The sequence below is a fragment of the Solanum dulcamara genome, chromosome 5 (assembly GCF_947179165.1).
Source record: "Solanum dulcamara chromosome 5, daSolDulc1.2, whole genome shotgun sequence".
Lineage (NCBI taxonomy): Eukaryota > Viridiplantae > Streptophyta > Magnoliopsida > Solanales > Solanaceae > Solanum > Solanum dulcamara.
The window spans coordinates 74,364,764-74,473,606 of NC_077241.1; the positions used below are offsets into that span (position 1 = coordinate 74,364,764).

Below are 108,843 nucleotides of genomic sequence, written 5' to 3' on the forward strand. Positions count from 1 at the left end.
TTTATAAGGCATGAACAACTATGACTTAGACATGCATGTAAAAATAGTAGTTGCTTGTACCATATTACATAATTTTTTTGCATGAAAATCAAAGCAGTGATGAAATATTCACTGAATATGAAAGTGATGACGTGATCACCGATGAAAATGATGAACAATCGACTCAAAGTAACAATATTGCTTCGTCTTCTCAGTCATCTGATCTAGAAATAAAAGCTTGTCTGGAAGAGATTGTTGGTAGAATGTGGGAAGATTTTATAAAAGAATAGTTTGTTATTACCTCATCCGAAAAAGAATAGTTTGAGTGACAAGATTGAAAACAAAAAAAATATTTTTAATTCGATTAATGTATTGCTCTTGCCTATGTTATTATTTTATTGTTGTTGATTGTTATCAATTATGTTATAAATTTTTTTTAACGGAACATGTTCATTATAAAATGACAACACAAACTTATGAATATTTTTAATAATTTTTAGAACTTACGGATATAAAATAATATTTTTTGAACAGTATTTTTGAAAAAAATTGTGGTCAAACGCATGGTGAAACTTCACCAAAACTTCATCCAAAAATTACTTGCCAAAAATATTTGGAAACTTAGGGCCAAACGCTAGCTTAGTCTTTTGAGATAATTTTCTCCTTATTCATCGATACTTTAATATCTATAATTACCTTATTTTTGTATCTACGAAGTAGTATGCTTAGCGATTGATGAATGACATAATTATTATTGTGTCTTATATATTATTATAGTGTGTATGAATCCATTAGAAATAAATAGATTTATTTCCATAGCGAATCGGTGAAAAATTTATTTTATAGTAGTCTTTCACTCATTCTTATTTTGTGTCGAACCATAATCACTGGAAAAATAAAAGAAGAAAAATAAATTCTTAATGAAATAGTGAAAAACTTTCTAATTTTTTCGTATAAAAACATTATTTTTTTTCTCATCAATTTAATCAAAATATTCCTGAAAATAACACTTGAACATTTTTTAATAAAAAAATATTCAGTAGTGCAACATTATGCTCTAAAATCTCAATTACGTCACATAAGATGCGCCACGTGTGCTGTTGCTAGGTAGGGTAAAACCATAGCCAAGGGTTGAAAGGTAGAGAGTCCACAACTGCTAAATCTATTTTGTGCTTTTAATAAATTGCTTGCAAAATTATTCTTTTATGTGCTAAATGTAACAAAATTATGGTTTTATAGGTACACCTTAAAATAATTTATAGAATAGCATATTAATCAGCGCTTTAAGAGGTTAAGTCACAACGCGTCTAAAAATTGTCTCAAGGTAAGTTAATATTACAACATTATGATGCGACCATATAGTGATTGTCTGATAGGACTAAAACCTCATGATACGTAGTACAATCGTATCATGCACATTTTAAGCTTTAAGCTTTTCATTTTGCATTTTTTTTGTATCGATAATACATAAGATAATTCGATAATACCCAATATTAAAAATCAATATCGAATCAATAATTCAATAATTTTTTTTATAAAATCATTAAAAATCCATTAACCCAATAACCCAATTGCAATAATCCAGTAACATTTTTTTCGATTTGATTTTTGCACACCCCTAGTGCTTTACGCTTTTTTTTGCTTACCGAATTGTCACGACTCCGACCTCCATGACTGTCACCCAAACTGACCTTCCAGTGGAGAAATTATTTTTACAGCCCAAACTAACAACATTCACAAGAGATAAGCAATTTAAGATACTAAACAGATTAAATATAAGAAGAAGGGTGTTGAGTCCCCATAAACTCAACCAGTTCAACTAAACATGCAGAAAAATACCCCTAGAATCTGAAAGTCGATGTACAAAAACTCTAATGAAACAACCAGCTTAAATGAAAGGGGATGCAACCCCAAAAGTCATAAAACAAACAAGTGTTTTGAGAGTCAAGACCTAATTGAAGGACTAAGATAAAGAAGAGTCCATGGTAGCCTGAAAGAATTGGCTCACCCTTGAACTCGGTCAATTAGCGATTTTCTATGCGAGGTCTTTCCGCAGCGAGCTGAATATGCCTTGTACTCAACCAAATAGACCAAGTGTAGTATCAGTACACAAAATCCACAATATACTAATAGGATCACGCGGCTTGCCAGTAAGCGAGTCATGGACAAGTAAACACAACACAATAAGCATATACGTAATTATATCTATACAAAACAGACTTAACGAATATCAGCTCATAACCACTACTCAATATTATGTATTTCACATAAGAGTCCTCTCATTGGACCTACAAAAACTTATTTGTGTGTCGGAACGTGACACCCGGTCTAAGGTTTGTGTCGAAATGTGACACCCGATCCAAATGTGTATCGAAACGTGACATCCGATCCAAAACTATATCGAAACATGACAACCGATCCAAACATACAAGTTAGCCACAATCACAATGAATAGTCAAACAGTCATAGCACCCAAGAATAGGATTATTTCAAGTCATGACCAGTAAGTAATCATTTCACATAATTCATAGCATTCTTCCATATTCATATACACATATGCATACGGTGGAGTAATTTAGCAAATACATGAATCACACATCACCTACCTCAAATCAAGTTTTTGACAACTCTAATAAATAGGAACTATCCCTTTTCGGTTTCGTTCAGCTTGTTGTTGGTCTAAACAATAAATACATACAAAGGATCAACGCAATTACCTAATTAACATGAATTATAACATAATTTCCTTGCTAGGCCAAACTCATGATCCTAACCCCCATTCTAGGGCTACTTTCCACCATCAGTTTCAGGCCAAAACCCTTCCCCAATGATCACCCACCAATAATTATGGGTTCTAGTAATCGAATGACAAGTTTAGGGAGTAATTTACTTATCTTTGGCACAAATTGAGGTGGAACTCAGTAAAAAATCGTCTTAGGTCGCTTCTGATTTTTTAAGAACGAAGTGAGAATGACTAAAACTGTTTTTAGATTTTTTTTTCCGACTTAAGTCACATTCTGTCCCGCACCAACGGGATTATTCTGCCATAGCGGCCCCGCGCCAGTGAGAGAAATCCCGCTAGGGAGGGATGCACGAAAACAGAGAGCTCGGAACTTAAGCTCCAAACTTCCATTTCACAACACATCCTCTCTCCATGGCATTCTAAATTATACCCTTCGCGCCAAGATCAATTATGAAAGTTCTACTCACCCAATTGTGATTCTGTGAAGCCGTACAAGCTCCTTAACCCAATGTCTTGGCTATCAACTCAAATGATCAAATAAAAGATTTGATCTCCCATCCATTACCGGGTCACCATAGACCTCATCTGACTCAGAATTCATCCAAGTCTAGCCTAGACTCAAATTTTTCGAAGTCACTCCCCAAGATTTTCTGACCCAGATTCCTTCTCTATTAGTTTGTCCATAACGAAGGGAAAAGATCGTTTCACAAATACAATTCAGACCATATAATTTCTATATTCTTGTATTTCTTATAACTTATAAAAAATGCCGTTATATAATTAAGATTCGATGATTCAGACTATTGTTATGTGTGTATATATTGCGGTGGTCGTACAACTTTTGCACTTTTTTTCTTTTGAATGTTACTCTAATAAGTATATTTTAAGATAATTTTTTCATAATTTATATTCCTAAAATTAATTATTTTAAATTTTCACAATATGACGAGGAAAAATAAAAATAAAAATTCTAGAGCTCAGGCTCCCCAATGACAGGTATAATGCCCTGCCCTACATGTTCACCTTTTAAAAACATTGGTCCAAATATGTCAATTTTAATAAAAAAGAATTAAACTGGGCAATTAATACTCACAAATAATTTTCTTTACATTCTTGTCAGACTAGAAAATCATATGAATACGGCTTTTATACATTATCTTTACAATTTGATGTCATCTTTTGTATGTATTTATCCTTTTTTACCAAATTGTCAATCAATTATTGCATCCTTAAGCAAAAATGATTTTTTGTTTGTGACAGAATTGATAAATAATAATGAAGGACCACATATACTTTGCCTTAATGATCATCCCACAAGATTAAGGAATTAAACTTGTCACTTTATTATATTGACTTCGTCAAATACCTAATTTTTGTACTGATAAGCATTTTTGCGTAAAGAAAAAGGAAACACAACATTTAATAACTTCTGACCATTGTTTTCATAATAAAATCCAAACTAGCTGCTGAAATAGATAAGTTGGTCAGATCCCAAAATAAGTCATGAAATTACGTCATTACATTAAATTAAGGTTCTGTTTGGAAAGCCACTTAGTAATTAGAATTGGTGTAATTATTAGAGTAGTAATTACCAGTCTAGTAATTACACAACCTAGTAATTATAATGACCTATTTGTTTGCCAGAATTTAATTACAGTGTAATTACAAATGTATTGTTTGGTTGCACAAGTGCAATCATAAGGTTATATTACATTTTAAAAATAAAAGTTAATCATTTAAAATTTAAAATTTATATTAGACAAATAATGACCTTTATAAATGATATTAAATTAAATATTAATTAATAAACATATGTTCTTAACTAATATTATAAAAAATAATTTATTTATATTTTTAAAATTAGTATAATTTAATTAACTTAATTAAAAAAAATTAAAAGTATAAGATTTTTATGAACATCATGACATTATAAATATAATGTCATAAAATTATTAAAACATTTGACAAGAAAATAATCTATCAAGTTTAACTAAAAATTAAATGGTTTGCAATATGAAATATCAAGTCAATACTACTAAAACAAATGAAATTGAAAATATGACATAAATTCTAAATTAAAAAATAATAATTAACATAACACTCTTATATCAAATTTTAACACAACGTACATAAATATGATTTTAAAAATTAGAATACTAACAAAATTATGCAAATAAAAAAATATAATAATAAATAAATAAATAATATGAAAAATTGCATAAAATTGCATGAAAAAGTAAGGTTCAGAATGAGAAAAATATGAAATATAAATAATAAAAAATAAAAAATATATTTTAAAAAAATATTAGAATAATAAAAATACTTTTTATAAAAAAAATAGAAATAAGAAAATATATTAAAATGAAAAATATAAATATAAGAATAATTTTAAAAAATTTCATGTAATTACATGGTGTAATTACACCAATTTCTTACCCTCCATTGGGAATTGAAGAGTGTAATTACTCTCCATCAATTACACTCAACTCCTATCTTACCAAATAATTACTTGGGATATCAAACATGCCAAAGAATGTAATCAAACCCAATTATACCAAATTCCAATTACATTGTGGCTTTCCAAATAGGTCCTAAGTATTTTCCGTTCATATTTACTTGTCCACTATATTAAAAATAGATATTCACTTTTTCTTGTTTAGTTTAGAAAATTAAGAGATAATTTATTCTTAATACTATTAATTATGGCTATTTCCTCAATATGTTTTTTCAAAACATTCAATTTATTCTATTCAAAAGATGATATATAATAACAATATTATTTTATTTATTGTTCTTTACGAAATGTGTCGAATTAATACTAGACGAATAAAAATGGACTAAGAGTAATTTAACATAATGAACGTGGTCTATGATGGTGAATAAATGGATCATGGGCATTGTCTCCAATGTATCAACCGATAAACTAAATTATTGAATATTGATCGGTGTTTATTTAATTAATCAAAAGATTAAGAGAGAGAAAGGCTTGAAATTCTGTTAAATTGATAAAATATGTTTCATCATGATTAGTTGGCACATGAATTTTGGGATTTACATTCTCTTAAAATAATATTGGAGAATTAAACTATTTTTATATTTTTTTTTTATATATTTTATAAAATCTAAACTCCCTTTTTAGTATAAATAGTGGCTGGTTTATACCGTCAAAAACTTATTATAACAATATTTCATTATAACAATCTGATTTTATTCCGAACGAATTTTTCATGTTATATATTTTTTAACCTATAATAATATTCTATCTATAAAAAATAGTTACATTCATTATAATAGTACATTCTTTGTAAATTGAATTTTTCTATAATAATCATACTTAAATATTGTGTAATAATTTGATAAATTATAAGAGAAATAAAAAGAGGATCATCTGCTAAATAATTGTCGGGCGTACTGAATTTGTATTATTTGGGCCCTAAAATTGAACTTTTTCTAGTATGGCCCAATATAAACCTTATAGGTTGTGTAACCCATAACCCGATTCAATTTACGTTTTAAGAAATGAACAATGAACAATAATAATAATAAGTTGGATATATAAATTAAAAAAAAATAACAGGAAGAAGACCAAGAAATCCCAGAAAAGAGTCACTATCAATTACTTGCCTTTAGTTATCATGAAAGGTTGTTTGTCTATTTTTTTAATTTTTTTTTGGTACACTAGTAAATTCAAAAAATAATAATTCCTAAACTCGTTCATACGCAAGTCATCTCAAGTAATTTCAATGAGTATCTGCTGTTAATTTTTATTGATATAACTATCTGATCGATAACTATGTTCATCAGGATTTGAACAGATGGAAAAAAAATAAACTAATATTATTTTGTCTTCTCCGAGACTTAAACATAAAATATCATAATTTTTAATTTAATTTATTGACCACTCGATCGGCAACATTCTTAATTTCTTATAGTCTAATAGTTGCAACTATACGTTGTTTACGTGCAAGGTTCAAATTTTAGTGTCCATTCTTCTTTATTATCAAGTGAAAAAAAAAATCTTGTGAATTTCCAAAAAGGATGGCTTGAATTATTAATGGACCAAGGCATAGAGAATGTCTAAAATTTATTTTACTTTTCAACATTGGAATGTCTTAATTTACTTTATAATTAATTAGTCTAAATGAAATGAGGTCATGGGATAGTACTATTGTATTATTAGTGAAATTATTTATTTTCTCGATCTTTTCTACGTGTTAAAGTTTCAATATCATCAAACATATGATGGATATGCTATAATAGTTTGTTTCTTTGTCTTTTTTCAATTATTAAGCTTTTCCTTGACTAGAAGAATATTTTTTTTAAAAAAATAAATTTAAAATATGTAAAATGTACCTAAATGCCCATTAATCTTGTGATCTTAAACATATCATGTGAAAAGTTAAAAAAAGAAAAATACATTCTTTTTGAAATGGAATTAAAAAAAAAATAAACAAATTAAAATAAAGAAATTAATAATTAGTACTCCTTTGTTTCACTTTGTTCAAAATCCGAAGCACGACACTGCATAATAGAATTTACATTTAGCTAAAATACTGACTAATTAATTTTCTAGTCCTTTATAAAATCTACATATTTTGTACTCACTAGAGATCTGAAAGTCATACATAAAAGATATATATACCTGATTTTTTTAAGGGACAATTTCAAATATATACAATAAACTAATTAGTTTACAACAAATATAACCATATTTTATTTACATAAAAAAATAGCCAAAAATCATAGAAAATATACAATGACTATACAATATAGCTTGCCAAAAGTCATAGAAAGTATACACTGACTATACAATATAGATTATTTATACATGAGCTATACATTAAATATACATTATGATACATTCTATACATGAAATATATACACTGAATGACCATTTATGACAATTCTCCTTTTTTTTATTCAAAGGTAAATGAGTGCAATTGGCCCCTTTCGATCCAGCAAAATATAACGAACAATATCTAAACCAATTTTTCTTTGAGGAAAAAGAAAATGAGAATATTTCAACATTAGGTAAAAAAGAGTGCTTTAATTAATCAGTGGGTTGATGATGAAAAGGATCAAAATCAGATTAGAGAAATATAGAGAAAGACATCCAAAAGGATATGTAGTGGGTGCTGATAAAGATTGCATATTGATGAGACATAAGTATATGCTTAAGGGGTGTGTTTAGTTTGGAGAAAAATATTTATTGATGAGACATAAGTATATGCTTAAGGGGGGTGTTTAGTTTGGAGGAAAATATTTTTTCGAAAAACAAGTGAATTTTTTATTTATTTTTAATTTTAGTAAGCAAGTAAAAAAATATTATTTTAAAAATATTTATATGTAATCTAAATATAATAAGAGTTGGGGTTAGGACATTGGTTGATAGAAAGGATATGAAACTTATTTTTTCTATTTTCAATAAAGTTATTTTATATTCACAATATCTTGTATTTACGATTTGAATGTCTTTAAAAAGATACATGGATAAGATATTAGAAGGAAAAGCCAATCAGAGACAACTTCATTTTTTTCCCCTTTCTTCTCTGTCATTTTTTTTTTTTTAAAAAAAGAATCTTTTATTTGGGTGTATCTTAGTGATGGTACATAAACATGAAGACAACCAAAAAAAATTGTTTGATAAGTAATAAAAGAGGACAAATTCAGTTGAACTGTCTTTTGGGTGATTTGGCTGCTATTAATTTAATATTATTGATTTTCAAACTCCATGGGATTACGCTGAATAATATGTTGTCCTTGTTAATTTAATATTATTGATATAGTCTATGCACCTACTATTTTTATTTTTTAAAATTTATTTGGGGAGGTTACTGTTCTTGGAGCTCTCTGTGGGTCATAATTATGTGGCAAATGTAGAAGTTTTAAAGTTTTGTGATCATGAGTCTTTGTTTAGAGTAAATAATCTTTATCTCCTACTCCCCCCCTACATACACACACAAACAAAATCTTAATTGTTTGTACTTTTAATCCTTGAAATATCAATAAATCCTGACTCTGGTTCTTGTGATATTCAGTTATGCATACTTAACCTTTAAGTAATTGAAATTTGCGCTTTTGTTCCTTTTGCTTGTAAATATTCCTGAAATTTATCAAACTAGTAAATGTTAAACCATTTGATTATCCAAAGTTAAATAGGCTTACTACTAAAATATCACAAATTAGAAGTCACCATAATTAAGAAATAAAAAATGTAATTATCCCATTGTGATATGTACTTGTACACTGTCAAAACACCATAGGAACAAATCAAAGAACAGGAACTTCTTGAGTTGGGCAACCTTGGTCTAGTCCAACTTCAAAATATTATCTGTTGTCAACTTTGAATTTATTAATTTGAACTTTAATCAACAAGTTTGAACAATCTTCTTGGTGTTTTAACAAAAATTTATATTAAAGACTTGAGCTTTTCTCCAATTAACGGTCAGAGAGAGTCTATGCCTAGGAGATTATCAAAGGGCATTTAACCAAAGATGATTTCAATTAGAACAAACTAAAGCAATCTTCAGAATGAAACTAATCATCTGACTAAGCTGAAGCTGCATCCAAGATTGTTTTTACAGGAATACAACACACTTCAAAGCAGGGAACATAAAGCTTCCTACAGGAACAATGTAAACATCCACAATTAAAACTGGCATGGGTTATTGAAATGAATGACGAGACATGTAGGAACGGAGCTGCAAGGCTGTCTAAGGGTTTGAAACCCAGTAGCTTTGACCCAAACCTTGTATTTGTGGTTAAAAATCCACTTAAAATATGTATAAATAATTTATCAAGAATAAGTTGTCTTTTCTAGAATTCAGAACTCATAAAACTCTAAATCCTATCTCCGCCTCTGGTCTTTGGAGGCTTGTTATTCCTTAGTTACAAATTCATCCGATGCTTAGGACAGGACCTGATTCCTCTTTTCTTGCATTGTCAAAATAATGCCGTTTGGAGAAGCAAAGCTATATGAACTCTCACAGTACCAATTTCGCGAACAACTTAATACTCTACAAAATTATCTTACTTCTGATTGAGTGTTTCTGTAAATGTTTTCTCTTGGACATGTGTGTTTGTGTTTAGCATTTTCATATTTTTCTGTTTCTCTGCTTGAGCCATCTCAAGAAGTGCTTGCTTCTGCATGGCCTCCATCAGCTCATCTTTTCTTTTCTCATCTCCCTTAAGTTGCATTTTCACTACTTCCTCTGCTTGCTGGTCTAAAGGCTTGAAATAATCATTTATAGCAGTCTCCTGAAATATTCAACCATTACTCAATCATCAATCAACGAGGAAAATCATCAATAACACAGGAGGCACATACTATAAGTAGCAGAAAAGCCACGAGTTGGAGAAGATCGAAACCAGCCCTATTTTACATTCAGGACAATTAAGGTCCTCCTAACACCATGAGACAACAAGTGATTCAGACTTGAAAGATAGACGAATATGAATCCGGAGCAATATTGATTGACACTCATGAGCATTGGCTTATTTGCATGGCCTCTCCCCTTTTTCCTCCTCTATCCAGCTTTGGAGCTGTACATTCAACCTCAGAGTATCAAAGAACGGAGTGATCTAGGTCTAGAAAACATGTTTTCAACCCCATTCTGAGCCTGCCAGTTGAACAGGGAACTCCAAGGCAGATAAGTAAACATCGGCTCCAAGCTAAAGGGAAATTAACTTTGCCTGTGAAGATTACAGCTTTGACATAGGCATTGAATGAATTGACAGTCTTCAGAAAGAAAAGGGACGGCCAGGAGTCCACACTTTTTGAGAGGAGCGAATGTGTAGAAAAGGGAAAAAGGCACTATGGAGTGTAGACAACCAGAAAGTAGTCGAGGACTATCCTAAGTCTTACACTTCATGATGGCATTTAGATAGCTCTGCTCTATAGCCAGAGTAGAGTAACGGGGAAAGACTCAAGTACAGTTTAGCAATCAAAAGAACATTGGAACTAGGGAATCCAGCTGCCATTTCACTAGATACCAGAAAGATGGGGAGGAAAGTTCTATCCAGGGACGGCCAGGAGTCCACACTTTTTGAGAGGAGCGAATGTCTAGAAAAGGGAAAAAGGCACTATGGAGTGTAGACAACCAGAAAGAGAGAAGGATTTGCTGAGAAAGGAATAAAGAGAACAAACACACTTCTTTGTTTTGTTATAAGTGAAAATTTTGTCTAAAGGATTTATTACTGGAATTAACCACAACCAACTACTAAAAGAGATGGCAAAGAAGTTATAATAAACATGAGTCTAAGACAGAAGTAAATTGATATCTGTAGAGAAGTTGGCTCTTCTGATTCTCTACTGCAAACTGAAGCAAAAAGAACTATTACTCCTATATCACACTTTTATACCACACTCAATATAGAAAGCTATTCAAACATTTTAATCTAAAAAATGCACCATTGACAGTTTAACCATTTTTAAAGTGTTATAATCAGGACGATTAACGCGATTGCCAGCATGCTTCACAATCAAGAAATAATAGAAATAAGAATCAAGAAAATTCTGAGCTTACAGTATCTTCTAACTTCTTATTTAAAGCTTGCATCTCTTCTACCATGCGCCTAACTTCTGATAAAATCATCTGCTCAGGAATCTTCCTTACTGCTGCCTTTCTCTCTTCCGCCTGATCAGACACACAGTGATACAGAGACAGAAATTAGAAAAAGGGATTAGAACAAAAAGCATGGCACAAAAAACAATCTACCAACTAATATTCAAAGACTACAATTCCAATAAATCATCAAGGATTAGTCTAATTGCTAGCCATTGGGACCTATAGAGCTTCTTTTATACTTTCCAGGTGGGTGTATTGGGAACTGGAACATGGCCTAATCATCAGGGGCCACCCATTTCCTACTGAAATTAGAAGACATACCCAAGAAGCAAATCCAGGATTTTATAAAGTGGTGCAAAGTACAAATGCACACATTACTCTCTTTTTACGTGTATGGACTTAATAAGTATATACCTTTTGAAAATTTTCGACTGAAATCTAATTCAAATTGGAGAAAGTGGAGTCATCTGTACCCTCCGCCAAGCATGAAGATCTTCCACACACCACGTCACACACACACGAATAAAATAATGCTCAATAGAAAAGGAAGCTTATGATGGTGTATAAACTATGCCTCAATGAGGTCCTTTAACCCAACTACAGACTCTACATCTCTGTTGCTCGGACTTTCTAAAAATGATCCCTACCCGCATCAGACTAATTTTGGAGAATCCCACATGCACGCGTCACCATTTTTAAAGAGTCCGAGCAAAATAGCACACAATTTATTCTAGATTTATCTAAACAATAAACATACATTGGAACATACCCCAACAATATAACCACAAATCTCAGGGGGAAGGAATAAAGTAAAGATCCAATAGCTGCATTTGGTGATCTAAAATTGGATGTTCCAAGTGGCAAATAGAGCAAATTTAAAGCCTTAATATGCTATCAAGTAGTAAAATAAGACTAAAAAATTAAGAAGCCATATAATCCCAAAGTTAAATTTGAAAAATTGCCCTTTTTTCCAATTTAAGTCAATATTGACCAACTACTCTGATAAGGAAATGACGAAAAACAACAATAACTTTCAGATTAGTTTTCCAACCAGAAGAAAATTTGGCTTTAAAAGAATGAAGAAGAAGAACCTGTTGGAGACGCTGTTGAAGCTGTAATCGATAGGATCGAATTCTACGCTCTTCATAACCTGACAGAACCCTAATATAGAACATCGCTTTTCTCCCGAATTCCATAAGCTTCTTCATTTCCTTACTTTTTCTGATAACAGCGACACTAACACAATAGTCTTGAGTCCTCCTCCCTGGATTTAACTGCCACCGGGTCACTCCGGCCTGCTCCGCAAATATGATCCATTTCCATCCTTCTCTTTTTCATTTTCTTTTTTGTTTATGAGAAATAAAAACACACTCGTTTTACATCTTGTTTGGATGGTTATTAAATATTCTAGTGTACTACTTAATTTTTCTTATATTTTCTCATATCATATCATTTACATTATTACGTAACATTGAAAATTCATTTTGTGACATTATTATCTTAATATTTTATTCTCATTCTGGCCATGGATGGTTTCAGAAGAGGTAGGGGTAGGCCGAAGAAATATTGGGGAGAGGTGATCAGACAGGACATGGCGCATTTACGACTTACCGAGGACATGACCCTAGATAGGAGGGTGTGGAGGACACACATTAGGGTAGAAGGCTAGTACATAGTGGTTTTATTCTCCCTTATTCGTAGGCGTATTAACGCACTATCATTTCTTGCATTCTGATGTATGTTATTTATGGTATTTATGTTATTATCCAATAATAATATCTACTGTTTTTTGTGCTTTGATTATACTATTGTTTGGACCGTTTTCGTCATCTACTTATTTACTCTAATATTCTTGTCTGACCTTTTTCTATGCTTTTATTGAGCCGAGGGTCTATCGGAAACAGCCGTCCTACATTGGTAGGAGTCAGGTCTGCGTACACTCTACCCTCCCCAGACCCCACGATGTGGAATTTCACTGGGTTGTTGTTGTTGTTGTTATTATTTAATAATTCTATTTTATTTTTTACCGTACATTTTCATAATAACTTTACCCAATATACTACTTTTTTTATTAATTTATTATTCAAATTATAAATATATAATATTATATAACTATAAAAGACAATACAATCTATTCAAATATTATATTATAAAACAATCATCCAAACAGTGTTAAAGTCAAAACTGATGTGCTAATTCGAAATAATCAAAACGGTGTTTCATGAATTATCTATTGAGGATAGGTCAGCTTCCCCCCCCAATCTTTTGTAAAACAACTCATTATATAATCGGAATTTATTAATCTCCTTTTTTCAGTGATGAGACAGGAATTACAGCATATTTTTATAGGAACATATAATATAATTTCAAGTTGTAAGCGTCCAATTAAGCCATTTATACGTATAAATTTGAAGTTGAAATTTTATGACTTCAAACTCACTTCATCAATTATTAAGCTACAAACCGGTAGTGACTTGACTAGTAGACTCTGCTTTTTCTCACCTTATCACATTTTTCAGTCAATCTCTAGACTTGTGAGAAATATAGTATAAATATCTGATATCACAGAACGAATGAAATAGAGAAAGGAGATGAAAAGGAATCTGAAGTAACACCACGCAATATATCAATCACAAGGAACTTCTCTTATCAAATGCTAACCAGCTTCAAAAGATAAAATGGCTACATGTTCAATCGCAGCCATAATGGCATGTCACACAACATTGTATCACAACCTATGCTAAAGCTAGTGTCAAACTATTAACATGCTTGTTTCAGGTGTTATGAAAATCACACAGGTTGAGTTTCAGTAGCCTATAGAACCAAATCTAGTTTCTCCTCTTCTTCTTCTTCTCTTCCTTCTCAGATGCGTTCTTTAACTGCAAAAAAGGGAAACAAAAGTGTCAAATGGCCAAAACATAGAGAGATCAGGCACTTCATCCAGTAGGAAATTAATATAACCATAACAACTGAGATATCTCCTTACCATGATGATCAGAATCCGCACAAAAACAGCAACAAAATCTGTGAACAGGGTCAATGCGTGCTTGACATAATCCCTATCACCCCAGTGAGCCTTCTCAATAATTTCTTGGGTGTCAAAGACAATGTAGCCCACAAACACCAAGAGTCCGAAATACAACTGCCAAATAAAAGGTGGCAGTGTTAATGGAAGAACAAAATATTAGAGCAGAACAACTTACAAATTAAATGATGCTAACAATTGTAACTGCAGCACGCAGGAAACAATGCATATACCTCAAACTTGAAAACAGCCATGGAACCACCAAAAATGGAGGACGCAAAGTGCAACCAGAAGAGGAGGGAGACACCAGATGAAAGAAGGCCCCCAAGGTACAAGTACTCCCTGCGCCTTGCCAACATGGCAGCAGCTGAGAAGCAACCAAAAACCACAGCACAACCTACAAAAGCACCAAGCACAATGCTGCAATGGAAGAAAATTATCCATCAGAAAAGCCTCTCTCCAGGATGTTATAACATTAAAGATGATGTATACTCAAATTTAAATTATAAGAATTGCACAATTCAGCTTACTTATGCACTTAAAATAGAAGCAATACATACAAGGACGCAGAATTTCACAGGCTTACTACAAGAAAACAGTAATGAGAAATGCAGTTCTCAAGGATCAGGCTATCACCAACTGAATTAGGTTGGATTGAACCGTTCTTGAAAAAGGCGCTCGTTCATTTTACCCCCTTTGCAGAATTCAACTCCCCCAAGTAAATTAGGGCAAAATCTTGTGACTCTTTTGCATTTAAGATAAGGGAAAAACACAGTACACAAATGAAAGACCAAACAGGGAATGATGCATTCAAACATTGCAATTCAAATCAAGGAAATATAGAGACCCAACCTAATACCCTAAGACCACACAACAAAGTTGTTCCGCTTCCAACTCAAAAGCTGAAAATCCCAAAGCGGAAATAAGTTCAGAAAATCTGGGTTTCACACAGGCAGTTTAACATAGAACAAGACCGTCAAACTAACACAAGAAAACAGGAGCAATATTTTCAAACATGAACAATTACGATATGGAAGGAGACACACCTTGGATCGAAGTTAATGCCCAATTCAATCAGAGGACCAATTGAAGCGCCCTCAAAAAGTGCAGCTGCCATCAGAAGCGCCACCCTTTTTTGCTGCTCATCAGAATAACAAAAATTTAGTTAAAATTCAACAACCAACATAACCACAAAATTGCACAAGTAAAGAAGGCCCACGAAGTGTGACTGCTAAGGTTTGTAAGGGGCAGTTAAGTTGGTGAGTACCTCTTGATAGACAGGAGTTGACAGAAGCCACACCATACTTCCCATGCAAGCCAATGTTGTGAGGAGGCCACCGATATTCCAAAGAATGTGAAGGTAAGCCCCAGCAGCCGATGCCACTAAAGCACAACATAGTGTAAGGTATACCTGTAACCATGAAAGTAATCAAGATCAAGATGGGACATACAAGCCATAGTAAAACTCCATATACTAGAAAAACTGAACAAATAAAAAGATAAATGTGTACCAAATTATGCTACATTGATACAATTCAATGCAAAAAAAGAGTTCTTAAATTGACATGACTAAACAAAACTAATCAATCAAAACAGAGTTTTTGTTGATACATTCAACGGTGCAGCTCATTTTAACCTACGTTATTACATTCTTTTCACTTATCCAGCGATAAATTTATTTTCTTATGTATAAAATCTTTCTGATTAGTTGCCAAAGAAACGTTCAACATATTATCAAATTTTATTTAACTAGCTCATGATAGAATGAACTTTAAACCATGTGGTAAAGAAGAACTATACAACAAAACTTCAATTTAATTTGCTCCCTTTTCAAGGCAAAGGTAAGAATTAGGGCATCCACAAATTTCAAAGCAAAACTAAAAATTAGGGCAATTTTCAACGAAATAACAAAGAATCCGATAAGTTACGTAGCCACAGGACAAAACAATTTGATTCTTATCAGAGAAAACATTCCCAATTTCAACCGTCAAATTAGTGCAAATAACAAAACAATAATCGAACCGTAAGGGCTCTCAAATTTCAATAACCTATATACAAACCGCAATAAAACACAAAAAAGTTGATAATACCGTAAGAAATCTCAGATCTGTATCAAAATTAACAGAACAGAAGAAGAAAAAAAAGAGAGACCTGCTTGAGATGAGTTTGAACGAGAGGTGAGATCTGGCGGAAGTTTTTGAGAGAATCGTAGCTCCAGCGGTTGCGAGAGGCCGATTGCGAGTCGAAGAAAGATGTGAAACCCTCCATTTATTCTCTTTTGGAACTGAAACGAGCAAAGGATATTTTTCTCAAAGTTCACGTCTACACAATGTTTGCCAAGTCTTTACCTGTTAAGGGCGTTGAAAATGTGTTTATATAGTGCTGATTTTCGGATAATTCGTCGCTTCTCGAATTTACAGGAAATAATATGAATATTCCAGCGTCGTTTCCTGTAACTTTACATTTATACCCCTAACGTTTTGTTTTTTTTTTTAAAAAAAATCTTTACTCTTTTTTCACTTCTTTTTAACATATGGGATATTGAATTAAAATTAATGTTACCTTTTGCAAATACTACCAAATTACTATGTTTCTGAAGTCTTACCAAATAAATAAATCCGGTAAATTGCATATTAACGAGTAATTTTAGTAAGAAGTTATGTTTCTGAAGTCTAGCAAATAAATAAATCCGGTAAATTGCATATTAACAAATAATTTTAGTAAGAAGTTAATTAATTATCTACTTCTTTTGGTGATAAAAATTTTATTGGCTTTATAAACTTCTTTTAATCTCATAGAAGCTCCTAGTTACATTGTATGTCATTTGCTTTGTTTTTCAAAAAAATTGTACAAGAAAATTATAAGTGGATGATATCGTCTAAGATACAAAAAGAAATCGATTTATTCTGCATTAATTGATGGGAGTGATACAACATTTAGCATTCCACAAGCTAAACAAAATTACTATTCCCTCCATTTCATATTAAGTGAATTTTTGAGGAATTTTTTATAGATGTTGGAAACTTTTTCCATATTTGTCCTTTCATTTATTAAAGTTTTATATTTTTAAGAAGATAAATCACACTACTTGCAAAGTTATATTTATAATTTTATAAAAAATAATAATGAAAAATATGATTCAAATTATGTTCCTGAATGTTTTTCTTACCATGGGATTAACATTGACGTGAGGATAATGAAATTTGGAAGAGAGTAGTACTTTAATTTAATGTTTAAATACAGGGGCAATTAAGGAAATTATGGAGTCGTTGGATTCAGAACCAAATGTATAAGTATTACGTATGTGTTAAGTTATAAATTATCTTGACGACTTGATAGAATTGACCGGGGTGTGGCCGCCTCTACGTTTTCACGTATTTCAGCCAATTGAAAACTGCCATGTCATCAACAACACTATTCTCCATTTTAGGGTCGTTTAGTTTGATTAAAATAAGTTATCTGTTTACAAAAATACATTTTACTTTATTTAATTTTTTATATTTTTTTTACAAGTTTTAGTTATTTGATATTCATTTTAAAAATAAAATTTTTATCTTAAATATTTTTATGTGTGCATTTCTATAATGTCCATATGTATTTAAAAATAAAATTTTCTTTTTATTTAATTTAAAAATAGAATTATCATTATAAGTTTGTTAAAGTAAAAAAATATTTATGAGAAATCAAAATATAAATAAACAAAAAAATTAGTCATAAATTTATAAATAAAAATTATATTATAGTGTAATTTTTTAATAGAAAAAATATAAAAGATTATCATAAAAATAAGGAGTGAATGTCCAATCAAATACCAACTTAAGTACCATTATAATTTAATCTCATAATTATTTGGTGTTATTCTTCACCCCAAAAGACCCGATAGAGTCCAACTCAAAGAGCGTATTAAAAATAAGTCTACGAGTAAAAGTAAGCTTCCTAGAACCTTCAAAGAACAAAATGAACAAGGAGTACGATGGAAGGGGAGAGTCTCCCTCATTTATGCTTTCATAGTTGAATTATACCGGGAGGAGTCCTCTCACAAGTTTACTGCTTTCTAGTTATAGTTAGTCCTTTTTTGTATCGGGGATGAGTTAGCCGACCTTAATAGGTTAGCCGACTTATGAACCACCATAGGATCGGAGGTAAGGTTTATGTCCCCCTCCTTGTATTTTATTTTGATTATTTATGTTAAGACTTGGGGGTGTTGCTTAACCCCTGACTGTGCACGAGAGGTGGGAGCCTCGTGTAGGGTCTGTTCCCATAAAAAAAAAAAAAAAAAAAAGGAGTACGAAGAATCTGTTTGCCTTTTCTTGCAAGTAAACTGATGATGGTTCAAACTTCACATAATCACCTAAACCTGTAAAACGCTTTCATTCACTTCTTTGAATGACAACAATTGATTCCAGTCACAGTTTAAAAAGGCAGCAGAAAATAGCGCTGAGTTTCTATGAACTACTTATAGATACAAACATCAGTAAAGCATATGACTACACTAGATTCAAGAGTTGTTGAATGAATTACATTCATTGGTTAGCTATTTTTACATGAAAACTGGTAAACAGGAAGAAAAGCTTCAAAAAGCTACTTGTACCTTGTTTACAATACTACTCCGCATGACTGAGAATTTTCTGGTAGAGTAAGTGTAGATCCTAAGTGTTGGGACTCTTGGCTAAACCTTTGACGATGCAGCTTCTGCTTTCTCAACGTCTCGTGGCATGGAGCAAAGAAGTCATGCCAGAGGGCTTCCTCTGCACTAATCCTCAATCTTGGGTTTGATGTTAAACATTTGTCCACAAGATCAATAAGTGATTGTGGAATGCTCTCTAGAAAATCTGATTTTCGGGTGTTTCTTGAACACCACTCTCGTAATTTTACAGGCGATAGAGATTTTGTGTCAAATAAATCCTGTTGCATGGTAATGTACTATTCAGAACTATGCATGGAGCTGAATGAAGAAAAAACAGTTCAAGAAAACATTGGAACTATTAGTACCGTTGGAAATGAAGACTCTCGATTGTGTAGTTTGGCCACTTCCCACAAGTCTTCACTTCCTTTCAATTTCACTATTTCCTTTATGTTCCTAATTAGAAATATACAATGGTTAGCAAATTCCCAGAATCATCTATCTTGTTCAATGGCGATGAATACAGACAAAGATTCTTACTGTTCAGGATCTCCAGCAAATGGTGTTCGGCCAATAATGAAATAGAGTAGAGTGACTCCAGCTGACCAAATATCAAGTTTTGTACCTTGATGTACTGATCTGAATAGAACCTGTTAATGCACCCATCACAAGTCCTCTATCAGTGGAATAAGCAAAATATGATGATAATGGCCAGTGATTCTTTTTTAATTATGTATCAAAATATTCTGATATTTTATGATGATGATGTAAAATGACTGCCATATTTCAACTTAAAACAAAAGGCAGCATGAATGAATATATGGGCAACGGGCTAAATCAAAGGGGAGACGGAAATAAAGTTAACTAATTGCTATACTAACTAACCTCTGGAGCTCTGAAACCCTTAGTTCCAACACAGGGTCCTTCTCGCTTTTGATTCCGGTCCCCTGGAAACAGTGGGAAATTAAATTCAGGCCACAGTTCCAACCAAAAATAGTTACACAAAATAACAGACCTTTGCTTTTCAGTAAACCAGCACCACCAATGGCACTTCCAGATGAATGCAATGGCATTGGAGTTATGTAATACTTCTTTTCTACTTTTCCTGGAGTTGCAGCAACCCGCTTTCTCTTGGAAGTTGGACCGCTCATATCTGCATGGCTTGAACGTTGGCGTACTTCCTGCACTAGGTTAATCAGTTCCTTCCTACCAGTACATGGAAGGGGTTCTCTCAACCTTTCTGCTGATGGAGTCCTATTGCTTGTGGCATCCTTTGCTGAGGTAATCCCCGAACCATCAGCACCTTGACTTTTTCTAATACTCCTACATGCAATATCAGTGCCAACCTTTTCTTGGCCAGCCTTCCTTTTAAGGTTTTTGGATCTTATTGGAGACTTAACGCCTTTTGCTGCTTCCTCATTGATGCCTTCCTCAAGTTTTATAGTTGAGTCTCTTTTCTGTTTTATTGGAGGAAGAGACTTGGCAAGGGAAATATGATCACTATTAAAGCTAGTAGCATTGCTCGACTTTGTCTTGTCTGTGTATTATACATATGCAGTTCTTAGTGAACATTCAATTGCTAATGGACAAGAAAAGAGAAAATGATGAAGATTGAACTCGAAGTATTCAACATTATTGGGAGTTAAAACAGCCTGGGGTAACATTTGTTTAATAGTGATCTCAGGATAATGTTGCATTTTTGTCCATTTTTACTTAAAGATGTTTTCATTTTTCTGTTGAAGGGAAACTTTAAAGAATATTGTAATGGGAACTTGGAAGCACAAGAGACCTTTCAAGCAAAGGAAAACAGCACAGAGAGGAAGTACCTGATGTTCCATATTTTTGGTGCAGATCCTATGTAGCACATAGATAAAGGAAAATGTCAATTTGATTGTTCAAGTTCAACAACATAACAAGAAGGAATATTTCTACGAAGTTGGATAGCCCACTCACCAGGGCAAGGTTAAAGTCAATGAGGTAGCCTTTATCAACCTTTCTTGAAAAAAGAAAGTTTCCAGGTTTAACATCTCTGTGAACAATACCCTGCATGTAAGAAAATTAGAAGTTAGTTGTGTTAACAGGAAATCCATTCAGTTCATTTGCCTCTTTTCTGATACTCCTACCTGTTTGTGTAAACCAGCAAGTGCCCTGAACATGCAAAAGCCATACCACCGAAGTTGGGAAACAGTCATATCTCTTTTCAAAACCTTAAGTATGAACCATGACAGTAAACATGTTAAGATAACGACTAATATATTTTAAACCAGATAATCAAAAGATAAAAGAGAAATCAACCTCTGGTCTATCATGCTCGACATGCTCTAGAACAAGGCAGTCGGACTTTCCATTCTTGAATGATCCTTCATACTTAATGACACAGTTCCTTCCCCTGTCATAAAGCAAAGGTTTTAGAAGAGTTCCCATAGTACATATATAACTATAGATATAATATATGCAAATATTCATGTTGTATCCATGGTTCCTCAAAAAAATCTCCTACATCATTACCCAAAGCGCTCGAGCATCTTTAACTCATTATGGACATGTTGTATGTTAGCATTTGGGTGAGGACCTGCAAAGTCACAATCATCGTCTCAATTATATTGATCACCATAGAAGCATCAAAAATGGTCAGCAGTTGAGGGCCATACATGGATTTGTATCAGAGAAACTGAATGATGAAAAGATCATAGATACTCCATTTTACCATTTCTTTGATAATGAAACAACTTTTCAGCACGGCAACAATGCACAAGAGTTTAAACAATGCCTCAAAACCGATACAGAGATATAAATAGCAAAATTCAGTGCCACAAAGAAATCATGTACTCCCTCTGTCCCAATTCATATGACACTTTTCTTTTTAGTCAGTTCCATAAAGAATGACACTTTTTCTTATTTGGCAAGCATTTAATGACCCCATCAACATTTTACCCATGTTGGGTCCCACTTGTTTGGCAAAAAAGTTCATAAAGATGTAATTCTCTATCTAAAACTTCATTTATTTTAACGATAATTTTGGAACATAGCGAAGTCTTCCATATTTCTTAAACTTTGTGTCCAATCAAACTACATCACATAAATTGGGATAGAGGGAGTAATAAAGAAGACAGAATGCCTCAAATCTTTTGATGCACCATCAACCTATACTACAATATGTTCTCACTTTGACCTTGCTCAATAAGGTTAGCGAGTATCGACCTACGCCTTTCACAGATATATCATGGAAGATAACTAGTCAAGTTCAACAATATGGAAGAATGATAACAGCATTCAACTGCTAAAGGATCCCCAAATAATCATATGATCAGATATAGCAAATCAAAGAAATTAAATTTAATATAATAAGCAAGTGTTTGTGTGTGCATCATACATTTAATTGCAAATTTCACTTCATCACTCTTTCTCCTTGCCCTGTACACCGTCCCATAACCACCTGCAAATAGTCATCAGGATTGTTAAAGCTGTAATCTGATAAAAACTTCGGAACAATCATTGCTACAGATTGAAAGCCAGTCAAAGGTAAATACCTGAACCCTCTTCTTCCTCCACAATGTAAGACTCAAACTTAGGCAATTGATTTTGCTCTGATTGATTCTATAAAACAAGCATCTTGAAGTTTACATCATGATTTTATAGCAGTAAACTTACCAAATACAAGTCAGAATAAAATGATGCACTGGAGCTTACTTTTGCAGAGTTACATATGAAATTCTCCACATTTTCTTTTGGATTTTCCTTCCTCTCTTTGATGCCCATACCCAAGTCATAGTTCTGTTTGTGCTTCAGCTTCACAGGGATTGACTTTGCGTCTCTTCTGAGTTGCTCTTTTTTGAGAAGCAGACTGGCAGCATTATGATCCTTTGGTGCCTTGGAATTCTTCAGCTCCCCGTGATCTAATACATCCCTCTGAAGGGATTTTGAATTGGGGAATGACTTTCCCAGCTGCTTCTGACCAAATGATTGTGCGCACGTTAAGATGGCATGGCTCTGCAGAAGTGAAGTCCTGCGTTCCTTGGTAGCATTCTCTGCAGGCAAATCATCTTGAGGTGATACGAAAGCCTTTGTCGGATGAGTCTCAGTACAGTTAACGTTTCTATTACTAACAGGACCAAAAGCTGGTTCTTCTTTGTTGCCTTCAACTAAATTTTCCTTTTGAGTCATCCTTTCAAGGTTGTGGACAGAAGCATCAGCTGCAGATGGCAAAATTTCCATTTCTTTGTCCACTATAGTACATAAATCTATGCAAGAGTTTATTTTCTTTTCTGTAGTACCAACCATATCAGAAGCTGTACAGGTGGATGTGGTTTCCAATGAACTGGCAGGGTCTGGATTTAACTGAAGCATGGAACCTGTGGTACGTTCAACTGTCGTTGATCTAGGGGAACTGAACAGGCTATGAGTAGGAACTTTAGATTTACAAATAGGTATATGTACAAAATTTGCTTCATTACTGTTCTCTCCCGTCTCTAACTTGTTTTTGCATTCATATTCAATACTCTTAATTCCAGAACTTGATGGTCTGGCACTACCATCAATTATCCAAGAGGTTCTGAACATTTCATAAAATCCATTGAAATTGCAAGCCAATGGCAATGGTATTCTTGTCAATTGGTTCATGCCACACCTCAAATTGTTATTGGGGAGATATGCCTGTACCAGCAATTTTAGAGACAACAAAGATGAATATTTTGAACTCAAACATAAAAGTGGAACAAAACAATACATTCAAATGAAGGCCAATTACGAAGAATATTCATAGAGATGGTGAGGCAAATCAAGATTACCTTCCAAAATCCCCAGATCTCCCTAGGTCTATAGGGCATTATAGACAGAAAATTCAGAGAAGACTAATGTGTCATATTATCTAACAAGCCTTAGTGATCTTCCATGTATGTTATTTGATCCTAATTCAAGTTCTATTAGAAAATTTTGCATTCATATGAATGATTTCTCCTCATCTTTTGAATCAATAGCCATCTGAAATCATGAATTAAGAAGGGGATTCTCACTGCATTATCCCTTACCTGTGAAGTGTGAGCTATTTAAAAGTAAAAGCAATTAGAGAATAGAGAATTTTGATAATTTATATTAGGATTGTAATACACCCTCTAATTCTTCTCTTGGGCTAAAACATGTGAAAAATATCCTGTTGATTGGAAGCAATGATTCTCAAACTCAAAACCTGTCTACTTTTGGTGTATAAACAATGTCATCCAAAAGCTTAAACAATTAGGAAATAAGAAGAAAAAAAAACTATAGGAAATAAACACTTCTATTTATACATATTAGGTCTCTTGCATTATTAATTAATAGCTCAAGTGAACATCTATTCCATGTAATTTAAGTCATATAGTAATAGAAGTTTCTAATAATCCATTCTCGTATTGATTCGTATATGCTATGAAGCATGGGAACTTCATGAAGAGCTACAATTGACTATTAATGCCCCCAAAAGGGAAAAACTATCCTAACCTTACAGTCTTTAAGTCTATATTACCTGAGATCTAAGATAGGGCCTTAATAGCCCAAACATTGAGTCTGCCTCTGCTATGCGTCAGATCTAATCCTATTCTGCTCAACGCAAACTTAATAGACAAATCTCTTTATTCCAAGACTGGACACTTCTAATGTATTCAAGTTTAGAAAACATTGACATTTTATATCCGCATTTTAACAAGCTCATTTACATATTTCTCATCTCATTTGACTGTCAATGCTAATTCTAAAAGGTTTGACTAAATATCAGCAAGGAGTACACCTTAACTAACTACACAGGCTCACAACTTTTCAAATTAAAAGATGAAAAGCTCCAAGGTTACCTGTCCAAAAATCCTCCGTGACATCGGAGGCAAAGGCATCATCACTTGATTTCTTCCCTTACCTGAAAAAAACAAACAAAATACTCAAGTTGAACTCCATAATCATAACATATGGATCAAAAAGAAATTTAAAACTGGACATAAGGTGTCCTACCATCAAAATTGTTGAAAAACCCTCTTTTATTAACCATTTGTGAATAGTCAAACTTCGATTCAGCTCTCTTCCTTTTCCTATAATATGTCCTAGTTATACACTCCCTCTGTCCTCTATTCCGGAGATCCCGAAACTCTAGCTGAGGTACAAAAGCCGGAACCGCATCCGCATTCGCGAAGAATTTAACGGTTGATGTGAATCCAATGGAAGAAAACGTGACGAAGTAATTGCTCGTCAAATGGAGAGGAGAATTAGGAATCGAACAGAGAAATACGATGAACTCCGGCGAAGCAGAAAATAACTTGCATTTGGATGAAAGCTCCGATGGCTGAGCTGGTCGTCCTGTTGATAATAGAAGAGAGAAAATGTGCCATGCTTTATGTATGTCGGAAATGGCCGTGTCGGAGAATGAGGTTAGTTGAAGTTCCATTGATTTTCAGATCTGAAAATACATGTGGATTTTGCTTGCAGAGAAATGAGAGAAAGTGAAAAATTGAGTTGAAGAGATGAGTGAATTAGAGGGAGAGAGAGGAGCGGGAAAATGATTCGCTGTAGGGTTTCATAATCCCGCCAATTTGTTTTATCGGAAATTGAAAAGATTAAAAAAAAATGTCAAATAGAAGTAGAATTTAAATTTCTAAATCTCTATTGAGCAAACTGAAAATAGTACCAAAAAAGTCTACCTATAATCTAAAATTTTATAAGTTAGTTCAAACGGTAGACACAGTTCAATATTTTGTCGTAAGATGGAGAAACATATGAACTAACATTAGACTCGAATCTAATGATTTTGGAGGATATTCATGATTGCCTGCAGACGGAGGCTGGATTAGATTCCAGGTCCCAACCACTCAACCATGCCCTTGCGGGCAACCTTTAAAGACAAAATTTAAATAATATCATAAAAAAAGGGACATTTGTGTAAATCAATGAATAGCTCTTTTTTGGGTATCATTTAAATTTTATCCCGATTTTTAAAAATTGTGTAGATAAGCTGTAGTTTTTTTTGACAAAGAGTGCTTAACAATAGTATATGATTTTTCATCATCATATTATCATAATTTTATTGTCTTAACTGCTGTAGGAAATAGTGCATCATGTTCCTGATCTTGTTTGTAAACTATTAAGTACTTCTTGAAGTGTGATGTTGAAGTTTTGATTCTGTTTAGCTTCAATTTTTACTGGAACATGGTTTTTCCTACTATGGTTTAATGGTCAATTTTTATTCTGGTACAGTGGCACATGCGACAGGCGAAACGCTGCTAATTTTCAAGAAAAAGAGGAAACATATATGAACTGAAAAATGGTGAGAACGAATACAGGGAATCATATATCATCAAAATGATCAATTTACAGAGAAAGAACAGAGCCAGCGAGCTCTCCAGTTCACCAACACTAGAAAATTTTACAGTAAACTAAAAGAATAACTGTGATTCCACAAACGAGGGGACTTGAGCTATTCTGTAGAAGGTGAAGACATCAACAGCGTAAACAGAAACCCAGCCACTAATCCAATGAGTCCCACCAGAAGTGCAAACTTTAGAGAAAAGCCTGCATCACTTCTCCGCCTTTTTTGTCGTTTCAGTACTTCCTGCAGTTCAGTGAGGCAACATATATGAAAGCAATGGCTAACTATACGAAAGGAGATGCATGGAAGATGATAGAACTTAAGTTCCAAAATCAAATAACACTTATCGAGAAATGATTAGTCTTAGATTCAGATACACAAGAAACATCTGAAGGTAAGATTATTATTGTTGATCTACAGCTATCTTCTTCTCGTGCTTCTTTTTTTTTCATTAAGTTGAGTATAGTTTAATTTCATTTGCGACCAGATAATTATACGTCCAAAGCTTTCATTACATAATCCCTGTCTGCTTCAAATAAAGCAACGTGAGTCTAATCAAGTTGCTACTCCTCCTTCCCATGTGAAAGGGTAATTTCAAATCTTTCCTTCTGTTTTTGGTTCCCAGAACTATCCTGTCTTTTGGCCTTATCTAATGACTGTGTATAAGGACCCAAAATTATAATGAATTAATAGCAAGTCAAATACATCACATGCAATTTATCTTCTGCAGCTTTTCGTGTATCAACCTATGTTGCTCGGACGCTTCAAAAATTCAACGGGGTGAGGCATCGAAAGTAAAGAGTCCGCACAGCTTAGGTATCAACTAGGATTAATCTGATCAGATCTATATATTGAGCAATATTTATGTACTAATATATGGTACTATTAATTTGGACCAGCATATATTCTTACATGAAAGTAATTGTCACAACCAAACAAATAGAAAAATATGTAAGTACACTAACCAGTTCCTCTTGCAGCTGCTGTGTTTGTCGGAAAACTGCATCCCTTTCATCTCTGGCACGCTGCACTGCTTGACTCTATACCATCAAAGAGAAAGCATATAGTACAATATCAAACTTGGGACAACGATAAAATTCTGCATCTCATGCATAAACTTGGAGATGGTGATTGCATTTAAATCTTTTGTGCATACATGATGTGCAAGACTGACTAAAAGTTTTAATTGGCCAACATAAGCCTCAATTCGATTAAAGCTAAAACCTATCTAAAGTTGCAAAATATTTCTTTGTCCGGAATATCAATTACGGAGCTTTATCCACTATGTCATGTCAGTAACGAAAGCTTAAACTGAGAATACTTCATCCATGATTTGACCAAATTCTATATCTAGAGTTGCAGTTCTCTTTTTTCAAGATTGAGAAGTAGAACCATCTGTTTTTGAAAAGTTTCATCTGGCATCAAGTGTGGGATACAAGGCAACGTGGCTCTGAAAAACTACTCCAAGATGGTACATGTCCCGTGATTTGACCAGGGCTTATGGGGATGGCCTAGAAGATCAAAGGGCATGTTGAATTTCAAGTGACTGATGGGCTTAGGCAACTTCCTTCTAAGAAATTCCGTTTAAGAATATAAGCCTTAGCAATTGTTCATTTGTTCAAATTTAGTCTTACATGGGCATCTCCATATGAGGTCTCAATTTTCTCAAGTAGTTCCTGAGGAGCAAGAAGAAAGAGTGTCTCCACCAAGGAAAGAAGTGGTCAGAATCACGTTTTTGCAAAGACCATCCTTGACATCCTAATTATCAAGTAAAACTTACACAACACTATTTGCTCCATCAGGTTCCACAAAGTTCTTTTATCCATGTTCTTCCTCAAGAGAGGAAAATATCATCGACACAAACAGCTATTTAAATAATAAAAGTTCTCGTATCTTCTATTTCTTAATGGTGAAATGTTTCTTCTTAGAATTTGTTATAAGCAAAAAAAAATATACACAATTTTCCATCTAGGAAGGAGAAGCAAAGTGAGATGGTACATATCTGTTCTTCCATGATCATTTTATCCTCAAAAGGCAGAACAATAAGTGTAGTTCGTCCTCTCTCAATTTTCTTTTTGTTTTCACCAGTTTCGTCAGGAAAATCTCTTAAACCCTCCCATCACAAAGACAAACAAAAGCAACCACATAAAGCACCTAACCACTGTTGCAAACCCATTATCTAGAAAAGCCTAACATTAAGGGGTCATTTGGTAGCTCGATAAGAAACAAGTTGTCCGTGTATTAATTTTTGTGTAACTTATACGACGTTTGATAGGTAGATAGAAAATCAGTTATTCATGTATAAATTAATACGACGTATGGTTGACAATTTAGAAACCCACATAACTAATACATGTATAAGTTATGAGGGAATATGTGTATTATTTTATGCAGGATAGAAGATGGAATAACTAATACATAAATGATTAATACCTGCATAAAATACTATATAGATTCACTCATAATTAAACCCTACATTACTAATACCGATATAATTCTAACCAGCTACCAAACGACCCCTTAAAATGAGTATGCACAGAAAACCAGTGGAAAGACTACTTGCATTATGAAATCTAGCAACACGTGACTCTTATATAGAGGAAAAGAAAAAGGGAAAAAACAAAGACTGACAAGTTATAATGACTAAAACTTGTTCAAAATCTCCAGACATTATTAGAGAAACTTGAGGCCAGTTTTCTTAAAAACCTCACGTGCAAATATACATTTCAGTCACCAATCATTATATCCTCAGAAATCGAGTAGCATGACTTTTGGAAGAAGAAAGTAAGGACTTGGGATCTAAATTAGACTATGAGCTGAATTTAGAACTTACAGAGTTGACATCAGAACTTTGTTTAAACGCATCTTCAGAATGTCCCGGAGATGAGTGAGGAGAGATGTAAACAACCCTAAGCTTGCACTCTTCTACATTTCTTCCACTATCCTTATTAAACTGGATTAAGAAATAGTAGTCAATAGCATAGAGTGAAAATAAGAAGATAACAAACATTTTCTCTTCAATCATAATACAGAATTCCATCAAATTCTTACCGTATCTGGAGGAAGTTCATCAGCATCACTATTCACAATGGTGCTCTGTAAGAGGAACTTGTCCTTGCATTGCATGTCCGGGGGATACTCCTTTTGAGCTTGAAGGGTGACTGGAGACATTATTAAGTTAAGAACAATATAGGATGCAACCGATCATTAAAAGGATATCACTTTCTTTTATTGATAAGTGAAAACATAAAAGGATGTCAATGTCAGGATGGAACAACAAATTGCATGGACAACTGAGATGTTACAAGAAGAAAATATTGAGAACAATGAAGTGCACCTAAATGGATATCTAACTGCATAGGCCTCCTATTAATAAAAAGAGACATCACATAGGATTTCAACATCACAGATTACAAATGGCCAAGTTGCAGAAATATTTATCACAGAATACTTGTTCTCTTGGATTATTTTAGTATATGATTAGTCTAATATCCCTGTTGCTAGATTCTCATCATATATGAAGGATGCATTGCATCATTGCAAATGGCGGATCTAGGATTTGAAGTTTATGGCATCCTACAGAGACCTCAAGTTAATATACAATAATATCTGGGTTCACACTCAATTTTCAAAATACAGGGTTTGAGCAACAGCTACTGGGTTCACGTGAACCCATAGGTTGAAGGCTAGATCCGCCCCAGATTGCAATCAAAAAGGTAGCATCTGCCATGCAATCAATCCAACAAAAATGAAAATTGTGCTGTGCACGAGACAATACACTGTAAGTCATTGAAGTAATTCCTAGTCATAACTCTGAAAGATAAATATATCCTACCTAAGTGTGAATATATAATCAGCAAAAAGGAGTAAACTGATCCAAGCCAATATTTGAACATTATAAACACTCATTTGCAATATACAATGATATGAATAAATGCTGCTTTACTATATTTTCTGGCTAACGGTGAAACTAGTGTAAAGAAACTTTTGTGCAGGATATGTTTGCAAGAATATTCTTCTACTACATTCGAAGCTAACTGTGATATAAAAGATTTCAGTGCTTCTAATAGAACTTTAAGATTCAGAGTGGCACCTCGTATAAAACATGAATCCCAGGGATGTATGACACCCGTGTTTGGCCGAACAAAGTACTTTTTAGGAGAAGTAGTTTTCACCTAACAATGAAAATAAAACATGATGTATCTAGATATGAGTTGTAATAGTCATTAAAAATGTGATAAAGCAGCTGTGAGATTTTGACAAATTCAGATAAAGCATACCTTGAAAGCAACATAATGCTCTGTGCTGTTTGTAACTTTAAGATCAGAGTAGCTTTGTTTCTCCCGCTCAACTAACACAGGAAAGCCAAGTGATACGTATGATAGTGTATGCTACAAAAAGTACCAATAAAAGGCCTCTGACCTACAAGCCTCAAACAAGGAAGAAAAGAAACAACTCCTTCACGCAACCCAAAGAACTAACTGAAGACAAAAAAATCACAAAATCATGTAAAGTACAAAGATCTCAATCATGTTGCCGGTTTAGATGTGCTACTACTGATATGCTCCGCTGCATAAGAACATTATTATTTTTAAGTTGGAAAACGAACACTACTAAGATATTACATGTGTGAATGTGCTCTAGAGTCCTCCAATCACTTATTTATACATTGCAGCAAGACATGGTAAGTCTGATATTTATTCCTCACTCTTTATGGAGTGCAGTGGATTATGCCTAAATACTAAAGGAGACCTTTCAGAGCTGGGAGGGGTACAAAGAAAAGAAGGAACTCAAAATGTGGATATCCCTTAGTTATTCTCTGAACTGTTTGGTTGAAGAGGACCTAAAGATGTTTTGGAAACAAAGCAAAACCAACTTTTTGTCTAAAATTCAGACGCCCTCATTCATTAAGCTTTTGATGTAAATTGAAAAATGTAACTGACTTTGATTTAATCCTGTAGATATTTTGGAGCATCTATTTGGTACTATGATTAATTAAATTATCTTTCTTACTGAAAATATATATAGAAAGGATTCATATAGCTGATCTAACTTAGTGAGATACTTAGCTCTCAAATTATATCAACAGCTCTGAAATTTTATAATTCACAAGTCGATTTTCTACTAGCGCCAAGTTTTTAGCTTCCATGTTTGACACATACAATTACAGAAAAACATGTCTTAGTTTTCCTTCTTATTTTTTTGTGATGATGGCGTCCGCTAACTAGAGTGTACCTCAATTATTCCACTGGTATGTGCTACCTTCCACTACCAAGTACCTCTGTCCATCCAAATTTAGGCAGATGGGAAGTATTATGTCTTATAGTTTAACTCAGTTATACTGATTAATCTCTCATAGTTACTCACCCCAATATAAATTGATACACAACCACTCTTTTGACTCCATTAAATTCAAAATTAAGCTCACATTTTGCACAAAGAAATCAAAACAACAACATACCCAGTGAAATCCCACTAGGTGGGGTTTGGGGAAGGTAGAGTGTACGCAGACCTTACCACTACTTCATGAAAGTAGAGAAGTTGTGTCTGAAAAACCATCGGATCAAGTGCATCAACCGAGTAATAAAAGAAGAAAACCATGAAGAAAGCATAACAGTAAATACAGCAATAGAGTGAAGTCTACAAGAAAGAATCTAGTGTACGACTATTACTACAAACACTAACAAGCCTAAGCATGATACCCTTTTAACCTTACTAACCTTCTACCCTAATACGTAATCTCAATTCCTTTTTATCTAAAGTCGTCTCCTCGGTAATATGAAGTTGCACCATTAACTGCCTAATCACCTCTTCCAAATACTTTTCCGGCCTACCTCTATCCCTCCGCACACCCTGTACAACCAGCTTCTCGCATCTCCTCACTGGGGCGTCGGTGCACCTCCTCTGCACATGCCCAAACCATCTTCGTTGCGCTTCCCTCATCTTGTCCCCCACAGAGGTCACTACCACCTTCTTCTGAATAACCTCATTTCTAATCATGTCATTCCTAGTATGCCCACACATCCATCTCAACGTCTTCATCTCTGCAACATGCATCTTCTGAACATATAAGTTCTTGACTGGTCAGCCCTCACCCAATACAACAAGGACGTTCCAACCACCACTCTATAAAACTTACCTTTAAGTTTAGGTGGTACCTTCTTAACACACAAGACTCCAGATGCAAGCCTCCATTTCATCCCTGCTGCCTCAATGTGATGTGTGATAACATCGTCAATGTCACCACTGTCCTAGATTACGGACCCAAGATATTTAAAACTCTCTCTCTCTCTCTGAGGAATATTCTGCGTAGCGAGCCTTTGCACAAAGAAATCGAGGAACAAAAACATTTAATAACAAAACCTTACATGAAATCCTTTTAAACTTCGCCCATAAAGTCACTCTCGTCTTTTTATTTTTTTTCTCCTTTTTGACGGGTAGTCACTCGTCTCTTAAACCCTCTTCCCGTGTCCAGCCCCTACCTCTCAAGTCTCAACCACGAGATAAGTTTAAAAACAGATCCGATCAGGATGTGAGCAGCTCATCTATTATTTCCTCAAAACAATTTCACCACAAAGCTCATAATTTTAAGACAAAATTCACATACATTAGTCTGTAAGTGCTTAATAGAACAACACTTTTCCGCCCTGCCTATGGCCCTCTTCATATATAGGTAAAACTCATATTTACATGCCATTCTATTTTCTTCATTACGACACCTCAATAACATTTGCTTGCAGTTAACCAAATCAAAATTACAACTTTCCTCATCACAAGAAATCCAATTAAAACAAAAAATCAGAGAGAGAGTTACATTGGAATTTGAGCTCTTCGGGACTAACATATATCAACTGGTTGTTAGCACCAGTCATGGTTACGATCGAACCTCAAAGTTATCAGCAGCTATCAAAAACCTAAAAGATAGACAAACCCTAGGTCACACAAAATGCATCTAATAGTAATGCTGTTTGAAATCAAATAGGAAAAGAAATAAATACCTTTCACCGGTAAGATCTCAGTAGCTTTACGGCGAGAAAGAGGAAAATTGAATATTTGTGTTATGAAGGTTTCTTATACAGCGAGGGTAGTGGGTATCAAATATCAATCAATCAATACTAACGAGGAAAGGCCAAGAGAGGGACGTGGTGGAAATGATGGCACGACACATGGCCTAACTGTTACGAAGCTGACGTCCGATTCAAAAGCGAATGTTAGTACTCCTTCCTCTTTTTCATTTTTCATTTTTAAGCTTAATACATAAATATATATCAGTTAACTTGGCCTACATTCTTCTCAATTTTGAATGTAAACAAGTAAATACATATATTTTATGTGACATAAAAAAATAACAGTTCGGTGCATTAAAGCTCTCGCTATGTGCAGAGTTCGGAGAAGGATCCGATTACAAAAATCTATTGTACACAGTCTTATTTTGCATTTCTATCAGAGGCTGTTTCCAAGGCTTGAACTCGTGACCTCCTGATCACGACAACAATTTTATCGGTTATTCCAAGACTCCCCTTTTCTATATGACATAATTTATATAGAATACAAATTGTTATATAAAATGTCACGTCAAACATAAACACGTTTAGGCATTATGGCTTTATTTCATTATTTATCGGATAAGAAACTAGGCAAGTGCTTCTTTCTTGTTTGTTTTTTTAAAAAAAAAAAATTGTTTTACTTGTTAATTTTAAGTAGCAGTAGTAATGGTTAGAGCACATTTTTCGAGAGGTTTATTAAATGGTTCTGAGCTACACCATTTATTGTTTCTGATTGGATGTTCAAAAAAAAATTAATGGGATATTTTTCAATATATGAAACTAGACTCGTATTTCCGTTTCAGAATTTGTGTTGAGCTAAGCAAATATTAGTTTTAGAAATTCACAAGTTACTCTCGCTAGTTCATATAAGTGAATTGTTACACCCTCTGACAAAAATATTTTAGGATATTTTAAAATATTATTTTTCTTTATTGTCTTTTTAATTATTACCACATTATTCTTCTTAGAAAAAATAAAGTAATTAAAAAACTCATTAAATAAAAGATAAATATGAAGAAAAAAAAAATCTTAACAGTTCTCTTAAATTTTGAACTATTTATTTATTTTGAACTGTGAGTACGGAACTTATGTCAAACAAGACAAAAAAATTCTAAACTTATACCGAATGAATTGGATACACTATTATACAACTCATGTCAAATCACTTAAAATCTACAAAACTTATATTAAATGAGGCGAAAAAATTCTCTAAATTATGTTGAGCGAAATTAGGTCATAAGTAAAGATACCTTGACTTAAGAAATTTTTATTAATTGAGCAACAACAAAAAATTAAAAATCATTATATTTGAGGGAAAAAATAAAAAAATCCCCAAAAAACTAAAATAGTTCAAATATTGTCCAAAGTATTTTCTCAAATGCCACCAATTCAAATTCACAACCTTTTTATAATCAAAATCAAATCTATACAGCACTTAAGTATCTCAAAAGGTTTTTTTTTTTTTTAATTAGACAGTCTGTGCTTTTTAGTTTTGGTTTGTGGGACACAAAAAAATATTTTTTAATTTGTTCACTCATTAGATTTAGGGGAAGCATCTACTCTAGTTTTTTTGTTTTTATTTTTTTGTTCGTATTACCTAATGTAGATTTTTTTTAATAGGTATAAATAACTCACATTAGTTGAACATATATGTAAACAACCGACAGTGTATATTATTGGATGCCATTTATTCTAATCTCAATTAAAATTTTAACATGTACTACAAATAGAATCATACCGATAATAAACACTGTTGGTGGATTTAATAAAATAAGCATGTATTAAAAGTAGCAAGAAAACACAATTAAATCAAATTTTCAATGTCAAAGATTCTTTTAAAGGAGAGAGAATTTATTATCTAAGGGGAAAATGTCGAGTCTAATGAGCTAGAATAATGGTCATTTGGTGACGTGATATCAAAGTCAAACTCATTATTACCTGTTGTTAAACCTCCATATTATAATATTCATGCTTCAATTGTCATGTCTGAATGTACACGGATATGAATCTCACATCGATAGTCAGATGGATGACTTACAACTTGTTTGGATGGTGATTTTCTGTGGTATGATATGATTAGCAAGAGAATTACGTTTGTTTTGATTGTTTCTTTAATTACATGGTATGGTATGATTTGATTTCATGATTTTGTAACCATGAAAATGTTCACTTTTTAAAACCACCAATTTGGTGGTATCCCATTGTTTCCTTATTTTTGTTCCAATTATACCCTTACTTAATTTTAAATATTTCTAATTTATCCTTTATTTTTTATTAAACATTACCCTGATATATCTACTGCTTTCACCGTCGTATTACTCATTCTCCTTCGCAATAATTTTTGAAGCTTTTAGGAATTTCAAATTGATATTCTCTCTTCAATTGTGTTCATTATCTCTTCTATTGAAGCTTCTAGGGATTTCAAATTGAAATTTTCTCTTCAATTATTATTAATATTTATAATAATTAAGGGCATTCCCATAAATTTATCCATTACGATACAGTGTCATACAGTCAAACCAAACAACAAAATTATCATTAAACAATAGCAAACCATACAGTCTATCCAAACGTAGTATTGTACTATACATTACAGTACCATACCACACCGTACATTATGCAACCATGAAAACCCTCATCCAAACAGAGTGTTAGTCTCTTTATATGATTTTTAACAATCAAACACCTTATTTAATTAGGTTGAGTTAGGTCCAACGTTCATCACCAGGTGCATTATAAGGCAAAACAGAACACTGAAATGACTACACAAAAAGAATGAATAACAACCTATTTAACAGTGTCAGATGTACATTACAATTCCAAGACTTTGAATTGCCAAAAAAGAAAAGGAACAAAATTATCAAAGGAAAAGGACACTTAAAAGAGGCCAACCATAAGGGCTGGGCTCTCATTTGAAAGTGGAGAGCCTTGGGAGCTTGTCACGCAAATAGTACAATCTTGCCCGCCTGACTTTTCGATGCTTAACTACTTTGAGCTCCTTGATATTTGGCGAATACCTGTCATCAAAAGCAAAAGGAGAACGATAACATAACGATAAGGTCCCATTTTAGTATTATCCCACGGGGTGTGTAGAATGGAGATTTGGATCAATAATACAAGAATTTTTTTTTATGACTGGTGTCTAGGATAACTTTCCCGCACCTCGACTTATTGCATGAGATACTTGTCACCTCCCACCAGCAACAATTACGAGGGAACTCTATCCACTAAGGCTAGAATAAATGAAAAGAATAAAAGGATTTATCCATGCACATTTTTTAAATGAAAAAAGTTCTTCCTTTTATCCGTAATTCTGATGGAACAAATTTGAGATAACACTATGGAGCAACTCAAAAGGAAGTCGAGATTACATTTCTAGGATGATACTGAAAATTCAAATTGTCTCCAAGCTTTTGAAGGATACAAGAAAGAAGAGGTCCAGTGTAAGAGCAACTCACTGAGATAAGACGAATAATACGGCTGTTTTCAAGGTTGTGTTCTGTTCCAGAGAAGAGATCATTTTTCACTTTTAAGGCAAATCACATATGCACTAGATCTAGCAAGTTTGGGGCTTTGTTCCCTAAACAACTTTGTCCGTGTCAGAAATTCAAAACGATCCTCCCACTACTTCTCCAATCTATCACTTGGAGCACTGTGACAGCCATGATCAAAATAAATCAAGGGCAAAATGAAAACAAAAATAGGTCTTTCTTGTCAAGGGGAAGTGTTTTGAACTACTATGTATAAAGACCGAATTCCTCCAATATTTCAACAAAAGGTCTAACACCGTTCATCAATTTTACTTCATCATATCACCAGTAACTTCCATGTCTTGTTAATGACGGAAAAGGCAGACAGCAAACAACAAACAGAATATTTATGATGAAAAGAGCTACAGGGACAAAGAAGAAACATTTGCCCAATACTGACTTGCCTGTTGCCAGTCCACTTAGTTAATTGGTGTTTGTTTAGTTCAAGAATGGCCATAATTTAAAGGGTATAGAGATTCTTGAGTTGATATTGTGTGAGGACAAGAAACGTGCAGGTCTTCAAGAGTTTTCTGACTTGGAATAGCTTTCTGAGGATGCTAATAGTTAAATACGATGGTGATTTATGGATGGTAATACGTTTCTGTGCAGTAACTATTTTTTTTCTTTTTTTATTAAGTGGGATAACATTATAGGAATCCAGGGGATGCAAAAGTTCAAAAACAAAAGACACTGTTAGCTCAAAAACATAAAAAACTTATAGCGCTAAGGAGCTGAAAAATTCCAAAAAGAGATCTAAGTTATTTCCGGGGGAAAGCTTAGCCCACCTAAGAAGGATAACCAGACAACTAGCCCTGTGAGAGCATATTTGAGTTGAAACCCCATCAAAACACCTCCTGTAATACAGACAGGAATCGTGATCCAGATTTTCCAGATGGATTTTTCAACCTTTCTAGAGATCCAGCTAGGACAAGAGAAGATTTTGATGGTACAGAGGGGATACAGAGATCGACAAATAAGCCAAATCCCCTAAACTGACCACAGATCACTCAAACTCTCTACAATTATATCCATGTTCTTGGTGTCAACTTTTGCTTCCACTGTCTAAAAGGAAACTAACGAACTCTGATATTTTTCTCTTCACCAGGCCCTATGTCTTAGCCAAGGGACAAGCAAGTAGGCTACACAGCAAGCAAGTGCGTGGCCACAGAAATTTAAGCGATTATCTAATCGGTCAAATCTGTTCAGGTAAACTAAAATAGATTTCAGATCAGTTTGACATCTGATTTTCATTCCCAAGGAATTGCATCAATCATGAGTGCTGCCACATCTTATATACCCCCTCTTTTGTATGTAGATAATGAGTTGACATACTAAGGAATAAAAGTATAACAGTAAGAGAATGTTCAAGTAAAAAATCAAAGATAGAATAGGGCAAGGTATTTAAATAGCTGCTGAGACTTTAACGCTAATGTTGCTAAGTTTCAAACACATATCCTAAAACTAGCAGACAGTTCAGAATCTTTTGCTGGTTGACTATGAGACATTGTCACATCCTATCTGAATAGATGCCATAGCATATACCTCTACCTCATTTGTATTTGAATCACTTAATTGAGCAAGCCATATTAATGCAGCTTTTCCAGCTAAAAGTGACAGCCAAAAAAGTATACTTCATGAAGAAAACATATAGAGAACTTTGTAAGTACGGAAAGCAATACTTACACTGGGAACACTATTTCAACTCCAATGCCGGCAATAATCCTCCGAACGCGAATTGTCGTGTGGATACCAGCATTTTGTTTTGAAATGACTATACCTTTGTAAATAGACAACCTCTTCCTATTCTCTGGGACTTCCTACGAGTTCATACACATCCTTCAAATTAAACTTTTGGCGGTAACTCTACCTCAACCAATTAAACCAAACAATCAACATACATATACTACTTACCAATTTGATCTCAACAACATCACCGGTCCTAATGTCTGGTGTAGGCCTCACAGTATCTGATGCCTCAATTGCTTGCTTGTTCAATATCTACTCCAAAAATAGTGCAACATTCATCAAATTAGCACAAAATTGTATTTCCCAAACCTCAGTATACATCTTTTCATGCCAAACTCAAAAACTTTACACAATTCGGTTTGTTATATCCATTTATTTGTTCTCAAACCTATCAAATAACAACATACCCAGTGTAATGGGGTCCTCAGGCTGTTTCCGAAATACCATCGGCCCAAGTAACTCATAACAAAACATACAGACGCAAAGCAGACATAGCAAATAATAACGAAATCATACAATGTCTCAATTAATCAATTAGCAAAGAAAAGAATGGGTTTAAAAAAATTACCCCCATTACATCTCCGAGCTTAACTCTCGGCTTAAATGGTGGTCTTTCCTCTGTTGCAACTGCAACTGCACCTTCAGCTTCAACCTCAGTTTCTTCGGGGGCCTCTGTCTCAGCAGCTTCCGGTTCCTCTTGAGAATCAGCTTCAGCTCTAACAACAAAAGAACGACTTTCCCACTTTGAACTTAGGAACCCAGAAGCAGAAAACAACGATACATTCAACTGAGAAGGTCTTCGAGAGATGCAGGCATAAAATGCCAGCTTTTGTGGAGTGGGGTTTCTTGGAACCACAAATAAAGCCTGTAAATTCAATAAAGCACAAATTTTTAACACAATTCAAGAATCTAGGTCAGTGAAAATTGGGAAGTGAAGAAGCAGACCTGAGGCAGAACAATGGAACCCATTTTGGGTGAGGAAAGTTTGGATTCTTTTCTTTTTTTTAGTGTTGAGAAAAGAAGGAAGGAGAATTCATGGAAATCAACAAGACTTGTTGCGGGAAGGAGAAAGCCTTATCCTATTAACGATGTTAAGCGTTTGCTTATCTGGGTATTCGGATCCCTCCGGATTGGGATTAATTGGGTCGGGTGGTTGGTTAGGTGGTGCCTAAAATTTGACATAGTGAATCATTTATCGGAAAAAAAACTTTTCTAGCTTCACAAAGTAGGACTAAGATCCATAAACATCATCTTTTTAAAATTTCTCTATTAAAATTATATTAAATATTTTATTATTATTGCTATTGATCAATTAAATTTAACAAATTTTTAGAATTTTTCTGATTTCTTTTATATTATATCTAAAGTTTAATATTGTTGGAGCCTAATTCTAGAACTATATTGCCGAAATCATAACTCAAAAGGTTGGTTATATTAATTCAAATTTTAGAAGTGAATGTTTTAAAGTTTGAAACTTTAGACCTGCATGTTTGAAGTTCAATATTGAAGCGGCTAAACTTTAAATCTTCGAGTGTGAAGTTTGAATAATCAAAGCCTTTGATTTTAAGCTTAAATGCAGTTAAGAATTGAATGTATTTGAACTTTTAAACCGTGCTTTTAAAATCGACTACCTTGGTGCAATTAGGGGTGTTCATGGTTCGGTTTGGGTCGGTTATTGATTAAAACCATAACCAAACCAATTTAATCGGTTATTAAATGTCTAAAACCATAACCAAACCAAGTAAAATAATAACCACGGGTTTGGTTATTGTTGGTTTGGTTCGGTTTGATTCGGTTATTCGGTTTATGACTAGCCGAGATAATTCAAATATTCTCTCTCTACATTCTTCGAATTCTTATGAAGCTCTTTTTTTCTCGCGACCCACAGAGGTTCAAAACAGAAAATGAAACAACTTAAACATTCGGAAAAAAAAACAAAAACTTAAAATCAATTTAAAATTTGAAAAACTCCTTACAAACCTTCTCAAAATTTGACAATCTTATACTTGATGTTGAGGAGTTGAGGTTGCTCTTGAGCCTTCACTGTTAGTCTATGACTGTGAGTCTGTGACTCTGTGAGAAACCAACGTGAGAAGAACAAAAATGTAAAAGGAAAATAGATACTAGGGTTTTAAAGTTTTAACTTTTACTTTATGTTGTTGCCTGCTGCTCAAGTGCTTTGTGCTTATTAGAAATTTAGGATTTAGAATTGGGCTTGAGAGTTGGGCTAATGGGCTTGGATTGTTGGACTTGAACCGCTGTTTAGTGTTTATTAGAATTTATAATTGGCTTGAGAGTTGGGTTTGGATTGTTGGACCTTAAAAATAAGTATATTAATATTAAATTAATAATTAAAACGTATAAAATATCTTTAATTATTTATGAAAAACTAATATTATACATATAAATAATTATAATTTTTAAGTATATAATTATCGGTTTGGTTCGGTTATTTATTCGATTATTTTTTTCTATAACCATAACCAAATCAAATATTATCGGTTATTCAAATTTAAAATCAAACCAAACCAAACCAAACTGAATGTCGGTTTTTTTATTCGGTTTGATTAAATTTTCGGTTTAATTTTGATTTTAACCAAAACTGTGAACAGCCCTAGGTGCAATGAAGTAATTGAAGAGTTTATCCTACAAATGAATTGGTCTTTAGTTTTTTCTCTTCAAATTAATTGATTAGAGATTTTTAACCCTAAAAATTGAACGTATGTCTGACAAAGAATAAGTTATTTAAAAGTGCGATTTATGAAATATTATAATGCTAAATCTCCACGAAAAGTTATTTATCTTGATAGGTAAAAATTAAAGACCGGCACAAAACGGGCCAAAAGTTCAATTGACTCCCAGTGTCATTTTCTACTTCCTCAAGCCCAAGATGTTAAGGCAACTGGGCCAAAAGTATAAATATGGCCCGTGTTAGCACCCACAAACGAAAGTCACACAGAGTTGGTTACAGCAACGCAACAAGCCCAAAATGCTAGTATTGAAAGTCGCACCAAACCATAAATCGAGAAAAAAATCAATTAGTGGCTTGTTTTAACTTGATTTATTATTGAAAAAAGAATTCGATTATATTTGAATTGGTTTAGTTTTAACTTTAAAAAGTCAAATCAAAACTAAATCAATGTGATATTATATATATAATTTTTTAAACTTATTTTATACATAAAAGTATTTACTTTGATATAATTTATAAATATTTCTTATACTTTTTTATAATTTTTATCTTTTAACATATTATTTCAAGTTTGACTTATAATTTTGAATGATCCACTAAAGGTTATAGTCTATAGATATTAGTAACTCTAATAAAGCTCAAATCAAAATCAAATCAATACTAATGCTAACAAAAAAAAATCAATTCAACACTAAAAATGAAAATATATTAAATATTTATTCTTTAGTTTTATATTAGTTTAGAAAATTATATAAAATACTTTGCTCTTAATTACTTCTGCGATCTATTTTTAGGACCACATCTACCCTTTCAAAAAATTCATACGTTTTAGTGGCAACTGATCATCAGTGCTACGAAAAAATAATTTCGTTTTTTTATTTACTAAGTATTACATTCAAGTTAAATGGTTTAAAAGAGAGGTAATTATTTAGATACTATTTTTATTGGTAAGAATATTAAATATATTTTTTAAAAGATGAGTTAACTAGAAATAAAAGAAATTTTCGTAAAAATCTTAGAAATCGTTACATGAAAAATGTATACTGGTTTCAAAACTTAACTAAGGATACATAAAAATAGTGTATTTTCGAGATATATTTAACACTTTGTTGATTTATAATTTAATTTCTCTTGAGTCGTTTTCAATCCAACCCAACTGCTTTCCTTTTAATTTAGAGATAAGCATAAAAAACGCATCTAAATTATTCCCTTTTATTTGATGTTCATACATAAATTATTGAGAGTGTGAGTTTCATACCTAAAGTATCGTTTATCAGTTTAGAAGCACATCTCTCACTTTTATTCCACTTTCATCATAGTGATTGTATTACACTCTCTTTTTCATTAAATAAACTTTATCACATCACACTCCACATGAACAAAACATTCCACCTTAATAAAAATTAATAAATTATTAGAATTGGTTAAAATTAAAGATTAAAGTATTACTATCTCCCGCTCCAAAAAAATATAAAATATTTTTCTTACCTCACTCCGCCACTTTCTCTCACCATACCCCCCCCCCCCTCAATTTTTTAGTTTTATTTTTATTTATTAAATTTCATTTATAAAAGATTTTTTTTAAAAAAAACTTACTTCATCTCCCCTTCCCTTTCAAATAATAATTTAGGAGGGTGAAGTATGATTTTTTAAAAAATATAAATTTAAAAAATTTAAAAGAATAAACGGACATGGATTGTGGTGGTGGGGGTGAGGCGAGAGATGGTGCAGTGCGTGAGTAAAATATTTTAAATTTTACTTTTTAAAAAAATAATTTCGTTTTTGAAGAATAGAAATACTTTAGTCTTTAACTTCTAATAATATTAATAGTTTATTTAATTTTTGTCAAGGTAAAATATTTTATCAATATGGAATGTCATGTGACTAGTTTTTTTCAAAAAAGAGAAAGAGTAGAGAGAGTGTATTATACACATCACTAAGATGTGTTTTTCAAACTAATAAGTGATAACTTAGATATGAAATTCACACTTTCAATAGTTTATGTATGAAACTCAAAAAAATGAGATAGTTTAAATGTGATTTTGACACTTATTTCTTTAATTCATCATATCCAACGGACATTTTTTAATATTCCGTGGTTGAGAGTGTTTATATAGGCTGTTTTTATTGAAAGGCTTTCAACATCGATCCTATGATTTATTTGCGTGTATAATGAACAGTTACCGTCTTCTGATTATGAGAAAATGACCAAATCTTTAACCCTCTCCAACACTCAGCGGTCAATCGAGTTCATTTCAATTTAGTATTTTCGAACATATAATTAAAAAAATAGTTGAATGCTAATTAAAACTTTAAAGATTGAAATTAACTAATCAAATTACAGTTTTGAATTCGCATCTATTACCTTTGTGTGGAAGTCATCAAGTCTGTAGGTAAGTCGAGTAAATTTTTCTAGTCTACCCTAGTTGTGACTTGTGGAAGCATGCTTTACTTTTCCACCATCTCTAATTTCTTTCTTGACTAACTTCTTAGTGACGTTTGATTGAGACTCGATGTAAATATTGAATATTGAATTAAGTATTTTAAAAAATATATCATTTATCTTTGATATTGATTTATCGAAGAAATGTACACAAATTTTATTAAGTTCATAGATATTCCTGATTATTCGGCAATAATGTTTTTATCATTATTCATTAATTGTAAGTTTGTTTGTTGATTTATCAAACGGTAAAATTTAATAAATTGAAATTGGATTCATGATACTAAAAAAATAATTAAAAAATTGAAAACTTCCCCTTTATTGCCACTTAGTTACACCTCGTATCTGGAGTATGGACCAGAAAAACAAACACATTGATACTTGTGAAACTGACGAAATTGAAAGTTATAAATAATTACTTCTCCGTTCTATATTAGTTGTTATATATATTAAAAATAATTGTCTCAAAATATTTATTAATTTAAATAATTAAGAAAAAATTAATTATATTTTTTTAATTCTTAACATTAATTATTCTAAAATTAAGAGACACATAAATAGATAAAGATTAAAAAAATAATAACGAATATATTAGTCAAATAAGTGAATAACGCTCCTAATTAATATTTTTTTTAAAATTGTATAAAATCTTATTATAACAACTAAAATGGAACGAAGAGAGTATTTTACTATGTTATATGATTATATCATATCCGTTGGAAAATTTAGTAACCCAACATTTGGAAAATGGTCCCAATAATTTTCTGGCTGTAGAAGCAAATTCTTAATATAACTTATACGAGCTCTCGATCCGAAGATTTATTTTTTTAAAAAATAACTTTTCTGATCTATCTCATAAAGAGTAAAAAAAAATTGTGTATAATTATTTTTTATTGACTCTATTTATGAGATTATACGAGATATTAGGTTGTTATAATAGTTGACATGTTACATTTAAACATTTATTAGGCTGAGTATTGACAAATTTAATGTTATTTAACGTTCCCTTATATTTTGCAAGAAAAGATCGACCAGAAGAAAAAATATTTATCAGTACTAGGGTATGCTATCATTTTCAAATCCGTCATGCCACATGAACAGCTAAGAATTATTTTTCCTTATTTTAAAAAATTAAAAATTAAAAATCAACCATAATCGAATTATTGTGTGATCTTAAATATAATTTGTCGATATCCTTTATTTTTCACTAGTACATCTAATATATTTTTGTTGAGATTTGAACTTTAATTAACAAGATTCTTATTTTAACTTTTGATGACAGAGTATGCTGAACAGTTAAGAAAATAGAGTAAATTTATAATATTTATATTTAAAATCAATTAACACGAGATATCATGTAATCATTATGCACATACTTTTACCTTAAATTATCATTGTTAAATGAGTATGTATATTCACTTTGAACTATTAAGATTATAGGAATAATTATTTAATTTGACATAGACATCGAGTATAGACAAGTATTTATTGGAAAATAGAGAGGTTGTATTTATTCTTCTTTCAACAGCTCAGAAATTAGTAAAAAGAAGGCTTACAAAATTAAACGTCTAAAATGGCCTCAAAATTTTGTCATAGTTTCATGGTCCCACATTCCATGGGAATTTCGTAGTACAGATGATCGACCACATAATTTTCTTTAATTTCCTCAAGGTGACTTTTTCTTTTTTCATTCGGTCATTGGAGTTCCGATTAAATTCGAATCATGCATTGTAAGGCCTATTTAAAGATAACGCTCCAAACATGATTTTTTTCATATTCAGAACTCGAATCCAAACTTCTAATTAAGAGTGAAATAATTTCACCAGTGCAACATAATAATTAATCTTCTAGAGAGTTTCAAGATGTCCACTACCAACTATCAGACCTCTACCCCTTTGTGTTAGTGTGGGCATTTTAACATTTTATTAAATTACAATTTTAGCAATTATCCATTGATGACATTTAATGTCATATTTATTCTATTTTTCATTAGTGCATAAAATGTCTTTCATTATCATCTTTTGTTAGTGCAAGACTAAATCATTTTATTATGTATTTTTAACATAATTATCATTAATAAGTGGTGCACTAAATCATAATGGTGCACTAAATGATGATAATGATGGCATTCCATTATTTTTTCATCTTTGTATGATTTTCTCTCCTATAAATAGAGAGGTCTTCTTTGTTTTGAAATGTAAGATAAGAGAAGAAAACATTGAGTGTATTAAGTTTGTCAAAAATAAAAAAAAGAGTTCTTATTAGTTGAAGGGAGGTGTTCTTTTTTGTGGAGCTTTAAACTCAACTCTTGTCCAGAGTTTGTTGAGTTACAATTTGTGATAAGATTGTTGTATCCTGGAGGGGACAAGTCAAGAGGACTACTGCTGGACCGGTGAAAAGATTTGCTGCAGTGGGCTTGAATCTCCTTAAAAAGAGCGAAATATCCGTGCCTCAACCAAGAAGAGAACTTATTTTCTTCATTTTATCTTTCAATTGTAATTTGTAATCCTGTAATTCCCCAACACTTTGCTATGGCTCTTGACATTTTGAAAAGCAGTAAAATCGTAGCAGAGTCAAAAAATTCAAAATATAAAAAAGTAACGTCATATGAATATATATAAAATAATATTTTTAATCTAATAGATATAGAATAATTTTCTGGAAAAAAGGTTCGCAAATATCCCTTCAAAGGCGGATTTACTCTGTAATTTACTGTGCATGTGAATTCATGGTCTTCCCATCAAATTAGGTATTTCAATTTATGTACATATTTTCTAGAACTGACTTCTCCTTTTGAGTCAATGATCTATTATAATTTTTCTACTCCATAAAAGCAAAGATAAAGTTTGTGTATATCTTAAACTCAAAAAACAAAACAATAATCAATTCCCTATTTATACTATTTTTTTCTCATTTTTTAATAATGCATCTATATTTTAAAATTTTTAGATCCGTCTCCGGTAGAATTGGATGTTCTCTTTCCCTCTATCTCTGGGGAATAATTGAAATACTTGTACTGACATTTGGTTATTGTTCCAAGTCAACTAGTCAATGAATGAAATGCACATTAGTTATCCTCAAACAATTAGTTAAAATCATTTATATGAAATCTCGGTATTCATTACATTTTTTTTGCACATATTTCGCTCTAACATTCAAAAACTTTGGAATTTTAAAATACTAGAAATTCTCTACAATTTGTATCAACTTACATGAACGTCCTTACAAACAGACTAAAATAGCTCTTAACAAAAAGTTATACAATTAATTTAATGAAAGTGTATTATATTGCAGAGTCATGCCTTAATTCCATCATAAATGATATTATTAAAATTCGTTATGGTAGAATTTGTTCCCATGTAGATATTCTATTTGGATCATAAATGCTCCAATTAATGGTAAAACTCATGAGGTCCTCAACCACTTGTTTGCCAAGTTTGGGACCCTCGTATAGGACATACAAACCTTGTATTTTTGGTAATACAATCATCCTGTCAATATATTTGTGGTACAGTTTTTTTTAAAATATATATTTTAAGAATAATGTCAATTTTTTTTAATATTTAATCGTAATAGTTTAACTTTGAAATTCTCATTCTACTCTTAAATATTTGATTTATAGTTATACAAATATCTAAGTCTTATTTTAAACGGAAAAGGGCCTATAATGCCTTTGAATTATTGGAAATGGTACAGAAATGCTCCTCATTAATCTATTGGGTCTAAAATGCCCTTGACATCCACATTTAAGTCCAAAAATGACATTTTCTTTAACGAAAAAGAGCATGGGGGGCATTTTTGTACCATTTTCAATAGTTCGAGGACATTTTAGGCCATTTTCCGTATTTTAAATCACAAATTTCAAAAATATTTATCTTATTCTTCTTAAAACTCTATGTCATCCAGTCAAATAACATCATATAAATTGGGACAAGAGGAATGAGTCTTTTACGGTACCATCTAGGGTAGGGGCGGAGCTACTCTTATTCAATTGGGTCAATTGATACTATACCGATAAGTTAAAAGAATATATATTATGTATATATACTACATATTGGATTCCTTTGATATTATATATACACATATTCTTATATTATAATTCTTATTAGTGAAAATTTTGATTCCGGCATCATTGATCAAGAGATGTAGTAGAATTGTAGGATTTCTTCGGTCTTAAGCAAGACTCTCGGATTCAAGTCCCGAAAATGAACAACCTCTCAATAAGAAGCACATTACGCTTTCAATGAACCTACTCGATGTGAATCTAAATTAACCAGACCACTAAATTCCAAATATAAGATGCCTCAAGGCAAAAAAATAAAATAAATTGAAGTCTTTCTACTATACCCTGTCTATATATCAGCATAGTCCTCAAACTTTACAATACCTGCAGAATACAAACTTCCTCAAAGACAACCTTTGTGTGTGCACTCTGTTCAAGATTTCTCTCATTCCTCTCTCTTTTTTTTCTTAAAAGAACAAACAAAACATCCTAAGAGAGTCATCCATAATCATGGCTCTCTCACATCCCATGATAATTTTCTCCCTTTTTCTTACATTTGTAGCCCTCTCTGCTGCACAATCCCCCATGATGGCCCCAACAATGCCACCATCCACCATGTCAATGCCACCTACTACTTCCACCACCACTCCTCCACCAATGTCCACCATGGCACCTCCACCATCCGCCATGTCACCTCCTCCAATGAGCCCAATGACACCATCCATGAGCCCAATGGGCCCAATTATACCATCCATGAGCCCAATGAACTCACCACCAACTCCTGCAGGCCCTGATATGGCCCCTACTATGAGTATGGGGCCAGGACCCGCAGCAGGACCTATGGGTGGTGGGCCAATGGCTTCTCCTCCAGCTCCATCTAGTGGATTTGTTCATGGAAGTAGCATCATGGCCATGCTAGCAATTCTTGGAAGTGTAGCACTTTTTTTCTAAAATTGAATTGGTGTCATTTTATTTAACTTGCTTTCACTATTGTTGTAGATTACAATAATTTACTTTTATTTGTTGTACTATTTTATTTTCAATTTCTTCTACTGTTCTTTTTTCTTTCTTATTTTGGTCTCATTGTGTATTGTTGATTTTGTGTGGAAGGATGAGGAAGAAATTTGAAGAGGTCTGGTTGGAGATTTATCAAACGTTACATGATCTATATGTAACATTTTGACATGCTAGCTTAATAAGACAATATTCTCAGTTTTCCTTACATTTAAATCAAATTTCTACTTCAATGCAGCTTGTTCTTTTCATTTGACGTTCCAAGTCATAGGGTATTTAATTTGGAGTTTAAGTTATATATACTATAGTAAGAATTTTATTTATTTTTATGTTATGAAGTCATTCAAAAGATATTTATATGTACGTTTTTTTAAATTGTGGGATTTGTAATCTTGAAAAAAGATAAATTACCTACTCTAACAGGTAAAGATGTGCTAATAATATGAAATTTATTACAATGATGGTGTATATAATTTAAATTCTTTAACTTTGGGACTAGATGATGCATTTAGTTTCATAAACTAGAGGAGAAAAGGTTTGGTTAGAAACTATCTTTTTTTTTTTTTGGGCAAAGATGGCTTGGTACTAATTAACAATCTTTTATGAGTTGAAATTGAAAAAAGAAATATGGGGAATAAAAGATAAGCAATTGGAGGTGGAATGATGAGGAGGAGGAAGAAAAGATTGTGTGCTAGCTGGAAGAATAAAGCATTTTCTTTTGATTATTGTCCTTTTGAGCTAGGGGGTAAGATTGGTGTGGATGACAATTGATGAACTTATTTGGAAAGAGGAAGTATCCATTTGGCACATCTCATGTGTGTCAAAAAGGAGAATGGTGCTATGTTTGTGGATGCACACAAGCATGGGTAATTGGTTGGTGAGAGTGGGGCTAAGCAACAACAAAGGGACATAAACAAGATTGTGACTTGCACATGGAATGTTAATGCCCCTCTCCCCACTCCTTTGGCAAATACTATCCTAATGCCCAGCACTAGAGTCAGGCTGGATTCAATATTTAAACCTGTTGATTCGATCTTTAATGAATTTAGAGGTGAAGCCTGAATTTAGTATTTTTAGATTCAGATAAATTCAGAATTTCGATCAAAGTTAGTGGGTTCAGTCGAACACATAACAAACGCATGGACTCTGCCCCTGAATGACTCCACTTCGTTGAAAAATTGTATTGTATATTTAAAAGTCAATTTCTTTTTGTATGTACAATAGATTATTGTTTTTTTAAAAAAACATTGATGAAAATTCAATCTTTGCCATTATTTTTTAGATTGTGAGTTGAGAATCTAATATATTTTTAAAGTTTATAGGTTTTGATCACATATATAAAACCTACAAACTAAATTAGGGCATTGCCTAAAAAGGAATGTAGAGAAATATTCCATTTTCAATTAATTAGGGATTGATTTGTTTGGTGAATGAGTCATTAATAACTAAAACTACATGTTTCTCATGTCTTACATCTTAAACTTTCATCAAGTCATGTTCCAGCCTTACATTTCATTGAATGAGCACTAGTAACTAGGATTTAAAACCTAATCACACAAGAGAACATATAAAGTGTGACTTTCTTTTACCTTTTAAAGTTTGTAGGTTACAAGCATTGGATTCCATCTCAAAGCCTAAAGGAGAATATTTATGAGAATCAATAAAAAAATCTTTTGTTATCTTTTGCTTCCTTTTTTATCCTCAAAAGGCCATATAAGAAAGTTGTCATATGTCCTTTTCAACACCATGAAAGTGCTTAAAATTTGTTGTTTCAATTTAGTGAATCTATTTCTTTTTTAGGATGTTTAGAAAACAAATGATTTCTTTCTAAATTTGAAAATGTTTTAACTTAAATTTCTTATTATTAGGATGTGCAGTTGGTGAGGTCTAGTATGGATCGTACATTGACGATAACTTGAGTCTGATGGTTATTTTCTTCTGAAGAAGCTTTTATAGTTAAGCAAATGTGATGACATATTTAATTCATAAATCTAAAAAAAAAATTTTCTTAATCTTCATGTTCAATCAAACAGGTTTATATGAATAAAAATGGAGTGGATATCATTTTATTTATTCGTACCTTATGCACCATAAACTTTCTTTATTTTTGACAGTAAGTTCTATCAATCCCATTTTGAGAAATCTTTTAATCCTAATTACTACTACTTCCAGTTCATATTATTTGATGTTTTTATCTTTTTATTTTGATCTTATGAGTGCATCATTAAATAGGGTATAGAGACTTGCTAAGTATTTATTTAAAGAAATTTAATAGGCATATAATTTTATGTCGTATTGCTTTCATTTCGAAAGATGCACATAATATTGTGTCATACACCTCATTCCTATGTTCTTTGTACTTGTTAACTTAGAACTATGCAAATTTAATTAAGACTAATTTAGTTAATTAAAAAGATTCTTATTTACGATTTTAAAAGTGCTTTCTTAACTGGTATGTCAAAGATAAAAAGGGTAACTTACAAAAATCTCATTAATTTAGTAGCTAATATTTAAATTCAAGCTAGTTTGCAATATTATGAATCACATCAGATTTTGGACTTTAGATATATGTATCTGGCGCGTCCAGATACATCCAGATACATGTATCTCGGATACATGAGGTCAAAATCAGGTGTATTTTTTTCTAAATACATTGTATCTAACTCTCTTGCTCGCATCTCTCCTATCTCGCTCGTCTCTGTCCTATCTCACTCACCATTTCCTCTCTCCCTCTATCTGGTATTTTAGATACATGTATCTAGTATCCCAGATGCATTTATCTAGTGTGATTCACATGTATCTCGCTCGTTTCTCTTTTTCTCTCGTTCGCCTCTCTCCTTATTTTAGTGTATCTTGTAGCAAACATTAATATATTTAGGTGTATCTGACTTGACATATGATATAAAATTATTAATTAGTAAGTTAATATGTAATTATTTCAAATTATAAAGAGAATTAGTAAATATGGTAGAAATATTTTTCTCATTAGATAGTTTTTATAAGATAAAAACATAGCAACATAATAAGAACTGAACAGACTTATAAAAACATACCAACATAATAAGAAACTGAATAGAGTATCTTTCATTTCAGGACCACAGATTTTGGGCATAATATCATATTAGTACAATTTTGTTATATGAGAATACTGTAAGAGGAGAGGCATGATTACCTCAAAATCTCAAAATATTTGAACCTAGAACCTCTTTAGGTGTGTTATATATGTCATCTTCCCACAGAATGCTGCTACAGATAATTGATAAAACAACCATAAGGCCAAATTTTAGCATCTTGAAATAAATAGAGACAAATAAAGGAGGCATTACCCTACAAATTGAAAAGTCATTTGGACGCAACATCGAGTTAGGCAGCTTCAACTCGATAAATACTTATCCACATCGAATATTTACATCAAAATAATATCATATGATATATAATTGTAAGTTCTATATACTAACAGAATAAAATATATATACATAATAAGGTAACTTGATTAGGTAAGTATAAGTAACTTTATCACAGGAAAATTCATTGATAGTAATATATATTATGTGTACATAACTTACTTCCGTCAAAATTAATGACGAACAACAACAACAATGATTTTTTCACTAGGAGATTACAAGGTGGGGTATTATTATTGTTATTATATGCTAAATTAGAGATGAACACTTATCAATTGAGCTAATAAGATTTTTTCGAATTCTTATGGTCATTTTTTCATTTTTAACCTTCTCTATAAGATAAAATTACAGAGAAATATCAATAAGTTCTCAATAAATAATAAAAAAAGATCGAATCAATACAGGAGCATTACAAGTGGTGGTGGAGGAGAATGTCAGCTTAAATAATGTGAAATATATTGGTGAGTATCCAATGCTTCATAATTTAAATTGGTCCATACACACAAGATAAGTAATTAAGTCTGGTGACAAATAGCGTGTGAATATTTTTGTATTACCCTCGTTGATTCTAAAGGATGAAGGGGTTAGATTCGCCTAATGATTAAAGGAAAATTTGACCATATAATATTTATTATTTGATGTATAGTAACTGAATTTTATCGACGGTTTGTCACATAAAGTAGGAAAATTTACAGAAATCTTACTAATTTAGAATTTAATTACTTAGATACGCTCTAGTTTCAATATTAAGTATCTTACCAGTTTTGGTGCGTACGGATACGTGCAGATACATGTACCTCGAGATACATGGGGTCAAAATTAGATGTAATTTGTTATAGATACATTGTATCCAAGTGGATTCACATGTATCTGGATATATAAAAAATCTCACTCGCCTCCCTCTCATCTCGTTCACCACTCTCCTATGTATTTGTATTCCAGATATATGCGAATCACACCAGATACATACAGATACATGTATCTAGTGTGTATCTAGTGTGATTCGCATGTATCTGGATATATAAAAAATCTCGCTCGCCTCTCTCTCATCTCGTTCACCACTCTCCTATGTATTTGTATTCCAGATATATGCGAATCACACTAGATACATACAAATACATGTATCTAGTGTGTATCTAGTGTAATTCGCATGTATTTGGAATATATGACTATCTCGCTCACCTCCCTCCATATCTCGTTCATCTTTCTCCCTATTTTAGTGTATCCAATTATAAAAATAAATGTATCTAGGTGTATCTTTTTTAATATATGATAGAAAACTCTATGCAGCCAAATTTTACCTGTTTTTGCTTCTTGCAGCTTCAGCTCTTTTTTTTTCCTTTTTTTTTCTTCTTTATTTAATTCTTTATTAATTCAAATTGACTCTTTTTTTATTTTTCACAACTATATATATGCAACAACACACAAAAGACAATGCATGTAATATAAATATTTTAAGGTAACATTATTAGATGATTCATACAAGTTCAGATTTTGAATGTGAATGTTTTTTTCTTTGTCAATTTTTTAGAGAATAAGACCTCTAAATCCTACAAAAAAAAAATGAACGCCTAATTAGTTATCTTGAATCTTAGAATATCGAAAAGAAAACATTACTAAATATGCATATTCGATAGATTTGTTTATAAAAATCGAAATTATAAATAACTCAAATCATAATAAATAATTGAAGAAACCGACCCGTTTATTCTTTTTTTTTAAATGTGACATATAGAACCTCTAAATTCTGAATCCGTCTCTGATTAAAACTATATTATAAATGCATTATAAGTGTTCAAGGAGAAAATATTATTAATATAAATAGTAAATATTTTTAATAGAGCATATTTATGTAAATTATTTAGATTAAAAAGATGTCAAATTTACCTAGGACTTGTATGTGCGTGTGTACAATAGACAGGAAAGTAGGCCTGGAAAGGACATTGGGCTTGGACAGGTCTAAATAGTGTGTATCAGTCGGTTCGATTTGATTTTATGTATTATCGATTTGATTTATCAGTTTTTGATTTTGAAATATGCTAAATCAATAACAAATTAATAAGATATTTTTATCGATTTTTGGTTTATCAATTTTGATTCTTAACGGTTCGATTTTCGATTTAACCAATAAAAAAATGCTCATAAAATAATTATAAGACTTCTCCAATAATTGGTGTGACAAGACAATAATATAACTTTACGGAATGCTTAGAAAATAGAAATAATAGTGGCTAACATGAGAAAAACACTACAACTGTAACACAAATAAAAGAACTAAGACAATAATGTGAATTGAAGGCTAAACAACAAATGTAGTAATCAATAAGGTATTGAGATTAATATTTAATATTTATTTAGGGGTAAAGTAGTATATTACTATTGTCTTAATGAGTTATCGGTTTACCCAATAACTCAATATTAAAAACCAATATAGAACCAATAACCCGATAATTTTTTTTATAAAACCATTAAAAACCCATTAACCCAATAACCCAATAGCAATAATTCAATAATATTTTTTTTGGTTCGGTTTATTGCTCGATTTGGTTTTTGCACACCCCTAGCTATCTAGGTAAAAATTTGGAAAAATTGTCTAAATATACATCTTATTTTATCATAATTTTTAAAATTTTCTACCATTTAAAAAAATTTCAAAAATCCCCTCTTGGATACATCACTACCCTCTCGCTGATACATCTCTATCCCCCTTCGGATACATCCCTCCCCAATGCATTCGGTTGCTTTATCTCCTCTCTGATACATCTCTATTTTCTCTCTGATACATCTCTGTCTTCTCAGATATATCCTCCCTATGTATCTAAAAGTCTAGTAATGTATCCAAAATTTATAAATTTTAAGAACTTTTGTAATTTGAAAAAGAGTAGGGCAATAGTGTAATTAGCTCTCTTAACATAATGAGATTTATACAAATTACACTAAAAATTTCATTGGGAAGTCCTTTAATTTATTGATCGTTCCATTTAATTAATATTTGATATGTGTTTTTGCACGAATACACAGTGTTAGATAACTTTCATGTAAACACACATTTTTTTTTGTTTCTACTTTTACGTTCAGACGTAAATGCCTAAAATTTTAGTCATTTTTAACATGTATTTCATTGATATACAATTGAGCGCAGACATAATGAAAAATTAAAAGAGTGCTAACTGGATTGTTAAATTTGTTGTTGTTCTGAACAAATTAAAGAATGAGTTTTTTTTATGATATATGGAACTTATGTTCCAAATTTGAGATTATTTGGAGTATATTTGGGTGTTGAGTTGTTCAAATTTAAAGAACAAAATAGTTTTTCTTTTTGGCAAAACAAAGTCAGACAAACATAACTATGATTTAATATAATTTTTCTATACAGTTCAAACACAAATTTTCAACCTCAGTCATGTAAACCTAAATAATTCCTCAAAATAAGTAAACTTGTTAAAAAAAAATTATACATCAAATATTAATTAAAGCGAAAAGGCTCATAAATTTCTCTAACATATGGAAAAAGGCTCATAAATAACCCTCTTCTTTTTTAAAAAAATTCTTTTCGTTTCTTAAAATTATCCAACACAATAGTCAAAGAATGTATATAGGTATTTTCAGTCTTAGTTTTGCGGGTGAAAACATACACTTAACCTGCTGCTGCTGATTCAAACTCCAAAATCTTCTCTGCATTCAGATATTTTCATTCTTCTTCTTCTTTTTTCTTTCAAATTTATTTAGGAAATCCCCGGAGAATGCTCTGATACCAAATGCAAGAAGTCAAAAAGTAAAAAGCAAAAACAATTTTTGAAAAAGCAAAAATTGACAGAAGCAAAAGTTGACAGAAATTATGCGTAGAACTTTGACAAAAGTCATAGAAAATTAACGCGTAAATTTTCCACGCGTTTTCATCTTCCGATAAATAGAGGGCCTCGTGCCCTCATTTATTTCATTCAAAAAAAGAGAGAATAAGAATACAAAAAGAGTTATATACCAAGATAAATATTATAGTGTTGAGTATCCTCTTTAGTAGTTGTTCCTTTTATAAGAGAGAAGTGTTTCTTGTTGTTTTTCTCCTTATATTTTAGTGTATTGTACTCCCATATTATCATAGTAAAATTCATCTACCCCGTGGTTTTTCTCCTTTATTTGTTTGAGGGTTTTCACATAAAATTCTCGTGTCTAATTTATTTTTATTATTTATTATCGTATCAAATTTTAGTTGTGGTGCTTCCTCCCCCAACAGTGGTATCAGAGCCTTCGGTTATTCTGTCTGTTTTATGCGAAGGTAATATCTGTGAATAGTATTTTTTTGTGAATAGTAAATTTCGGTGACAGTACAGTTTATCACGATTGTTCGTAAAATTTTTCAGAAATAATTTAGAAGGATGTAAAGTAAATAACAATGTCTAGTACAACAAAGTTTGATGTTGAGAAATTCAATGAAACTAATTTCTCATTATGGAAATGAAAATAAGAGCGATATTGAGAAAGGACAATTGCTTAGCTACAATTGAAGGCAAACCCACAGTTGCTGATCTACCTTTGGCACTAGCTGATCAAGTGTTGTCTAGTGTGGGTGAAAAACGGACGGCGAAGGAACTATGAGATACTCTTGCAGAATTGTATGAAGCCAAGTCTTTGCATAATAAAATCTTCTTGAAAAGAAGATTGTACACTCTTCGAATGACAGAGTCCATGTTAGTTACTGAACATATCAATACTTTGAATACTCTATTTTTGCAACTTACAATAATGGATTGCAAAATAGAGAGAACTGAACATGCAGAGCTTCTACTTTAAAATCTTCCTGACTCGTATGATCAACTCATCATCAACCTAACGAACAATATAGACAGTCTAGTTTTCGATGAAATTGCAGCCACTGTCTTAGAAAAAGAAAATCGATGCAAAAATAAGGAAGACAAATAATCAAGTTCGCAGCAAGATGAAGCTTTGATGATGGTGAGAGGAAGACCAATAGAACGTGGATCCAGTGGAAGTCACAATCATGGTAGATCTCAATCAAGAAGTAGAATAATATCAAGTGTTACAACTGTGGCAAGAAATGACACTTCAAGAAAAATTGTCGGTTCAAGAAGAAGAATGAACACCCTGAGCCATCAAATGCTCAAGGGAATGTTGCAAGTACCCTGGATGATGGAGATATTTTATGTAGTGAAGCAATATCAAATAATGAAGGCAGAAAATATTTCACTGATGTCTAGATCATGGACACAAGAGCAACATGGCACATGACTTCCCGAAAAAAATGGTTCCATCAATATAATCCTATCTCAGGAGGGTCTGTGTTCTTAGGAGACAATCATGCTTTGGATGTTATTGGTATTAGGTGTAACACCCCCTAAATATTATTGATTCATGGATCCTTTCTTTCATGAAGTCCAAATAAATTATCAAAGTTTTCTATTTAATTCAAGCATGAAACTTTATGGATTTTTCATATCATGATTCCAAATGCATAGATTATTAAATATTTGAAATTTAATTACCTATCTTATATTAACTTATATTGGCTTTTAAATGCATTAAATTGTTGATTTATCAAAAGTCCTTATATGAAGGCATGAAAAGATTTTGATCATGTTCTCTCATGCCTAAAGTATTTTGATCATGTTCTAAAAGTATTTTGATCATGTTCTCTCATGCCTAAAGATTTTGATCATGTTCTAAAGTATTTTGATCATGTTCTAAAAATATTTTGATCATGTTCTCTCATGCCTAAAGTATTTTGATCATGTTCTAAAGTATTTTGATCATGTTCTAAAAGTATTTTGATCATGTTCTCTCATGCCTATAGTAATTTGGGCATAACTTTTCATAGGGTAGTCCAAATTAGGTGATTCAAATTTTTGAATAACCACAACATCATTACCTACAACTTTCATGAGAACATATCTTAAGATTCAGAGTTTAAATAGATCAAATAAATTAATCTTTGTAAGACATAGTGTTATAACGGAATGGAGTATTTGTAGAATAAAATTCATATCTCGATGTAGAATGCTCCAAATTAGATAATTCTTGAACTAACTGAAACTAGACTTCTATATCTACAATTCTTATGAAGACATCAAATCCTAATAAGAAATTTATCTTATTTAAACGCAGCTTCGAAAACGGATATTCCGTTAAAAGAGATTTTATCTCACCTACCATAGAAAGATCTAGAACCATTTGACATCATCCATGACATCAAAATTCTACATTGAATTTTCAAGATCATCCTTTATGATTATGTTTATTTATTGTTAGGTCCCTCCTCCACACCTATAAATACCCACCTTATTTCCTCATTTTATTCACCAAGCTTTCTTAAGCAACTCTTCTCTCTATATATTTCTTTACTCCTTCTCAAATATAGTTTTAGTTTTAGTAGTATAAAAATACTACTCTGGTGATTTTTATACTCCGGGTAGTACACAAAATAAACCGGCGAGAAGAAAACGCTAGGGGTCTAAGAGTGTTCCAATTCGAAGTAAAGCTTTCGATTTAAGGTATGTAAGGCTTTCATAGCATTGGATTGAGTTCGTCCATGCGCCCAATATTTAATTCATTATAATTGAGTTATAGTTGAGTTTTATCCAAATCTTAAATTCTAAATAAATTAATTCTTCTTCTATTGAGTTTGATATATTTATGCATTAATATTATTATTGTTATCTCTCATATTATTGAAATTATTATTCATGACTACTTTCCCATGAATCCTAATTGATTTGATGTTCATGAATATTTTTATACATGTTTTGAGTAAAGATGTTGGCTTTTTATAATTTTCATTGATAAAAAGAAAGTTATATGAATTAATACTATATATGTATTTTATTGAGTTTTGAAAGAGCAAAAGAGTTGAGTTTAAATGAATTTGAGCAAATGATATTTTGAGCAAGATGTTTTGATGAGATGTAAATGATGTTTTTAGAAGTATAATGATTGATGAACATGAAATGAGATGAGTTTGATGATTTAAATTAATGTCCAATGAGACTAGATGATGAGTCTAATATGAGCACATATTTTGGGAGTAGTATTGAGCATCGAGTTGGATTTGAGTTTAATTGACTCAAACCCCAGAACTACGTAGCCAGCGTAGGATGGAGGCTATGCCTCTTAAGTCCCAAAAAGAGGACTTTGATGAGTGGATCCAAGATGGTGATGTCCTTTACCCTGGCAAGGTATTGGATAGATGTGGCAACGACATCGCTTCGTTGTATCATCGCTAGCTCATAAGTGATGGTTGTTGGTTAGAGAAACTCCCAATTGAGTAAGCATTGCTTGTTACTGTTATTTTTATTATTATATTTTAAACTTGCATTACATATTGATGTTGAGATGATGTTGAGTTCTGAGCTGAGTTTTCTTGAGAGGAGTTTCTTGATATTTGTCCTTACCTTCCTGCCATTTTACATACTCGTACATTCCACATATTGACGTCATTCGACCTGCATCGTTTTATGATGCAGATACATGTGTTAGAGATCCTCAACAGGCACTTCATTGAAGATCATTATTTTTCAGCTATTTGGTGAGTCCTTCTTATATTCGGAGGAACTCTTTATCCTTTAATTATTGTTGAGTATTATGTTTCTTTTAAGGTAGCCATGGACATGTCATTGACACCATCTAAGAGTATTAGAGGCTTCATAGACAGAGTTTAATGATGTAATTGGAGTAGTTTTCCTTTGAAACTACTTCTTCTAAAAAAAAATTCTTCTTTCATTAGATGTTGTTAATGAAGAGCCCATATAATTATTCTTATTAAGTCTTCCGCTGATGAATGAATAAGTGATGAGACCAAGTGGTTCTCTCAGAGGCCAGAGATAGTTTCTGAGTGCCGGCCACGCCTAGGGTACCCTCTTGGAGCGTGACATTAGGTCCATCAAAATAAAGATGTATGATGGTACGATACACACCATCCAGGAGGTACGACATGTAAAAGACTTGAAAAATAATCTATTGTCTTTGAGACAATTAGATGATAATGGATGTTCATATAAGACTCATGTTGGAGTCATGAAAATATCCAAAGAAGCGCTTGTAGTGATGAAAGCAGAAAAACTTGCTGCAAATTTATATGTGCTTAAAGGTGAAACACACCAATAGGAAAAACATCAACCGCGTCAGCAAGTTTATTTGAAAAATTAATGATAATATGGCATCGTAAACTTGGCCATATGTCGGAATGAGGTTTGAAAAATCTTGCTGAGCAAAAACTTCTTCCAAGGCTCAAAAAGGTTTCACTATCCTTTTGTGAGCATTGTGTTACCAGTAAGCAACATAGACTGAAGTTTAGCAATTCCTTTACTAAATCAAGGAAATATTAGATCTGGTCCACTCTGATGTCTGACAAGCATTGGTGGAGTCCCTAGGAGGAGCAAAATATTCTGTGTCATTTATCGATAATTACTTCAGGCGAAGTTGGGTGTATCCAATCAAGAGAAAGACAGATATTTTTCCAATTTTTAAAGAGTTCAAAGCGCGAGTGAAACTTGAATCTGAGAAAAAGATCAAGTGTTTGAGGACAGATAATGGAGGAGAATACACTAGTGATGAATTTGATAATTTATAGAAACAAGAAGTTATTAAAAGGCAGTTCAAAGTGGTATATACTCCACAATAAAATAGAGTAGCAAAGCGGATGAACAGAACTTTGTTAGATCGGACAAGAGCTATATTGACAACTACAGGGTTGGAAAAATAATTCTGGGTAGAAGTAGTCAAAACCGCCTGTTATGTGATCAATCGGTCACCATCAATCGCAATTGATCTGAAAACGCTAATGGAGATGTGGACAGGAAAACCAGTTGATTATTCTCGATTACATATATTCGGAAGTCCTGCTTATATAATGTAACATCTAAGAAAAATCGAAGTTGAATCCAAAATTTAGGGAATGTATTTTCTTAGGGTATGCTGATGGAGTCAAGAGGTATCGCTTGTGGGATCCAACAGCCTGCAAGGTGATAATCAGCAGGGATGTTGTATTTTTTAAAAACAAGATACAAGCAAAAAAAGGAAGCACTTCAAAAGAAAAATCAGAGACTGCTACAGTTGAAGTTGAAGAAAGAAAAGAAGTTCCAGTTTCTTCTGAAGCAGCACCAGAGCACAAAGAACAAGAGCAAGCTGAGATTGAAATTCCACAAGTTTGACGGTCAACTAGGGAGAGAAGAGAACCAGCTTGACACTCAAATTATTCTACGGAGAGCAATGTTGCATACTATCTATTAACAGAAGATGGAGAGTCTTCAACATTTTACGAAGCTATAAAAGGCCAAGAATCATCTCTATGGATGGCAGCAATGCAAGAAGATATTGAAGCTATTCATAAAAATAAAACATGGAATCTTGTTCAATTACCACAAAGAAGGAAGACCATTGGAAATAAATGGGTCTACAAGATCAAATGCAATAGTAATGATCTAATGAAGAAGTATCGTACAAAATTGGTGGTGAAAGAATTCGCTCAGAAAGAAGGTATAGACTTCAATAAGATATTTTCTCCGGTAGTTTGAATCACAACAATTCGAGTGGTCCTGGCGATGTGTGCTAAATTTGACTTGTACTTGGAGCAGTTAGATGTCAAAACTGCATTTCTTCATGGAGAGCTTGAACAAGAAATTTACATGCTCTAACCAAAAGGTTTTGAAGAACAGGGAAAAGAGAACTTGGTTTGCAGGTTGAACAAATCTCTATATGGTCTCAAACAGGCGCCGAGGTGTTGGTATAAGAGATTTGATTCCTTTATTATAAGCCTTGGATACAACAGACATAGTTCAGATCCTTGTGTTTATTACAAGAGATTTGGTGATAACGATTTTGTTATTTTGCTGTTGTATGTTGATGACATGTTGGTAATAGGCCCCAACAAAGATCGTCTCATAAATTTAAAGACACAGTTGTCTAGGGAGTTTGAAATGAAGGACATGGGACCAGCAAACAAGATTCTAGGGATGCAAATTCACCGAGATAAAAATAATAGAAAGATTTGGCTTTTTCAAAAGAACTACTTGAAGAAAATCTTGAGACGCTTCAAGATGCAAGACTGTAAGTCAATTTCTACCCACTTCTTATTAATTTCAAGTTATCCTCAAGTATGAGTCCTAGCAATAAAACAGGGAAGATGAAGATGTCTCGAGTACTGTATGCATCAGCAGTGAAAAGTTTAATGTTTGCCATGGTATGTACAAGACCTGACATTGCACAAACAGTGGGAGTGGTTAGTCGATACATGGCTAATCCTGGTAGAGAGCATTGGAATACTGTTAAGAGGATCCTGAGATATATCAAGGGTACCTCAGATGTTGCAATGTGTTATGGAGGATCAGACTTTACTTTTAAAGGTTATGTTGATTCAGATTATGCAGGTGATCTTGATAAAAGTAAGTCCACCACAGATTATATGTTTACTCTTGTTGGAGGAGTTGTAAGCTAGGTTTCAAAACTGCAATCTATCGTGGCTATATCTACGACGGAAGCAGAATATGTAGCAGCTACACAAGCTAGCAAAGAGGCAATATGAATGCAGATGCTACTGGAGGAGCTTGGGCACAAACAAGAGAAGGTTGCTCTGTTTTATGACAGTCAGAGCGCTTTGCATCTTGCAAAGAATCTGTCATTTCATTCAAGGACAAAGCACATACGAGTTCAGTATCACTTTGTCCGTGAGAAGGTGGAAGAAGGCAGTGTGGATATTCAGAAAATTCACACTAATGACAACCTAGCAAATATGTTTACGAATCCGATCAACAGTAACAAGTTTAAATGGTGTCGATCTTCTATTGGCCTAGCGAAAACGTAACATTGCAGTAATTGGGTAAAAAGAATAGTGTGAAAACTTAATTGATTCTCAATTAAATCTTCAAGTGGGATAATGCTCTGCTACCAAATGCAAGAAGTCAAAAAGTAAAAAGCAAAAATAATTTTTGAAAAAGCAAAAGTTGACAGAAATTATGCGTAGAACTTTGACAAAATGCGTAAAAAATTAACTTGTAAATTTTCTATGCGTTTTCATCCTCCTATAAAGAGAGGGCCTCGTGCCCTCATTTATTTCATTCAGAAAAAGAGAGTTATACATCAAGATAAATATTATTGTCTTGTGTATCCTTTTTAGTAGTTGTTCCTTTTATAAGAGAGAAGAGTTTATTGTTGTTTTCTCCTTATAAATGAGAGCAGTGTACTCCCATATTATCATAGTAAAATCTTTCTACCCCGTAGTTTTTCCCCTTTATCTGTTTGAGGGGTTTCAACATAAAATTCTCGTGTCTAATTTATTTTCATTATTTATTATCGTATCAAATTTTAGTTGTGGTGCTTTCTCCCCCAACACTATTATCTTTGCATAAAGTTTTTTTTTGTGCTAGAATGTCCAAAAGTTCTATAAATTCTCGAAGCTAAGCCCAGTCACATAGGAGAAAAACAGTGTACATTTAATTTTATGGATGAAAAACGGATCACGGTTTGGATCTTAATATTTGGGTGGGCTTAAATTATTGTGAATACATATCACCAATTAGAAGATGTCACATGACTTTTTAAAGAGTAAAAGTTGACCTGAATATTTCTATTAGGTTGAGGGGTATGTTTGAACCCAATTTTTAGACTCAAAGATGGAAGAAGGGTATTTATCAACCCTTTTTCTTAGGTTAGAGATATTTATGAGTCTTCTCCCATAATTAAATAACGACAGGTATTTGTGCATTTCAACCCATATCTAGTTCTATATATTCAAGACAATGACTAAGACAAGAAGTGAAGAAGCAACTCTCCTTGTATAATCACTCTCTATTGAAGTGAAATGACACAGCGTGACATTGAATTATAGTTTCTTTTGGGTGCTTTTACCATTTACATGCACAAGTTGTCATCACTAATAGTTGATCTAAGTAGCCATAGCCTCAAGGAAATGAAGAGTTGACTTCACAAACACTCACTCAATTATTTAAAGTAAAATAACTTTTAACAGATAAAAATTGCTTAGTTATTATTATTTCACATTGATACATGTTTTTATAAATTGAGCTTGTCTTGTTTATGACAATCTCTTTAATTCTAACTCAGATTTTATCGAAAAGTGTAACATTTCGATCACTCGATCTTGATGTTGATAGTGAAAAACTCAACACAATAACTTTAACCATCACATTAATTAATCACTTTTAAAGGAACCGTTGTCCAACCTAATTTATAACTTAGGTGTATTTTGCATCGCAAATTTATCTAACTAAACAACTTGTAAGACAAATAAATAATTAATTAACGGGATAGCTGACCTAACTCATTTTCCATCTACACGTATAGCTAAATCAAAATGTTGTTCACCCTTCAATTTATATGGTGAAAGTGCATAAGAAAATGGTTTAGAGATAATTGTCAAAAACACTCTTAAATTATCATTTTTTCATGAGTTTCACATCTCAATTATCAACTGTTTTATTTTCTTACCTGAATGTATTATCACCATCTATATATTAAAACATATCTCAATTGTTTAATGTCAGTAGCAACTGAAGCTACTATGCTGCATAAAAAAATAAACTACATGGTTAAGGACCCCTACTAACTAATGAGTAAAGAATACATTAAGTTATAATACTGAAATCTCAGATACAACAACTTGTCCTGTCGATATTATATGTCTATGCTAAATTTGGTGATCGATCTATTTTCGTTGTCTCCTTTAAGCATAAATGATATAATCATTCTTATCTCATAAGTGAGGTATGATTGTCCCAGTTAAGTTATTAAATATTCCCATATATGATAATGATGGATTTATTGATCGATCATGTCATATAGGCCCGAGTTGGACATTCAATTACTTCGATTTGAATTATCCAAAAAATACAATACCTGATATATATTAAAAAGGTGGGCAGTCGAATCTATTTCTCGATTCACTCAACCACTTTTCAATACACAATCAGTCACATGCTATATATTATGGGAACCAATTCAACCATTAAAAAACCTCAAAACCACAAATGCAACCAAAATAGGTCGACCAACTAAAACCCTAAATCAGCAAAAACTTCTACTTCCAACTGACAATCCAATAAATGCAAAATCACCTACAAAAAAACAAAACATAAAGTCATATCGACCCCCCAAACCCCGCAAAATATAAAACAATAAATAGAATGAAACCTTAGAAGACCTAAAAAAGAAATGGACCTCAAAAATGAGCGCATGAGAATAGATGAATATACTGTGGTAATATTATTTATGTGTCAATATAGAAATAACAACGAAATCACATTTGGACAGGAAATCAACACTCTAAAATAGTACAATCAGTTAATAACACTAACTATTGAGTGATAGTTCAAGTAGAAAACTCACACTCACAATAATTCAAATATGAAACTTAAAAAATTGGGATAATTTATGTATATTTTTAACCCTTAACTCTTTGGTAATTCACAAGTTTCATCTTAAGTGTTACTGTTATTTACTATTAATGGCCCCTCTCTCATTATCGAATGCTGAAGTTGGTGAATATGTGATTAATGTTTGGTCCTTTATTAAAGAGTGCCATTATTATTTGGTTAGATTTACTATAAATTACAAAAGTTTTTGGCCAAAAACATCCCTCAATTATATTCTATGTTTAAACCACACCCGTGTACTATTACAATAAACAAAAAAACATCCCTCATTATCCTAAAAATGGTAAGATTCATCCTTCAATTTGTTTTTGTCAAAAAATAACGGTTGATCAACCCACAAATCCATCATTTTGTTTGTTCCCATTATTCTTCTCTTAGCTTATAGTAGTAATAGAATTCTAACAAAACTAAATGAGCAAAATATTTCAAGTAAACTATTTTTTGCCCTATATAATTACTGATCAGATAAGCAGCAGAATATTATAAGAAAAAATATATATAGTTTTTTCCTTTATTTGCAAGACAATGAGGGAATTTGAAGTATGAAGGTCGTCTATTTTTTATTTTATATTTGGTGGAAATTCGATAATAACTAGTTATTATAATTTTCTTTTAATTAAAGTAACATATTTAGAATTACATACAAAAATATTCTTTTTATTTCAATTTATGTGACACTTTTTGCTTCTAGATATTCAAACTATTTGAACTTTTTACAAATATTTTAATATGTATTCTCATCATATGACATCAGAAGAATTGCAATTTATAATACTTATCATATAATTTTTGTGTATATAAATATTAATTTTAAAATATTGAGTTGATGTAATCCAATTTAACGATAAAAATTAGTCAAATTAACTCTCGAGAAGCAAAATTTGTTACATAAATTAGGATGAAAAGAGTATTGGAAATCATAATTTATACTAGTTAAAATGTTCTATAAAGAAGCAAAATTTTCAAATAATAATATATGGAAGAAAGATTAAGAAGAAAAAAGTAAAAATACAAACAAGTAAAAGAGTAGGATAACGCTACATGTTTATCCATAGTTATTCCAAGTACATAAAAGGAAAGGAAATGGGTTTAACCGTTAGTTTCTATTATAAGAAATGGAAGGGTGAATCTTGCCATTTTTAGGATAGTTGAGGGGTGTTTTTTGTTTATTATGGTAGTAAAAGGATGTTGTTTAAGTTTAGAGTATAGTTGAGGAATGTTATTAGGCAAAAACTCATAAAGACAATCATTTCAGTAGTTCATTACTGCTTTAAACGACTATTTTTTTTTTAAAAAAAGAAAAGCATAGGGGACAAAAATGAAGAGGAAATTACAAGACAGAAAATCAAACACTCGATAGTTCATATTAGACTATCACTTTTTAGAACATGATTTTTGTACTGCATTGAACCACATTCTCCAAACTTATTAGAACTGACATGTAGTTAGTTTATACATTGAAAGTTGGTCCATAGTAAGGCTGGCCTTGGGCTAATATCAAGGAAAAACAAGATATATCTAAAATTGCCTTCAAGATAATCATACAATAACAATAATATCAAAAACAAAGCAAGAATACAATTATTATTTTTTTTGGGAGGGGGTTGTGTTTACTTCTTCAATCTTTTCTCGATATACTGAAATCTGCAGGCTCGACTAATTCAGATTTATACCGAATAGTCCAGCAAAAGAGTAAAACCACCTCTATGGAAAGATTAATCTGTCATTGTAACTATAACATTCTTTCCAGAGCCACCTTCATCACCAAGAGATGGAGTAATTAACACAAGATCTTCATTTCCTGGATTAATTATCCAACATGAAAAATGGACTGCCTTATTTTCTTCATTAAACCTTATGTTATCAGCTAATCCCAAATCATCCCAATAATTAGCTGAAATTAATCCAGAATTAATTGAATCAAATGAGGAAACCTCTTCTCTAGAAAATGTTTCCACATTGACATCCTCTGAGGTCTCTCTAACAAACAAACACAATTTTGTAGACAACTTCTTACCAAATTTGTCCTCTACCTCTTCAACACATTTTTTTGCAAGATTTTTCTTGTGGATATCATCTCTTAAAATCAAGAACATCGAGGGTAATTTAAAGATTAACGTGTCGTTAACATGGCAATTACTTGTGTTTGAGCTCCAGGATAAAGTTGGTGAGCACCCTTTTTTCCTAAGATTTGGTAGGAAAAATGTCGGAATTTTGGGCGTGTCTGCCTCTGATACCATGTTGATGTGAATTTTGGACCACCTATTTAAGAAGCTAGTCATGGCATAAGGATCTGCTATAAAAAGACTGCTATCCCAATTGAGTATCTTCCACACTTGAAATTAGTCACCTGGAAAAAAATAAAATCATTCATCAAAGATCTTCAAAGATCTTCTAGCCCTTGAAATTAAAAAAATCTCAAAAGTCCTTTCAAAGTTAAGACCATACAAATATTTCAAGGAAATTGGTAGACGTTTTTGCTAATAACCTAGAAAAAATTTGACCTTTGAATAAAATGTAATAGACTCAAACGGTCAAACCTTCTATACCATCGTTGGTATCAAAAATTCAGCTGCTGTAGTGCGACTGACTGTTATACACCTATAATAACATTTGACATTTAAATATATTTGGTTGTTACATGGTCCAATATCAGGTAATCAAAATAGAAATAAATCTGACTCTGATAGCATGATAAAATATTAAATTTTGAGTCTGACTCAACCCAAAGTTTAGCTCATGACATGAGAATTATCCAAAAATATACAAGGAGACCAAATTAATAACCACTCAGAATTATATTGATGATGTGGGACTAACCTGGACATAAAAAAGTGGTGAATATTGAGTGATTGGCTCATGAATATCATCCCAAAAAACAAGCTTACCTTCTACATTTTTCTTTTCCTTAAGATGAATAAAATCCTCCAAATTTATTGGCATTTCAGCTTCAATCAATCTAACACCAGAATCATTTGACACAATTTCAAACTCCCCATAATTAGTATCATTTTCTTCTTTGCTTCTAAGTCTACCAGCAAGTAATGGTTTTTCACTAAGTGCTCTTCCTAGTGACTCCCTAATCCACCCGGCCACCATCCACCCTGAATCCTTCTCTGATGCCTTGTTATAGCAAAAGACCATGTGAAAACGCCTTTGAAAATTTCCTGAGCTAGGATTTTCACCAATGAGAACTCGCTGCGATAACCTTGGATCAGTTGGCTTCATTGGTATCACTGTTTGGATTGCTTCAATTTGCAAATTGGTGCTACAATCATGTGCAACTCCAATATTTTCATTGCAATTTGCCATGTTGAAAAGAATTGAATGTATGCTAGTTGTGTGACATTACTAGGCATTATATAGATATATAGTTGGTTGAAATCAATGTAATCAAGATTGGTATACCGATGCAACTAACTTTCATTAAAGGGTTGTACTAGAAACTTAATAAGGAATACTTACTTATTTTCCTAACATATTTGGTTATCAGAACAAACTACTTTTATCTTCCATAATTGGATATTTCATACTATGTGTTCATTTTTACTTATTCACTATATGAAAAAATATTTTTGTTTTTACTTATCACTTGTAGCATATAATCAAGAAAAGTAAAAAAATGTTTACAAAAATTTGGGTTTTACAAATGCAAAAGTAAAAATTAAGGTGCAAATACGGCAGATAAGAAAAGTCCTAACAACAAGAATCATAAGTGTTATAACTCAAGTACAAGAAACAACAATAGTAATATAATTTGGAAAATAAGATATTAATATAAAAGTAATAATAATGATACTGAGAAGAAGGAAGTACGTAGACAAAGATGCTCTAAGCTAGAACCATACTCTCTTGGTAAACAGAAATTCTTCTGACTATCTATTAACCTTCTATCCTAATTCTCGACCTTCATATTTTTCTATTTAGGATCATGCATGTTTTTGGTAAGTTGAAAATGGGTCATGCCATGTCTAATCACCTTACCTCGATTCTTCCTAGGTCTACCACTACTTATCCTTAGACCTATCATTGTCAACCTCTCGCACTTCTAATCACACTATACAAAAACAGCTTTTAGCGATAATAAATATACACATTAACAAAGAGTGATAGAGTTTTTACCCATACTACATAATTGCCATTAGATTCAATGTTGTTATAAACTTCATAGATAATTACAAAGAATGCTAATTGCCTCTTAAAATATATATTTAACGACAATTAAACTATTGTGATTAATTAATTATGCTCAATTTTTACATGTTCGAACTATCGCAATCTCACTTCCCGCATCTTATACACTATTAAAATTATTCTCACCTTATTCCGTATATCTTAATTTCTAATCTTATCTTAGTAGGTATGTTCACAGATTCATCTAGTGCCTGAAAATAAAAAATGACTAGAATTGGTGGTCTTTGTTAGTATCCTTTCTGCCGGTAGGTAAATATTTATTCCTATATGCTGGTCCTATGTGTACGAGGGCTAAAAATTGTTGTGTTCTTGTCTACTTTGTTTTATTTATTTTTTAAAGCAAAATCAATTCTTTTAAAACACAACAATTTTTCTGGAGATAGTTCGAAACTCATAAATAAAAAATAAGACCAAAATACAGAAATTTTGTTATGAGTCAAAAGGGCACCACTAGCAAGGTGTTCAAGAAAATTTTACACAAATAAATTATTTTTAAGTTAAAATTATTACTATTTAGATATTTACACTTAATTATAAAATATATGAGCATGCTAAATCAAAAGATAGACTGAACTGATGCAATGATCAAGTAAAATAACATGCAATTGATAAGTACTGAAATAAATAATTACATGGTCATGCAATATCTAAAATACTCGACTGTGGAAAATACTAAAATCGATATATAACTGTGTGAGCTAGTATGGAGTTTGATGCATAATCTCCATGAAAAATGGCCCAATATACCTTGTCAGGGTGTAGAGGTTGATCTGATTTGACGTGGTACCACTAAGCAGATAGTATGCACCTACAAGTGCTACATAGACCTACAGTGGCACATAGTTCTGTGAGTTAGGAATTACTACTAAAGGTCTCAACTGACAGTACAGTCAATGAGCCTTTATCCTAAAAAATCAACTTGGTGTTAAGTAATATTCTCAACTAAATTTTTATTAACAAATTGAATAATAATGATGATCTGATAATATTGATAATCTGATTAGCTCATGAATACTAAAAATCTGATACTGAAATAATACACTTTATCTGAGAGCATCTTATAAATGATATGAACTAAAAAAATTGAGTATAAAGTAAATCATGAAAACTGTTGTTTTCAAATTGAAACATGCAATTTACAAGACACAACGTGTTCTGAGGGATCATGAAAATACGATTAAGTAAATATAATGAAATTTATGGAAAAACATGTATTTATAGACTGATAATGAAGGAAAATTAAAATACATTAAAATTCATGCTGATCATGAAAATCCTATCTGTAGAATTCAAATACTGAAGAACTGAGGTTTTCTTTGTGATTTAATGTGTGAAAGGATACTAATTAATAAAATCACATACGAATGGAAACCCTAGATTGAATCCCTGAACTGAGACTTGAAGCTATGGAACCCTAGTTTTTACTTGAGAGTAGCATTGAGCGTAAATAGTTTGATTTCTGAGTGTTAAGGTGTGAGTGAGGAGGTTTTGTCGACTAATTCTCCTTAATCCCACTTAGAATAGGCTAAATCGACATAGTGTAAAGAATAAAAGAAAGGAAAAAGATCAAAACAATCCTGAAAGAAAACTGTCATCGGTAGGTTCCACAAGCCTATCTACGGTCCGCGGATTGATCTACGCACCGTAGATCCCTTCCGTAGAAATCAGGCTAAATGTTTAAGTTTCTAAAGTTCATTTGTTAGACCTATTTATGGTACATGATTCCATCTACGGATCGAAATCAGTGTCCGTAAAAGTCAGACTAAATATCAAATTTTAGGATTTTGATTCATGACTCCATCTACGATCTGTAAAAGTGTGTACGACTCATAAACTTGCTCGTAAAACTCAAACCTGAAATTTCAATTTCTGGAGTTGATCTACGGGTTGCATCTATGGTATGTGGTTCCTTTTACGGCCCGTCAATGCTGCCCGTAACAATTCTTCCGCAGTCTTGAATTTTTTTAGCTTCTCATGACCTGATCTTGACTTTAGAACTTCTGAGGTGTTACACTATGTATCCCTAGGTACACGCGAATCAAACTAGGTACATGTATCTGAAGTCCAAAATCTGGTAAGATACGTAATATTGCAAACTAGTGAGAATTTAAGTAATTAGCTCCTAAACTAGTGGGATACCAGATACAGAATGAGAGAGAGAGAGAGAGAGAGAGAGAGAGAGGAGAGAGGCGAGCGAGAGAGTCAGCTACATGCGAATATACTTGGATACAGTGTATCTAGAATAAATTACACATAATTCTAGACGCGCCACACATATGTGTTTGAAGTACAAAATCTAGTAAGATACATAATATTACAAACTAGTGTGAATGTAAATAATTAGCTCATAAACTAGTGAAATTTTTATAAGTTATCGCAAAATTAAAGACCACCCAAAATAGGGACAATCGATGCAAAAACTTGTCTTTTAATCAGTCTGGGCAAGGCTGGTCATCTCTTGGACTATTGGATTCACACGACAAAACTTTCAAATGGATTTTCCAAAGAAAAACGTTTTGGTGGGATGAAAAAATGGCCCAACTAACTGGACCCTATTTCGAAAATTCGATATCTTATTCAAGAAAATACCTATATTGCTAATTTCTCAAGAAGAGAGTGACATAGTAAAACAAAGAATGTATAATGATCAGCAGTCAACTTTTAATTTGTTTCAGCAAAAATAAAAAAACTTTTAAATTTGAATTCTCTAGTAGATAGATTTTACTGTGAATAATCTTAATGAACATTTTTCTCAAGAAGGAGTGGATAAAGTTCGTAATGACTCAACAAAATATATTAAATAGAATTCTAAGTATGATAAATTTTTTGCTAACACCAACATCAATTACTGTATAATTCTAGAAGTACATAAGTTGTTTTCAATTGATCCACGATAATCTTCCTCTTTTATTCGAGATTGGAATTGACAAATGTGAACAATCGAAATTAAATTTAGGGATGTGTATTCAGTTTTCGGTTCTTCGGTTCGATTTTGTGTTATTTGATTTTAGTTTTTCGATTTTGAAAAAGTATAATCCAATTTAAATCAAAAAAATGGTTTGATTCGATTTTTCTCTTTTCGATTTGCTTTTTTCGGTTCGACTATTTTGTTATGTCAATAATTAATAGCATAATCAAAGTTATATTTGCATGCTAAAAAAATAAAAATTACATACAAGGAGAGGTAATAATATTAAATCTCTTAAATATACTTTTTAATATAAGTCATGAGTAAAATTTTAAAACACAATAACTTAATTATACCAATAGATCTCCAAACATAAAATCTAAACTAAATCATAATGAAACTTTCAATGAAACTAACTATAGTTTAAAAATTATATAACCTAATATCTATAATTTAGAAAAATAAGAATGGCAAGTGAATTGGGCTTAATCCTAGTACGTAAATTACTAACCCTAATAAAAATCATCTTACTAAAAAGGGGGATGAAAGTAGTTAATTATAATTTAAATTCTTAACCTAAATATATATATATATATATATATATATATATATATATATATATACATATATATAACATGTAAAATAATGTGGGTTTTTCAATTTTATTTTTCTAAATCCAAAATCAAACTATATATATATATATATATATATATATATATATATAAATTGGATTTTTCGATTTTTATTTTTCTTAATCCAAAATCAAACTAAGAAAAGTAAAATTTTAATCCAAAATCAAATCAAAAAAAAATTCAAATTGATATTCAATTTAATATGATTTGATTTTTTCGATTTAATTCAAATAACACACACCCCTAGTTAAACCTTTTTACTTAGATTATTAAAAAATAGGCCTATCTTTTTGTAATGAATAAAATATATTAAATGACATGTCATTTACTTTTACGAAAGAGGAATTTTTGACAATTCTAAGAACAACCAAACATATAAAATTAGAAAACAATCAACAATCATTGAATCCAGAGAAAAGAAGAAATCAATAATCAGTGAATATAACCTTTTTATTAGTTGAAAGACACATGAAAAAGTTCCTAGCTACTCCTTTTACTATTTGACCTTTTGGCTGTCCCATTTTCATTAGTTAAAATTCACACACACCTGTATTATTATATAAAATTAAAATTAGTTATGAATTTAGTATATTTTATTGTGTGGAAGTTGAGACAAGTCAAAAGATGGCTCTTACCAGCCAAGTTTCGACATACGTGTCCAACTTGAACAAAAAAGAAAGACTATTCTTGATGAATGAAAAGTCAAATTTAATTGGTTTCAAATATAAAAATTATATTTTTATCGGAAACTAGTTCCACTGTTTGATTTTATTTCTCCATTATTTCAAAAATAAAATTATCAATCAATAATTTTTTAATGAAGTGTCTATAAACACCCACTGATAGATTATTTTCCCATGAACATAGACCCTTTTTTTTTTCTCTCTCTAGTCATTTTTGTCTCCAAATTATTGAATGGTCATGGCTATGATCTCTTCAATTCTACAGCATGCCAAGTCTCATTCTTCCTCTAAAATATCTACTTATTTTCAAAAAAGATTATCTTTGATCCCCGGAGTTGGAGGCTGCAGATACATATCTAATGATAGTAGAAAAGAAAATATTGTAATTGTTGGGGCAGGAATTGCTGGCCTTGCTTCTGCTCTTTCACTTCAGAGGTTCAAATTTTCACTAACTTATAAATTTGCATTTTCCCATATCTTTTTATGACTGTTTTCCGCACACCTTGACTAGTCTTTCACATCCATGGGATTAAATAACTCTGTTCATCAAGGTTATGACACATGTAAAAAATCAACTATTACTTTTGTCTCGGATGGAATTTTAACCTGAGACTTCAGGACTCTCAGCAATTTTATCAACCATTAGGCTACACACTTGGGAGCTTTGCGTTTTCCAAAAATGGTTCTTTTTTGTGTGTGTGTGAATTTTAATGATTTTGAGTTGTTGTTATTTTAGGTTTGGTATTAGAAGTTTGGTGCTTGAACAGGCTGAGTCATTGAGAACTGAAGGAAGTTCAATAACACTTTCTAAAAATGGATGGAAGGCACTTGATGCTATTGGTGTTGGTGATGAACTTAGGAAACAATTTCTTGAAATTAAAGGGTATGTTTGTACAATTGTTCTGTTTTAGTCATATCCATTGCTTATTAATTTATTTGGTCATAATAGATCGAGCATCGGGTATGTTGTTGTTGTGGTTGTTGTATATCGAGCATTGGTTGATTGCATGATGCACAAACATGTATTTGTAGCACAACCAAATCCACTGTGCACTTTGAAATTCCTTGATGTTGACTTTGACTTCTATTTTAATTTGCCTAGTTATCAAGCAGTTAGAATAGAGAATATGTTGAGACTAACGCTTTTAAACTTGACACGTTTTATTCGGTATGCATTGAATACATTTGTTGATGTCATCAACTTTTGCAGGATAGTAATAAACTCAGATGATGGAAAGGAGTTAAACTCCTTTGGGTTCAAAGAAGAGGACAAAAGGTAAATGGTGATTGATGGCACTTTCTAATTGATTTTTTGATTTTACCTTTCTTCTATTAATTCCATATGAAATTAATGGAGCAGCCAAGAACTAAGGGTGGTGGAGAGGAGAGTCTTACTTGAAACACTAGCTAGTAAACTACCACCAGATGCTATTTCTTTTTCCTCAAAGTTGACAAACATTGAAACAAGTGATAATGGTACTAATACCTTATTGCAACTTCAAGACGGAACTCGTTTATCCGCTGAGGTAAATATGCAACTTCAATCCCTCACGTGCGATCCTGATTCTTTATTTATGATGAGTGACAGTGAGACTTGAACTCGTGACCTTTGTCTGGCCTAATACTGTATTGAATGGTGTGGCCATTTCGTGTAGAAGCTTAAGTTGTTAGAGCAAGTATAATGTTATTTACTTAAAATTATATCTTCAACGCTTACCTCAGGTGGTGATTGCTTGTGATGGCGTATGGTCACCAACGGCTAAATGGATGGGATTTCGACAGCCTAAGTATGCAGGGCATATCACCTTTCGAGGCCTAGGATATTTCCCTGAAGGACAGCCATATGAACCAAAAGTAAACTATACATATGGAAGAGGATTGCGTGCTGGATTTGTTCCTGCTTCTAAAACCAAGGTCTACTGGTTTGTCGTGTGCAATAGCTCATCTCCAGGTATATGCTTCATCAAAAGTATCAGGTGATTTAAGTCTAGTTCATCATATCTCTGCATTAATCTTGAGGTACTTGTCTTTGGAACACATTTAAATCACCTGAAATCAGCTTGCGGTAGATAGGGGAATCATGGTAGCCTAGTTGGTTGGCTACTTGAACTTTCCACCTTGTTGGTGGGGTTCGACAATATTAATGGCAGAATACATAGATAACCCTCAGATAGTAGGGGAGATCGTGGATTAGGGCAGAAGGTTAGTTGGTACTTGAGCGATCTCTCCTTTCCTGCAGGATAAACTTGGTGGTTGTACTTGGACCTTCTTTCTTACCAAAAGTTTAGTACTAAACTTGTAGTTTCTTGTTCTTTGATTTCAGTTATCATTTGTGTTTATTTTGTGCTTCAGTTTTCGCATTTTTCGTTGTCGTTACTATTCTTTCGTCTATATGTTGTGTACTAGTCTTCATTTCGCATTATTTCGTTGTTGTTACTTGTTATTGCTCTGATTTATGTATTCCCCTCTTCAAACTGTTTGGAAATGCTTTATTTAAGTCGAGGGTGTATTGAAAACAACCTCTCTATCTCTAGGGGTAAGGTATGCGCACACTCTATCCTCCTCAAACCCTACTTGTGGATTACACTAGGTATGTAGTTAATACATAGACAGACCCCTAAACTTGCCAATATTTCACTTTGGCGTCTTAATTGATGCTACGATCTATTGGCCACAGGATGTCTGAGCAAAATGTGCCTATTAAACTCTCTCTATCTCAGACCTCATTATTCCACCAATGTGCCAAAAGAATCAGGGGTGAATATGCCTCATGTGCATATGATAGGCTTCCAGCTCTTGTTCTATTTCGTGTGGGGCTGTTCTTCCATGTTATTGACAGTAAACTTTTCCCATGTGGCACCAGTTGTAACAATAGAGACTCACTTCTTGGCTGGAACTTTTCTGTTAGCGCCTTTCTAACTTTTGCGTCTCTTGGCAGGTCTGAGGATCACAGATCCATCAATTTTGAGACAAGAAGCTAAAGAGCTCGTTAGAAATTGGCCAGTCACGGACATGTTAAACCTGATTAATCTTACAGCAGACGATACATTAACAAGAAATCCCCTTTATGACCGATGGCTTTGGCCCTTAATAAGCCCTTCGCCTTCTAGTGGAAGGACAGTGCTTCTTGGAGATGCATGGCATCCAATGACACCCAACATAGGCCAGGGTGCTTGTTGTGCATTGGAGGATTCCATAGTTTTGACAGAAAAGCTAGCAGAAGCAATGAAGTCCAAGGATATTTCTGTGGAGGATGCATTCAAAGCATATGGAAGTGAAAGATGGAGACGTGTGTTTCCATTAACAGTAATGGCAAATCGCGTGGGAGCACTGCTGCAGTCTGAGAATAGACTGATATGTTCTCTTAGAGATAATATCCTTGTGCCTAAGCTGAAACCCAGAACAATGACGAGACATGCCGATTATGAATTTGAGCAAACTAAAAGAAACAAACATTAGTTTTTGAGGGAGAAAAACTTAGCAATAGCATGGCAATAAGATCTTCCCCGAATTGCGATAGACAGAATGTATTTTTTCTTATCAGGAAACGAAAACAGCTATAGACTTGAATGTATTTCAAAGTAAAGATATCCCCTTTTGTGATTCAACGAATTTGCTAATAGAAGTGTTTATGCTTCTGTATCAGAATTCAAAACATGCTTTCAGCATACAACCAATCTAACAGTAGAGTACCAAAGGGAAAACCTTTCACTATAACACTTGTTGCTTTGGGAAAATTTTGAACTTTACTCAAAAGCTGCTAACGTTATATTGCCTATGTATGTTGTATACAGTTCACTAATTTAACATATGTATCAACCATAATTGATGATGTCTTTCTGGATGAGCAATGGAACTTCACTCTGTCATCCTTCAGATTCATTATTTTCTTGACCTATGGAATTATCAGTTGCATCGATGTCCTCTGACTCCAGCTTTGATGTGAAACTTCTCTTTGAACTGCCTTCATGGATTTCAGGTTGATTCACAGCAATGTTGTGTCTGGCAACAATTGAATCAGCTTTATTCATCATAGTAACTGCTGTGCGGGATAGAAATATGTCTTAAGAGCAAAATGATAGTGTTAAGCTGTTTTTTTTCTCATTCAGTATACTGGGGGCGTAGATAACTCAAATTGAAGCACATAATACAATAAATGCTATAAAAGGATAGACTCCCTTGATGAAGAACAAAAAAAGAAACCTAATGCACCCCAACATAAGAAGAAAAAAGAAAAAATAACTTGAGTTCAAGCAGCATGGAGATACAAGAGTGAACTCCTTTCCCCCAACCACAATTCGGAGAAAAGAAGAATCATCTAACCAAACATATGATCAGTAGAGGAAACAATCAACTGTGTTGCCTAACTACCAATACTCGAAAAACCAAACACCAATGAATAACAAGTATGTCGACAGAAGTTATTCTGGTAAGTTTTCAAACAGATTCCGTCTTATAATTCAATGTTAAAATTTCTTAAGTAAAGAATATATGCGAATGACGATTATTACTCAGCTAGTTCTGAATTTCAATATGTACAATCATTTCAAGTGAATTTCATGATCATTTACTAACTATTGATGAAATACTCTTGTTAACATGAAAGCTGGGAATCTAGTCAAAGGTTCAATGTGGGGGCAAACAACATCCACTAATCTCCAATTTCATCTTAAACACAGACAACATAGAAAACTCCATTAATGAAAGTCCATTTATGCTAGCCAAAAAAGTGCCTACAAGCAAAAGATCCGATTCTTTCCTATCTCTTTTGGGAAAAGGATCAGAAACAGGGAAAGGAAAGCATAAAAAAAAGGGCATTTATCTTTTTCCAAATCCTGTTGATGAATTCAACTTTAAACAAAGTCACCTCAAGAAAAACACCACATAATTCCATTTACAAATTCAACATCCAATTTCCATCTCGTTTCCATTGGAGCCCAACTAATCCAGATTCGTATCGCATAGGGCTCCATTCGAAATCCCTACCAAAGATTTTTTCATACCCACGACTCGAACCCTCCTATAAGGGGAGCAGCTCCATCCACTGCACTAGGTATGGTCAAATACTCCAAGTCCCGAACATTACAAAATCGAAAAAACAAAGTATAACCAAATGGGTCAGCAAAAATTCAACTATATATAAATAAAACCAACTCCACACATCATAAAAAAAAGAATCTTGAAACACATTCAGCTGAAGCAAAACAACAAAGATACTGAGATTATTTTATTTTTATTTTTTGGAGGGGTTTTAGTAAAAATTACCAGGACTAGAGAAAACCCACAAAATAATAGCAGAAAGCAGCAATATTAAAGGGATAAGATGGATTGCATTTTCAGCAGATCTGAGGCGATTTTTTTCCTTTTTAGCAACGTGAGATTGGGGATTAAACGTCGGTAGTTCTTCAGCTTCAGTAGAAATTGTTGATTTGGGATTAAAAAAGAACTCTTCAGATACCCGTGAAGAACTCGATGAACGGTACATGATTTTCTCTGATTACAGAAAGTGGTGGAAAAAATGGAGTATTTGGAAATTGGAAGAAGGTGGGGTTGTATTTTGACTGTTATTTACGCGGGTTCTGAGAAGTTGGCAACTAGCAGACAGCGTGGGAAATGCAAAGTCTTAATAGAAAAATGGAATTGACAAAAACTTATCGTACTGCTAAAGAGACCTTTATTATTTGTCGCTTAGTTATGAGGATAATAATTTTGTGATTTTATATTTAATTAGAGATTGTTTATAGTATTTTTGATAAATGATATAATTTTATTCTAAATTTAATTATGAAATATCTCACCTTATTATGTTAAAAATGGATTATTTTATACTTCTCTTGTTCCTTTTTACTTGTTCACTCTACTAAAAATAGATGTCCAATGATATTTGTCCAATTTATGAAATTAAGAAATAATTTTAACTTAGTTTTTAATTTATCCTTATTATTAATTAGTAGTCATTTATTTATTACATTTTTCGAGACATTGTATTTATTATATTCAAAGGGTGATATGATAAAATTACTCTTCTATTTATAATTTCTTAAAAATTGTGCAGAGTCAATAACGGATAAGTATTATTGCACGGAGTTTACGAACTAAGTGACCTTTTAAGATATTAGTTAATTTCGAGATAGTAAAAATGATTATTTCATATAAAAAATGGATAATTAATCTCGTAATATTCCTCTAAATAATTTAATGAGATGAGAGTAATAATTTTGAAAAAAAATGTAAAAATCAATATAAGTTTGAGTGGTATAATGTGCATGTAGTTTCAAACACAAACACATAAAAGAATCATATAGACCCTAAACATTATTGAACTTCCAAATATGTTGGTTGAGAAGTATTATAAGATCGTTACATCAATTAACGAGTTAAGGATAGTATTTTAAATTTTTGAGTTTCAATATATTTAAATTATTAAATGTGTGAGTTTCTACCGAATCATCAGTTGTTGACTTTTTCTATTTAAAATATCACCAGTATTCAAGTAAAAAAAGTAAATTACTGATAGTTAAAATATGTTTTAATAAATATAAATGGTATTTGATCAATTCATAGTATAGTGGACCAATTGATTATCTATTTGTACTAGTGCAATTAGATCATTAGGATGCCGATTGAGAGAATTAGGTAAGATACACCTTAAAGTATTGTTTGTTGTAAATAATGAATAGAGTACCTAATAAGGTGAACCAAGTGACCTATCTATATTCTAGTAGAATTACTTCATTTAATCATTAGAATACCTAATATGGTTGATGGACTAATGTAAGATGGGCCTCATCAATGTAGGAGGAAATAAATTAGAGTTTGTTTGACTTATCTTATCTAAAATAATTTATAAATTAAAAAAATAAGTTTAGGTAGACAAATAATTAGTCTATTTAGCTTAATTTATCTAAAACAGGTTATAAGTTATTTTCAGCAACTTATAAGTCAATCCAAACGGGCTCTTAGTAGGAAAGAAAATCATTTACTTACATCAAATCACTGAAGAGAGGTCTGATTTTATTTTAAGAATATTTAAAATTATAAAGATAAGTGTCAAAAATACACCTAAATATTCCTCTTTTTGAGTTTTATACCTAAACTATTAGGAGTGGAGTTTCATACTTAAACTATCACTTATTTGTTTGAAAAACACGTCTCTCTCTTTTATTCAACTCTCATTATGGTGTGTACGCTACACTCTCTTTCATTTAATTTTTTTTTATCACATCATACTTCACATAGGCAAAATATTTTATCCTGACAAAAATTAAATAAATTATTAAAATTAGTTAAAATTTCAACCCCCCTCCCCTCCAAAAATCGGATCTATTCTTTTTTTTTAATAATAATAAAAAAATTAAAATTAAAAATTAAAGAATTACTATGTCCCCACCCTCCAAAAAAATTATAAAATAAAATATAAAATATTTTTTTACCCCACTCCACTACTTTTTCTTATCATACTCCCCCCTGCGACCACCCCTCCCCCCATATTTTTTGTTTTAATTTTATTTTTAATTTTTTTATAAAAGTTTTTAAAAAATATTCTCACTTCATCTTCCCACTTACCCACCCCCGCAAATAATAATTTAGATATTATTTTTATATATTTTTTATTTTTTTTACCTCGCCCCACCTAACCCTCTGCTTTCAATTTTTTTTTCTCATTTTGTGTTATTACATACACATGATTTTAGTAAAGTATTTTTTACTTACTGCATGACTTTTCTTAAAATAAAATATTTTTTTCTGTTATATTTGGTACGCAAATAGAAAATATATTTTCCTATGAACATATCTAACATAGAACGAGAAAAATGAAAAAAAATAATAAATAAATTAAAAGTGAAGGGTTAGATGAGATGGGTATAATTTTATTTTTTTAAAAAATTAAAAATAATAACATTTTTTTAGGAAGGAGTGGGAGAGGAGTGAAGCATGAATTTTTTTTAAAATATTTTGTACAAGAAATTAAAAATAAAAAATAAAAGGACGGGGGATTGTCAAAGGGGGGTGGGGGTGGAAAGGGGGGGGGGAATGAGTGAGAAAAATATTTTAAACTTTTTTTTAAAAATAACTTTTAAAAAAAATCTTTTTTTGAATAAAAATACTTTAGTTTTAACTAATATTAATATTTAATTTAATTTTTTGTCAATATAAAATATTTTATCCATGTAGAATGCTATGTGGCAAGATTTTTTTCAAAAATTAGAGAGAGTAGAGAGAGTGTATTACAAATACCATCGATGTGTGTTTCTCAAATTAATAAGTAATGTTTTAGATATGAAACTTATACTTCCAATAATTTAGGTATGAAACTCAAAAAAACAAAATTGTTTAAGTGTGTTTTTAATACTTATCTCAAAATTATAAAATAAAAATAATTATTTTCAAGTTCATTCTATAAAATAACAAATAAATTGGGATAAATACTTTTGATAACTCCTGAATAATTATAATTAATACATGACAGAAAGAGTACATTGTTTTATTGGTAAAGGACAATTTTTATATTCAGAGAGCAAATTATTGCTACGTATCATTTGTCCCTTTTACAGCTCATTCCACTTCTGTACTCTTTTATACTTTCTTTTTTTAATACGAATTTTATTGTACTTTGCTTTTTCCTCTCAATTGCTTTAAACTAAAATAGATTCCTCTAAAAAGATAAATATAGATTGTCACAAAAAATATTCATACAAAACTTTTCTCTAAAAGTTACTTATGTAAAAAGCATCTTTGAAAAGTAAACAATAAACCAAATTAAAATGGCAGATTACAATTAATTAAGGTTTGTGTTTCACTTATTCCAAACGTTGCCGTAACTCTATCTAATTTAGACTTCTAGCATCATTATTATTCCACAATCGTTTGAGGATATTTCCTTCAAGTTTCTATGCATTTTTGTAACCATCGACTTAGTGTGATCGTTTCAGAATTCTTAGAAATTTATTTGTCACTTTGATCAATTTAAAAGATTCCACAATCCATTTATTCATGTTATATATGCTATTTTTGTTTATTGCCGAGGGAAAACTTTCATAGATAATTTTATAATTTTATTTTTTGGGGAATTTTGATATATAGTCATTCAAAAATATCTCAATTATGCTTCATAGCTATAATTTGCTAATTAAAATTTGTAGCTATAGTTATAATAGCGTTTGTATAATTTGTGCAATATTTGTATACGTTTGTATAATTTGTTATACGATTCACAGTTTTTATATAATGTTTGTATATTTCATTATACAATTCATGCACAACTTTTGTATAATTTGCTATACAATTTATAGTGTTTGTGTATTTGGCTATACAATTCGATTCACGCACAACATTTGTATAAATCACATGAATTCTATAAAATTCAACTGTATAATTGCTCGAATTATACAAAACTCCATCTGTAATTATAGCTAGACGTTTGTCGCGAGCCATAATTAATTCAAACTATAGTTATGTTAGTTAATTAACTAGTATATGTTTGCTTATCCGCCTAATTTTCTCTTATTTTTGGTTGCACCAAAACAAAAGGTGAATGAAATGATACCTCTCCATCATTTTGTAATTTGATTGAATATAAAATTTAAAAACATAATATATTATATTACCAAATTTACAATGTGTGTAATTTATTTTATGAAAGAAACATTATATATCATTGTACTAAAAATACTAAATACTCACTCTGTCAGAGTTAGTGATTTAAAATATATCACAGTGGAATATTAAATAATTAAGGTATTATCAAATTTAAAACAATATATTTTTGAAAGAAAATAAAAACAAAATTAGTAAATCACTTTATAATTTGTGAATTTTTTTTGTCGTGTTGATAATAGGGGCAATTCCAATGCGTCCACGTAAATAACGCTTCTAAGAAATTCCCAGTTGTCTGCTGCCATCCCAATTTCCAGAAGGCAGTACCAAATTACCAATATATCCTCTCTTTTTTTAATTTCACTTAATATAAATAAAAAAAATTATCCTGAAGTTTTCTAGCTATTAAACGATTGTTATTATCATTTTGTATTTTTTTTTAATATTGGTATATGTATCAAAAATATGAAATCAAACATTATCATAATTAGATTTTGTATACTGAATCAGGATAATATATATGTACGCACACTTTCTCTAGATCTTGCTTATGAAATCTCATTGATATGTTGTTGTTATTATTATAATGTTAGTAATTAACTTTTGAATCGTGATCTTTTAAATTATAAGACGTGATCTTAAACTTACTTAATAAGAATTTAATAGTATCGAACAAGACTCATCTCGTATTATTTAAATTATTATTATAGAATTTATTTCAATAATTTATTGATCGTACCCTATGTTTTGAAAAAAAACAGTATGTTCATTCTATTTATGCAAATAAACATTGCATAATTATAGAAAATCATAATTCTAAATTTTTTCCATGAGTATGAAGATGATAAAAATAGTAAAGAAAACCATTAAAATCGCCATTTATAAAATTAGTAATCAACTCTATAAATTTACAAATTATCAGTCAACGAAGGGTAAAAAAGGCCTAAAATTAGTAACTATTGATGCCAGTATGTATGACACGTGTCACGCACCATTATAACTGCCACGTCACGCCGCCCTTCCAACAGTTTAGGCTTCTTTAAAAGAATTGGGACTTTGTTTATGCAAAATAATTATCTCACCATATTTTTCTCTCCTAAATTTCTCTTGTCCTTTTCTCCGGCTACCCTTTTATACTCCGGTCACTTCCCCGCCGGAAAATCCTAAATTCTTGGTGTATTCACCGCTTCCTTGATTGTACCTTTGCTTCACCGATCTCGAATTTTATATTTAGTCATCATGAATCCAGAATAGTAAGTTTCTTTTTTTTTTACATCAAATTTGTTATCTTTGGATTCGAATTTCGAATAGAATCTGCTGTTTTTTAATTTATAAATTGTTTTCTTGATAATCCTCTTTAGATCTGTTTTAATTTTGCATCCTGAAAAAGAAAAAAAACACAAAAGTTTCCATCTTTGCTGTGTTTTTTTTTTGTTTTTCTATGGTTGTCTGTATGTGGGGTTGAGCAAAATATCTAGATCGTTAATCGTATTTATTGATCGATTTTCCCGTTTATGCGTTGACCCTTTTTTGTTCTTGGGATTATAATTATGTGAACTTGCTGAATTCCTGGTATCAGTGTGTTTAGAAATTTTTGACATGTTTTACAAGGCAGTGGGAAGGCTGCGTACACACCGCCATCGCCAGACCTCGCTTGTGGGATTATGAATTTTGATGGGAGAATGGAAACTGCCAAAACCATGTTTGGAAAACTTAGGAATAAGTGAAAGATCAAATTTTTATTCCTAAATAAGAATTAGTATATATATATATAACTATATTGTGATTTAATCCTTTTTAGCTCTGTTTTAATGGGATCAGCTAGTTATGTGGTTTACCAGCTGGGTGGTTGTTGTTGTTGTTGTTGCTAGTTATGTGGTTTAAGTATTAGCTATTGTCCAAAGTTGGGAACTGAATTAGTATGAAGTATGGAGGTTGCCAACATGGATGATTCGCTTAATGGGCGGAGTTGTGTGTGTGCCGAGCTAATGAAATTCATGACTGTTTTTTAGAGAACTTTTATGCCTCCTCTATGGTTATTAATATGTAAGGTGTGTTCTCCTTTGTGGTGTGTCATGGTTTGTCTTAAATTGTCATATGCTAACCGTTTGCTGCACTTAGTGAGAGTTAATATATAACCTTTATTATAAGAGTTTGATCCTGGTTACATGATGATATGACGCTGATGTCAAGATATTAAATCCATTTATTGCACACCATTAAGACATGTAAGGATGTAAAATTTCTTGGTTAGTGCTTTCTGCAATTTCCCAGTTTTATGTGCTAAAACTTGTAGAGGAGGAACTTCTGTTTAAAAGATTGAGGCTTGATGAATGTATGTTATTTTTCTATAGCTCGACTGATGTGTATGTTTATTCTTACTTTTAGTAGTCAACAACAACATATCTAGTATAGTCCCAGAAGTGGTGCAGACTTGATTCCCTAATGCCTTATATCTGGAATTCATGGAAACCATCCTAGAATCAGCAGAGTGCTAAATGAGCAAAACCTATAACTCAAAGCAATATGGAAATGGTATTTTTGTGCTAAACATAATGAACACAATTTAATAAGGGACTTAACAGGATTTCGGGCTATTTATAAATTTTCACAAAGTAAGGTAACTTAGAGGGATAGAGAGGTTTAGAGTGATGATAAAAGTGTGGGAACCACATTGCCATTCGTCTAATAGATGAATGCGTCGCTTAACTTGTAACCCTTGTGTTAGACTTCGGATAAAGCTTTACTATTGGTAAAAGTCGGGACGTCTCCACGCTATAGCAGGACTACAGGAGACGATCTTTTCCCATGGAACTGGTAGTGTTTGTTTTCTGCTATTTGAATTTGATGTTAATGCTTTTTTGGTATGGTTGTTGCTAGTGTTTTAGAATATTAATGCTTCTTATGTTGTAACTTCCATGAATATTTTTCTTGGTAAGGTAAAGTGTAACTTTCATGAATATTTGTCACGGTCCACGACAGACTTTGCATAAACTATTTCATTCAACAAACATAGAATTGTAACACCAGTCTTCTGCGCCTCAGAAACAGTACTCTCTTTAGTTTGGGGGGTGGGGGTAATATACATTTTAGATGTGAACTCAATAGGTCAATGTTAAGGTGCCTTGACTGAATATCTGCAAAATTATCCCCATGACAATATTGTGCTACATCAATCTAATTAACTATTTTTTGTAATGTGTTTTGAACTTCTATTGCTCAACTGCCATTATAATCTTCCTTGCAGCGACTATCTTTTCAAGCTTTTGCTTATTGGAGATTCTGGTGTTGGCAAATCGTGTCTCCTCTTGAGATTTGCTGTAAGTTATTGTTGAATTATCTGACCATTCTGCTTTCTGACATCTGAAGTGTTTTTTCCTTTTGTGCCATCTGTATTAGTTTCTTGATTGTGGAACTTGTTTCCCTCGACATGCAAAGTATTTCTCCTTTGCATTGTGATTTTGCAAAAGTAACCCTTTTGCTGCTGCTGGTTATCTCCTCTTTCTCTCCCCCCCCCCCCCCCCCCCCTCCCAATTTTTTAAAAAAACATGCGCAGACAGATTGCCTGTGTCTGTCTATGTCAAATTTTATATCCTCTTTTTGGGTGGTAGAATTTCAGCTTATGTAGAGTGGAACTGGTGAAGTCATATACATAGTCCATTTGCCTTTTAAACTGCCCCATTATTATATTGTAAAGTTTGACAATCTGTGTGGAAGTAAATAGGCTTTTCTTATTGTTACTTCTTTTCTCTTTTCAGGATGATTCATATCTTGAGAGTTACATCAGCACCATTGGTGTGGACTTCGTAAGAGAATCTTTCTATTCTTTGTAATGTCTCATTTAGCAATAGTTCAGCTGGATATTAGTAACAGTTGTCATCTTTTTTTCTTTTAGAAAATCCGCACAGTTGAGCAGGATGGGAAAACCATTAAACTTCAAATTGTAAGTATCTAATTCTCTCTTGGCCATTCATGTAAAGTTTGCCTGTATTATGGCTGGTTATATTTATAATAATGACAAAAGAAAAAACAATGAGCCACTCCCTTTAGTCTGCTATGCTTTCTTACTATATATATTACTTTTATCTTAAATTGTGATCTATTCTCTGCTTGATTTTGCTCCTTTGAGAGGCTAATATCTTTTCTGATGCATTTTCTTCCCCCTGGTATATGCAGTGGGATACTGCTGGTCAAGAACGTTTTAGGACAATTACCAGCAGTTATTATCGTGGTGCGCACGGCATAATTGTAAGTGTTGTGTTTCCTCACATATTGTTTTCTGACATTATACTATCCAATTTGTCACGAGGTCTTACTCTGATGGCATCTTTATCAGGTGGTTTATGATGTAACTGATCAAGAGAGCTTCAATAATGTTAAGCAATGGTTGAGTGAAATAGATCGATATGCAAGTGATAATGTGAACAAGCTTCTTGTTGGAAACAAGTGCGATCTCACGGCACAGAAGGTGGTTTCGACAGAGACAGCTCAGGTAATCAATCCCCTATACTCCATGATGTGAATATACCCCGTCATTGGTTACCTGAATACTTTGTTGAAGGATGCCTTTATCTTGTTGAGAGCTGCTGTATATCTCAATTGATAACCAACCTTTTTGTAGGCTTTTGCTGATGAGATTGGCATTCCTTTCATGGAAACAAGTGCAAAAAATGCTACTAATGTAGAACAGGCTTTCATGGCTATGGCTGCTTCAATCAAGAACAGGTTTGGAAATTTTCATTTGAAATTGCCTTATCAGAGTTGCAGTTTTGCTCTTTTGTTGTATGGAAACTTAATATCCTATGCATTTGTAGAATGGCAAGCCAACCGGCATCAAACAATGCACGACCTCCAACTGTGCAGATCCGAGGACAACCTGTCAACCAAAAGAGCGGTTGCTGCTCATCTTGAAAGGACGAAGCTTGATGATGATTCTGATGTGGCATGTAAAATTAGTTTCTTAATGGCTTGATAGGAAGACTGTTCACTGTTACTTTTCTTTCAACACTTGGTCAAAACACTCAATTCTTTTCAATGTGTTTGGATAAACAATTTGTAGAAAATCTAGGAATATTGGTGAATACTAGTATTTGCTTTCTATTCTTTGGACCTTCATCAAAATGATTTAATCTGCAATTGTGCAAGTTTAGCTATTAGAGTGTCACTATGCTTATGCTTTTCACATGTTGATTTTTTCCCTTCTTCTGAACCTCATATACCTTACATGTTTTGATAATGCTAAGTGGCTTATCAACATCAATACTGACGCATAAATGTAAGTTTCTTCTCTAGTCATACCAGTTTAGCCATGGTTACAGGATGGCAATAATCACCATGGTGAAAGAGATTTTATTTTGAGTCTGCATGATGACATTAAATCACAGATAATAAATTAACTTGGAAGTATATTTCAAAGATGTTTAGTCATAACATATATACTCGGAATGTCTACAAATATAATGCCAGAATAACATCTGAAGAGAATAGCTAAAAACACAAAAATCACTCTTTTTCTGTTAATATCGAATAAAGAATGGAACTTTTCCTATAACAAATGGTTTTTATCACTCTTGAAATAGTTTACCAATAATCACCACAAGAACAAGCTCCATTTTTGAAATGGTGAAACCTAGTTGTATCTCTGACAATGATTTCCCTATTTTCTATTGCTGATATAACTTTAGTGGCTTGGTGGCAATCTCCACAAACTCTCAGATTCTTGAATATCCTAATTGGCATCCCTGGTGGCAATTTCATTAAACCAAAGGCAATAGCTAGTTTCTCACTGTGCCACAGAAGTAGCTGCTCTTTCTGTTCCTCTCCTACGTCGTGTAATGAAGAGTTAAGATCAGGCACGTAACCTGCTAACTTCATTTTCTTCTCAAGATCTTTTAGTTTCATGCATATGCTTTCGAGATCTGGATGAAGTCTATCCCCTGATCTGAACTCATGGACCACTCTCCCAACCTCCATCCAACTGTATCCTGGAGTTTTGATAACTTTGTTCTCTTTCATTGATTTTCTGACTTTAGAAACACCTTCCCATTGGTTCTTGGCTGCATAAACATTAGCAAGTTGAACATAGCCTGCTGCATTTGTAGGTTCAAGGCTAAGCAAGTTTTTGGCAGCAAACTCTGCCACTTCTAAGTTTCTGTGGATCCTACAAGCACCCAAAAGTGATCCAAAGAGTGCTATATGGGGTTTGAATTGCATTTTTCGTATCAAATCCACAGCTTCATTTAGCTTTCCAGCTCGTCCAAGGAGATCGACCATACAAGTGTAGTGGTCTGGTTTTGGCTTAACTCCATAATCGTTCTGCATTTGCTCAAAATATTGAATGCCAAGATTGACCAAACCTGCATGGTTACAGGCTGATAGAACACCCACAAAGGTTATCCAATCTGGTTTTGTTCCTTTACTCCTCATCTCATTAAACAAGCTTAGGGCCTTCTTGCTTTCCCCGTGTTGAGCATATCCTGAAATCATTGCGTTCCAACTGACAACATCCTTTCTTGGCATCTCAAGAAACAACTTCCAAGCATCCTCCAAAACTCCACACTTGCTATACATGCTAATCAATGAAGTCCCCACCGTCATATCCAAGTACAAAGGGGACTTCACGACATGCTGATGAACTTGCTTTCCCAATTTCAATGCAGATAAATTACTACAACCTAGTAAGAGACTACTCAACGTTGAGTCGTTCACCTTTATACCTGATCCCATCATTTTCTTGACCAGCTTCATACCATCCTCTGCTCTCCCATTCTCAATATAACCAGAAATCATGGTGTTCCACGTTACCATACTCTTCTCTCGCATCTCTTGAAACATCTTTTCCGCCATTTCAATGTTTCCTGATCTCATATACCCCGTCACAATGGCTGTCCTAGCAATCACACCTTTCACAGGAGCTTCCCTAAACAACTCTAATGCTGATTCCAATTCCCCAGACTCAACATACCCAGCTACCATAGCATTCCAAGTAACCTCATTCCTCACCAGCATTGCCCGAAACAACTCTTCCGCTTCACCCATCAGCCCATTTTGAGAGAACCCTGAAATCATGGTATTCCAGGAAGCAACATCTTTAACAGGCATTCGATCAAAGAAACTCTTAGCAGCCTGGATATCAGCATTTCTCCAATAACAAGCTAACATAGTATTGTACGAGACAACATTCGGTTCAGGTATTTTATCAAACAGTTGGCGTGCTTCTTCAAGAAACCCATGTTTTCTTGAAAACCCAGCCAAGATTGAATTCCATGTGATTACTGTCTTAACCTTCACGCTCTCAAAAACTCTAACCGCAGAATCTAAATCCCCAGATCGAATAAAGCTGGTAATTTTCTTGTTCGATAATACTACATCTTCGATTTCAAGTTGCTCAGAATGTCTGATTTTGTACGAAAACTGATCATTTCTTGAAAATTTTACGTTACTGGAGGGTACCAATTGGGAGTGCCGTGAGGATGGAGGTGCAGGCAATGCTTCTGGGCTCGAAATGACATCTGGGCTTCGATAATAAGAGATACAAATATGGCGATTACATGACAAGAAAGTAAGGAATGGAAAGGAGCAAACTTTGCTTCTAAAGTGAAGTTGATAGTACATTTGTCATGTTTTGGTACTGTGTTGAGCTCTTTATGGACCTATGAGCAGAGCCATAGGTGGTGGACTTTGAAGTTGCAACTGTGAGGGAAATTTGGTTCCACATGAGTTTATTCATATTTGATTGGCATAATAATACAAATATTTTTGTATTCATTATTAACCTATATTTGTGTCAAAATTAATTTAATATGTATAAATAATTTATTAAAAACTCATTTATTTCTTTTTCTTGAATCAAGATTATAAATTTAAAATTTTAGTTTCACACTATATATAGTAAATGGTGAATCTTTTTAAAGGATTGTTTAGTGGGTGTATAAGAATAATGTTGAATATGATATATTAGCTATGTTTACATTAATTATATTGAAATTATTTCTTATGCAATTTATAATTTATTGTATTAAAACTAACATGCATTGTGTAATTTCTGAAGAAAAAAGATATTTATCGTAAGCCTGAAGAACAATTTTTTTTCCTCAAAATTTCCAAAGGAACAATCGAAACGAAAAGAAATCAAAAGGGCAAAAGCGTGAAGGCACCACGCCTTAAAATAAATGTTAATGGAGATATTACCTTTTATTGAATAGGCATGAGGGTCATCAGGCCTTGTAAGGCGGGATGGGCCCCACGCTTTGTAAGACGAGCTCCATTGCATGCCTTTCTATTTCATAAACCAAAGGGGCAATATCTTGTGTTATGAAGTAGAAAGGCGTGCAGTGGAGCTTGCCTTACAAGGCTTGATGACTCTCACACCTTATCAATAAAAGTTAACATTTCCGTTAACATTTATTGTAAGGCATGGTACCCCTCACGCATTTGCCCTTTCGATTTCTTTTCGTTCTCTATTGGCATTTTTGGAAGAAAAAAATATTATCCTTTAGGCTCCGGACTTGATATTTATGCATGTCAAAAGTCAAGAAAGACAAAGGGCGTAAATCCTAGAAGACATCTAAATTTATGTTCTTAAACAAAAACAATATATTAGTGAGACTTATTTCGAGCTATAGGCTGGACTAGTATATATGATATAAATGTTTATGTAATTAGGTCTCCTAATGTTAAAAGTTTAACTACCTTATTAGACATACGCTCATACTATATATACTAATTTTACTTATACTTTTAAATATGTACATATATTACTTCTAATTAATAATTTTATACCATTTTTTAGGTTAGATACATTCCGCTCTACAAATCCCTAAAAATTATCGTTGTTTAATCCAATTCAATATCTTAACAACTATTGTATCCCACAATTAAAGCATTTATCATAAGCTTCTCACTCTCTCTCATCAATCCACAATCTTCACCCAGATTCTCTCTCTTCCTTCTTTTTCCCTCAAACGATTTCTTCCATTAATCTACAAGATAGTTCGAATCTTGTATGGAAAACTGAGGTATGTGAACATGGTTGATTATCTATGGGAACATGTGAGGAGGAATGAGATTGGGAATTTGTGTTCGATCACCAGTTAATTGGATGCCTTTTGCACTCTTTTTGTTTTCATAGTTAGATGTGTAGATTGGTGAGTAGATTAGTGATACAATGTCAATTATACACATGTATCTGAGTAGATTAGTGATACGATAAACACTTCATAGTCGTGATTTAATCTTAAAATTTATGTGTTTTAGTTACATTCGATATTTAGATACACATAATTAGATATATCTGTTTAGCATGTATTCGAGATACATGTTTTTGGGCATAACATATAAAATTGATACTTGATACATCAAATGAATAATAGATACATATAAATAGATACATAGAACAGATACATGAAATCAATAGCAGATACTTCTATGATACATATGAATGTACTTGTGCACCCATGTATCATAGTCTACTTGTTCATATGAAATAAGAGGTTAGTATGTGTTTATGATACGTCTGAATGTGTCTATTTGATCAAATTACATCAATTTTTTTTAATTTTTTTTATGTATCTAAGAGGTTAGCACATGTTGATGATACATATAAATGTATATGTGCAACTGTACACACATGTATCTTAGTGTTTAGTTTGTTGGATACATCATCAAATTAATGAATTTATTATTTTAAGAGTAATAAGATAAGATTAATCAAATTACATAACCAAGGTATACATATTTTCGTTTTTTATTAATGATTTAGTGAATTTATTGTTTTAAAAAGTAATAAAATGATATTAATTAAACATAGACACATTTCCGTCTTATATTAAGCGATTTAATTAATTTAAATTTTCAGAATTAATCGTCAATGTATCTAATAAAGGCTTTTCTATATATCACCATCCTATTGTTTATGAGATTTTATGTAATAAGGCAAAATTATGAGAAAAAAATAAGGGAAAATTACCTATTTACACATGTTATATTATCATATTTACTAATACTCCCAATTAGTTGGAAAAATATCAAAAATTCCTATTTTTTTAACTTTGTCACTCTTTCACTGATACATCACGTTTACCTTATATCAGTTACCTAAATTCACTCCTATTCTTCAGCCTCCTCAATGGCAGTTTCTTTTTTTCCAATTTCAGTTCATCTATTACTCAATTTCAAGCATCTAAGTAAGGTATATTCAAGTTTTTCCTTTAATGGTATCTCACTTCATTCTCACCTTCTTTGATTTCCTCTATTTTCTTCTGTAATTTTTTTTTACTCACATTGTTCACTGATACAGATGAAATCCTCTCTATCTTTTAGTGTTGGTCTCACTCAGTTGAATAAAAATCAAGAAATTATTGTTTCACCGGACGGTTAGATTCAAACATCGTAACGATTCATCAGTGATGGATAAACTCCGTGAGAAATTGAAATTAAAATCTCAAGTTCAACAATCACCCAAAGAAGCCGACAAGAAGATTGAAGGGGTTTCAACACACCCTAATCTCCCAAAGGTATGAGTTTCTATAAGTTTTTTTTAATGTGATTTTTTATGAAGATTTACTGCTCCTGATACATATAATTTTATGTATCAGATTCGTATGTATCAAGCTAACATTAGAATCTGATACATCCTGTTGATTTTTTTTTCTAAATGTCATTTTTTAAAAGTTTTACTGATTCCTGATACATATACTTTATGTATCAGATTCTTATCTATTTTCTGATACATTGTATTTTTGTATCAAATGCTCATATATCAGGATTTACTGTTTCTGATACATATTATTTATGTATCAGATTCTCATGTATCAAGCTTACATGAGAATCTGATACATCCTGTTTATATAAATTTTTTAAATGTCATTTTTTAAAAGTTTTACTGATTTCTGATACATCTACTTTATGTATCAGATTCTTATCTTTTTTTTGATACATCATTTTTTTTGTATCGGATTCTCATTTATCAAACATTAATGCTCATGATACATCTTGTTTATGTATCAGAATCTCATGTATCAAGATATAATGCTTCTGATATATCATATTTAAATACAAAAATTAAGTTGTATTTAATCAGTTTCCATGTCAATGCAGGGAATGAAATACGTCATCAAGAAGATCTCCTCACACTCCCTAAGATTCGGCACTGCATATATGACTAATTTTATTGATGATTTCAAATCATCAATAGGTGATGAAGCTATACAATTATTTCGACAAACCATATTTGGTCACTATCTAGATATGCCACAGTGCAATTTTCAAGGGCAAATCATCAAATGCCTCTTACTTCTTGAGGTCGAGCAAAAAAACAGAGAGGAATTGCATACCTCCTGGTCAAGGAGAACCGATGGACGTCAAGTAGTTTTTTTTTTAATTTTACAGTAGTAGAATATACAATTATATTTTTGCACCAATAGTAAATATTTTTTCTGGCTATTCAACAATTTAGCAGACTTTTAAGTTTTTTTAATATTTATGTATCATATTTTGATTTATCAAACTTGAATGCTTCCGATACATCTACTTCATGTATCAAATTGTAATGTATCAATATTTAATGATTCTGATACATCTACATTTATGTATCAGAATCATATGCATCAATCTTTTATAGCTTCTGATATATATTGTTTATGTATCAGATTGTAATGTATCAATATTTAATGATTCTGATACATCTACATTTATGTATCAGAATCACATGCATCAATCTTTACAGCTTCTGATACATATTATTTATGTATCAGATTGTAATGTATCAAGATTTAATAATTCTGATACATCTACATTTATGTATTAAAATCTCATGCATCAATCTTTACAGCTTCTGATACATATTGTTTATGTATCAGATTGTAATTGATTGATATTTAATGATTCTGATACATCTACATTTATGTATCAGAATCTCATGCATCAATCTTTACAGCTCTTGATACATCTACAATCTATATCAACACAACATGTTATGTATCAACCACAATCCACTTGAAAACTAATACAACAACCTTTAAAGTATCAACCTTAATACGTCGAATGTTTATGTATCCGTTATTCTTATATATCAGATTCGAAATTACTATCAATACCAAGTAACTTACAATGAATATAATTACCAACTATCTATGTATCAATTATTGATATTCAATTACTATTTTGGTTAATTGATATATGTATCAAAAACAATCCATAATGTAAAAAAAAACTATGTAGATGTAAGTACATGATCCAAATAGAATGTATCCTGGCATAACAAAATATCATTTCTCTTTGGGAATGAAATTACAACTCTTTCTGATGTGGCCTTCATGGCCACAACGTCTACAAGAATTTGTGCTCGTTCTTATCTTCTCACTAGAGTACTTTTTTCTTTCTTTCTTTGGTCTTCATGCATCCTTTTGTATCTTGGTGGCAAGACGAATTCTTCCAAAATTTCTTTCAGAACAGACCAATCTTTCTTATCTGGCATTGGAACCATTGGAACCATTGGAAATTCATAAGTATTTGCCAACGCCTCTGGTTTGTAGTAATCAGAATAGTATGGGTGCATGCCTGTAATGTTCTTGCTCTTCAACACTTCAATTGCGTGTGGACATGGTATCTCATCTAGTTGAAACCTGCCACAATTGCATGTTTTTCTTTCAAGACACACAATGTATCTTATACCTGACTTATAAACAGAATAAAGATATTCTAATGAAGCAACAACCTGCAGTAAATAATTATCACAGATATGTATCAACAATGATGTATCAAATACAGGAATGATGTATCAGAACTGATATATCAGGTAATACTGATAACAGGAAATACAGAACTGATGTATCCTATAGCTATGTATCAAGCAACTATGTATCAAGTAGATAACTACTTAAAAAAAATAACAGGAGTGTACCTTCATTCTCGAACACTTTATTGTGTTTGATATTAGGATATCTTCGAATTTCCTACCCAAAGTATGTTTTGTATAAGTTGCTATTTCCCTATTTTTGCAGTTCCAAGCACCAAACACACCTTTTTTTGTTAGAACTTATGCTCTGTTTTTGAGTTTTCTTTCATAGTCAGATCTGTTTCTTTTTTTAAAGAATTCTTTGCCTTAATTAGCATGGTAATTGATTGAAACAATCAATCATAGCTTGAATTACGTTACTACCCATAAATAACCCAACAACATTAATTGTTTTACACCCAAAAATTGATGTATCAGCACAACAAGTAATGTATCAGAAATTTTTAAAAAAAGGGAGAATCGCGTAATTTCATAAAAATAAGGGATACATCGTAATTGAGCCTTTTCAGTATGTGATTTAGGTAAAGTTTACAAAAAATAATTAGTTCGTAAAGTAATAGAAATTGGGTAAGTTACCCAATCTTAAACGGGCTTCTCTTGTAGGCCTTACTTAGCCTACCAAATATTATCCATTTTAATGCAGCGTTATTAAACTCAAAACTATTTTTGGGAATCTTCACTCTACAAGATTTAATTATTCATATGTCTCAATTAATTTCATTAGTTTATGATGTAGAAAATTATTTAAAATGCACACATGGATCCCGTTGTTGTTTGTTTAATTATTTGATACAACTCAGTGTTGAAAATATATCTCAAAATCATGTGATTTCTACATTTTCAAGATCATAATCTTTAGAGCAAGTACAACCAGAGACTTTTTCTATTCATTTCAAGTTGCCGAATATTATGCCAGATCTACTTCTAATATCTTTGATGATACATATACAATTTCTCTTCAACAACAATAATAACAATGTATCCACGTAATTTTATCAGTAAAGTCTAAATAAGTCAATGTATATGCAATTTTTTTCCAGTCTCACGAAGGTAAAGAAACTGTTTTCGATAGATCATATACAATTTATTCAAGTTATGTTATTTAATGCATTATTGTATTACAGAATATATTAATAAAAATAAAGAAAGCACATGAGAGAAACCCGCTTTGAGTTCAATTCCTGTTTGGCTTGACTTTTCCTTCTTCCGATGGTTGCCGCGTCCGGATATGATCTATTTACTCGGCAATTCATTCAGAAAAAAAGAAGAGAAGATGCTTATTACAAAAAAGACAAATGCTATTGATTCCGAATATGAGTGTTTTTCAGGATAACTCACAGCCGCTACAACCTCTGCCATAGGCGAACACTCTGTGATGAGCACTGTGTAATAGCCTGTAAATCAAACAAGTGTAAATCGCACTTGAATATGCATTAGCTTGTACATGTTGAAGGTGACCACCCAATTAGTTGGATCTAATACTTGAATTAAGTGCACAAAAAACTAGTTGGCATTGGTGTTAATAAATTAATTAATGAAGTGTCAGTCAATCATATTATAACTAAGTCTATGGAATAGAGAACACATTATTATTAGAGTGTTGATGTTCAAAAGGTAAATAATCTATTGTTGAGGGTGTAAAGCATAAATTTCAGAAGATCTTTGGAAAATTTTCTCGAATCTTTAGGTAAATATATGAAATTTAATTGGAGGAACATGGTCCTGTCTAGGGCATTCTTGAATCCAATTACAAATTTTTTTCTCTTCTTTCTGAAAGATATTACTTATATATGGTTCCACGTGTTTCTTAATCTCCTTTGTATTTTCATTTTTAAATAATATTATTTTATATAATTTCACAATTTTCAAGAATTTAAATTCCTTAGAAATATTATAGAGCGGTGATTAGACCAATATTATTGTGTGTTGTTGAGTGTTGATAGGTCAAGAATGCCCACTTTTAGAAGATGAAGGTAGCAGAGATGAGTATGCTCAAATAAATGTATTGACATACTAGGTGAGAAATGATTAAAAACGAAGTTACATGGGACACAGTGAGAGTGATTTATATTACGCTCCAAGAGGATACGCTAGGCGTGAGCGGCACTCGGAGATCATTGCTGGCCCCAAGTAAACTACTTGATCTGTCACTCATTCAATCACTCAGCGGAAGACTCAGATGTACAAAATAAGATACTCAAGTGGCTAACAGCTTAATAACTCAATAAAGGAATAGTTTTTAAGTAAACAATTTTAAAAGTCAACTCAATCTCATAAATAATAGTATTGGCAAAAACAAACTCAAAAGAGACATCAATTCTAATCTACTCAGTCTATGTCTATGAAGCCTCTATCAACTATCAAAAAGGTGTCGAGACAAGCCCACGACTACCTCAAAAGAAACAACTCATGAGCAATGAATGAAATAATTAAGGAAATACATGTCAAATAGCGTCAGTACTTGGAATGCACGGTACGTAAAATAGCTGAAAGAAAACTTATTCAAAGATACTCAACTCATAGGACTCAACTCTGAAAATAGCTCAACACAATAAAATATGCAATATGTGTTAAAGAATGTTTTATAAAACATAAGTAAGTGAATGCAACTCAGTATATAAAAATATAATGCTTTACTTCTTGGAGAGTTTCTCTAATCGACAACCATCACTTATGAGCTAGTGATGATACAACAAACTATTGTTGTTGCCACAACCGCCCATTACTTTGCCAGGGTAAGGGATACAAACTCAATGGATCCAAAATTACTCAAAGTTCATCATTTTGGGACTTAGAAAGGCATAGCCTTTATCCTACGCTACGTAGTTTATGGGCTCATCCATATCGGTGCTCAATACTACTCCCAAAATATTGTGTTATGCTCATATACGTCAAGTGAGAAAATACTCAAAATACATCATTTAGTCTCTTTTGTACTAAGCTCAAAACTCAACTCATCTCAACTCAAAGAATGCATTTAAAATAAAAATATAATTTAACTTCTTAACTCAATCTCAAAATAGATGTTTTAATGCAATAATACTCAATTAACTCATTTATACTCAAATTACTCATGCTTAAAATAATAATTAAGAGACTTCTCAAATTCAACTCATGCTCAAACTTTTTCTCAATCAAAGATGAAAATATGCACTATTTAAACTCAAAATAATGCATAAAATAATTAATGCAAAACTTTCACAAATTATTCTAAAAATAAAAAAACTCCATCAATGCATAAAATATAAATGAAATCTCAATTAGGATTCATGTGAATGCATACAAGAATCCATACTCTCAACAAGACTCAACTCAAGAAACTCATCAAGAAATATTGTAGTATATACAAGAACACAGTGGCTTTTATATGCAAAACCCAATAGGGATTATAATTGATTCAAGAACTCAAGAAACTAGGGCTAAAACTAAACTCAACTATTTAACGATAGAATTTAGATGTAGGGCGCGTGTACGAACTCAATCCAACACTATGATTAGCTTTATATACCTTAAAAGCTCCACAAATCTTGATGAAAAATCCTAACTTGAAGAAGAACAATCAAGAGATCTTTTCTTGAAATTATTGGATTTGTTTTTTTGGAAACCCTATGGTTAGGATTTAAGATTTCTCTTAGCGATTCATGTATATATAAAGGAATTTGGGTTGGAAAGCTTGAAATCTATGAAGAACTTACCTTGATGAACAACATTGAAAGAGAACCCTAACTTGATATTTTCTCGAAAATTCATGAGCGTTAAAGTTTAGAAGTGAATGAGAGGGGTTTTAATGAGGAAAAACTGATTTCTACACGTTTAGGGACATTAAAATAACTCTCAAAGGGTTATAGGACAAAAATACCCTTAAAAATAAAAGGGGCGTCGTTTGGCTTAGGCAGTAGAGTCCGTATCCTCTCGCGTCGCGGAGCCATCGCGGACTCCAAATAAGGTAAACTTAGAGGCGTTGGAAAGAGGATACGTAGATCTTTAATTTGATAGGTCATAGGACACTTAACTCTTAATATTATGAGAAACATGATCGTTTAAAGTTTACCTTATATGATCTTATACAAAACTTAATCGGTAAAGGATCTTTGAACTCGACTTAGTACTAAAGGTTCCTTATGACCCTAATTCACCTCTAATACACTTTAAATATTTAGGAATTGATCCTAAAACATATATATACAATTAGAAATCATCGGATTCGGGCCTATACGCATAAGAAGAATGACTCGGATCTTAGATTAAAATTTTTTGGGGTATAACAATTTATGTGGCGGAAAATATGTGGAAAGCGAGGTTGAGATGGTTCAACTATATGAAAAGTAAGTGCGAGGATGCACCAATAAAGAAGTATGAGAGGTTGTCTATAAAAAAAAGTTAAGACATGTAGAGGTACGTTGAAGAAGAACGAAAGCAGGGGTGGGTGGGAGGTGGGCGGGAGGGGGAGATTACAGAGACATGACACAGCTTCAGAGAATATGACCTTAGATTGAAAGACGTGAATATTGAGGATCAGGTTATAAGAGTTGTGAGTAGTCAAGTGTTATCATACTTTTAGTAATATTCATGTAATTTCTTTTTCTCCAATTTATATTAATATAATATATATTGCTACACTTGTTTTATACCTTATTATTTTGTTAGACTCTTTCTCCCATATGTATTAATATATTCCACCATCATTTATATAGTAATATTTAAATCAAATTAATATTTTATAACTCTATCTCAGGTAAAACAATGCCGTGTAATGAGTCAGAAAAACTTATTACTTTGAGTGGTTCCACTCGTTTGTCAATAATAAACTTCATTATCTGTTGTTTTTTTCTTTTTGCCAATTGGGCAAATTAACTATTGAATCTCTTCCTTTTTTTGCATTCTCTAAATTTTTTTTAGCCATTTTCTTATGCATGAAAATTTTCCAATTTTTTTAGAACTTTCTAGTTATGCCATTCAAAAGAAGAAGAAAAAAAGAGAAATAAGGAAAAGTAATTAATTACAAACAGATAACATATACTTCTCATAACTTGTTAAATTTGTACAAGAAGCATGCATATCCTCATGATCCCAATAAACTTAAGATGAAGGACTAGGCAAGACACTAGGACTAGGCAAACAACTAGGCCTAGGAAAACTAAATTCTCTATTAAGATTGAGACTACTTAAATCTTTACCCTTACTAATGTACAATTTCTTGATATTAGCACTTTGTTCATTTAACAACTTAGCAAGGCTCCTCTTAGCATTTGGTCTAAATGATTCATTTGACCCCAAATACCCATCAACCAAATGCAAATATGCTTCCAAGTCATGACAACATGCAACATCTGCATCAGGCTTCAAAAATGGAGACTTTGTTGTGTCAACTCTCAATTCTGTGCCAACATGTGAATAAGCCCATGGCATGCAATTGTCAAGCAAGTTTAACACTCCCGAGGCTCTGGTTTCTCTTAGTTTCTTGTCGATTGCTTCACTCACGAACATGCCTGGAACTTTAGTGATCACATCTTGCTTGTTCACGATACGTAGGACCTTAGCGTTATTGGATTCTAGACGATTGGCGAAACCTTTGTTGCCTACTCGAGGGCCACCAAAGGAAAAAACTGCAACTGGTGGAGCATCTGGTGAGCATGTACTTATATCATCTGCTACTAGTAAAGCCAATGCAGCACCAAGACTATGTCCTGTTACTGTGATACTCAGTGACTCCCCTTTGTACATTTCAATGAGTCTTTTCACTTCATTTACAACAGATTCAGCCAGGCTTGGGATTTTAGCCCCACCTGTTTTGTACAAGCTTAAAAATCCACATTCTACTTTTGGTTGTCCTTCAACTAAATCATTTTCTCCCGGCATTTGAACGAGCAGATCGCGGAGATTTTCCCCCCACTCGAGACACGTTGCAGTTCCGCGCAACGCGATGACAATATCCCTCCTCCCCATACGTTGGATCTCGGTTTTATCGTCGCATACCGCGACGTACCCGATCCAACTTGACCTCTGGGTCATCCATCCAAGGTCGGGCGCCACGTCATCCACCCACTTAGGTAGGCCGATGGATGATGTGGCGTAAAGGCTCTTAGTCACCTTGTACGACCTGTCAGGCAACGACACGTCCCTCGCCACGTCGGGGTTTTCATCTGCTGACGTGGCAGGGTCGGAGTGAAAACAATGGTAAGCCGCTTGAATAAACTCGCCGTACCGGACTAATTCTCGCCGGAGATTTTCGTCCAATGGATCAAGAAGTCCTAACCAATCTTTACACCCATGATACTCCTTCCACCTGCTACCAAGATTGTTCCTAGGAGAATACTCCATTGATTTTGATGACAACATTCTGTGTAACCTAATCAAATGCCTTGGTGACATTTCTTCAGCTGCTTTCATCTCAGGCCAAATTCTAGCCAAATTTAGCCCTTCCAACAAGTTCCTTCCCCTAATTTGCTCTGTTTTTTCCCCCTGTTTTCCCCTGTTTTCCTCTGTTTTCCCCTGTTTTGTTTCTTGAATTACCGGCTCCGGCTTCGCTTCCTTTTGCAAAAGCTTTTCAAGATTTGAGAGATGTTTTTTCGTCATCTCTGTAGTTGTAGTTGTAGTTGTTGTTGGTGGTGATATTGTTTTTAAACTTTGTGCATTTATAGAATTAGCTCTACTTATTGGTTTCAAAGGAGATGAATAGCCATTGCACTTGAAACTGGCTCGCCGTGTCTGAAAAAAATGCACACCGGTCGCCGGAAGTGTTGCTGCCACCTGCATTTTTTTAGAGAGAGAAAGAGGAAGAAATTTGTTTGATTTAGAGAGAGAAAAAGTCAATTGAGTTATGGAAAGTTGAAGCTGTTAGTTGGAACTAAGATGGTGTAAGGGTTCTCATTGAGGTATTTATAGAGGGTAATATTTCGAATTGGGGTTTGGGGTATAATTTTCTGTATATTTACGGAAAAACCATATAGGATTAATTGATATGCGGTTAATAGAGAGGGTAAATTTGGAAATAAGTTAGTAATTGACTGATTAAGAGCTTGAATTTAATGTCCGAAAAGTCTGCTTACACGGTCACGTAAGTGATTAGACTAAAATATCCTTTCAGGTTTTCCCATTTTTGACATTTAAATGTCAAATTTGCCCTTCATGGGTTGACGAGTGACTGCAATTTATTTATCGACTTTTCTTGTTCACACTTGATAATTAATAATACCTTCGATTTGACACAATACTAAATTGAGAATTTTGTTTTCTGTACATAAATGCATTTGCCCTTCTTTTAAATAAAAAAAATATGTTCCGAAAAAGAAACACTATCACATTTAGGAGATTATTTGAATGAATTTATTTTAAGCAGCTTACAACGCAAAAAATAATAAAAAATTTTCAACTTATAAGCTGCTTAAAATAAGTACAAAATAATTTTAAGTTGGTCAGTCAAACACTCAAAAAAGCGAAAAACAGCTTATAAGTCAATTCAAATGGGCTCTAAAATAAATGCTTCCAATAAAAAAATATTTTTTAATAACCTAATATATACAATTATTTGATACTAAGAATAAAAAAGAAAAAGTTGGTATTCACTTTTTCTTTTTTCAAATTTATTTTTCTAAAATTTAGAGCTTGTGACTAGTAAAGAGAGGAAAATATATTTTAAAGTCATTGTTAATGACTATAGTATTAATTTTCTACCTCTTTGTTATGCCTTCTTCCATCTGCCAAGAAAGCTTCACCAAGCCAAAGAGGAAATACAACAATTCAAAGCAATTTCATTTTCTCCAACAAAAAAATGTAGAATCTTCTTTGTGATTTGTGTGTTCAACATGCGGAGTTGACGGAGCTAAGATTAATTATGTATCGGGTTTAGGTGATTTAAATATACAGTTTTAATTCAAATTTTATATGACTAAAATTTCGAAGTAATATGTTTCAAACCCTACTCTGTCTATGTTGACGATACTATCATATATGTTGTCATAGTTTTAGTTTTATACATGTCAAAGTCATAGCTCAAGAGGATAAGCATTGGGAATGATGGTCAGGGGGAAACAAATCCTTGAAGGAGTTGATGAAGTAAAACGTTTGAATCTTGAAAAATCTTTAATTACTACAAGTTATATGAATAGAATTTCAACAAGATAATTCAAGTCAAGTACTTTAGGCATAAATTAGGCAATAAAGTACTACATGCAGGGTTTAATTTCCTTTTATAGGTTATGTCCATCTTTCTCTGTATTTTTAAACTCTATTTTGTTCCAACTTTATAATATAATGTTGCTTCCATTGAGCTTCGATATAAAAAAGATGGTCATATATTTTGAAAGTTGTATATTTCTGGTCCAATTTCACTTTATATATCTACGTACTTATTTGAAACTCTTGATGTTTGCTTCTTTATAAAATGAACACGTATTCTAACTTATTGTACGTCGCAAAAACTAATCACATATTCTATGGACGGTTATCAATAGTTATCTTTTAATAACTTGATAATTAAAGCATCTTTTAGATTATTATAGTGGGGCGGAGCTACTATTATAGCAATGGATTTTGAAGAATTCAATAATTTTGGCTCAAAATCATGTTATTTGGGTTAAAAAATTTATTTAATATATATAACCCAGTAAGTAAAGATATTTAAATCGATATCCAAAATCTATAAAATAAATATCCTAATTTTATCATTAATGTATACAACAACAATATACTTAGTATAGTCTCATTAAATGGGTCGAGTGATTCCGTCATTATATGTATAGAAATTAAACTCAATGGGAATACTCATCATTCTTTCTCTTTTGTTGCAAAAATGTGCATTTTATCTCTAACATGTATGAACTGCAAGTTGCTCCAATATAATTACATATGCTAATTAACACGAGGTCGATAATATAATGCTTATATCGATATTTATCTTTCTAGCTACGATCTTTGTCTATCATTGACATTTCTTGTTACATTAACGATAATATTGTAAGTTTTATAGGTCTTAATATTATTATAAGTATGTTCAGGTCACCCAAAGAATAATTTACAGGTAAGTCTTTTTAAATGTGTCGTTTATAATCTTGAAAATAAGTCAGATTATCTGCTATAACATGTAAATGTAATTTGATGATATAAAAACTCACAAACAATATATATAACTTAAAACGTTTGGTTGGTGGATCTTGCATTTTCGTGTATTCAACTCCAATATGGGCGGAAATATTAACTTTTTATTAGTATATTATAGTCTATACGTGGAATTTTTTTAACATATGAAAAGTACTCTACTATTTGTATTTTTCACGTGTTTACTCTTGTAAAAAATAAAGGTACATATTGACCACACAAATAAAAAATCTTTATGTAAGGTTTCCATCAATATATACTTGCCAAAGCACTATAAAATTGAATGCTTTAGTGGGTATATCTTTTGGTTCAAGCAAGTGCTCAAAGAAAAGACCCTTCATAATCATTTTTGTTTAGAAAGTGAAAAGGGCCTTTTTAAGGTTCACTTAAAATGGAAAATAAAATAAAATAAGTGCACCAAACATTATATATCCTTTTAGTGATTCCCACTAACACTTTTTTTGTGCCCTTCACATATCGTATCTTTCACTAAATAGGGAAGAGATTGCACGCAAATGAGCACTTCAAGAGTTTGAGAGGTTGGCTCTTTTTATCATTTCTTTGTATTATATATGTATGATCATTACTTCGGATTATTTTATTCCATTTCTTAAAAAGAAAAGAACTTTTAAAAGTTCTCTTTTTTTTTCCACTTTGGGTTGGAGAAGTGGAGAGGTTGAGTAAATGTCCATCACTTAGTTTTATAATTTATAAAAATAACACTTTTATTTCACGTGGCAGAGTTTAATAAAAATTTATGAATCTCTATAAAAATTTATGGAGTGTTACTTATCCTTACTCTTGAATATAAGTTGTTTGACAAATTGAATCTATAATTTTAAAATATTTGATCTTTAATATGTTGAGATCATAACGTAGATTTAGATTGATAATTCTTACTTATTGAGTAATTAGCTTTTGTGATTTAGTTAGATTCAAGAGCAGACGAAAATCAAAATTCTGGACATGAGTTATAGCGTCAACCCATGCATTATCAAAAGTTATTTATTATTTTCTCTTTAAAAATTTTCTTTTTTATTTTAATTTGTGAAGTGTTGATTAATTAAGATGTTTAAGGGGACGATAAAAGGTAATTTAGACAATATGCTTGTGATTAAGAGACATTAGGCATACTTCCTTATGAAGCATTCAAAAATTTGACAAGACATATTACATAGAGTACTGGTGATATTATTAAATGCAACATATGAAAGTTGGAGGAACGAATTTATTATTCATCAAGTTTCAAATCATATTCGAGATTTTCTAGTTTAGAAAAACGCGGGGTGATCGTTTTTAAAGGTTGTTCAATACAATAACAACTTTTATTTAATGGCTTTGGGATGGAAGCTTTTAGTTAAAGCAAGTTGCCAAGTGATCGATGTGTATTATTGCTTATATTATGACTCTTATTGTTATTATTATTTAAGAAGAAAAAGTTTTTAGGATCTTGTAAAAATGGGACTGATCTTTAGGATCATGTCTTTCGAGATGACATCCTCAAGATTTAGGATAAGATTTATCATCTTTTTAATTTTTTTTGAGTTCACTTTTTAAAAAAATTTCTAAGTAATGGAAAAATATTTGTCTGTGATAAAAGAAAAATAAATCATAAATGTAAGGCACAAATTAAGCTTGAAATTCTATATATTGAACTTACATCATTTATTTAATGTATATTTAAACTATTTTTTTAATCAAAATATCAAACTATACTTGATTATTTGATACTTTTTACTCTCTAAATCAGACCTTATCCCAAAGAGGCGTGACATACTCAATCGCCCAACCCATGAATAATTTTTATCCACATTGTCACGATCCAAAATGGGTCATGAGTGGCACCCACACTTAACCTCCTTGGTGGGAGAACCAACGATACAAACCCCAACTAATAACAATAACGCGGAAGATCAAATAAATACGTTTTCCCCAAAACCTGAAAGTCATCACATGAAGGACATCTAAATTCTAAAACTAAGTCTCGAATTATCAAACACCAAATAAATAAATAACATAACGTGTCTGAAAACTAAGGACACTATGCCATGATAAGAGATTCCATCGCCAGCTAGAAGGATAGCTCACCCTGAAATCTTATGAACTGGAGACTGACTAGAGCTGAGGTCGAGTCGAAGTCGACGGAACACTCGCTGCACCCCACAAAATAAAACAAGAAAATATACAAGTAGGGGTCAGTACAGGACAACATGTACTGAGTAGGTATCATCGGCCGACTCAAAATAGGAATCAATATGCAATAAGTAATAGCGAGAAATCAACTGTAGCACTTAACAGGTGGCAACCAACAGGATCAAGATCAAATGACAACACAATGAACAATTTCATAACCAATCAACAATATTAAGATCACACATGAGGACTCAAGCCTCCATATCACACTCTTTTGGAAAATGAGTTATTGGAGATTGGGTAGTATTAAGTCATTTTAATTTATTTTCCTTTAATATTACCGTGCCGGAACGTGACACCCGATCCAAATATATCATGTCGGAACGTGACACCCTATCCAAATATATCATGTCGGAACGTGACACCCGATCCAAATATATCGTGTCGGAACGTGACACCCGATCCAAATATATCGTGTCGGAATGTGACACCCGATCCAAATATAATTAATTTATCATTCTTCATGATTACATTCCACTTCATTAACAATATTTCATCAAGCCTCCTTTATTCAAGGCACCATTTTTGATAGGGCAAGTTCAAGATTATGGATTTCATGGCCTCGGGATTTCAGACCAATCACAACAACATATCAACCATCCAAACCACAACAATTAAATGCGTAGTAAACTTCACACATTACCCAATGAATATCAATCACTATTAAGAGTCTATCTATGATATAGAATAAAAAACCATAACCTACCTTAACCGAAGAACCGAAGTAAAGCAAGCTAATCCACCAATGTCTTTCCTTTCTTCAATGCCTCAGACCAATTTCAATCTATCAAATATATAATATTTATAAGTAAACTAATCCGTAAACACCAATATTATATATATGTTTAACCTAGACCCAATAACTCACCTAATTCTATAAATATGTTCCTAATCTTGATGCCACTTAACATGTCCACTCTCATATTTTCTGAATTTCAAAACTAGGGTTAAACCTCAATTAAATTAAATAATCACTTTAAAACTTGAGCCTTTCGTAACGCTTTCGAATGATCAAAATCTGTTCAAATACATAATCTTCATAAGAATACGAATCCAATGATACCCATATAGCTATATTTATTTTCGGATCAAAAATTGGGTCAAAAAGTCGTTCCGAGTCATTGAAGTCAAATCTGAAATTTTCTTTCCGATTATGTTCACTCATGATAAAATAAATTCACATGTCAAATTTCAGCTAAAATGGATC

The 108,843-nt window shown here is 32.3% G+C and overlaps 11 protein-coding genes and 1 pseudogene across 12 annotated transcripts; 3 read left to right on the top strand and 9 right to left on the bottom strand.

Moving 5' to 3' along the window:
* Positions 1 to 9,364: 9,364 nt before the first annotated feature.
* On the bottom strand, positions 9,365 to 12,691 carry LOC129889791 (uncharacterized). The gene is made up of 3 exons (XM_055965241.1): positions 12,381 to 12,691; positions 11,248 to 11,358; positions 9,365 to 9,979 (listed from the first exon to the last, which is right to left on the bottom strand). Exons 1-3 carry the CDS (start codon positions 12,495 to 12,497, stop codon positions 9,752 to 9,754), a joined length of 456 nt encoding a protein of 151 aa, XP_055821216.1. The 5' UTR covers positions 12,498 to 12,691; the 3' UTR covers positions 9,365 to 9,751.
* Positions 12,692 to 13,881: 1,190 nt separating this feature from the next.
* LOC129889792 (bax inhibitor 1-like) lies at positions 13,882 to 16,691 on the bottom strand. The gene is made up of 6 exons (XM_055965243.1): positions 16,466 to 16,691; positions 15,582 to 15,725; positions 15,361 to 15,452; positions 14,548 to 14,734; positions 14,276 to 14,431; positions 13,882 to 14,168 (listed from the first exon to the last, which is right to left on the bottom strand). Exons 1-6 carry the CDS (start codon positions 16,580 to 16,582, stop codon positions 14,118 to 14,120), a joined length of 747 nt encoding a protein of 248 aa, XP_055821218.1. The 5' UTR covers positions 16,583 to 16,691; the 3' UTR covers positions 13,882 to 14,117.
* Positions 16,692 to 18,658: 1,967 nt separating this feature from the next.
* LOC129889793 (uncharacterized) lies at positions 18,659 to 25,488 on the bottom strand. Its single transcript, XM_055965244.1, has 15 exons — positions 24,915 to 25,488; positions 24,761 to 24,822; positions 22,629 to 23,591; positions 22,469 to 22,535; positions 22,312 to 22,374; positions 21,447 to 21,510; positions 21,234 to 21,327; positions 21,062 to 21,145; positions 20,892 to 20,981; positions 20,765 to 20,792; positions 19,954 to 20,475; positions 19,824 to 19,885; positions 19,479 to 19,588; positions 19,307 to 19,394; positions 18,659 to 19,219 (listed from the first exon to the last, which is right to left on the bottom strand). The coding sequence occupies exons 1-15, from the start codon at positions 25,342 to 25,344 to the stop codon at positions 18,911 to 18,913; spliced, it is 3,036 nt and encodes a 1,011-aa protein (XP_055821219.1). The 5' UTR covers positions 25,345 to 25,488; the 3' UTR covers positions 18,659 to 18,910.
* A 730-nt stretch (positions 25,489 to 26,218) lies between these two features.
* Positions 26,219 to 33,499, bottom strand: LOC129889794 (vesicle-associated protein 2-1). The gene is made up of 8 exons (XM_055965245.1): positions 33,261 to 33,499; positions 33,077 to 33,176; positions 30,543 to 30,613; positions 30,356 to 30,437; positions 29,314 to 29,423; positions 29,096 to 29,215; positions 27,228 to 27,302; positions 26,219 to 26,505 (listed from the first exon to the last, which is right to left on the bottom strand). Exons 2-8 carry the CDS (start codon positions 33,132 to 33,134, stop codon positions 26,371 to 26,373), a joined length of 651 nt encoding a protein of 216 aa, XP_055821220.1. The 5' UTR covers positions 33,135 to 33,176; positions 33,261 to 33,499; the 3' UTR covers positions 26,219 to 26,370.
* Positions 33,500 to 36,067: 2,568 nt separating this feature from the next.
* On the bottom strand, positions 36,068 to 39,677 carry LOC129889795 (50S ribosomal protein L19-2, chloroplastic-like). The gene is made up of 5 exons (XM_055965246.1): positions 39,530 to 39,677; positions 39,153 to 39,449; positions 38,750 to 38,836; positions 38,522 to 38,655; positions 36,068 to 36,325 (listed from the first exon to the last, which is right to left on the bottom strand). The coding sequence occupies exons 1-5, from the start codon at positions 39,551 to 39,553 to the stop codon at positions 36,217 to 36,219; spliced, it is 651 nt and encodes a 216-aa protein (XP_055821221.1). The 5' UTR covers positions 39,554 to 39,677; the 3' UTR covers positions 36,068 to 36,216.
* Positions 39,678 to 48,085: 8,408 nt separating this feature from the next.
* Positions 48,086 to 48,944, top strand: LOC129889796 (pectinesterase inhibitor 10). The gene has a single exon (XM_055965247.1). It carries the CDS (start codon positions 48,233 to 48,235, stop codon positions 48,671 to 48,673), a length of 441 nt encoding a protein of 146 aa, XP_055821222.1. The 5' UTR covers positions 48,086 to 48,232; the 3' UTR covers positions 48,674 to 48,944.
* Positions 48,945 to 66,943: 17,999 nt separating this feature from the next.
* LOC129888500 (uncharacterized) lies at positions 66,944 to 68,863 on the bottom strand (annotated as a pseudogene).
* A 5,264-nt stretch (positions 68,864 to 74,127) lies between these two features.
* On the top strand, positions 74,128 to 77,562 carry LOC129889797 (monooxygenase 2-like). The gene is made up of 6 exons (XM_055965248.1): positions 74,128 to 74,389; positions 74,691 to 74,837; positions 75,165 to 75,230; positions 75,315 to 75,480; positions 75,677 to 75,905; positions 76,893 to 77,562. Exons 1-6 carry the CDS (start codon positions 74,187 to 74,189, stop codon positions 77,411 to 77,413), a joined length of 1,332 nt encoding a protein of 443 aa, XP_055821223.1. The 5' UTR covers positions 74,128 to 74,186; the 3' UTR covers positions 77,414 to 77,562.
* Positions 77,543 to 79,578, bottom strand: LOC129889799 (uncharacterized). Of its 2 annotated transcripts, none has more exons than XM_055965249.1 (2): positions 79,220 to 79,578; positions 77,543 to 77,996 (listed from the first exon to the last, which is right to left on the bottom strand). In XM_055965249.1, the coding sequence occupies exons 1-2, from the start codon at positions 79,437 to 79,439 to the stop codon at positions 77,821 to 77,823; spliced, it is 396 nt and encodes a 131-aa protein (XP_055821224.1). In that variant the 5' UTR covers positions 79,440 to 79,578; the 3' UTR covers positions 77,543 to 77,820. The 2 variants fall into 2 exon arrangements, with proteins under 2 accessions (XP_055821224.1, XP_055821225.1); XM_055965250.1 differs by having other exon boundaries at positions 77,543 to 77,993; positions 79,220 to 79,576.
* A 5,038-nt stretch (positions 79,579 to 84,616) lies between these two features.
* Positions 84,617 to 88,704, top strand: LOC129889801 (GTP-binding protein YPTM2). The gene is made up of 8 exons (XM_055965253.1): positions 84,617 to 84,804; positions 86,799 to 86,871; positions 87,310 to 87,357; positions 87,447 to 87,494; positions 87,728 to 87,799; positions 87,888 to 88,043; positions 88,173 to 88,276; positions 88,366 to 88,704. The coding sequence occupies exons 1-8, from the start codon at positions 84,791 to 84,793 to the stop codon at positions 88,460 to 88,462; spliced, it is 612 nt and encodes a 203-aa protein (XP_055821228.1). The 5' UTR covers positions 84,617 to 84,790; the 3' UTR covers positions 88,463 to 88,704.
* A 355-nt stretch (positions 88,705 to 89,059) lies between these two features.
* On the bottom strand, positions 89,060 to 91,165 carry LOC129889800 (pentatricopeptide repeat-containing protein At4g16835, mitochondrial). The gene has a single exon (XM_055965251.1). It carries the CDS (start codon positions 91,163 to 91,165, stop codon positions 89,132 to 89,134), a length of 2,034 nt encoding a protein of 677 aa, XP_055821226.1. The 3' UTR covers positions 89,060 to 89,131.
* A 10,177-nt stretch (positions 91,166 to 101,342) lies between these two features.
* On the bottom strand, positions 101,343 to 103,186 carry LOC129889803 (phospholipase A1-Ibeta2, chloroplastic-like). Its single transcript, XM_055965255.1, has one exon. The coding sequence runs from the start codon at positions 103,101 to 103,103 to the stop codon at positions 101,427 to 101,429; it is 1,677 nt and encodes a 558-aa protein (XP_055821230.1). The 5' UTR covers positions 103,104 to 103,186; the 3' UTR covers positions 101,343 to 101,426.
* Positions 103,187 to 108,843: the final 5,657 nt, after the last annotated feature.

What these genes read in the sequence shown, in the direction of transcription:
- LOC129889791 (XM_055965241.1), bottom strand. Translation starts at nt 12,497, where the DNA reads ATGAAGAAGCTTATGGAATTCGGGAGAAAAGCGATGTTCTATATTAGG. An exon ending in TTCAACAGCGTCTCCAACAG is followed by an intron (nt 11,359 to 12,380) that starts GTTCTTCTTCTT and finishes GTGTCTGATCAG; the next exon opens with GCGGAAGAGAGAAAGGCAGC. An exon ending in ATAAGAAGTTAGAAGATACT is followed by an intron (nt 9,980 to 11,247) that starts GTAAGCTCAGAA and finishes TGAATATTTCAG; the next exon opens with GAGACTGCTATAAATGATTA.
- LOC129889792 (XM_055965243.1), bottom strand. Translation starts at nt 16,582, where the DNA reads ATGGAGGGTTTCACATCTTTCTTCGACTCGCAATCGGCCTCTCGCAAC. An exon ending in CAACTCCTGTCTATCAAGAG is followed by an intron (nt 15,453 to 15,581) that starts GTACTCACCAAC and finishes TCTGATGAGCAG; the next exon opens with CAAAAAAGGGTGGCGCTTCT. An exon ending in TGCGGATTCTGATCATCATG is followed by an intron (nt 14,169 to 14,275) that starts GTAAGGAGATAT and finishes CCTTTTTTGCAG; the next exon opens with TTAAAGAACGCATCTGAGAA.
- LOC129889793 (XM_055965244.1), bottom strand. Translation starts at nt 25,344, where the DNA reads ATGGAACTTCAACTAACCTCATTCTCCGACACGGCCATTTCCGACATA. An exon ending in TCATATGTAACTCTGCAAAA is followed by an intron (nt 22,536 to 22,628) that starts GTAAGCTCCAGT and finishes CTTGTTTTATAG; the next exon opens with AATCAATCAGAGCAAAATCA. An exon ending in CCAAAAATATGGAACATCAG is followed by an intron (nt 20,476 to 20,764) that starts GTACTTCCTCTC and finishes TATAATACACAG; the next exon opens with ACAAGACAAAGTCGAGCAAT.
- LOC129889794 (XM_055965245.1), bottom strand. Translation starts at nt 33,134, where the DNA reads ATGACTGGTGCTAACAACCAGTTGATATATGTTAGTCCCGAAGAGCTC. An exon ending in CGAAGAGCTCAAATTCCAAT is followed by an intron (nt 30,614 to 33,076) that starts GTAACTCTCTCT and finishes TTCCTGTGTTAG; the next exon opens with TTGAGCGGGAGAAACAAAGC. An exon ending in AGCATTATGTTGCTTTCAAG is followed by an intron (nt 30,438 to 30,542) that starts GTATGCTTTATC and finishes TTTCATTGTTAG; the next exon opens with GTGAAAACTACTTCTCCTAA.
- LOC129889795 (XM_055965246.1), bottom strand. Translation starts at nt 39,553, where the DNA reads ATGGGTTCCATTGTTCTGCCTCAG. An exon ending in ATGTTGTTGAGATCAAATTG is followed by an intron (nt 38,656 to 38,749) that starts GTAAGTAGTATA and finishes ATGAACTCGTAG; the next exon opens with GAAGTCCCAGAGAATAGGAA. An exon ending in GTTGAAATAGTGTTCCCAGT is followed by an intron (nt 36,326 to 38,521) that starts GTAAGTATTGCT and finishes TTTTGATGACAG; the next exon opens with GTATTCGCCAAATATCAAGG.
- LOC129889796 (XM_055965247.1), top strand. Translation starts at nt 48,233, where the DNA reads ATGGCTCTCTCACATCCCATGATAATTTTCTCCCTTTTTCTTACATTT.
- LOC129889797 (XM_055965248.1), top strand. Translation starts at nt 74,187, where the DNA reads ATGGTCATGGCTATGATCTCTTCAATTCTACAGCATGCCAAGTCTCAT. An exon ending in CAATTTCTTGAAATTAAAGG is followed by an intron (nt 74,838 to 75,164) that starts GTATGTTTGTAC and finishes CAACTTTTGCAG; the next exon opens with GATAGTAATAAACTCAGATG. An exon ending in GTGCAATAGCTCATCTCCAG is followed by an intron (nt 75,906 to 76,892) that starts GTATATGCTTCA and finishes GTCTCTTGGCAG; the next exon opens with GTCTGAGGATCACAGATCCA.
- LOC129889799 (XM_055965249.1), bottom strand. Translation starts at nt 79,439, where the DNA reads ATGTACCGTTCATCGAGTTCTTCACGGGTATCTGAAGAGTTCTTTTTT. An exon ending in GTGGGTTTTCTCTAGTCCTG is followed by an intron (nt 77,997 to 79,219) that starts GTAATTTTTACT and finishes TATCCCGCACAG; the next exon opens with CAGTTACTATGATGAATAAA.
- LOC129889801 (XM_055965253.1), top strand. An exon ending in GCACCATTGGTGTGGACTTC is followed by an intron (nt 87,358 to 87,446) that starts GTAAGAGAATCT and finishes TTTTTCTTTTAG; the next exon opens with AAAATCCGCACAGTTGAGCA. An exon ending in GTGGTGCGCACGGCATAATT is followed by an intron (nt 87,800 to 87,887) that starts GTAAGTGTTGTG and finishes CATCTTTATCAG; the next exon opens with GTGGTTTATGATGTAACTGA.
- LOC129889800 (XM_055965251.1), bottom strand. Translation starts at nt 91,165, where the DNA reads ATGTACTATCAACTTCACTTTAGAAGCAAAGTTTGCTCCTTTCCATTC.
- LOC129889803 (XM_055965255.1), bottom strand. Translation starts at nt 103,103, where the DNA reads ATGCAGGTGGCAGCAACACTTCCGGCGACCGGTGTGCATTTTTTTCAG.